The sequence below is a fragment of the Vidua chalybeata genome, chromosome Z, assembly GCF_026979565.1.
Source record: "Vidua chalybeata isolate OUT-0048 chromosome Z, bVidCha1 merged haplotype, whole genome shotgun sequence".
Lineage (NCBI taxonomy): Eukaryota > Metazoa > Chordata > Aves > Passeriformes > Viduidae > Vidua > Vidua chalybeata.
In genome coordinates this window covers 40396859-40509335 of record NC_071570.1, presented here as the reverse complement: position 1 = coordinate 40509335, position 112477 = coordinate 40396859, and the positions used below count along the sequence as shown (strand labels likewise).

Below are 112477 nucleotides of genomic sequence, written 5' to 3'. Positions count from 1 at the left end.
ACAACAAAGGCTGTTCTGCTATGGGATCCCACGCTGAAGAGCTCTCATGTTTCACTGCACAGCTGCTTCCACATCATTCCTTATGTCTCATCTGACCTCAGCTGCGTAGGTCAAAAGTACTTCCCATGGGATTAAAATGGTGCAAATCCAGGGTGAGGGGAAATGTGGGACACCACCTCTGTGCTCTCCAGTGTATTAAAGTACTTTAAAAAAGAGAATAGCATATAAAAAAATCTTTTAAAATACCTGAACTTAGAGTGGAAATAATGTGAATACCTCAGCACGCCTTGAGATTTACAGCACACTAAGGCAAAAATCAGCTACTTACTGATGTAGCATTTTTCAAAGAGGGAGGGATGTTTTGACACCAGGCCAGAGTCTTAACTCTGATGGGAAGTGCAAAAGGAGCCTTAATTCCCACACAGCACATGGGAATTCATTCTTCATCTTGTCATCAAAAAAAGCTGTACATAAAAAAAAAAAAAAAAAAAAAAAATCTGAGTGCAACTGCTATTCTCCATCAGCAAAATATCCACATGGTGATGAACAGGGAGTGCTTCGTCCTGGGGTTTTCTCTCCAGGATGCAAAATGTGTGGGACTGAACCCATTGCAGAAGGGATATGAAGCCTTTCTGCTAGAATTTGGGGGCTGGATTTGGATACCCCCTTAGTTAATCTTTTCTGGAATGGAACAAATAAAGCTATCACAAGCAAGTTAACTTAATTCAGAGAACAATAGCATCTGAAAGGGCCAACTGCAATCCTGACTCTGTGCCCAGCAGATTACCAAGCACAAGGGCTTCTTCTCTTTCCCCAGGAAGAATGATGTATTCTCACTTTCTCTTCTAAAATCTGGGAGTACTCACAAAAGGAAACTTCAGCCCAGCCACCTCATCTCTGTAGATTCCTCCTGCAGACAGTGGAGGGAAATAGGTTCCTTCTAAAGGCAATGTGGGCAGCAAATAAATTCCTTGTTAAGAAACAGCTTCAAAAGACTGTCCAGTGCTCAGAGCACCTCAGGAATTCAGCTTGGCCAGGCTGAAGTTGGCCTTGCTTCCCCTCCTTGTCTTTACACTCCCCCCATAGTCATCTACTGCCTCTCACTTATGTATTTACATACTTACTCTTTTGTCATTTTAATGTGGTCCCTCTCTTCAGCATTGTCACTCTAGTGTTCCAAATTGCTCCATACTAGCAAGGAAATAAGACAGTTCAATGATGTTCAATCATTTGGAATTGTTCTCTTCACTAATAAACACTTCTAAAATAAAATTTCTACAACAAACTGAAGCTCCTGGAATGGTGTATTAATAGGATCTGTCTTCCCATGTTTCTTCTAAATGGGAAGTGTTGTTCCATGCTGCCAATGACTTTCAGTCCATTAAAATGTAAAGGAGCGAATCAAATAATGTAATTTAATTTTGTTCAATTTTATATGTAAATCAAAGACAATCATGCAAATGTAGAAGAGTAAAACTTTTTAAAAGCCAAGTTCTAGATTGTCTATAGTGGGTGAATAATATATGGCATTTAACTGTTGCCTTTTCATCCTGATACTTTTCTCTTTCTAGAAGCATAATCACAGTATTTAATGCTGACTGGAGGAGGGAAACTCACAGACCAGCTCTGCTCTTCCTATAAACAGAGATTGCTTTGTTTAAAAAATTCACATGCTATTAATTTTAATAATTTTTTGGGTTGAATTCTCAGCTGTGCCCAGGCTGGGTGGCACAACTGATGGAAGCTGGGTGGCACAAATTGATCGAAGGGAGACACAAGGGGCTGTTTGCAACTTCTCCAGCAGTTTTCTTTCAGTGGTCCTCTTAACTGCAAGTGGTATCTCGTATTTCCCTTTGTGGCAGTCCTCCTTGTCAGCATTTTCTTGGCTCTGGGAAGTAAGTATCCTCGATAAGGCATTATCCTAGACAGTATCTGGAGCACAGTTGGTGACGATCACTGAACACAGCTCTTTGCATCACATTTCAGCTTTTCTGAGCCTGGGCCTTTGTAAATCTTGGTGCCTTGGGGAGTGCAAAGGGTGCTTCGATACTCAGGGGTTGTGGGTGCTTTGGCATAGGCTGGACAGATGTAATGAATTTTTAAAGCTATTCATGAGTGTAGAGCAAACATGCCTGACTGTATCTAATTTCTACTCCCATTTCCGCTTTTTGAAGAAAATAGAGGGAGTCTTTGCAGTGCTGCAGACCTGCAAAGTCACAGGTGTGCATAACTACCATTCCAGAGAGGTAAATCAGAGGCAGGAATCTGCAGCTGTGCTCCCCTTTGAACTCTCATCATGGCTGGATCCAGGTCAGGACACTACTTTTGGTACATGTGACTCCAGTGGTGACACAGGTAAAGAATTTGAAGTAGCATCTCAAAAGAGGATCTCAAACAATTACCATTTGTCAATGTTCCACAATCTTTCTATTCAGGAAATCTACCTGTGTGTGCAGTTTGATTTTTCTTATTTTCACATTTGTCTGGGCCTTACCATAAGAGCTGCACTTAGGTTTGCAAACCTGGGTATTTCTGGTGTACCCGTACAGTTATTCTGACATTTCACAGAGCATTGCAGATGCCCATGTGCAACTCAGAAGGGAGGAGCTGTCCCAGAAGTGTTGGATTTATCCTGAATATACAGAGATCTGCCATGCATGCTGGGTCTGATACTCCCTATTTATACTGTTCAATTAAGTAACTCAGTTTAGGACTTTAGTATTTCAAACATTTTAACAGAACACATTAAAGTGGCTGAAATCAGTATCCAAGAAATATAGAAGACTTAAGATGAACCTGGAAGTTAGATTACTGGGGACTATCAGGGAAACAATCAGAAATGAGGAATATCACTGGGATGTCTTCTGGGAAAAGGTCACCAAATCAGTCTATAGACAGCCAGCAGCTACCTCTGCTTTATACAGGCTAAGAGAATTTTCTGTGAAAAGTCATGAATGTTAACTTTCTGCAAATTAAGACAATTCTAAAAAAAGACAACAACAACAAAAACCATAAAAGGGCTCTGCTCTAAGATACTACTTTTAATACTGTATTCACAGTGACATTTTAATTTTCCAGTACTTTCAGTGTCCTTCAGGAATTAATTTCTGAACTTGGTTCAGATTGCAGTTTGTCACCTTTGAGATGAGCCCATTTTTGAAGTATATGGTCAGAGATTGTGTAATGCTGTCCTATATAAATCTTATGTTTTATTTTTGTTGCAGTGGCCTTTCTCTACTGATTGTGTTGTGTGATTCAATTTCTTAAGCAGTTTTCTACTCCTCATTGTGAGAACCTAATCTCTCTGGGTAAAGATAAAGCAGTTCTACTCTAGCTTTCCTCAGCTGAAATATCTGGCTCTGATTCCTCTTCCATCCCACGTCTCAGTCCTGAGACATTATGTGCCCAGTTCCTCCCTGAAGTTGGTTGAAGAGATGCAATTTTTTTTCTTAAGTAAAGTCATCTGTGATGTCCCACATGGCCACACATCATGACTCAGATGGCAAACAGCACTTCCTTCAGGGGTAGCAATACAGACCAATGCCATTTTGCACCAGTGCCATCCCTTAATTACTGAATGTTTTTGTTCTACCAGGACCTTTCAGAGGTAACCTTCCTAACCATTCTAACCAGGAAGATTCATCTGCCATTTGAGACATACAGTTCCAAAATATGCACACAGAAGAGTGCAAGACCAGATACATGGCTACACCATGAAGAGTGGGACAGAGGCATTAACTACTGAGAGCACACCCTGGACCAGAGTGTTTACTTTAGCCATAGAGATGCAGCTGGTAATTACATGTCTTAAACTTGAGGATGGAAAACGAAATATTGCTGTGAGAGTTGTGAAAACTCAGGGAACAAAGCACCTCACATCGAATAGCAAAATCACCTTCTCTTAATAGCTAAGTGGGTGAAGAGGAAGTTAGTAACTTTTTAATAATTCTACTCACCCAGGAAAGCATGGGTGTCACAAACAAGAATACAAGGGCTAGGGAAGTTCCCCACGTTTTTTAGCTGTTTTGAAGCAAACAGAATTACTTGTTTGTGGGCACACAGAGACTTCTTTGTCATGTGGTAAACTTCTTTATTTTATTCTCCAAAATGCTGTGAGCAGAAATTACTTCAGACTGGGTATTTCTTATCCTTAACAGTACACAAAGGGTAAGTCAAACCCCATCTGCATTGGGAAAAAGCCTACACCATGGCTGGATGTGAGGCAAAGTTACATCGGGGCTCTCCTCTCACCCTTGTTTCTGCGGCTCTCCGTTGTTTCCCCTGGCTCCTGGCAGCTCTGGCACCTTTTGGCACCGCCTCCCTCCGGAGCTCAGGTTCGCCACTTCTTCCCATGCACCGCTGCTGCGGTGCACCAGTTGGGACTTGTCGGGTTCTGTTGCCCACACGAGGGATGCTGGTAAAGAGCGAAGGAATGTCCAAATCACCCATGAGAGAAGTGGAAAGGTTTTAATGGTCACGGAGAGCTACAGCGAGAGGCCGCGACCCACGCTTCCAGCGCCCGCGTGGGGGAAATGGCAACCGGGACCCGGGAGGCACGGGGTTTTATCAGGGGCGGGGTGAGGGGAGCTGAAGCCCCCCTGCCCAATGAGGACAGACACCGTGTGATGACGTGACCACGGCGCCCAATGGGGACGTGGCAGGGGCGGACACGGGGCTCTGGGGCGAACGGGGTCACAGGATAGCAGTGACAGACACCGAACGCTCCAGACGGGATGAGGAGTGGTTACAGGAGTGGCGGGGGGACGCTCCAATGGCTGGCAGCCTGGAGCTAACCACCGTGGTGGGGGGGAACATGGGGGGGTGCACAGGGGTACACAGGACTTGGCTAGCTAACATAGATTAGAACCCCTAATCTAAACCCAAACTCGGGATGCAACATGTTTCTTCTAAACCCGCAGTCCAATCGGAGGCCCTAAGAATCATGAACTTGTAAATAACAAGACTGATAAATTTAAGTGCAGCCCTCCTGATACCAAAGGATGTGAATTGACCCTTCTGTCTTGGAGTGAATCCCACAAAAGAAAAAAAGCAACATTCAGCTCCCAATTTGATGGCAGTCCCTAAGCTGGGTGTTGGAAAAAATCTGCCAAGGTATCCTTTGTCAGCCCGGATTCTTTCTTCCCAAGTCACTTTTCCAAATGTGATGTGGATGAAAAGTCCTTGGGAACGATGTCCAGCTGTGTGTCACTAGTTAGGAATCTGGTCCATCTAGTCAAATAGTTGCTCTGGTGCAGGACTCTTCCTGCTGGGAATGAGGACAAGCAAAGAAATGCTAGTGAGAACCATCCAGTGTCTGAATTACAGAGTACAGGACAGGTCAGTTCTAGCATATCCATGGGGAGAAATAGTCGTTATGAGGCCTACACAGTTACCTTTTCTCTTCGGGAAGGACACATACAAACTTGAAAGTTTTTGCTGGCTGTGTCTTGGCTCTTCTGTTCTTTCCTTTAGAAGTGAAAATTGTATCTAGTGCATGACTGCAGGGAAAAAATGTGCTCGTTTTACTTTGCCCACCAGGCCCTCGACTTACTCTTGGCTTTGATTTCCTAATGCAAAATGCATGTGTGTGTCAGTAATCATGGATGTCAGGTAATGAAAGAAGCCATCCAGCTCATGCTGTCATCCCCACCTCCCATACCACTGCTGCAACTAAAAAATCCAGCCCAGATAATCTGAGAGGCACAAACAAAAAGGGGTAGCCCTTCAGGAAGACTACGTGCTCTTTAGCAGAAACTCATGGCAAAACACAAACATGAGGCTAGAGGCTTCCCTTTACTGTCCCTGACTTCAAAAAGGCCGTTGTCTAAGCAAGGCATGCTTCTATTTGGCTAAGACAAGCAAGTCTTTGAAGCAGCAAACTTTATAGAAGCAGCAAATCTTGTAAAAGAAATCTCATAAATCCAAGTGTTCTTCCCTGTTAGCAAATGCTTCTGATTTACTAGAATATTTTTTCTCTGCAATTGCTGTGGTTTTTATCTTCAGTCTCTTGGAAAATTTCTTGACCAAACTTTCTAGAATTAAAATGCATTCATGCTAGAATTAAAATATTCATGCTGATATCCATATGGCAATCTGGCATGCCTGAATGTCAGGTGGGTATTTGGAAACATTTTTCTTGAGGATTCCAGAAATCACCTGCACTTCCAGAACTCCAGTTTTTTTCTACAGAAATAAGTTGTTTTAAATCTATTTTTTCCTGATGTGTGCATGAAATTTGTAGAGGGACTTTTCCTCAGGGAGCATATATAAACCAGCAAAGGACTGGCAGAATTTTATTGCATGGACTTTGTCCCATACTGCTTGGTTTCAGATCTGTGTTCTGTGAATGCATCATTGCATATTGGGAAACAATTCAGCCCTGGCTACTCCTGTAACAGGAGCTGAACTGGTCCCATATCTTGTAAATTGGCTCATCTTATGCTTTTGGATGTGCTGGAGAACTTGCTGGGGACATTAGTTAAAACATCCAGAATCCTGATTTATGATTTACCACTGTCATGTAAGGAATGCTTATCCTCAATCTATTGCCCTGAAATCACCCCTGGCAGCAGCTGCAAGAAATTTCTTAAGAAATAGATACAAGAAAGAAAAAACACACCCTACCGCCTCACACAAGATTTTTATCTGAAATGCCCCTCTCCTCCTGTTCTCCATTATTTGCCAGATACAGTCTTTTGACACACATTTTATCAACTCTCCCTTTATAACCTCTTTTGTAGGTTGCCTTCCTCTGTGGGAATTCTTATCTTGCAGAATTTCTTTGCAGCCCTCAGTGACTCAAAATCTTTTCTTCCTTCTGACTCTGACTTGTGTAATTTCTTTACAACCCTAAAGTATTTACTTCTAATTTATTCAGGATATAGTCCTGGCTGTGTTTCTAACCCTGCTGTCTTCTAATAGTGATTACTAGCAGATTTTATTTGGGTTTTTGCTGCCATGATGACTTTGGTACATTGTTAAAGAACTATTTATAAATTATTTTAAAATGCATTCTTTGGCAATAGAGACGGATGCTGTAATAGCTAAAACATCACAGTTTTCCCTTCGTGCCTGTCACAGAAAGGTGAGAATGAACTCTGGCTTGCCAGTGGGAGCTGCTCCAGAGGGCACAGCGCTCTCTGCTGCTGGGAACACACAGCCTTGAGGATTTGGTGCATAAAACTGCACTTTTCTTTTTGGCTGTGGAGCATTCACTTAGGTTTCCAAGTGTGTGAGGAAGTGTCCTCACACACTCTTTAATGCTCTCCATTCATGTGCAAGGCAGGAAGGCATGGGCTCCAGATATAGTTCTGTCTGTGAAGCAGGAGAGACACATGAAAAGAGTAAAAACTCTTCAGCATTTCCTTCACCTTTTCCTACAGCTCACTTGCTGTACCATGGAATGTAACATATTTAACACCTCAGTTCCATGGGCCTAAACCACTTCAGTCTTAAACTCCTCAAGCACCTGGAGCTTCTTTTTTCTTCGGTGTTTTTCTGGAGTGCTGCAGTTGCTGCATGAGCGGCCAATCATGCTCTCTGCTGAAACAGAGCCTTTCTCTTTGATTTCCTACACTATTTTTAAAGCTGACTGTTGTTGAGTATTGATGTAATTTTTTTCCTTTTTATTTTACTTTTGATTTGTAGCTCTCTAATGGCCTTCCCCATCTTATTTCTTGAATTGGACCCATTTAATTCTGTTCTTTCTGTGGCCATTTTTCTTGTTTGGTTTTTCGGTTTTGTTTCCCCCCCCCCCCCCCCACTTTTCATATGGAATGAAAGTTACCAGCTTCAAATGCTGGATTCTGCACCTGGGATGGGGTAATGCCAAGCACAGGGATGAAGTGGGAGAGGAGTGGCTTGACAGCTGCACGGGGAGGTGGGGCTGGCTGGTGCTGGGCTCAGGGTGGGTCAGCAGTGCCTGGGCAGCCCAGAGGACAAACCCCATCCCAACAAAACCCATCCCAGAGCACCGAGCACAGCACAGCCAGCCCAGAGAGGGGATGGTCCCGCTGGGCTCAGCCTCGGGGCGGCCTCACCTGGGGCCTGCTGGGCCCTGCAGGTGGAGAAGGATGGCAAGGTCCTTGAAGGTGTCCCAAGGAGGAAAACAAAGCTGGTGGGAGGGCTGGAAGGAATTCGTTGTGAGGAGCAGCTGAGGAATTTGGGCTTGTCCAGTTTGGGGAAAGGGAGGCTGAAGGGTGACCCCACTGCTCTCTGAAGCTTCCTGAAGAAGGGAGGTGCTGAGCTCTCCTCCCTGTAATCCAGGGACAGGACATGAGGGAGCAGTTCACAGCTGCACCAGGAGGCTTTCCTGGCCATTAGGAGGCATTTCTATAAAGAGAGGTTGGTAAAGCACTGCAACAGCTTCCTGGAGAAGTGGTCGATGCCCCAGTCTGTCAGTGTTCAAAGGTATTTGGACAGTGCCCTTAACAACACGCTGGAACTTGACCAGCCCTGAGTGGGCAGGCAAGTGACTGGACAATGACTGTAGGTCCCTTCCTGTCAATACAGAAAAGTCTATTCTATTGTATTTTATTCCCTTTCCACTTACAAATAAACTACTGAAGTTATTGGTAGAAAGTGGGATGGCATTTAATTATCACAGACAATTTTCTTATGACAAGCACCCTCTGCTGCTGATACCACTATGATTATCCCACTTTTCTGAAGCTGCAGTTTCATATAACTATACTGGCAACATCCTGGATCACTCTGGCTCCAGTTCTTAGATGTACCATGGTTTTCTCTAACATGTGAAAAGAAGAAGTAGTTACCTAAGTAGTGACATTCTCAACATTCTAGGCCATGCTGAGGTATCCAAATAGGACTGACAGCTGTGCGACTGCACCTCTGAGAAACAGATCCCATTTGGAGCAGCACATAGCCCAGGAGCGTGTAAAACATGACAGTAAACTCCTGTATTCAGGCACCTTCATCTCTCCCATAGTGTTCATTAACTTGTATAACCAGAAAATTACTGGCAAACTTAAATGTGTGCCAGAAGTAAAGTCTGTGATAAGGCTGTCTTACAGAGTGTGATCATATATGCCTACTATTGATACAAACACAATATAACCTGCAGAAAAGGAAACAAAAGAGGTTATATAAAGAGAAAGGTTTGTGATTCTTATGTCGAAACAAAAGGCCTTTTGTCTCACTTTTAATGTTAAAGTAACCTTTTTACTGTAAAAAAAGCCATTTATTTTCTCTTGGTCAGCTACTCCATTCTGCAGTCTCAGATTTTTAATTACAGAAAACTTAAAAAATCCACAAAGGTTTCTTGATGCCATCCTATGTTTATTGTGATTCAGAGTATCAGCCCCAAACAGGACTGATGCAGAATATATATGAAAGTATTTAAGCTAGTGGCTGAGCCTTCTGCAAGCTGGTAGGCTTTAAACTACCCTGCAATAAATACTGGTGGCCATGGCTTTGCAAAAATTTAAGAAACACAAGTGTTAAACATCTTTCTAAATGAAGACTCTTACTAACAGAAGTATCGCTGTAGGTCCCCAGCTGGGTAATAATTAGCATTGACTCCATGATTGCAGAAGGCTGATCAATTGCTTTATTATTATATTATATTATACTATATCACACCATATTTCACTAATAAGAACTATCACTAACTGGTTAACTTGAAAAACTTGTGACTCTCTACTGAGAGTCCTGACACAAACGCGGATCTAATTGGCCAATGAATCTAAAACACTAGCACCAGTGTCCAATTAAGTAAGTTTACCTTGGGTAAACAAACTCTAAACACATTCCAGGTAGGCACAAATACAGGAACAGTAAATGAGATAAGAATTGTTTTGATTCTTTTTTCTCTACTTCTCTCACAACCTTCCTCAAGAAAATGCCTAAGAAAGTTTGTGTCTGCTGTCTGTGGCCAGAGAGCTGCTACCATACACAGGTATGTAAGGACCATGACACGTGGGAAGGTGTGCACTGTGCTGGGTCAACATCCCCAGCAAGAGCTGCCAGTCCCTGAAAAACAGTGACTTCTGCCCTTGGTAGCAATTGGACACTTGTTGAGTATAATTAGGGCAGTGTTTCTTAAAATGCAACTGTAAATAAGCAGGAAGTTCAATAAACAACAGCAAGCTTCTCTCAGACTTTCATAATGCAAGCAAAAAAAGTGGAACAAAATGTAAGAATGCAGATGAACAGATATTTATAGAATGATGTTTGATTTTTATTTGGATATAAATCAAAACTTCTGTAATAAGTCTATAGAGAACACTCCTTGGATTTTTTTTTCCTCAAAAAGACCAGCTATCTGTTTCATTCTGAATGTCTGAGAAATACCACACTGAAGGATAAAAAGATCTTCTGAGATCTATAAAGGAATCTCTTAGGAGAAATTTAATTTGATAGCCTTTTTGGCTAGAAGGCTCTTTGGCTTACAGCTGTCATTAAAAAAAATTGAAGGAAAACAGATGTTTTTGTTGACTTTATCACTGTACTTTGTAAAACAGAAATATAAATGGAAGAAACCATTGCTTAACTTTGTGTATTGCCCACCATTATTAATGATATGCTATTCAAATCTGTTTGGTTAGTCTAAACAAGTCTTAATTGCTTAATAAAGAAATTAATTTGGCATTGTGTGACTATTTAACAGACTAATGATCAGCAAATATTCAACCAACAATAAGAATGTTAAATATGCATGCACATTTTTGCAGGAATACTTCAAGTTGATTCCAACTCTTGGAAGTTTTCTAGGCAGAAAAATTTTAAGTACTAAAAGGTCTAAAAATAGAAGCTGCAAATGAACCCATCAATTTTTCAATAGTTCTGCAAGTTTAACTACTCATCTAGAATTTCATAAAAGTCAATAGACTGTGTCTAACAGACTTTAATTTCTAGCAGTGCCTTTATGCCCAGATCCATGTGAAACCACACTGCTCCCAGACAGGACACACTTATGAACTAGGAAGACAAGTCAAAATTCAAGAAAGCTCTGAAACAGAACAACTCATATGTTCACCAACTGTTCCTCTAAGGTGAACATGAGGGGGCATATCTTTTCTGTGTACATTTCCCTCTTGTGAATGAGGACTACAGTGTTTGTAATTGTGGGATTTAACACACAGCACTGCTGAATAAAAAATGTAAACAGTGCTTATTAGCAAACTGTTAGCATTACCAAAACATAGGGTACTAAAATGCTCATTTAGTCAGTTTTGCCTTCTCAAGTGCCCAGTGTAGTATTTAAGTCAAAGCTAGCTCTGTACTTTTGAAAACTTTGTTTTTACATTTTTAGATTTGTTAACAAGTGTCAGAAGTTATCCATTAAAATGGGCAGGAACACCAGAAACAAACTGCAAATTCACCTTTCACCACACAGCACAAAAATCATGGTCACAGCTTCATATTTAATGTGGAATCACTTTAAGTATACAATATTTCAAAAGATCCAGAAATTGGTTAGGAGCTAAAAGCCAGTAGAACAAAAATACAGAAAATCTAAAATACATCTTTGACCTTTTTAATCCTGTATTTTAGGGTCACATTCCTGAATAGACAAGTTTGCCTTATGAGGAAAGAAACTTTGGTATGGAGTTGAACTAGCCACATGAATAGCACCTGTAGCTTTCAAAATAAATAGTAATGGCTAACTAGACACGATGGCAGCAAGATATCCCCTAGAACAAGCATATGCTTGGAGCTATGCATGAAGGCTGGACAACGAAACGAGTGTAATTTTTTAAAATAACTTCAAAGCATTTCTGCTTTTTGTATTTCTAATTATTTAGAAAGCTTTCCTACAATGAGAAAGCTTTACTTTTATATGCTAACCCCTTATAATCACTCCCTTGAAAATTGCACTCTGATGCTCACAGAACACTATTATTAAGTGTTTTCCTTTTTTAAGTCTTTAGATTCCCTCTATTTTTCTAAAATATTGTATTTTTATTCCATAGGCCCACACTGATTAGCAGTAGATGCTGGGAACAGAAACATGCCCCCTGCTCCAATAGTTGCTTATTAAAAAGGTCAAAGATAAATTCGACCTTGAAATGGAACAGAAGTTGGGCTTTTCTTAATAAACAGTGTCAGAAATGACAAATTATCTTTGTCACATGTGATACTCTCCTACAGCCATCAATAAAGTAGCTACCGGAATGTTAGTCTATGTTAATCTGTGTTTTATGGGTTTGCAACTAAGAATAATATACATTTAACAGAGTAAGTGAAACTTCAGTTTCCAGTGTGTAATAAATTTTAGTAGTTTAATAAATTTTAACTTTTATTTGTGTATTCCACTGTAGTGCTGTGACAACAAATCACACCTGTGTACCAGAGCATACATCAACAGTATGATGTAACTTTACTTACACCACTGCTATATTTAGATTTTTGAAAGAGACATAAGCATACACTATGGCCACAGTAAATAATTTTCTGGGTTTTTTTCTTTGCTAACCTTCACTTTTTAAGTAATACTTCACTTTCAAAATTTGAATTAATAAAAAAAAAATCACAGAAAGTTTATACAGGAACAGATATAAGGAATAACCTCACAGGCACTGATATGACAAACATTTATTTTAAGGGCTGAGAGGCATTAATACCATATTGACAAAGTTGACTGAAAAGAATTACTAACTTTGTCTAAATGGAAAATGCCCATCTTTGCTTGTTGAGAAAAGAAATTCAGAAAGTTATTTTTTGGCCTTGCTATGTCACAAAGTCAATCATACAAAGACCTATGCATTTCACCTAAGATAATAGTTTTTAAAGCCCTTCTATTAAAAAAAAAAAAAAAACAAAACCAAAAAACCCATCATGCAAATCTTTGATCAATTATGCAGCGGCTTTAAAACTGTTGCAAGACCATACTGTATATATTAGCTTTTATACTGCTAATGCACAACTAACAGCAAACTTGATTAGATTAACACGAATTTGTCTTAATTACACCGTTATATCACACTAAAGAGACAAATGCCACAAGATTGGCAAAAACATTGAATTCTGACCACTCAAATGGCGGGACAATTATGTGTTGTAACCCCTTCACATTTAGAAAAAAAAACATTTTTCTGCAGTCTCACTTTACAAAAAAGAAAAAAGACCTTCTGTAAAATATTAATTGGGAAGGAATCTGTTTTACTACCTAAAACAAAATAACTCATACAACTAATGTCAAAGGCAAACAAAAAAATTTCTAAATAAAAGGTCAAAATACACATAGCAACAGAAGCACAAATGCTGTGTTAAATACAGTCAAGATAGGAAGACAATGCACTTGTTAATAAAAAAGACAAAAAAAAAAGAATAAGATACTAAACTTAGCAACACATTTAAAGAAAATGCAATGAGGGAAAACTATGTTTTCCTATGACAAGTTTCCATTTGCAGTCTTTCCATCCATAATTTGTCTGATACAGTACATCCAATTAAAATATTCAGAATCTCACAGGAGAGCTAGGTTGCTCTCTTCCAAATCTAATTCAGAAGCTGGTTTTGGATGTTTTAAACAGACATCATTATGAATGAAGTAAAAGCAAGGCAACAAATGGACTTTTCACTACCATCAATATTAGCAATGACGACATTTTTAAAAGTTATCATAATCTTTTTTGTCCTTCTTTCCCTCTGCTTCAAACCCATCAACCCCATCACTGTCCCTTCTCCTTTTACGATTATTATGGATGTTGAAGCGTTGATTCATCTGTGGTAACGGATCCATTCCTAGAACTTTGTGTATCTGACGGAATGCAAGGAGTCTCAGTGCAAACTAGAAAAATGGTAAAGAGAAGTTACTTGTGTTACAAACAAATGTCTGTTTTGAACACTTTGTCAAACAATAAGAAAAATCAATGATTTGTGATATTACCCTTAGGTCTAATTATTCCACCTTTCTGTCTCCCAACAAAATCAATACAATAAAATGTGTATGTCACTTTTGCTGCTTCTGTAAGTGCAGCATCTTAGCTTAATGCACATGTGTTTGGGCTTCTGGGCTTGCATTGAAACAGCCAAGGCTTGTCACATGTCATGTTAGGTGACACATGATCAGGAATCATTAGCAAAAGGATCAAATTAGGAGGCAGAGGCAGTAACCTCTTGAACTGGAAGCATAAGTGATCATTATATGAATGTTACACAGATATATTTATAAAATTTCCAATCTAGTAACATACTGCCATAGACTAAGTCTGTTTACAGATCTAGATCTAGGTATATAGACATAGATGAGAATGCTATGAATTGTTCAGGAAAATACATTTATTTCAGTGCAATAACACCTTCTCCTGTGATATGTTCAAAGTCTAGCTTAAGCCTCGTAAGATCCGACTACATTCTGAGAAAAAAAAATTCACATCCAATATAAAGCTCCATTAAAAAAAAAAAACAGAACCAAAACAAAACCATACATCAAATTTAGTTACTTCACAACTACATTCCCATACCTGTGCACTTGAAGTAATATCCTCTCGTTGCTGATCTGTCATTACAGCAAGTGTATCAAAAGGATCTTTTTCACAAGGGTCCAGAAGACCAGGACCACCTGCAATAATCAGGTTAATTAGTAATACATCTTTACCTTATTACAAGCAAGATTACAGATTAGTTAAGTATAAGTATACATAAAAGGCAACTTGCCTTTAAGGATGATTCCTGAAGATATACACTCAAAAACTCTTCTCAGTGCATCTCCAGGACTCTGTGGTCCAGTTGCGCTGCTAATTGCTTTTTCCACAAGCAGCTCCATAGCCTACACCAACAACAGGAGGATTCAGACAAATTAGAAGATTCAGACAGATTAGAAGAATAAAGCTGCTCCTGTTCCTCAGTAGAGAATTTTGAATTCTGAAGAACATTACACATCATAAAACACTTTCAGTTAAAATGGAAAGAAGCCCCAGTTATTTTATAAAGATTAATAAATAGAAAGGTGGTGCCAGATGAACAACGAGTACTGATACTGGCAGCTGGTTGCTGGTGGTGTCCCCCAGGGCTCAGTGCTGGGCCTAGTCCTGTTTATTCATGATCTAGATGAGGGAATAGAGAGCTCCCCTCAGCCAGTTTGCAGATGGCACCAAGCTGGATGTGAGTGTTGATCTGCTGGAGGGCAGGGAGGCTCTGCAGAGGGATCTGCACAGGCTGGATCCATGGGCCAGGGCCAGTTGTGTGAAGTTCAGCAAGACCAAGTGCTGGGTCCTGCCCTTGGGCCACAACAACCCCATGCAGCTCCACGCTGGGACAGCGTGGCTGGAAAGCTGCCCAATGGGAAAGGACCTGGGGGTGCTGGTCAACAGTGGCTGGACATGGACTGGAGTGTGCCCAGGTGGCCAAGAAGGCCAAGGACATCCTGAATGTATCAGCAGGGCAGTGACTGCTCATCTGTGCTGGGCACTGGTGAGGCCACACCTCAAATCCTGGGGTCAGTTTTGGGCCCCTAACAAGAAAGAGACTGAGGTACTGGAATGTGTCCAGAGACAGGGAACAGAGCTGGGGAAGGATCTGGAGCACAAAGTTCTGTTAGGAACTGCTGAGGGAGCTGGTGGTGTTTATCCTGGAGAAAAGGAGGCTCAGGGATGACCTTATTGTTCAGTATAACCACCTAAAAAAGGAGGGTGTAGCCAGGTGGGGATTGGTCTCTTCTCCCACATAAATGATGATAACACAAGAGGAAATGGCCTCCAGTTGCATCAGGAAAGGTTTAGATTGGATATTAGGAAAAAAAATGTTGACTGAAAGGGTTGTAAAGCATTGGAACAAGATGCCCAGGGATTTGACAGAGTTAGTATCCCTGGAAATGTACACAAAACATGTGGATATGGCAATTAAGGACATGGTTTAGTGGTGCTGGGTTAACAATTGGACTTGATGATCTTCAAGGTCTTTTCCAACCTGAAGAATTCAGTGATTCTATGATGGGCTTCTTCCCATCACAAGTTGTTCAGTAATTTTGGAGAAATTTATACAGTAGTAGCCTACATATACAGGTAGACAACTTGTCCAGCCATTTTTGAGAGTTTGAAACACTCTGAGACACTTGATACTTTCAGCCACATGAATACAGTACACAGTATACCTAATGGAATAGGATGCTTTAGAAAAATAGAAATAGTTTTTTCTACAAGAGTACAGAAACTTATAACATCAAAAATTCAATGTCCTTAAAATGCTTAATATCCTCAGTAGTCCTTCAGTTTAGCACAACTGAAGCTCACAGCAATTTTTCTCCTGGTTACCAAGCAACACTAACTCAGATGTTACACTAAGTATAAAAAAACCTCTATGATAAATATATTTTCTGAATGTATACATTTAATTTTCAGAATGTATACATTCTGAAATGTATACATTATTTGATGTTAATTAAAATGGTTTAAATCATTAGCTGTGCTTTAAGTACTGATGTTTTTTTCCGTGAGTATTTCCATTGTTCACTTTTATTAGACACTATTTTTTTCCAGAAGAACCTATAAAAGTATTTGTAAAAGAAAGATCTAACTTCTCCTATATCTCCTTCCGAGAATTAGATAGATGTTTTGCTGCTACGTCTTTGGCAAGTTTAATTCTCAAACAATAATTTTTGCTAGGTTTTTTTGGAAGCACTTGTTGTTTGGACCTTGTCCTCCTCACCACATCTACAGTTGTTCAAATGCTAACCTTTTCTTCTTCCTTTCAAGGTGTAAATATTTATTCTGATGTATGCAAGTAACTACAGGCAGTGCTAATCACTAAGGCTGCCCATTCCTTTCTATTTTAGCTCCATTTAACTGACAGACTTCAATTCTTGAGCACATTATTTCCATACTCCTGCTGTATCAGTCAGGATTTGGCAACAGTAATTAAGAAGTTTTCAAGGAGGAAACAAAGTGCATCAGTAACAAAGAAAAAGCAGATCTTGGATTTGCATATATTAAAATCTAGTTCTTTTGGATCCTCATACAATACACTGAAGTCTATAACTCAGTCCTAGGAAAACATGAATGATGATGTCTTGGTGTTTATATGCAAAAAAGGCTGGATTTCAAATTTGAATAATGTGTAGGAACCTGACAAAATTCTTCTAATTTAGTTTCTTAGATACTTTTAGGTATATGAAATGCTACTACTGTGAGCATTCAGGCTTCCTATTAACTTCTATTTTTACAACTACTTATGTTTTTTTTAAAAAAAAGCTCTGTAATCTCTTTCATTTGTAAAAAGATTTTAGTATAGAGGGTAGGAGAATATATGTATTCAGAAAACTGTATTACTCCAATCTATTACATTCCAGCCATACTGGCTGAAATCACCACTTTCATTTTGTCATTGCTTTTATCAGTAAGACTTCTCCTACAGGCCAAAAGAACAGCTGACTACAGTTCAGTGCTGATCCATCTCACTGAGAATGCATCAGGCACCAGGAACAAATCAGGAATCACTTCTGGAGAGAACTGAGACACAGCAAGGTCTGACACCTCAGACTTCATATTTCTCTTCCCTCTGGATGTGCCTTGGAACACATAATGTGAGAATTAATAAGCCACATTTCTTGTTCTTCACCCATATCTCTGCTCTGTGTTGCAATAGTTATAAGGATACTTTTCTGAAAGTATGCCAAGGTTCATTCTCTGGCAACTCAGTATCATAGTGATACTAAAAGAGCACTTAGCATCTTTTAAGCTGTATTTGTTTAGTGTACTTTTCATGAAATGCAGTACTGAAATTGGCACTAGTTTTTTTCCATTTAAATATTTAGAAAAACAGACATTACTGTTCCACTTCCTTTCCAGAAGCAACATTTATTATCAGAAGTAATTTAATAAAACGGTCTCCAAACTTAGTGGAGTTGTAAAGTATTTCTCATCTAAATAAAGTCAAATGATCAAAACAATATTAGCGCTCTTCCTGTCAAAACTGAGAAGGAAGCAGCTCAGTGCAACTGGATTTGGTCTGCAAAACACAACAGTCAGAGCTAGGTTTACTTCCACATGATGCATGTTTCAGGTATTTGTTTCAGATTAACTTCGTCCAATCCACAGATTATACATCTGTTAGTAACTGGAGCATTTGTAAGGTAATCAATGCAAAAGGAATGGTCCAAGAACACTCAAATGAATTAAGAAAGGTGACCTGATACAACCCAGAGATTTAAGTGACACTCACTAAAATATGATGATGACACAACCACAGGCTGTACTGAAGTACTGTGGTATTTCCCCTTGCGAAAGGGACATAATAAACTTAAGAATTACTGTGATTTTTTCTTTCTGTTATCACAGAACTATCTGGGCGCAGCCGACATTATTTTAAATAAGCTTCAGCAAACTCGAAGCAATTCAGAGTAGGTGGTTTGAAAAAAATAGGTTCTTTTATATAGAGTAAAGGGGAAAAATACTAAAACCTGCAATAGGAATCTGCCCACAAAGAATAGAAAAGAACAAGAAAATTTCTTTTGGAAAAAACCAGTAACTTCCAGCTTCAAATGATAAATCTCAGAAAACTGTATTTTAAGACGGAATCTGGAGTATTTGTTAGCAAAAAAAAAAAAACAAAAAAAAAAACAAAAAAAAAACCAAATCCAAAACAAAACCCTCCATTATGTGTTGAAAAAGTCTGAATTTAAAAATTGTATTAACACTTCCCTATAACTTCCTTGTAGCAACATATTCATTAAGAAGGCTTATAAAAAAACAACATTACTTACCCAGCTTGGAAAATCAGACCAAGTAGGAACTCTCTGACAGAGGTCACGAAGAATACGTATGATAATCACACAGGACTGCAGACCATTAGCTCTAGCCTTGAGAGCAATACAAAACCAAATTAATTAACCCCTGCACCCAGAGCAAACAGGACTTGTTGAAAGACTAAAACACCGCTGTTCAATGGAAGCTCAGATACAAGATTGAAACAAATCATTCTACAACTTTATTCCGTGAGCTGCCATTTACAGCAGTATTTTATACAGGGTTAGTAATTTAAGGTGGTAAAAGTCAAAGTGCACAGGTTATACAAGAATAACATTTCTTGATCCCCTATACACTTTGACCCATATTCATTTGAAACAATAAATACAGTATCTTTCTATATTAGAAATAAAAATGGTAAAGTAAAGATCTAAGAAATAGGTATAGAGACTGAAAGGTCAAGGGAATCTGTTTGGTTTCCTTATTGTGCCTTTGCCAGAATGCAAAGTCACTAAACCAAACAGTTGCTTCTCACCTTTCATTCCCTACACATAATGCACTTAAAGAAATAGAAAAAAAAAAGTCTTAAATCTAAACACAAAGCTTTAAACACATATTCCATTATTTAAAGCGAAGTTACTCTGCAGCCTTATGGAATATATAACAAATATACAACATATGATCACCCCAAGCGAGTCAAGCTTTCAACATCGCCTTCTCAATGACTGGAAAAAAAATGATGTCAAATGAGCAATAACTGCATAAAGCAGCTCCTCCATACTCAACTTTCTACTATTAAATTTAGGGACCAGAGAAGTATCAGGTATTATTAGCATGAATAACGCTGAGTGTTTTCACACAGTTAAACATTCATATTTCAACTGAACCAATCTCTCATAAGGCTACAAGAAGAAAGTAAAATGATGTTCCGAACCTGGAACCACTTAGCGTGGCGTAGAGCAGCCAGAGCGTCAAGGCATTTTTGCCTGTCCAAGACGTCCGGTGGGTCTTTCACCATACCCGAGGTTACATCTAAAATGGATTGAATTGGCAAAATGCAGTGAGGAATGGGTGTTTGACCAGGTGAGCAAGACACTTCCTTAAATAGCTTCAATGTCACACATGCCATTTAAAGTTTAAACCCTTGAATGAGAAATGTAAATGTTCAGCAGTAGTCGCTCAATTAGGATTAGGGCATGGACCCAGCAGGAAGATCAAGAGCATAATGCACTTCAGCTCTGAAGTTATTTTCAACTGCATTGCTGATTATGCAATGCATAGTACTTCTTTATTTCAGCTAACAGTGGAAAAACATGTATCCCCTAAAATTAAATACTGAAGGAAGGATGGTTGGACACAGTGCACCAGCACAGAGAACACAAGACAGAAGGAACACAAAAATCCACTTTAACCAAGTAGAAACAATCAAACTTAGTTTCTTTTAAATTTTAATGGTCAGGTGTTATTTGGGACCTATTCTCGAAAGAAAAACTAAGTATAACAAATCTTAAAAGCATTGAATGTTTTGTAATAGGTGTTATTTTTATCATGCCTTAAACTTAAAATTATTTGACTTAAAAAACCTGACTAAAGGAATGTGACACGTTCTTCAATATTACAGAGTTCCTTGTTTTCTAGCATCTTCTCTCTTACCCAGATAAATAAAATTCCTCAGCCCATAATAGCTATGTTCCAGCAACACTTAGGATGCAATGAAGGATCTGAAAAGGGACTGCTTTACCAAAGACTCACCAAGATAAAGAAAAGCAAGGAATAGTCTAAAAAACAAAGCAAAATGTCTGAAAGATGGAGTAAACATGCCAGACATTGCCTATTTAAATGTTTCAAAAATAATTTAATTACCAAGTGGACTGCTTTGCTACCAAAGAAATGAAGAGACCACAAAAGTGGTTTAATCAGTGAAAGTGGAATCACTAAACAATGTGAAATGGTATCCTTGAGTTACTTGAAAACTATGTGGATATAATCAGATCAGTGATCACCATTAGAAGTTACTTTTTCACTCATTCTGAAAATGGCTATGGTGACTAGCCACAACATATGTTGCTAGCATAACTGGTGATACACCAAATGAGATAAAACAAAAACCACCCACTCAATGGCACACATTTCACAGGAGCTAGCTGTTTGGAACAATACAGTTTACTCCTCCAAGATCTAAATTTAGGTTAAGCTACAGAAAAAAATAAAATAAAAAACAATGAGACTCATGAAACGTGCCTGCAACGAGAAGTTTTTAGGAACGTTGCAGAAATTGTGCTCTAAAATCACAAATGTAAAATAATAGGATTCTTTAGTATATAGAGCTAAAAGGCCATGAAATAACATGGTAGTATAGCTTTGCAGTACAGTAACTAAATTTAATGTGAAGTACTATATTCAGAGTTGAGCATTTTGATAGGATAGTCCCATTGCTCTGCACAGGGATAAAAACATCAAGACTTCATAAGAGCAAAGGTGAGAAGAACATAGGTAACTTCTCACAGATATTCCAACTTACAGACTATGTATTAAAGTGGAAAAATTAAAATCTTCACTAACAATGCAATTACAGAGCAAATGAAGATGTTTAAAGTGATGTTTCTTTTAAAACAAAACAAATTAAAAAAACCCAAAAATCCCAAATGAAAACAAAAGCAACAACAAAAAATCCCCTCCAAACCTACGCAAGAGGGGTGCCAGCTAAAGTTAAGTGATGAAAAGAGTACAACCCAGATATATGAGACAAAGAGTACATCCTGAGAAAACCCACCACAGGAAAAAGTAGCAAAATAAGGTTGAGGAATTAAAAATGCAAATATGTGCTGTGGGGCCAATAGCCTAATCAGTCAACTATTTACACTCTTCTAAAACTAATATGCAAATAGGTGACACCACGCAAACTTTTAGCACAATAATTCATTAATAATTTGAAATTTCTATCTCTGAAAGCCTTCAACTTGTAAAACAGTTTTACTGAGAAGAACTGCAATTTAAATGTACAGGAAAGAATCTTACTCAGTGCTGGAAATGTTGATCTAAAATGGGTTACTAATAGCTGTCATAAGAATACCCTTGGAACTTAAAAAGACTCTGAAAGTCAGAAGTTGCTGAGGCACGTACTACACTGAAAAAACACCGACTGAAAAAATGTATCAAGGGAACTCCTGTAATATTTATTCTGTGGATTTTTGCATATGTTTCACATTTCTGGATTAACCCCTTAAAGACTGTGTAACTAAAATCAGATGCCTAACCTACCACCCTACTAAACTTGGACAAAAACAGAATTAATTTACAAAACACAGGCATGGATTCTTACCCTGTATAACTTACTACTAGCCTAAACATAAGGGGTTAATCTTCAATTAGACATGCTGTGTCCACACTACCTCTTCATTAAAAGTTAACAGGTATGTCAATTTAGGTATGTTTTATTACATAAAATACATTTTATCCAGTCAACTATTATAAGACTAGTGTGAACACTGCTTCATTCTAGGAGAGAGACAAAGACGAAAAGAAAAGAAAAACAAAAACCAAACACAAAGTAACAGCAGATGCTAGGACTATGCATCCAAACCCGTCCTTTGTAAAGCATGGCAGGTGTGACACTGAGCTTTAGAAAACCTTGGTCAAAAATCCTTCCGATGTCTTGGCAGCAACCCCTGACAGGAATCAAGTCCCTCTGCTAGAAGGCTTTGGACCGGGGCTGTTAGCTAAAGGTAAAAAAGACACACGCGCACACACAGAGGTGTTTGTAAGTATGTACACTTTCTTTGCCAAAGGAAGACTCCACAGCTGGGTTAGAGCTCTTCAAATGCATCAGATTCGGTCAACTGTCAAACGCACAATACTGTAAGGAACAGTAGCTATGCGGTTAACAATTTCATTTCACTGTTTGGTTTTTTTCCAGCCTTTTACTTAATAACACTTCAAACTCCACGTGCAAGACTCAAGTTGCATCTTTACTCCAACTGGTCCTTCCGGTAAAGCCTTCCTTAACACCTGAACTAGCTCCCCACGTGGGCTAAGGAAAATGAAAACTTCAAATCAATGTAAGACACAGAGCATGAGAAGCTGCAGTAAGAAAAACACAAACACATACTGTTACTCTGCAGCAAATAAGCAGCAGTCTTCGGAATAAGGAACTTCTTTGCTGCAATAATTGGCAATTCAGTCTTCTATTTGCTCCAGTTTCAAAAGTGAACTTTTCTGCACATCCATTTTATACTGCTCAGTGTCTTGAAGAGAAATCTAACTTGATTTTGTTTGCCTAGAGGCAGTACTGCATTCAGCAGTGAATAAACTCACAAAGGTAATTTAACTCAAGTGTGGGTCAGACAAAAATACAGATTTGTTTCCTTTTGGTGTGTAATTTAGGGGACTGATGGTAGTAATTTGAAATTTGTTTTACTTTTAGTACACATCATAGAATTTTGGGCCAGAAACCACTTAGTTGAAATTGAGTATAGCAGCAAGAATCAATACTGCACTTTTGCATAGTACATCAAGAAATAAACATGGTGTTTAAGGTTAATTTCATTAAATTGATAGTCTAATTTAATAATAAAATGCATTTTTTAATAAACTTAAATAATATGGAAAATTGGATTCAGCCCAGAGTCATGATACACTCAAGGTTGTCCAAAACCAAGTAAAATTGGTTGGGTGTGACAGTACACATACAAAGCCTTTATGGCTAGGAATAAAATGCATAGTTTAAAACAAAAGCACTCTAAGACTCTTTAGAAGTCATCCAAACCACAGAATGCATTTTGAAAATTTTTCTTTCTGATTATGTAGGATTTTGTTAACATAGCTTGTTTATAAATGCACTAGTCACAGCTACAGGACACTTGGTAATGCAATATTAAAACCTCAAGTGTTTTAGAGGACATGTAGTGATGAGATGAAATATAAAAGAAAACCCTCAGTGGCTCATATAAATACGTATATACACAAACACATTTATACATACACACATAGAATTTCTTTCAACCTGTATATGTGAAGTGTTAAAACAGCCTCAGATTTCCTATTTGTAGGTTGACTGTCAAACACCAGAACCCTGTTTGCTCTGATCTCTTTCAACTATGAAAATACAGGATTAAAAGGAAACAAAAGTTAATTTTATCTGACCCATAAATAAAAAGAACCAATGTACTGCAGACATTAATCATGCTTGTTGGCTTAAAAGCTTTTGGAGCTTTGAAAGTGTTACAGACCAGACCCTAAAGCAACACTGCTGGCACCAGAGAAACTGTGGACTTCAGAAACTTAAATTGATTCCCAAGCTCCACCTTCTGCTTCAGCTCAACAACAAAGCCGTTTCTTATTGTACTAGTTGGGTTTGCCAGTTAGATAGAAGAGTGATTGCAATACCAGGAGCCTAAATATACTCGAAATGCACTCCAGACCAAAAACAACCTCAGAGAGCTGGAAAAAATTGCATTATCTTTTGAAGTTAGAAGCACTGTTACTGTCAAAAGTACTGTAAAAGTGCATTTTAAGTGGCACTGTTCAGAATGTCTAAGTGATGGTAATACTGACCCAGTTTAAACCGAAAAACCTGTGATTTGATTTTTCTAAATCCATACAATCTTTCTCTTAAGGCAAGACTGCTCTAGAAAGTCAGTTTATAGCCACTTGCTATAAAATACTTAGTTTTCCACATCATTTTAAAAGATGGGGGAAAAATCAAGCTTGTACCTTTTCCAGAAAGCTGAGGTTGGACATAAAATTAGGAATTTTAAAAATTAAATAAAAACATCATATGAACATTTACTTTAACCAACTGTTTTCTACTGAGACTGGTTGTTGAAAAACAAAGTTTTGATCAAATATATGTGCCAGCATGTTGCCTTCCAGGACCTTAGAGCCATCTTAAGCAGAATAGATAAACATAAAAAAACAGGTGAGAAATAAGTAACATCTTTAACAACTTCCCAACCTCCATCCCTCATGTTCTCTTCCCGAATGACTGGAGATGTCAGTGTGATTGTAACTTGCATTTTGGGTTCCACACACGAATTTAAAATTATTGCTGCTTCTGGGACTGCACACTTGATATCGTATTTCTCTGGACTTATTACCTAAATATCAAGAAACAGAAATTTCTATTAGCATGTGGCCATTAAAAGTATCAGGAAGAAAAAGGATTCCGACATATTCTTTTTTCAAGAGGAAAAATAGAAACACAATATAATTATATGAAGCAGGTACCTATGTAGTCACAGAACCACACTACACAGTATAAAGATATGCGGACTTGCATATTGTTTCCAAATTATTAATGAAAATACACAACCAAGCAGTTACAATTAAAAAAGCTGCCCAGAAAGGAAATTAATATAAATTACATAACAAGAATCTTGATGGTTTGAGATAAAGAAAAGCCTCCGAGCCAATTAAAATGTCAGCAGGGTGTTTCTCACTGGAACGCAGAAGTCTTTGAAAAGCAAAGATGCATATTTTTCATGTTCACAGTTACAAATGGGTATTGCTAGGTACATCCTGTGCTTTGGTGTCACAACATGCTAAGAAAAAAGGGCAAATAAGGGCCAGGGAAAAAATGTAAGATTAACTAATAAAGTGTTTATTCTGAATTGCTTTTTGCAACTTTATTTAATAACTCTAAAAAGCCCCAAAAGAAAGCTGTAGGCACCTCTGTGATCTTCTAACATACATGGTGAACATTTCTATGAAGACAGACCAAGATGTCCATTTGTTAAATTTACTTCCGTTACTTCAAACAAGAGCAAACTTGAGACTATTTTTTCATTAAACTGATCATTCCAGTGATTCTGTCAAGCATTTTGCTAGATTGCATTGAAATACTAATGCTGTAGCAAGCACTCTACAGTGACAGGCTTTGCTCAGCAGAGAGCAGAGACTTTACACTTTCTTGTGCAAATACTACAAAGGATTTATATTTCACTGAATGGTCTAAGACTGCCTGTTTACTTTTTTAAAGGTTCAAATTCTAAAAAACCCCAGACTAGATTTAGCTGGCTAATTTTGAACTACAAAACACTGACACATACAATAAGGAAACACTGACACATACAATAAGATAAAAGTACAGAAGACTGGCATTAATGGAGAACTTTGACCTTGAGGCAGCAGGTGTGCTGTAACATGTAACGTGCTGTAATTACCTCTATTGCTAATGGTAACTGATTAATGGTCTTTCTTGTACTCATTTCTATTTCCCAAATAAAAGCAATCTGTTAAATGGTGATTGATACTACACTGCTAGAGCAAATGCTTGTATGGACGCAATATAGAGGAAGCAGAACATGCAGCAGTCTCTGAATTCAGATGAAAACACTCAGAAAATGGAAAGAAACTGGACCTGAACTATGTCATGTAGCAGCACAGCGAGTCCTGCAGACATTTAACTTAAGGACACATTTTCACAGTAATTTTATAAAAATTCAAATCCAAACATCTAAATTCTACTTACTGCAAGTTGCTTAGGGAGACTTTCAGCAATACGACTGAGTAACGTCTTGGAGGGCTTCTCAGCACACAACAAAACAAGATTAACATTTCGGTCTCCACGGAGTAGCAAACCTTTAGCCAAAACGCCCACCCGTAAAACGCCTTTCAAAGCTCTGTGAATTGTAGTTAAAAGTTGCATTTAAAATAACAATGTAAAAATCATAAAAATATTCCTGAAGATAGAAAAGTAAAATAAAATAGTACTTCACATCTTTCTGAGACTTCAAAATACTGCATAAAAGCCCAAAGAGATGAAATCTTGGAAGCACTGATAACAGGGTAAGGAAAAACAATAAAATTCTTCAGAAGTAATTTAAAAAATACCTGTCTTTACTGCCATCCTTTTTGTCATCTCCCTCTTTGTTCTTGCTTTTTTCATGATCAGTCATGCTGTCAGAAACCAGCTTCAAAGCACGCTCAGTAATAGAAACAATTTTTTGGACTGCCTGAAGCTCCTCCTCAGTTGGATATATAGCAGCATGCTTGGTCATCACATAGCGGTCATCAGAGGAGTCAGGGCGGCGCAGAGGCTGAACAGACAAAAAGTGTTCTGAAACCTGGGTGCACTTCCAAGTTCACAAAGGAGACAAAATGACCAAAACCCAAACATGTGGCTAAGGAACAGAATATTCAAACATCACATCTCTGAAATGTAACAAAACATGAAGCTTCCTCAACAGCCTACACTGTCACAATCAATCATGTCTGAAAAGACATGAAGCGTATAAAAATTAAACTAAGGTCAAATCCCAAGACCAGAGGTATACTCCTCAACATTAATATCTCTTGCCTTTCTATCAGTTGGGAAATACTTGGATATTTCTGCAAAATAAAGTATCCATGATTACTTTTGTACAATCACAGGATTGTACAGGATGTACAGGATGACCTCAGAAGGTCATCTAGTCCAACCTCCTGTTCAAAACATGGTCAGCTGTAAGACCACATCATGTTGCTGAGGGCTTTAGACTGTTAGATTTGGAAAACCTTCCAAGATGGTGGCTGCAAAACACCTGTACAAAAAAAAAGATTATTTCCTGTATTCAGTCTAAATCTCCCTTCTATTTGCTTAAGCTGGATATATCTCACTCTCTCATGACTATAAAAAGCCTGGCTCCATATCCTTTATAAAGCACAGCTATTAGAAGGCTATTCTGTCCCACTGAAGCTCTCTCTTCTCCATGCTGAACAGATGCCTCAGTCCCTCCTCACAGGGCGAGTGTTCCAGACACCTGAACATTTTGGTAGCTCCACACTGAGCCTGTTATAGTTTATGTATCTTCTACTGAAAAGCCCAAAATTAAATGTAGTATTGAAGTTAGGGTTTAATGAAAGCTGATCACTTCCCTTAGTCTACTGACTGTGGTCCTGTTAAAGGCCAGGCTGCTGCTGGCGTGCTGCCAGGGCACGCTGCTGACTCATGCCCAGACTGCTGTTTGCCAGGAACCCCAGATCCCTTTCAGTAGAGCTGCTACCCAGCCTCTATCAATGCAAAGGGTTCTTCCTTTCTGAGTGCAGCCTTAGGCATTTGTACTTGCAGAATTCCATAGTGTTCCACTCCTACAGCCCATTTAGGTGCCTCTGGATGGTTGCCATCAAAGGTATCAGCTATTCTCCCCATCCCACTGCAATTCAGGTTTATGCCAGCTGCAAACCTCAGCAGTGTGCATTCAATTCATCACCTTTCAGATCCTCATCACCTTTCAGATCCCTGATAAGGTGTTTATCAGTCTAATGCCAGAGTCAAGTCAAGTGGTACTGCCCTCCACATTGCTAGAGTATGATGCACCATTAAGCATTATTCTCCAAGACTGATGACCCAGACACTTTTTATCCATACATTTGTCCACAATTAAGTAAATAATGCTGTATAATGCAATCAAATAATAAAAAAATAGAAAAACCCAGTATGACTTGTGTTTCATAAGTAGCAATATTTAAAGCATCTTCTTGTCATTTCATTGAACTTATTTTGGAGGACTAGTACACCTACCCCATTTCATTAGCATAAAATTTCTTCTTCTCTTTTCCAAATCCTTTATTAAGAAACACCGAAGACAACTGAGTAGCACTGAGTAATTTTATATTTCTTAACTGTGTCTCCTGGTAAGAATGGTTTAATTTTTTTCTCAAGTTAAGAAACTCACAGCTGGTCCTTGGGGTTGAGGAGGCATTCCAGGTCTAACTCCCAGCAGACCTAGTGGTCCTGGAGGGCCATGAGGATATCCTCCATCTGGTATTCTGCGACGGTCATCCCAATGATGCTGCTCTTCCTCCATTCTCCTCCAGTACATGTCCTCTTCATATCGCCTGAAGTGCATCAATCAAAGGGCTCTCTTTATACAGCAGTTAATACTTGACACTGCTCTAGACAGATCCTTCTCTGTCCTCAATAACTTTTAGCAGACATAAGCAAAAACCAATGAAGAGATGGTAACAACATGAATTATTGGTGTAAAAGTAGGTCTGCATTTATTGCAAAGTAATTCTACTAACTCTGCATTACTCAGAAGGATTGAACAGTAGCAAACAAAAATCCCAGTGAGAAAATGACAATTTAAAATAAGACAGTACACAGTTCCCTAAGTATTTAAAATAAGTAACTATGGAGTTCAGTTTCAGACAATCTGACAGCAGGTTGTCACATTCATTCATGAAACAGAATGCATTACCTCATTTCCATCCTCCAGCGTTCCTCCTCTTCTCGCCTTCTCCAGTATTCTTCTTTCTGCATCTGTTTCCTCATCTTCTCTTCTTGAATTTTTCTTGCTCGAATACTGGGCTTTACTTCTACTTGTAAGTCTGGATTTACTTTTTTCTAGATCAGAAAAGTAATGAATTAAATGTTGCTTTCCTGTCCTCAGCTCAAGGTTATGGAGTAGTTCTGACATATTTAACATACACTACTCATCGACAATAAAATCAAAAGGAGTAAAATGCAATTTTAGAACTGCACAAATGCACTTACCATTAAAAAGTCTGTAACACAAAGAGTGTGTGTTGTTAATCCTATCAAAAACACTGAGCAATACTATTTAATACTCTTTAAATTTCATAGTAAGCAACATAAAGAACCTGTTGTTGCTACAAGCAGCATTTAAAACATTTTAAAAAGCCTCAACCAAAATATAATTTCACAGTTTGCATTATTCTTTAAAGACTATACTGACTATGAAATATATTTCTCTTTTTTTACATGCTGTTCACTCAGAGTGCCTACTTTTGTCTAATCTTTAAACCTAAGAACAGGTGACCAGACCAGTTAGCTGGTATCTGGTTGATTTTCGGAGAGAAGCATTAGCATTTTTACCTTGTACTGAAGTCTGTGCCGCCGCCCTTTCAAATGCATCTCCTTGGCATTAGGATCATTAAAACTGCATTCACAGAGTTTACAGTGAAAGCGGATCACCTTTCCTTCATCATTCCTTACCTGGAAAATTAAGTTATAACACATTTGGTAATTTCTTTTTTATTTTATAAGGCTGATATAAAATTTAATTATACATCAATCTAATTATCCAGTGCCACTGGATAATGTCTACCTGTCACAAGATATGTTAAGAAGTTCACATAATAACTGAAAGAAGGCAAAGTAGAAAAGTAGAACCTTCATTTCTGACAGACACACCATTATGCTTGGTAATGTGCAGGGAAGAAGGTTCTTCCATTCCAAAGAGTAAACAGCTATAAATTCAAGCTTGAACATGGTGAGCTAATAAATCACAAACCTGTGTATCAGGCAAAATTTACATCAGAGTTGATCCACCTATCTCATACCAACCACATGAAGCATAAAAGAAATATGCACAACACAAAGATGTAAATATATGCACAAGCCTTTGCAGGGTCAATGCATTGTCACTCTTATCTTCTTGATCTCTGGGAAGGCAATGAAGCTAATCCTGGAAACCATTTCCAGGTACAATGAGGGCAAGAACACCATCAGGAGCACTCAGCACAACTTCACCAAGGTGAAGGCCTGGCAGATGAAGGCAGAGCAGTCAATACTGTCCCTGTGGACTTCAGTAAAACCTTGGACACAATCTCACCACAATATCCTCCTACACAAGCTGCTAATGCGTAGGCTGGATAAGTATACAGTGAGGTGGACTGAAAGCTGTCTGAACAGCCTGGCCAAGGGTGGTGATCAGCAGAATGAAGCCCAGTCGGAGGCCAGGAGCTAGCAATGCACCCCCAGCATCAATACAGTCCTGTAACATCTTCAGTAATGCTCTGGATGATGGGGGAGAATGTATCCTCAGCTAGTTTGCTGACAACACAAAACTCAGAGGAGTGGCTGATATGCAAAGGGTTGCACTAACATCCAGAGGGACCTCAACTGTCTTACCTAGGGAAGAGGAGGCTGAGTGGCATCATATCAGTGAATATAAATACCTGGAGGAAGGATGCAAAGAGGACAGAACCAGAATTTTTTCAATGGTGCCCAGTGCCAGGACCAGAGCCAATTAGCACCAAGCGAAAAACAGCTGAACATCAGAACACTCTGTTTTACTGTGACTGACAGTGCTCTCACACAACTGCTCAGGGACGTTTTGGAGTCTCCATCCTTTGACATTCTCAAAAACCATCTGGACATGGTTTTGGGTGACTCGCTGTAGGTGGTCCTTCTTAAGCAAGGTGACTGAACAAGATAACCTAAAGAAGTCCCTGGTAACCTCAATCACTCTATGATTATGTGTCACTATAACAGTTAAAAAATAATATATATTTTCATATTAATACCTCCTCCACATAGTCATGGCCCACTGGTTGTACATCACTTTGCAAGGCAGCAAGAGTTGTGGGAGTCACTGGTTCAGCTGCTGTGTCAGGTTTTACTTCCTGTGTTTGCACTGTAGCAGCAGGAGGCGTTTTAACACTTTCAGTTGATTTCATTTCTTCCATTTTACTTCCTGTTGTCTGAAGCTTATTACCACCTAGAAATCAAAAAAGTTAAATTATTACTCTTCATAAAATGAGAATGTGATTAAATGTAATGTGCAAACTGAAGATTTTATTTGCAAATATCTATGATCAGGGCAAAGAATTATAGGTCTTTTGAAATCTATCAGATTTTAAAATCAACCAAAACTCAAATATATTTTCAATACAATTAAATATTTTAACAGTAAATTTAACAACATTCAGGTTACTTAAACACTGAAGTTGTTTATTCTAACAAGAAAAACTTCTGCGTTATAAAATCGCCATTTTTGTTATTTGTTTTCCTGATTTTTCAAGGGACAGGACTGAATGGGGAACAACTCAGAAAATGTATTTTAATAATCTCTTTTCTTGTTACTTTGTAAATTTATAAAAAAAAAATACTTCAAAGTTTTATGATGTTTGTACTAGTAAAGGCAGTATACCCCTAGTGTTGTAACTGTATAGGTCTCTCCTTGAAGAGCAAGATAGCTTATTGTGGAACAGCTGCTTCCCATCTCTGTTATGTTCAGTTCAAAGTTTACATGGTTAGTTTTTCGCTGAGAAAGGATGTTTCAGTTGCCCATCACAAACTGCGAATCTATTGCAGGCGCGTTAACAGCCCAGGCTGTGAACTGAAATTAGGACTATAAACTGCAATACTCCAGCAGCTACTACATAAAAAACCAAAGGTGGGAATGTTTCTTATGAAGGTGGGAAAAGTATTCAAGAGGGGCCAGGTGGAGACAACTGGACAGAAAATTCTGAAGCAAAACTTTTATAGACATTCTCACTTATCAGTAATTCCCTTAAACACAGCAGAGTAACTCATGCATGGAGTTACCTAAAATGCATTTGTGTCTGCTGCACTAAGTCTTAAGAAAAATTTACAGAATAGGTTAGGTTTCAAAATAAAGACTGACTTCGGTACTTGCCAACAAAGTTTATTTTCGGTGTAGATATTTTCTTTACAGCTATATTAGCAGCGGTTGAAGATGTTTTGTTGTTGGACACAGTGTTAAGTGGTGTGTTTGCCATGGGAGTAAGAATTTTCACTGCAGAGGATGCAACAGAGGAGTTCACTGTACTGCTGCTAGTTGCTATATTTGAAGCAGAGGCAGTTGGTTTGGAAGCAGATGTGGATGTTGAGGAAGTAGCTTGGGTAACCACATTTGGTTCAGTTGAAGGAATGGGCTTGCCGAGTTTTGTATGCAACTTTACTACCTGTAAGTAGGAAGAGAAATTCATAACATGATCTCCCTGAGATAGCTGTAAAAATAATGTATCACAAGCAAAAATATCAATATAAAAATAATCAATATAAATAAATACTTAGCTGGTTTTTTTTACAAAAAGTGGTCTTGGAAAAAAAAAAATATGGACATGTAAAAGCTCTTGTCATCTATAACAAGGAAATAGGTACTTATTATCTCACATTGCTTACTTGCATTAGAAATTTAGAAATTCAGGCATTTACTCCCACAGCTGTTTAGATAAGAACAGAAACACAACAAGCTTACAACTCTGGATAAGTTCAAGAATACATTTTGCTCCTAGTGTTTCAATGTATCTGTTTTGTTGCCTCATCACTTTTTAGTCTCCCTCCAAAGGGCAAAACTTTGAACTTGTTTTGGTTCCAAACAATATTTGCTATATTTGACCAGTCTTCATATTGAATGACGTTACACGTTATTTAGCCAAGCTGAAGAGAGTCCTCAGGTAAATGTCTTGCTTTTTTTTCTAATATTTAGAAATAGTGTCGTGGTTTGACACGGAAGTGAATTTTTTCCAGGAATTGAAGGAAGGTAAGAAAAGGAAAGCAGCCCCAGTTGCCCGCAGCCGGACAGCCAGGTATGATGATGATGATGACATGTCTGATCCCCTCGAGGGAACCTCCAAGACATATGCCCAAGGAAAGAAGGATAACCAGGCATAGAGAGGCCCTGCCTCTAGCCAGGTAGAGGCATGGGAAAACCGTGTTTTCTGGACGGTGTGGATCCAATGGCTTGGCGCATCAGAGCCACAAGAATATAACGCTTTAGTGGATACTGGTGCACAGTGTACTCTAATACCATCGGGATATGTGGGGGCAGAGCCTGTTTTCATTGCTGGTGTGACAGGGGGATCACAACAACTGACCCTGGTGGAAGCTGAGGTGAGCCTGACTGGGAAGGAGTGGAAGAAACATCCCATTGTGACCGGCCCAGGGGCTCCATGTATTCTGGGCATAGACTTCCTCCGGAGCGGCTATTACAAAGACCCGAAGGGACTCAGGTGGGCCTTTGGAATTGCCGCTGTAGAGGCAGAGAACATTAAGCAATTAAGCACCTTGCCTGGACTGACAGAAAACCCATCTGCAGTAGGGCTCCTAAGGGTGGAAGAGCAACGAGTGCCAATTGCGACCTCAACAGTGCATCGCTGGCAGTATAGAACGAATCGAGATGCCGTGATCCCCATCCACAAACTGATTCGTGAGCTGGAGAGCCAAGGGGTGGTTAGCAAAACCCACTCACCCTTCAACAGCCCTATTTGGCCTGTGCGTAAATCTGAAGGAGAATGGAGATTGACTGTGGACTACCGAGCATTGAATGAAGTGACTCCACCACTGAGCGCTGCTGTGCTGGACATGCTGGAACTCCAGTACGAGCTGGAGTCCAAGGCAGCACAGTGGTACGCCACTATTGACATTGCTCATGCGTTTTTCTCCATTCCTCTGGCAGCAGAATGCAGGCCTTAGTTTGCCTTTACGTGGAAGGGAGTGCAATACACCTGGAATCGACTGCCCCAAGGGTGGAAGCACAGTCCTACCATCTGCCATGGACTGATCCAGGTTGCACTAGAAAAGGGTGAGGCTCCAGAACATTTACAGTATATCGATGATATTATTGTGTGGGGGAAAACGGCAGCAGAAGTGTTTGAGAAAAGAGAGAAAATAATCCAGATTCTCCTGAAAGCCGGTTTTGCCATCAAGAGGAGCAAAGTCAAGGGACCTGCTCGAGAGATCCAGTTCCTGAGAGTGAAGTGGCAAGATGGGCGGCGTCAGATTCCTACAGATGTCATCAACAAGATCACAGCTATGTCCCCACCAACCAACAAGAGGGAGACGCAAGCTTTCTTAGGCGCCATAGGCTTTTGGAGAATGCACATTCCTGAGTACACAGTCAGATCATGTGCCCTCTTTACCTGGTCACCCGCAAGAAGAACAATTTCCATTGGGGCCCTGAGCAGCAACAAGCTTTTGCCCAGATTATGCAGTAGCCCTTGGCCCAGTCAGGATGGGACCAGAGGTCAAGAATGTGCTCTACTCTGCAGCCGGGCACGGTGGCTTGTGCCTGTAATCCAAGCTCCGGGGAGGCTGAGGCTGGCGGACCGCTGAGCCCGGGGGTTCTGGGCTGCAGGGCGCTGTGCCGAGCGGGCGTCCAAGCTAAGGCTGGCCTCGATATGGCAAATATAGCAATCAAAAGACACAGTGTTGCTGAATGTGAATTAAATTGCTCTTAGTTGCAAATATTGTATTTTAAGGAAGATTCATGAGGTATTTCAGAGCTCTTCAGTATCTCATAGAAAGTAAAGAGGTACATGCTTATTCTTAAAATTGATAAGCACAGGCCTTTCTATAACACGTCTCTCATGGAATAATACTTTTTGGCGTCTGCTGACCAACATCTAAAAAAGCAATGCAAGTAATCCATACGAAAAAACCACGCAAAATCAAAACTAAAGACTAAGTGTTGAAAACAGCAGTAAAAAAAATGTAAACCTGTGAGACATGCCTTAAATGTGAACATATACATAATCATGATACGTACACAACTGTCCAAATTAATTTCTTAGGCTTTTGTTCTTAGTTTTTATGTTCCCTATCAGAAATCCAACACAATAATGTCACACAATAGTATCAATTTAAACTCAAGAAAGTGCTCAAAATTACTTTTTTTCCAGTAGAATGCACACAGTTCTTTAGTTACGGCAGAAATGGAGCCCTTTGAGATACCATTTTCACACTGCTAAGAACCTAAACCCAGCAATGGCTTGCGATTATCACAAAGAGAAAACTATATCCAAATAAAAAAGGATAATATATACCATACTTCATATACCTATGGAGATATTGAGCACAACCCTTTCTTGGGTTGTTCTTTAAAGGAAGAACACTGGACAAGTGTCTCTAAATTTTGATTTTTGTTCTTGGAGAAAGATTATTTTAAACATGCTATGATATTTATTTATTTTAGTAGGACAATGCTACTGATGCCTGTGTCCTGAGATGTAAAGAGTTGTAAAAGCAGAGTATAAATACTGTATTTTGTTAGTGACATTAACCTTTCCAGAGTTATGGGGAAAATCTGTAACTTCTAAACACATATTCTACCTATCATTGCACTCACTATTGTATGGCCGAGTTTAAAACACAGGTCACAGCATTTCACAGTGCAGCTCAGTTTTTATTCCAGGATGCCCACAAAAGAGCATCCAAACAATAAGAAAAACATGTGTACCCGAAGTCTTCTAAACATATTCATTATAATGTCTACTATAGGACATTGTTCCTTGCTTCCAGAGGACAGTTTTCTTTACAGGAACTATCAAAGAATGATGCCTGTTCTTTGCACTAGCTTAGCTTACTGTGTTTCAAAGTGCACTGAAAGATTTACTGTCCCAGCAAGACACGTAAGATGAATCTCAAGAAAGGTCTTGAGAAAATTTAGGGGGCAGAAGCATAGTACATGTTTTCAATGGTTCCTTTCCCTCATCTCATTCCACACCTTCTTCCTATGATTTGGATGATATCCCGATATATCCTCTTGTCATTGATGCCACTGCAATATTTTCCCCCCCTTTCTTTCAACAATGCCCTTCTAATAGTGAGCCTAAAGACAAGTTTGAAAGGAAAAGAAGAACAAAAATTTTTAAATAAAATAATTTAAATTATACTGTTTCTGTGTATTTTCTCCTTCCTTAAAATGAGAAAAAATGCTAGGGACAAACGTATACATTGACTTGCATGGTAAGACAGAAACCTCTTACTTTCTGATGCTTGGCTCCACGGATATGGGCAGCGTAAGCATCTGCCCCAGTGCAAGACACATCACAGAGCTCACAGCGCAACTGATTCTGAGTTCCACGAGCAGAAGTACTGTTGTTGGTGGTGTTCTGGGAAGCTTTTAATGCTGCTTCTTTCTTTTTGTGCTTCTGGCCTTCTAAGTGTTCTTTGTAAGTCTGTTTAAATAAACAAAACACACAGTAAGCTGTCTTTGTACTGCTGGTTCATCATTCCTGTGAACACATGTAATACAGAACATGGCAGAAAACACACATTTTACCTAAGAAGTACCTCCTACACTGAACATTTCTGCAGTATGGCATGCATTAACAGGCCACTTCTAAGACCTGAAAATTTTCTTCTCCAGCATCAGCATCCCACACTTAGGTAAAACAATACAGGTTTTTCTCCTCTGACATCTCAACTTCCCAACCAAGTAGTGGTCAAAAGATACCACCACTGAAAACTTAATAGGATCAGAAACTGCAGTTTCCTGCATTGCATTCAATTATTCTTGATTTTCAGCTTCCCTCAAACTTTAAGTGTATCCAGATAAACAGAAAAAATCAATTTAAAAGAAGGTAGTGCACAAATAAAGCTGTACTGAAAATGAAATGCAGAAGTTGGTATTAGTTCCTATATTAACACTGGCGATCTAGAGCAGACAGGCTAGGAAATAATGACAAGTTTACCTAAAGTAAAAGAACTGTTTAGCCAGACTCAGACAAACATTCTGCATGACTTTGTATCTACTTTCTAGGCACTTTTACCCACTGTGACACTAAACTGGGAAATTGAAATATAACAAAGAATAAATTTTCAGGTTTCCATTCACAAAATTTATGTAATTCCATAGCTTTCAAAACAGTATTTTACAAGAAGTTTCCTATGGTAAAGAAACAAATCACTTTCAAAGTTTCAAATAATTCTGAAGTCAGGTGAAGCTCCTCTATACAAGCTCAGGGGGTGTATCTTTATGTCTTCCAACAGGAACTCTTTCTATAATAGTACTAATTTTTATTTCATTATTCCTTTAGTACAAGTATGGAATCAGGTCTAAAAATTAACAAATACTCTTGATTACAGGGATGGAACACCCCTCCTATGAGGAAAGGCTAAGACAAATTGGTTTGTTCAGCCTGGAAAAGGCTTTGGGGTGACCTAATTGGGACCTTCCAGTACATAAAGGAAGTTTATGTACTGGAAAGATTGAGACTTTTTACAAAAGCATGGAGTGATAGGACAAGAGGCAATAGCTTCAAACTGAAAGAAAGTAGGTTTAGGTATTAAGAAGAAATTCTTTACACTGAGGGTGACGATGCACTGGCACAGCTGCCCACAAAAGCTGTGGGTGCCCCATCCCTAGAAGTGCTCAAGGCCAGGTTGGATGGGGCTCTGAGCAACCTGCTTTGGTGAAAGTGTCCCTGCCTACAGCACAGAGCTTGGAACCAGATGATCTTCAAGGTCCTTTCCAACCCAGGCTATTCTGCAATTCTATGACTCTTAAGAGGGTAAGGTTTTTTAGCTGAAGAAATTATTAATAAAGTATAGTAGAAAAAAGCAGTAGAATAATACACAATGCAGATACCTGTGGTCCAGCACAGCTGATCTTGCAAACATCACAGTAGTGGATCTGGGGTGGTTTGGGAGGCTGTTTTGGTTTCAGTTGCTTATTTTGGAATGGTGCCTTTTTAGTAAAGGTGGTCCCTGTCCAAGCAGCTGTCGCAGCAGCAGCAGCAGCAGCTGCTGCTGCCTGTTTCTGTTGCTGCTGCTGCTGCTGTTGGTAATAGGACGATGCAGCTGAATACACTGCAGCTTCATAGCCAGAATAGGAGGTACCTGAAAAATTAAAATAAAAACAAATGTTACATCACCATATATAATGTATCAATTACATAATACACTAATTCAAATCATCTTGCATAACAGCTGAGGGGCAAGGCAAGATGTTAGTAATTCACTGAGATCTTGTCAGGCAGTTTTGAATTTGGCTTCATGCTTCAGAGTAGACAAATATACAGCCAACAATTGTGCTGGAATATATTCAATTCTAGACACATCTTTGCAGACACACAGTTTTGTTAGATATATCAAACCATCCCTAGAGAACATATGAAATTTCCTGGTACATCTGGGAAGACTGGGCATGATGGAACAAGAATTTTAGTGAAAGATTTAGCAAAGGCCACATGAAGCAAGCAATCATCTAGAACCAGATTTGCTGTTCATGTTTCCAAATGGCAAGGACTGCTAATATGGAGAGGAAGGGAAAAAAATTAAGATAAAGGATAGAACATCTAGTGCTATTACATCTTATTTCAGTGATTTAAGTTGTTTTGGTACAGAGAAGATGCTTCACTCACTAAAACCTTGCTACACAGTCCTTGATTTCTAGTTGAATAAATCAAGGAAGCTAGGCTCTATCTCAAGGAAGTATAAAAATCCCTTTTTAAGCAGGAAACAAAAGAAAACAAAAGTTCAGGGTAGCTATAACATGCCAGTTAATTACAATCTATGGCAATGAAGTTACCATATTTTCATCTTTAACTGTGTTTTGAATTCCTAATGGTTGACTAAAAGTCTTCCCAGCACACATTTCTCATTCCATTTTGGGTCAGGACAATCAAAACTTAAACGATTTATACTGAACTGTTCCTCCCTGTCTCTGTAACTGCAGGTACCCTTCCTATTTCCTGGGAGTAACATCTATGTGGATGCATTTCCTTATATTCCTTGTTTTTTTCCTTTTCGCCTTACAATAAGTTAGTACTCAGTCAGCAATGCTAGTACTTTGTATATTCTCACATCTAAAAAAATAGGTACGTAAGACATCAAAACTCTTTTAAAGATACACCAGAACATTCTGCCATTGTAATGACTGAACTGGTTGCTACCTCTCAGCAGACTAAGATGTTATTGAGCATGAACTGCTAAACTGCTAAACTTGTGAACATTGAAAGCCTCTTCTGCAGCAACTTCAAAGATCCCAGCAAGAAAACATGCAAAATTCTTACCAGAGTAAGTTACTGCTGTTGTGCTGTACGTCGCACTCTGAGTATAGGATGGAACAACAGTGGCTGCAGCTGCCACTGGCTGCACAGTCGAGGACACTGGATATATGGAAAATGTCGTTGTTGCTGGACTTGGGGTTGCAGGTTTTATAGCTGTCACTTGCCGTGTTTGCTGGGCTTGGGTGTACTGAGTTGCCCCTTGGCTATATCCTGCTTTTGGAGCTAATGAGGATAGAAAATACAAATGTAGAAACATTGACATATTTTAGTTGAATGAAATGCAAACCATACTAAGGGAAAATTAACAACACGCTTGTGAACAAATGTGTAAGAAGTGGGCGTTTGTTTTGGGAGTTTTGTTTCATTTGTTTTGCTTTTTAGTGCTATGCACTGGGTTGGTTTATTGTCATGGCTATGCACTGCATACCATGTATCTCAATCAAGTCAGAGCTCACAGTAGTAAGCCTTGAATTTATTTGTTTTTAACTGTGCTATCATGTTTTTAACATGGTTTTAAACAGGTTTTAAACAACCTTCTTATCCAACAGTTTTACTAGAATACCCAAACAAAAACACACCTAAACTTTCCTCTTAATTCTACATAAAAAAAATTAAGCAGGATTCATGCTTTGTAGCAATCATGATATGAATAATTAGAGCACTATATACATGAAGTACCTAGAGAATCAAAAGAATATTTCTAACTGAGTTATCATCTGAACACAACACTTATTATCTCAACTACTTCAGCAAGGTTTCTAGACAAATCAGTAAGAACTTTGCCTAGAAGTATGTTTTGAGTTTATTTAGTGGCAGTCCAAACCTCAGAGGCAGCTACTTATGGCAACGTCACAAGTGTTGAAGTTCTAGGCACAGAAAAACTTTCCACACAGTGACAGAGATTACACAACAAAACTTAAAAAAAGAAGATAATGTGAAGCAAACAACTATTTTTAAGGCTTAAAGTAGTCAACAAGACTGTGAGTAATGAGAGCAGTTTAAATCATGCCACCCACCTGTCTGGTAGTAGGACTCAGCCACTGAAGGCTGTGGCTGGGCAGCAGCAGCCACGGCTGCTGCGGTTGCGGTTGGCTGCTGATAATATTGTTTGCTGTCATATGCCACAGCTGGGGCGGTGGATCGAACGTAAGAGTAGGAATCCTAAGGATTCAAAACAGAGAAACCACCTGTAGGTATATTGCTAGAGTAATAAAAATGATTAGCAGAGTCAAATTAACAATGCATTGTCTTCTGCCTACTCAAGTAGAATAAAAACTCCCCATCTACACATATAGTATATGCATTAGAGAAATTAAATTTACTTTCATAGATACTTCAGGCCTGAAACAGCCCTAACTGCCTTCTATAGACTCAATACTAGAATTACCCTCATGCTATTAATCCCTTTCTCAATCAAATTATTTTTGAAAAGCATCTACCCTCAATAGTTTTTAATGACAGTATCAGATTTTATTTCTGTAAAATATTATGAAAATACCCACTACAGATCTCTACAAAACATGAATTTCTATAAGTCCCAATAAATTCTCAGGGGTAGAAACATGAGCCTGTACTGGCTTTAAAAATCTCATCATTAACATTTCCCTTGGTTATATTTTTCAGAATATGAAAGTGGTATTTTTAAAGCCTTCTTTACTTTTTGGTATATCAACTAGTTCATTAGGGAACTGTATCTGTTCTTCAAAGGCAATGCAACTAGCTCTTTTGATAACTTTTCAACTCAGTAGACCTCTAATAAACTTAGAAGGGGATGACCTGGAAGCCACTATATGCATATATATATACATTCTCTCACCCTCACCATGTTTATGGTAAAGCACAAAGAGCTGATCAACTGAGAGGAAACAGGCAAGAACTGCTAGAGCTGCAATACACTGATGTATTAAAATTCTTTTTAATTCCAAGAAATACAACAACAAAATCTTTTTTTGTCCAACCTGTGTAAACAGGAATTATTTTATTTAGTTAGGGGACTCTCTTTTTTTCCAAATGTATCTAATAACTGACCTCATAAAATGAATTACAGAAGCTATACAAAATAATTGAGAACATGAAGCAATAATATAGTCCTTTTAAACAAACCAAAATGCTAATTAGAATCTGGATAATGCGCTGCTAAGTTCAGAATTAAAAAGTTGAAAAACTATTGCAAGAAAGACAGTATTTCAAGATGAAAGAGAGCAAAAGCCCTTTTGCAAGAGCCTGTATCCACAGACAGGCAGGGATCCCAGAAGAGGATATCCAAAAACTACCTATAGGGTAGTTTATCTCCTAGGGCAATCTTCTGTCCTCACAGGCTTGGTACTAGACTCCAGTGGCATCCAGGAATCTGACAAAGGAACTATTTCTACCTCTACTGAAAATCTTTACTGGAACAGTCTTTTCAGCTCCATGGCCCAGTTTACTGCACATCAAGCTGAGATCTAAGCAAACGGAAGACACTGCTTTTCTTTGCAGCAGCAGTTGCACAAAATCACATTTTCTTTTCCAAACAGGCTTCCACTTCTCAAAACATCTTTTAAAAATCACACAGCAGGAACCTACCTGGTAATTCTGCGTGGTGACAGGAGGCGGTGGTGGTGGAGCTTCTTGTTGCCGCTGCGTGTAGCCATAGTCTGTAGCTGTGTGTGCTGTGGGATACCCACCGTAGGCGGCAGCTGTGGCAGCAGCTGCCACGGCCACTGGGGCAGGCCTGGCCACCGCCACCGTGGCTGCAGCTGGGGCATAGGCTGCAGTGACCGTGTGCGCCGCCACCGGAGCCTGGTGGACAGTGTAGCTGGCAACTGTGGTTGGATGGGAGTAGGCTACACCCGAAGCTGGCTGCTGGCTGTATTGGCAGAAGACAGTAAGTAATTAATCCAATGTACAAAGCTAATGCCTACACATTTCAAAATCCCAGATTTGATTAATACTTTGCCTGTTCTACAGACAGATCTGGAGCAGCCTTCTATCTGTGCATACTCTTATTTAATGGCTTTTATTAACCATCTTCCATCCCCATGAAAAAGGTTATATCATTCTTAAATTTCTGTGGATGGACACACAGAACTTAATCACAGAATGTTAACACACAGGAAGGGACATTAAAGACCATCTAGTCCAAACCTCCATGCCAACTTCTACTCGACCACATTGCTCAAGGCCAATGCTGCCAGGGTTGGGACACCCACAACCTCCCTGGGCAACCTGTTCCAGCTGTCTTGCCATTTTCAGAGTAAGGTATGTCTTCCCAATACCTAACCTAAATGTCCCCTCTTTCAATTTGTATGCATTACTCTATCTCTACAGTTCCTGGTATTTTATGCAGTTGATTATTTATTTCATAAGGGGGAGTGTTTGTGTTGAGTTTTCTCTAAGCAGTGGAATACAAGTCTTTCATTCAAAATAATTCAGTAGTCCCAAACTGTTAGCTTTTCCCGACTGGCAAGTTTTAAATGCTTTAGTAGTTCTTCAGCAAAGTGACACACCTGTCAAATTAAGAAAAATGCTACTTTTGTGTGAGAGCTTATTACTGACCTGTACTAGCATGAAGTTTTCATTACACCATATTCAAGCAATGAAATTTTTAAGATGGCCATGAAAATCAGCTCAGAACTGTTGTAATTACTTAGACACACATATCTGATAGGGGACTTCTCCAACAGATGGTTAGAATTTTAGAAGCTGGCCCCACTTGCTCAAGCAGAAGTCCATTGACACAACATGAAGCATCAAAAGTGCAGACAATCACATCAAGCAAGAAAAACACTACCAGAGCTCTGGCAATCTTCCAGGCACATGCTAAGACTAATCTGCCTCTCTAAAATTTGCAGGTAGGATGCTAATATGTGGCAATTTACTAAAAATCCACTAACAGCAGAAATAAAAATTGATTGCTTCAAAGGCTTAATTACTTGAACAGAAACTAGAATTATTGTCCTGTACTGATACGTAACTCTGCATGATGTTGTCCTATAACAATGTATAACTGTGGATTATGATTAGAAGCTTGAAATAGTTATTTTGATTTTTAAGCAAATAAAGTGAAGCAGGTAAAATATCACTATCTGGCACAATGACATCAAGTGGGGATTCAGTGATAATTCTGATTCTTTTTGTACATTTCCTACACTGCTGTTCAGTAATAGCTAGATCTATATACTTTTAATTTCACAAAAGACATTTCCACAACTCCCTTGTGTTCAGTAATTTTTTCTTACTTGTCTTTAGAAAACCTGATTTTGCAATTTCAATTACAGTAGAACCCACTTACTTTAATAAATTAAAAAACCACACACATGCAGCTCCCTCCCCCCATCCAAACCATTCTCACAGCAGAAACAGAGAAAATTTTACTACTGATGGACTTATATGCCTGGACTCCACCTTCTTCCCATCACATGTCCCTCATTGCTTAAAAGACTACTTGCATTCTCTCCAATTTTACTTCAGTGTGAGTTGTACAATAATGTTTTATGTTATTTTCAATTATTAGCCTAAGAACAAAATGAAAAGACCTAAAGCACTTTGATGAACCTCACATTGCTGCTTGCAATCCCTCCTTCCTGATGTTCACAGGAAAATTCTGTTTACTTACTATGAGAAACTGGACTCCATCACAAAATTCAGGAAGACTCTTTTATGATGGTAGAAGTGAATGAAAGTCTATAAAATTAGGCCTCATTAGCTACACAACCAACAGTACAGAAGTGCAAAATAGTCACAAAATCTGAGGTAATTATCATGTCCATATGTATCTACTAAAATCATATTAAACTGAGTAAACAGACAGCAGACTGCTTAACTGTAGCTGAATACATCAACAGTCTAATACTGCCAACAAGATAAGTCTCACTTCACACTTTTCCCACTCTTAGTCTTTCCTTCTCCCAAACACCAATGGTGGCTAAGCCATCTTATTGCATCCCTTGTGCTAATTATGCTACTTGTCAAGCCATTCAGTGCACTGATTTAACTCATTGATCTAGCAGAAAACAATGTGAGGGGTCATATTATAGTGTGGCAGAAATGTTAAGAAACACAGCAGCTTACAAAATAGGTCTGCTGAGAGTGAGAATCCATATTAATTATATATATACATGGCAATGGAGCACAAAAGGGAGCAGAAGACTTGTGCAGAAGCACTACCATGGCTGTTCTCCCATTTCATACAACTGTTACTGTTAAAAAATAAGATACAGTGCTCACAACACATTACAAAGCAACAGTACCAGTCAGTTAAGCAAAGAAAATGCTTTTGTTCTCAGAATATATATGATTAAAGATATCTGATAATCTTCAATATTTAAAATTGTGAAAAGATTACGAACATTACCAGCAGAACTATTAACAAGATTATGGTACAGACAACTTCATTTTTTGTGCAACTAAGCAGCAAAATTCCTTATCATGGCATAGAATTAACAGCCCAAATAATTAGATTTCTAAGGCTAATACAGGTTCTATGACCATGTTTATTTTAGCAAACCTGTTCCCCTTGCTTCTGCAACATCATGCAGAGCTAGTGATCGAGTTTGCAAGACAGCAGGAAAAATATTCTAGAACTGACTTCTTCCTTTCTAAAAGTTGTGTTATATTATGTAATAGAAATTAATGGTGACATCTCCTCTAAACTTGTGACATTCTTCTCTTCCATGGTCTTACTGAAAACCTTTAATATTAAGATGAGCAGACTTATGTTTCAATGTAATTAATTTACCTAAAAATATCCCTGTGCCAACTTCTTTAATTAACTGACAAGAGTTCTTATCCTGGTTTGGTGATTAGTGCCTCATCATGTTTGCTGAGATGAACTTAGCTCCTCCTAGATTATTTTGTCAAACTCCTTATTCCACTCTTTCTTCATCTGTGCACTTATCTTAATATTATCTGTTTTTCTTTGACTACAGATGGCAAGAACTTCATGCGTCATTTCATATGAAGTTTCAGCTGTGCCACCCACTCTATTGCAGACAACTGCTTTCTTTCCCAGCAGTCTAGCTTCCTCAGAGCAGAATCTTGTAAAGTTACCTGTGTACTGACTCTATTTCCCTCACATCAAATAGCACAATATGTCACACTAGTAAAAATACTAAAGTCACAACCAATCCCTAGTGAACTCCACTGCAATTACTGCTATTTGATAATAGTTCCTCTAATTAAACTAATCACTTCTACCAGCTCCTTCTCTGCAATTCTTTTACTAATCTCTACCTTAAGCAGTCATTTTTCATACTGCACCACATCAAGTATTTCTTCTTAGTCTTGATAATAAGTCTCCAAAAGATCTAGGCATGTCATCAAAACCACATGCATGCTCTTCACCACATCCCTCAACACCATGGGGAAAAGGTGACCTTACACAAATTACTCTGTATGTTCTATGAGTTAAGAATAGACCAATAGGTATGGCCAACTGCAAAAAGAAAGAAGCTAACTCACTGATGCAGCCACTTATCTTTGTAGATCAATTCTTTTCTTCCCCAAAATAAATTCTCATATCCCTTATTAGCATTTTTGAGCTTGATTCAGTTTGCTTTATTAACCTGTAGGAGTTTAAAACTCACAGAATAATTTCGGTTTACACAAGGATTTGGAAGTCACCTGTCCTTATCCAATGCTCAAAACACAGCTTATTTCAAAGCTGGAAGTTTCTCAGGGCCTTGTCTGGTCACAGGCTGATCACCTCCAAGAATGGAGACTCCAAGGCTGCTCTAGACAACCTGTGCCAGTGTGTCATGGTTTAACCCCAGCTGGCAACTCAGCCCCACGCAGCCATTTGCTCATTCCCCCACAGTGGAAGCAGGGAGAGAACTGGAAGAGTAAAAGTGAGAAAGCATGTGGGTTGAGACAGACAGTTTAATATGAAAGACAAAGGCCACACACACAAGCAAAACAAAACAAGGGTTCAGATAGGATGGATTAATGGGCCAAGGCCAGTCATATGAGGCACAAGGCCAAGTGCTGGGTCCTGTCCTTAGGTCACAACAACCCCAGGCTACATTACAGACTTAGGGAAGAATGGCTGGAAAGCTGCCCAGTGGGAAAGGACCTGGGGGTGCTGGTCAACAGTGGCTGAACATGAGCATGGAAACATCAATTTGCCAGTGTGTGCCCAGGTGGCCAAGAACACCAATGGAATCCTGGCCTGTATCAGCAATGGTGTGGCCAGCAGGACCACCAGGGGAGTGATTTTTTCCCCTGTACTCAGGCACCAGTGAGGCCACGCCTTGAATCCTCTGTCCAGCTCTGAGCCCCACACAAAACACTGAGGTGCAGCACTATGCCCAGAAAAGAGGAAGGTGTTCAGCCATCTCAGGAAAGCTGGATTCCATCACAGAAAAATTGTTACTTGGGAAGACAAATACCATCACTCTGAACATCATCTCCTTCCTCCTTCTCCCTCCAGTTTTATCACTGAGCATGATGCTATATAGTATGGAATGTCCCTTTGGTCAGTTGGGGTCAGCTGTCCTGGCTGTGTCCTTTTCCAACTTCTTGTGCACCACCAGGGCCCTCACTGGTGGATGGGGTGAGGAGGAGAAAAGGCCTTAACTCTCTGTGAGCACTGCTCACCAATAATGAACACATCCCTGTATTATCAACACTGTTTTCAGCACAAATCCAAAACACAGCCTAATATCAACTACTATGAAGAAAATTAACTCCACCCTAGCCAAAACCAGCACATGATGTTTGAGCATCCCGTCAAGGATTTTTTCCTTAGTTTATGAAAGCTCCAGTTTCAAAAGCAAACGAGCTCTAGACCAACACCTACAAAGGCAGATCCAGTTTCTGACCACTCAATTCAATGCAACTTCATATAACAATTCTTGAAGTGTTTAAATTCACTTTCAGAATAAATCATTCTTTAATTTAGGAAGTTGTAAGTAGCTTCCAATTGTACTCTGCTGTACTACTATTATACCACATCTTCCACAAGAAATTTTCATTCAAAAATAATGTATTTTACTGGTATCAGACCTATTTCTTTAGGTCTTTCTAATTGTAATAGAAATAATGCTTCCCTGCAAAGCTGATTTAATTTCTGTTTTCTGGGAACAATATACTCTTCTATGCTAATCTTCCTGTTCAGGTGCCTGTGCCACTGCATTTCACTATCCCATCCAGAGTCAGTTTGCAATGCACACGCAATTGTTCTGCTCCAGATTCTGTAGCTATGTATTTCAGTCAACTACAGAATGTCATTTGCAGGACCTTACCTAAAGTGTTTTGTCCCCCCTTACCTGTTTTTAAACTTCCACATCTATAATATTTCCTTATCCTCTTTATTTCCTCTTCCCAAACAAGATCACCTCTATTCAGTAGTTTTACACCACAGTGTATACTTAACTTGTCTTTGTCTTTCACATTCTAACTGAGTAACTCCAAGAAAATGAAAGGTTAACTCTTTATTGACAATACTGTATTACTGTGCACAGTATTTTTTGTGAAACACCTTTGACTCAAATCTTTCAATAACATCTATTACAGTTTCTACTGACACTAACAATGGGAAACGCCAATCTTTCTGTTGCATTAGTATCAGCACAAGTACCACATATTGTAAAATACCACTATGATATTGAACCTGCTAGACAAGACTGATTGCAGTGAGCTGTGACCATGTATGTTTTTCCACAGTATATTTCTCTAATTCCGTGATAATCTGATTTTCTAGGGGTGGGGGTGAGGGGCCATCCTCTCAATCTTGCATAATTCACCCCAGAGCAAAGGCCAAAGCAAAAACTGGCCTTATCCACATTGCTGTCTTGTGCACAAAACTCCTTTCATCAAATGCAAGTATCTTTTCTCAAAGCACATGCAAATTTTGCCCTGATACTTATTAAGTTTGATATCAGAGTAATATACTGGCTGTTTACATGGTATTGACATTGGACCCCATTGTGTAAACCCAGAACTGTCATTCTGAAATAAAACTGTATTTTAAAGTATTTTTCTTGTTTGCAAAGACTCCATTGTAATCACTGAGGCACCAAATAATTGCGAAGATCTCCCTGCACAATTCTACACCACAAAATCAAATAAGCTACAGCACAGATTTACAAAAACCGGTGTAATTCTAGGTAGATACTTAGCCTGGAAACCTCTACCCTTTGGCCAGCTTGTATTAAAACATCAGCAACAAAAAGTCTATATCCTGAGAACAAACTCTCAAAACAGAAGGTGTTAGCAATCACTACTCTGTATTTCTTACTAAAATAACTAGATTAATTTCATAATTCTGTTGCTAACTTCTATTTCTCTTGTTAAAAAGCAGAATATTCAAACAGCAATTAATAACTTTTTCTGAACTGCCTAAAGATCCTCAGCAAGAACACTGTAGCAGTGTTTTTGATGCAAAAAAAAAAAGCCGACTTTCAAAGCAAAAAAGAAAAAAAAAAAAAAGCTGGCAGCACACTTAAACAGTCAGAGGTTGTAGAGGGCAGAAATTACTTGTCAACAGCAATTAATGAGGTACAGGTGTCCACTTGACAAAACAATGTTCTTCAGCTCCACAACCACGTGTTTGTCTCAGTTAAACAGCCATATAATGTAGGTTTGCAAATAAGCAGCATTATTCCCCAAAACAGCTTAGATAAGAACTTGCTAGATGGAATACAGGAGAACCTTTGTTAGTTACTTCCCAACAGCAACACTGAAAGAAGATCTGGATTTCCAAAGAATGACACAGTATTAAGAGCAATTCTGAAACAAATATTGAATTCTCTTCTGCAATACACTTATGTCTTGCCTTTTTTCATTTCCAGCTATTGCCCTTTTCTAGAAAAAAAAATGTGGAGATATTTTGTTTAAAACTAAATGGGAAGTAGAAAAGTTTATGGGTTTTTTATGTTAGCAATATAAATAAAATTCAACATTTTGATATAATGCTGTCTATTTTGCTAGATGAATGAAGATTGTAAGATACTTTATTTTCCCCATTGAGGTATTTGCTGAGTAAGTCATGCATTAAGAAATGTGATAATCCATCTGTAGCAGTTACCATCAGAGGAATAATACATTTTCAGGAAAAGGCAACCTACTTCCAAGTAAGATTATATAGCACATAAAGGGCATGTATACAGGAAGCACAGAATATGTTCCCTATAAGCCCTGCTTTTCATCACTTTTGATTCATTTATTTGAATAAAAAAAGAAGAAATTATTACTCATGCGCACATAACATGCTTATCTTCAGCATGCTGTTGTATTAACAAGCAACACATGCACACAAAGGCTGCTCCTATTTCAGCTCTGTTTATCTTGCTGAACACTGAAAATTCTCCTCCAAGAAGCAAAGAACATCTCTGATTTTTCAGAGGAGTGCTGTTTTGATAGACAGTTAGGATCTGGCCTAAAACCAAGTATGTCTCTACCCAAAAGACAGTATTCCTCAGAAATTACAACTTTTAAAACATTTCTTCCAGGGTTTGTTTTTTTTTTTTTTTTAATTTAAAGAAGTGATTTCCATGTACAATATTTAAGATAACTTCTAAAATAGTTTTTAAAATATGAGTATCTTGAATAAAACCTTCCACTAATTAGGATGTATTTTTTTTATTTGTACCTTTTAGGAACATTGGAACATTTTAGCATTTAAGGAACCATATTTGGTGAAATCTAAGTGCCACATTTCTCGAAGTTTCATAGATTACTCTATTAATAGCAGAATAGCAAAAATACCGTTCTGCAGCTCTTTCAGGAACATGATGATTGAAACAAGTATGTTCTAGTTCTGTAAAAACTGCTAGAAGCAGCACAATCTGCTATTGCTTCAGATCCTAACCTAGGAAGAGGCACTCCTGAATAACTGGTCACATCAAGTTTCAGATGTGCTAATGGAACATGGACAGAGCAAAATAAAACCAAAATTAGAATTAACCAGGAAAAAAAAAAAAAGGTGAGCTTTAGTCTCCTAAACACACTTGACAACAAACAGCATAAAATGGTGAAATGAAATATCACACTACAGTATACTATACTTTAGGAGTGACTTTGCCTCTGTATTTCTGGAGCCTGTCACTCATTACAGGCACAAAATTTTCAATATTTTAATATCTTCTTAGAACTTTAAGGAAAAGTGCTTTTTTCCTAGTCTAATGCAATTTGCTAAGAATCCAGAGAGACCTGAAGGCATGCAAATGTGCTATACCCTCATGAATTCTGCTAAATTTCAGCAGTAATACATTCTATAGTTTAAATCCATAAAGCCTCAAAAAGACAGAGTTTTGTAGCCATTTCAAGTTTTCCCTTCCCCTTCCTTGTTCTAAAAACTTGTTTGCATCATGCCATTAAAAATTATTGATTGCCGCTAGTCAGCTAAACCATATGCTTATCAATAACTCACTTCAAAGATTAACAGTTTCATGTTTTCAAAACATCCTTTCTTCTTTGATAATCTCTACATTTAGTCTCACAATCTGATTTAAATCTAATCAAATTCTGCCATGTTTTGTTCCTTGTATATACTGCAGGTGTCTGTAACAGTGCTGTAATATATCTTCTGTATCAACCTCTCATTTCTTGGCTACACACAACAGACAGCCCACTGCCCATACTGCTTTCTTTTAAAGGTTCATTTTTTTCAAGTCTATTCAACAGCCTTGAATGGTAATATGCAAAATAAAAAGAACTGAGCTTCAGAGGTTACATCTGCTTAAAAAAGGAACAACTATTAACATCACCCCTGTCAAAATCACAGAATGGCAGAGATTGGAAGGGACCTCTGGAGGTCATCAGGGATCCAGTCCCACTTAGGCAGTGTCACCTACAGCGAAACATCCAGGACTATATCCAGACAGCTGCTGAGCATCTCTGAGGATGAAGACTCCACAACTTACCTAGGCCACGTGCACGAGGACTCAGTCATTCTTGTATTCAAAAAGTGCTTTTCCACATTCAGAGGGAACCTCCTGTGCTCCAGTTTATGCCTATTGCCTCTGGTCCTGGCACTAGACACCACTGAGAATAAGCCTGACTCTGTCCTCTCTGCAGCCTTCCTTCAGGTATTTACACTTATTAAGATCCCCCACACCCTCGTCCAGGCTAAATAGTCCCAGCTCTCCCAGCTTTTTCTCATTAGAGAAATGCTGCAGACTCCTCAGCAGCTTTGGAGGGCCTCTTGGGCTCTCTCCAGTACGTCTGTATCTCTCCTGTACTGAAGCCCAGACACAGGATTCCAGGGGTGGCCTCATTGGTACTGTATAAGAGGGGAATGATCACCTCCCTCATCCACCTGGTAGTACTTTATCTAATGCATTCTAGGATGCCATTCTCTTTCTTTGCTGCAAGGACCCACTGCTGGTTCACATTCGAGTCTGGTGTCCACCAGGACCCCCAAGTCCTCTTCCTTTCCAGCTGAGTGGCCCACAGTATATACTAGTGCATGGTGTTGTTCTTTCATACTGAACTTTGCACTTCCCCTTGTTGAACGTCCCTTGTTGAGATTCTTGGCAGCCCTTTTATCCAGATTTTTGAAGTCCCTCTGCATGTCACTCCTCATCATTTTCTGTCATGAGCAAGCTGGCTGTGAGTACACCCTGCCCTAACATCTGGACCGTTAATGAAGATGCTAAACAGAAAAACGCTAAAATTGGCAAGTTCTCCATAAAAGGAAGGAAACTTCACTAGTATGGAAAATTGTACTAAATTGTTAAAATATTCTGTATTTCCTGCCTTAAGCTACTAACTTTGCTTTTCTAGCACCAATAATGTAACTATGCTCTAAGCTACCATTGTTGTATTTCAGTAGCATACAAAATTTCATACATAATTTAACACCCCACAGTTAAGCCTATCAACCCATTCAGAGGATACAAAGGACACAGCTATACCATTAACAGAAAATCTTCCCAAAGTGCTCAGTTCCTAAAGACAAGCACCTGCTGCAAATTTCAACTACTTGGCAGGCTTTCCCTCCTTAAAATGACAGAGGCTTCTTTGATTCAAGGCACCTTTACCCCTCATTCACCACCTTCTCTGGATCCCTATTACAGCCTATTGCAATACTGGCATACAACCCAGGTTAACAAATCCAGAGCTCCTTACTGGCTTTCTAATGTTGGCATATCTTCTTTGAGAGTGGGACCTCATTGATTTGAAAAGAAGTCCATCAAAATCCTTTCACAAACAACAGTACTGGAGGCTTCTTGTGTACATTGAGCTAAAACAGCATGTTTACTACAGCACTAAACACTAGCACTGGTTGACCAAAAGAGAATCAGCTCCACGCAGCTCTACCATATTCAGTGAAGCCTCTTCTACTAAGAATGTATGTGTCAAGATGTAATGGAACTCAAGAAAGCATGGGCATAAAGTACACAGAGCAAGCATTCTGAGTTTTTAGCTTCATCCTGTGGTAAAACCGACTACTTTCACTGCTCAAGTCTAGTAGTACATACTGCCTGCAGAAGAAGTCCCACCCACTATTCTCCTCACCATCCCGTTTTCACCAACACAAGACTGAATTATGTTTAGTGATACCTTAAGCTTAGTCTGGTATGCCTGTGAGAATTACAGCCCTAACATCTCAGTTACTCAATACTTTTCAAACTAGTTATCTAGATGAAGAGTTAACTGGGGCAGATATTGAAGACAAAAGTAATTAGAAATACTAGCAATTGTGAAAAGAACACTCCACCCCCAATCAATTCTCAATAGCAAACTCATCCATGCGTAGCAATTCACCTTCTTTTGTTGTTTTACACCACTTGAATATGCTGTAACATGGTGCACTACATTTGGATTCCAAACCAGCTGTAATTGCAAGAGTTCACTTGCATTCTGCTGCCTAGATGATTGCATCTTAACCTGGACTCACAGGCATTGTGGTCTGTTCTGAACTTGCACTGCTAAAATTGCCTTTATCTGTGACAGCTCACCACACTCAGTAATATTCAAGCTGCTTGAAGGCAATTCAAAGTTAACAAATCATTCCTAACTACCCAAGCATCTCCCATTAGTGTTCTGTCTCATTAGAGCAAGACACAGTATGAATACCACCAAAATGAAACTCACAACACTTAAAAGATTCTCCACCTTTTTAACAGAAACCAAAACCATAATACAAGGTTAATTAAATGAAACTATCACATTTGCACACTTCTCTGTCTAAACATTACTTAATGCCCTATCTCTCCATCTGCATTTTAAACAGCCATTTGAGATTCAAAGCATAACTATACCTCTCTTCAGCACTGAACTAAGAAGGATAATATTATTTTATATTGGAAAGACAAGCCAATATTAGGGTGTTATTTTCAAACTGAGTAGTCACACAGTGGCTCAGGTGAGGTACATGGTATGCACACACACAGAAAAAGATGACTAGTACCACCAAATTCCACATTTCAGGCTCCTAAACAGACAGATTAGTACAGTCACTTCAATAAGTAACAAATGAAGTTTGCATTGCATACAGGTTTATAACCCTAGACCCTAATGCCACCACTAGCAGAAAGCACAAACTATAAAGGTCCTATTCAGAGAAATTTCCTGCATTACTATTTGCATAATCTAATGCTTCCCTCAGTAAATCACGATATTATTACTGGGTAATGCACACAAAGCATTTTAAATGAGTAGGGTAGCAGGAAATTTTATGGAGCAATAATACTGAAAGGAACAAGAATGCTTCTAATACATTATTTACAGGTTTAAAGGGCACTTAGCTCTTTTGCTGTCTTTGATTAAATATGAAACAAGATTTCAAGTACATTTTATGAAAATTAGTATTTTTGAATTAATAAATGCAGTAATCTATTCCTCTTCTTATCTAGTCAATTGAAGGAACTTTACTTATTATACTGTCACAACAGTAAATATTATCAAGTTCTGTATGCCCATTCTGATTTTGGCTGGGGTAGTTAATTTTCTTCTTAGTAGCTGGTTCAGTTCTGTGATTTGGATTTAGTATGAGAATTATGCTGGTAACACAGAGACAGTTTAGTTGCTCCTCAGCAGGGCTCACTCCCAGTCAAGAACTTTTCAATTCCTTGTGTTCTGCCAGTGAGCAGGTGCACGAGAAGCTGGATGGGAGCATGGCCAGGAGAGCTGACCCAAACTGGCCAAAGGGTTATTCCATGATACATGATGCATGTATAAACTAGGGCGAGTTGGCCAGGAGCTGCTGATTGTTTCTGGAGAACAGGCTGAACATTAGTCAGCAGGGGATAAGCAATTGTGTTGTGCATTGCTTTCGCCTCTTGAGTTTTATTTCCCCTAATCCCTTCACTACTACTATTACTTTTATTAGTATTACTACTATAATTAAAATTATTATACTTTATTTTCTTTTAACTATGAACTGTTCCTATCTCAATCCAGGGTGGGCAGGAAGTGAGCAAGATCTTTTGTAGTACCCCCCCAGTACTACTGGATGAGGCTAAACAGCAACAACCCGGTACTCCTGAATTTTCCAAATCCAACGTCTACCACCTAAGCATCTATCAACCTGGCCTTTACAACCACTTCAAATATCAGTATTTAATGTTAAAACTTGGACAAATTTTAATTTCTTCTTCATGTGAAGGATGACAAAGTATTTAAATGATTCACCATGGCCATGGTTAAGCTGGAATTCCAGGAAGACAGTGACTTCTATGCTCCACTGTCTTCTTAGTTTAAATTATGCACCTGGGACAGGGCAACCATCAATGTGTGGATAGAATGGGGAAGGAGAGGCTGGAAAGCTGTGTCACAGAAAGGGACCTAGGGCTCCTGGTCAATGGTGAGTTGAACACGAGTCAGCAGTGCCCTGGCAGCCAGGAGGGCCAACCCTGTCCTGGGGGCATCAGGCACAGCATCAACAGCCAGGCAAGGGAGGGGATTGTCCTGCTCTGCTCTGCACTGGGGCGACCTCACCTGGAGTGCTGGGGCCAGTTTTGGGTGCTACAATATTATAAAGGTATTAACCTGTAAGACAGTGTCCACAGGAGGGCTATAAGGATGGTAAACAGCCTGGAGGGGAAGCCATGTGAGGAGTGGCTGAGGTAATTTTGTCTGTTCAGCCAGGAGGAGACTGAGGGAGACCTCACTGTGGCCTTCAACATCCTCACAAGTGGAAGCAAAGAGACAGACACTGATCTCTTCTCCGTGGTGACCAGCAAGAGCACCCAAGGGAAGGGCCTCAAGTCGTGTCAGGGGAGGTTTAGGTTGGGTATCAGCAAAAGGTTTTTCTCCCAGGGGGTGGCTGGGCACTGGAACAGGTTCCCCAGGGAAATGGTCACAGTACCAAGCCTGACAGAGTTCCAGAAATATTTAGACAATATTTTCAGGCACGTTGTGTGATTCTTGGGGATGTCCTGTGTAGGGCCAGGAGTTGGACTTTGATGTTCCCTGTGGGTCCTTTCTAATTCAGGATATTCTATGATCCTATGATTTACTACTAATAACACAAATTAAAATACTGTCATTTTGAGGAACTGCAATTCAGAAAGTTTATTCAGAAAGAGTCTACAAGAAGTCTAGAATTAAATACAGAAACTTTCCTTAAAAGCACCTTACAGCAATCACTTAATAGAGCAATTTTTTTCCTTTGAGTCTTCTGAGTGGGAGATCTACAAATTTGAATACTCAAATTCTGAGGGACCAGCTTATAAACTGAATGTTCCTACATCTCTGTGTGCCCTGATGGGATTCACTCCAGAGTACTGAATGGGCCAGCAGCTGTTACAGCAAGACCTCTCAATCATCTACTGAAGGCCTTAGGAGTCTGGGCAGGTCACTGCTGACTGGAAGCTTGCCAGTGTAATTCCCATTTACAAAGGCACGAGGCAAGAAATGGAACTGGAGACTTATTAGTGTAACCTCAGCTCCTGGAAAAACTATGGAGATACTAAGTGCTACTGGAAGGTTAATTTATTTAATTTGTTTAATTGTTAAAAAACAATGCAATCATCTCCCACAGTCAACACAGTTTCACAAAGGAAAGTCCTGTTTAACCAACCTATCCTTCTATCATAAGGTCACTTGCATCCTGGATGAAGGGAAGGCAGTGGACGCAATTCCAGTTTGACTAAAGCTGCTAAAACTGTCCCTCAGAGCATCCTTTTCCAACAAGTTGTCAGCTGTGGGATGAGCAGATTCACAGTGCTCTGGCTGGACGGCAGCAAAGGGCTGTATTGAACGGGGCTACATCTGGCAAGCAAGACTTGGGTGCACCATTAGCAACTTGGCTAATGATTCAAATTGGGAGATGCTGTGGATCCTCTTTAGGGAAGAGGCCTTGGTGAGGGATCTAGATAGACTGGGAGTATTGAGCAGTCATTAATGGAGTGAAATTTAAGTTCAAATGCTGGATTCTGCACCTGGGATGGGGTAATGCCAAGCACAGGGATGAAGTGGGAGAGGAGTGGCTTGACAGCTGCACGGGGAGGTGGGGCTGGCTGGTGCTGGGCTCAGGGTGGGTCAGCAGTGCCTGGGCAGCCCAGAGGACAAACCCCATCCCAACAAAACCCATCCCAGAGCACCGAGCACAGCACAGCCAGCCCAGAGAGGGGATGGTCCCGCTGGGCTCAGCCTCGGGGCGGCCTCACCTGGGGCCTGCTGGGCCCTGCAGGTGGAGAAGGATGGCAAGGTCCTTGAAGGTGTCCCAAGGAGGAAAACAAAGCTGGTGGGAGGGCTGGAAGGAATTCGTTGTGAGGAGCAGCTGAGGAATTTGGGCTTGTCCAGTTTGGGGAAAGGGAGGCTGAAGGGTGACCCCACTGCTCTCTGAAGCTTCCTGAAGAAGGGAGGTGCTGAGCTCTCCTCCCTGTAATCCAGGGACAGGACATGAGGGAGCAGTTCACAGCTGCACCAGGAGGCTTTCCTGGCCATTAGGAGGCATTTCTATAAAGAGAGGTTGGTAAAGCACTGCAACAGCTTCCTGGAGAAGTGGTCGATGCCCCAGTCTGTCAGTGTTCAAAGGTATTTGGACAGTGCCCTTAACAACACGCTGGAACTTGACCAGCCCTGAGTGGGCAGGCAAGTGACTGGACAATGACTGTAGGTCCCTTCCAACTGGAAGAGACTGTTCTCTTCCTTGAAATTAAACAGTCTACTTGGACTCTCTTCTTTCTGATGTAAAGTTTAGGCTTTTTATTTTCTCTGCATGTTTCCAGATGAAGACTTGATGTATTTTGAGATATTAGTATTTTAAGATATTACAAGAAAAACGTGCATGCTAAAAAGAATTGCACAAATTTTTGAACTAAGTGCTAAAATCAATAAAATTCTTATTATTATCATTAGGGAGCATTGAGTCATCTAGAATTGCAGACTAATATTCTTCCAACATATCGGAATTTTTCACGGCCATTTTGGCAAGAGAGAACCTTTAAAAATGTGACCAATATTGTGTTTATTATGAAAATTTCTGTTTGTTGCCATAAAAATTACAGTGTCAGAACTTCCAAATGGTGTATGTATAAAGAACTAAAGACTTCAACTGCAAGTGTGATTTTTTTCTCATAAAACAACTTGTTCCTTTATGCAACTTTTTAAGAATCCACAGGTTACTTCAGCATCCAGAAACACCTTCTGTTTTTTAAGACTTATGAGGCTCACCTATGCACTAAGTAGGTAGAAAAACATTTGTTTATTTATTTATTGCCCTGGTTTCCAAGAACACGACTTTTTTATTCTGTGAACTGTCACTTCAAATACTGGAAAAAAACTTAAAGACTTGTTGTAAAATCAAATCTTACCATCTTCCCCTGCCACCATCTCCTTCTCAAATATACTGGAGTGGAAAACATTATTTGTAGCACTCTGTAAACACACCAGTAAGGACCTAACAAGGTCCTGTCTTCACTTCTAGATGTGGTAAACACACAAATCATTTATAAGATGTAGAATCTTTAACTGATAGCAAATAAAAGAGTATCTTAAACTTATGACAGCAAAGGAAAAATGTTCTTTTGATCTGTTTTCCATTTTCTCAAAAACACACTTAGGATCAGCTATTAAACTTGAATGTTATTCCAATTGTACAGCTTCAAAGGAATTGTTCAGAATCTTTAGTCTAAAGATCACCTCAGCCCTGCAATAAAAGATTATTTTCAAAATTCATCTGCACTTCAAAACTGCAGACATACAGATCTTGGCTTATTATTCACTTAACCTTTATACTTAAAATGAAGTTCTATATATATGTCCCATATATTCGCTATAACTGTTATGTAAAATGTAAACACATACACACACTGTGAGCACCCAAAGGAACTAGAAGATTAGCTAAATTTAATCCTCTATTAGACACCAGAGTAAATTAAATTCAGTGTACTTCACATTCATTTTCAGAAAAAAAAATCAATGGAAAAAATTGAGTTATTCCAACACCTCCACAAAAGTGTACATTCCTAAAACTATATTAGGTATGAAATTTTCATTAGCTACTAGTACACCTCTGCATTCATTTGTTAATAATCTCTGATATATTTGCTTTATTCTTTTGGATTTTATGTTATTTACTATAACTTAGGCATTGAGGAAGGTCTTTATTGCAGATTTATGGAATAAACAGATTCATAAGATTCAAATGTTGACTTTAAGGTGTCACTCCAATACAAACCAAAATTGCAAAGATGTTCCTGACTGTATTTAGCAAATTAAGTAATATGATGTCAGAAATTGTGATATAATAGATGCTACCAATTGCTTTTTAACATTCTGGCCACAATTTGGATGAACAAAAACTACAAAGACACCAGACTTGTGGCAGTATGTCTGTATGATATCTGTATTGATAGATCTATCCAGACACGTAAGACACAGGTATGTATACTGTCTAACACAGTCAGAGGTCCTCAAGTTCCACTAGAATACTGCTCCTGGTCTTAGAAATCAGGGTAGAACATTTTTTTAAAAGACACCTGTCCATGAAAGTACCTTCTCTACTTTCTTAGACAGATTAATCATAACATTACTTCAATTGGATTAAGTCCCTTGCTATTTTCCGGTGCTCCATCTCTTCCTGATCCATCCAGCCTCCCTTAGGTTGGTTTTCAACCCATGTTAGAAGGGATTCTGGGCTCCCACAGTGACAGCAAAGCCTTGGGGAGCAAGGCCTGTGTTCCCCGAAGCTGAGGCAGGAGACGGGCCTGGGGGCGGCACACGGTGACTCGCCGGTGCTGCTGACTGACTGCAAGTGGCCATTTTAAACTAAGGGCCTGGGGACCCGATGCTGTTGCAGATCCTCGCCTCCTCCTCGGCGGTGGCCAGCCCCACCTCCCACCCCCCAGTCACACAGGGAGATAAGAACACACAGCCGCAGGCGCGGCGGGAGGGTCCGAACGCAACCCACGGCACGGGGCAAGGGGCGGGAGTTGCCCGGGGTCCCGGCCGGGCAGAGGGGCCCTGCGGGGGGTCCCGGGGGGTCGCGGCGGTGCTCACCTGTACTGAGCAGCAGCCCCGCTGTGGGTGAATCCAAAGTAGTTGCCGGTGGCCATTTTGGCATCTTCCCCCAGCCGGCTGGGCACTGCGGCGGCGGCGACCGAGGGGCGGCGGGGGCCATGACAGGAGGCCCGGCGAGAGAAGGCGGTGGGGAAAGAACGAGACACACAGAGGGACAAGGGAGAGAGAGAGCGCGGGAGCGCTGGGTCAGAGTCGGGGCCTCAGGACCGACCCCCGCCCGCCGCCCTCTCCCCAAGCACGGACACGCAGAGCACCGCTACTCACCATAGGTGAACGAAACTACCGGGCATATGGGAATCATGAGTCCGGCCTGGCAGCGACAGCGGCGGGTGAACTCTCAACTCTCCCCCCCCTCCCTCCTCCTCCTCCCGCTCGCTCCCTTCCCCCACCCACCCACCGACGGCGACAACGGCGAAGTGCGGCCGGGCCGGCTCTGCTTGCGCAGGCGCGAGATGTGTGCGGGGGCCGCTGGGAGATGTAGTCCGACCGCAGCCGGGTTCCCGGTCAAGGAACAGGGAGCCGCCTGCGCCCCTGGGACCGCATGCGCGGGATGTGCGCAGGAGTCGCTGGGAGCTGTAGTCCCGCTGGCCAGCCATGGGGAGCCGCGCTCGGGGCGCCCATCGAGCGCATTCACGCACAGACACAGATATGTATATACGGTGTGCGGAATCCCGCCGTAGCTCCTGTGTGCTTACTGCACGTGCAATGCTGCGACAGCCTCATCCACACCGGGCCCATTCGTGTGACTTTTCTAGAAGCCAGCAATCCGTCAGATCACTCCTGAAACGCGCTGGGCAGCACATTGTGGCCAGTGCAGTGACCTCCCGATCAAAGGCACAGAATGAGCGTCCGTTCCCCATGGCTTTGCCGCTCCTTCTGGCAAATCCTTCCCTCTGAGCATCAGACGTCCCCCAAAACTCTGAACAAAGCAAAACTTTTATGCTTAAATACTTTCATCTCATTTATGTATTTTGCTTGTGCTACAGTGTGCATTATTCATAAATTAATCAAGGCTTATAAAACTATTAATAAACACAGGATTGAATAAAAAGTATAATTTCAGATATAACTTTGTTTACTGTAAGCTAAGCCTACTCAAAATACACCTGTTTGGGATGTCCCGCAGGCCTAACAAAAGCAGAGATTCCCACATCCCACAGTAGCTGTGGTCATAGGCAGTAGGACTGCAAGGATATTATTGTTCATAAAATGAGAAGAGGAAAGTACTTTCTCATCTCATAGCTAACATTATTGCAGTTCCATATGAAGTCCAGCTATTTCTGATGTCAAACATCCTTCTCAATTCACTGTGATAATAATTCACAAATTATTATCCACAATAATTTGTTGGTCATTATTAATTTTGCACAGGACCTGAATTATTGTACCTCCTGTTCATTCTTGTCCTAATCAAGCACAACAGTAAAAGAAATCTTCTTGGTTCTACCCAAAGTGCTTGTCTGGGAAGAAAGTGGCTACTGGGTGAATATTTAGTTGCTATAGATTAGGAAAGAAAAGCTTTAATCCACAGTTCATTGGGACAGTACTCAAGGAGAAGACTCTAGAGAAACCTTCTGTAGAAGAATTTAGAAGATATGAGCTCTGTCATTAAAATCTCAATTGACTCAGGATATGCAAATTATAAATAGATTTATGATTTACATGAATGTCTATATCCTTACATCTGTTAAATATTGTTCATAATTAGACCACTGGATCATGCTGCTTGGACAAGAAGACAACACAAGTTTTTTTTGTTCCACTGTGTTTCAAGTTTTTTCAGTTATAAGCTTTCCAATATCCTGATAAATAGACAATATTCAATACATGTTTCATTAAAAATATAAGCATCTATACACACACAGACATTCACATACCTTTTATCACTGCATCACTAAAGCTATTTTTTGCAAAGTAGGTAGTCCTGCCATTGCTATTCATTTATGAGATGAACTTTATGAACTTCATAGAATGACAGAATCAGATTGGCTGGGGTTGGAAGGGACTTTAAAGATCATCTGATTCCAGCTCCCCTACCATAGACAGGAACACTTTTCACTAGTCCTGGTTGCTCAGAGCCCCATCCAACCTGTCTTGAAATTTGTCACGGATGAGGCACCCACAACTTCTCTGGCCAACCTTTGTCAGTGCATCATCACCCTCACAGTAAAGAAGTTCTTCCTAGTATCTAAGCTAAACCCATTCTCAGTTTGAAGCCATTCCCCCTTGTACTGTCACTCCAGGCTCTTCTAAACAGCCTCTCTCCATTGTTCCTGTAGCCTCCCTTCTGGAAGGCCCCAGTTAGGTCACCCCAAAGCCTTCCCTTCTCCATACTGAACAAACCAAATTCACTCACCCTTTCCTCAAAGGAGTGGTGCTCCAATTCCTCTGATCAATTCAGTGATGCTGTGTGGACTCTCTCCACAGACATATATCAACATTATTAATATATACTACTATTGATATGTATTATATTATAATGTTCCAAATAAACTTGGAATATTTACCCTCTTTTCAACTTTGTCTCCATGAAAAACAAACAGACAAAAAAACCCAACAAAAATCCAAGGCTTTCTTACTCACAACTGAGATTTTTGACTTAGGTTTCATAACTTTTCTTCATCCAAGTAGTTTCTAGTAGTTAAAATTCAAATACTACACCCTTTATGTTATGATTTCAGCCCTGCATATTTCTGAGCATAAGTTCCCATCTGGCAGCCCAATTCAGCTACAATTTCAGAAGAAGTTTCAGATTACTTTCCTGTGTGAATTTTGTATTTTGAGTGCATACATAACTTTGAAAAGACTATAACATAGTTTATGAGAAGTCATTTTTAAATGGGACAAAAAAAAATAAATTTCCAAAAGAAAAAGGGTTTCCTTTCTCCTTGGGAAAAATGCCCCAAACCACTAGTATTATACAGGTCTTTCCCCCAGCAGTTTCCTAATAAGAACCTGATGTTTCCTGGTGACTTTGTGAACCATTACATAACATCTATTTGTGCTACTACTAGCTTGCAGGATCAGATTCATGGTCTATACTTAAAAAACCTCAATGGGTTATAAAACAAGACTCTATCTCCTTAAGACATGTATCAGATTGCTTCAAAATGAAACAGTACTAAATTCAGATTAGATCCTTAAGGCATTTTGATCTTTACTGATTTCTATATCTTTAACTGGAAGGAAAATATATGGAATGATAAAGTGCAAGTCGTGGCACAGGGAGAAAGACAGAAAAGCTTTCGTAAAACATGGTAAGGGTATTTTTTTAAATAGGAAAAAGAAACTTCTCTATCCCCGATCCTAATAAGATTACAGAAGAACAGCCAAGAAGTTCCAGAATGAAAACATATGCTGGAACACAAATCTTTAATTTGGAATTATATACAACAGATCTCTTATCTGTGTAAAGTTCAAAGTGTCTAAAAATATCACAGACAAAAATGGCAAGCAAGCTAGCATTCAGGAAAACACATTTTTGACCTTCATTTCAACTGTATGAGAAGAGATCTCCAAAATATGGTGAGAAGAAAACAACAATACAATAACAAGCATTATCAATCCTACTATTTTACTTTAATATCCAAGACGGTGGTGATAATGTCTCTGCTGCTGCCACAGGACTGCAAAACTGCGACTGAAACACAATGGGGAAAACTAAATTTTTTTAAATCTCAAGATTTGCTAAGTAAGATTAAGTAAGATTTCTCGGAGGCAACTTTCCAGTTTACATAAAAGCAGGCTCTCAGCCAGCCTTTGCGTGCCCACCAGAGGGCAGGGCCACGCAACAGAAGGTGAAAGCTTTACAACACAGCACAGAGCATGTTAACAAAAGCTGCTCTTATTTCCCGAAAAGGTAATTTAATACTTAGTGCTCTCTCTGTAAATGCTCTAAATAGAACGAGATTTACAATCAGCATATGGAGACGAGTACTATCTTCTCACCTGGAAATTATTTCAGATAGCTAGAAAGACAAGACATTCACCAGCTTATCAACCTTCTTATTGTAGAGTGAAATTACATTTTTTAAAACAGCAAAGACCCCACATTTTTTAATTACTAAAGCAAAAAAGTGTTACTTTTAACAACGGGGTTTAGACGTTGTACAGTGACCATAACAACAGACCATTAAACCACTGATGGAAGTTATTACTGTTTAGGTTACTAAATTGTGACATTAAAAAATCCCTACTTCCCAAGCATAATAGAAAGTTATGCAAGTATTGATGCAAACTCAAATTACACGATACACATGAGAAACAAACGTTCCAGTTCCACAAACAAAACCACTGTGTGGTAGCATCTGTTACTCGTTCTTTCCTGACACTTTAATAAAACTAGTGCCAATACTGCCTTTCATGGCAGATTTCTTTTTCCACCTTTTAAACTAGTAAGCACAAACACCAAAGCTTTAAAAACTGTCCCACTTAAGGTTTGCCCCAAAATGCTTTTCTTGCTAGTGCTACTATTTCTAACCAGAGTCATCCTTTGCAGTTAGTAATTGCTATGTGATCAGAAGCACTAGCGTGTATTTTTCAGCATTCCCATTCAAATCTGCATGCTAAAATCTATTACTGAAGAAAAAACAAATGCTTCAACATTCTTCTCTACCGAAGACATATGGGATATGAAATGAGGCAATCAGGCAGTAACTAGAAGAATTTAAGCCCTTTTAAGGCAGCTACAGAAGGAAAGTGTCTGATAAAGGAATAAACCCATTACAAAAGTCTATTTTAAGAGCTCAGAAAGTGAACTATACCCCTCGGGGGGATAGATGACTCACTCAGAAGATAACAGCAGAGATTTACCTTGGAAAAATTATGGCTTCTTTCCCACTGTTCTACAGCCAGTATTTTTTCTTAATAACTTCTTTCTTCTCTTCTAAATACAGTAAAATATAGTGAATGTAATTCACCAAAAGCTCAAACTGCTGTTACACTCAATGACCAAAATATTTCTCAAAGAAATGTATTATTCCTGAAAAGCAGAACATGAAATCCCAGTTGCAGCAAACCTTCCCTTCCCCTCACTGACCTGCTATTTAGGAATTCAGATGTAAAAGCAAACTTGGTGCTTGCTTTGGAAGAAATAATGCAGGTAGGAGAAATTAACTCATTAAGAGCCAGCAGAAAATGTTTCTTTTAGTAAGTTTGATTTATGTTGACTGAAAGAATTGATTAAAAATGAATAAAGAATTGTTGATTTGAATAAACAATTCCTTGATGATTTGATTAAAACCTGAACATTCTTTGTGTACCAAATGTTGACCTGTAAAAAAGCAAAGCAAGCATATAAAGTTCAGGGATTACAAACTCTCATTATGCTTCTAACATGAAAAGTTAGCGTAAATTAGTTGAAAAAAGTAATTATTTTTTTACAACTTAATAGTCCTTATTTTGAGATAATCTTGTTGGAGTTAAACATTAAGTGTTACACTCTATCTGTTCATCTTCCACAACTACATGGCTTGACAAGTCAGGTGTTGGTGCAGTGGTGATAATTACTATATTGCCTGCATATCATTTACTGTGCTTTGACCTGTTTGTATAAACAACTGTATTTTTATTTTCCAAAGGTCAGAGATGTAGTAAGAATTGTATCTTTTTCTATTTTTCTTCTAATTTTGTGATCTACATGACATTGTGAAACTGCAAGCTACCAAGTATTATTTAGATTAGTACACTTCCTACTTCCTGCTATTAATGTGAAGCTATTAATGTGAATTTCTCACAGCAAAAGCCAGTTTACTTCATGATGAGGGCTCTAAGGACCTCATGAATCCTCTCTGAAAACCTCTTTGTCCACCTCCTTTAAGTACTTTTTCAGAAACACTGCTTAGAACTTGCAGCTGCTCATGCTGATTTTGGAGGATTATTCCCTCTAGAAACATTATGTTTGCCTTTCTGGCCCATATTAATAAACAGAGATCTTTGCAATTAAAAAAAAAGAAAGGCAAAGACCTTTGCTTTTCAACACTTTATTAATAGGTGCCTGTTACTGAAATTATGAAAGCTGATCAACTACTACCTCACTCAGCCTGTATCAATTTTTATCTGGAAGCTAGGGCTGGGATTATAGTCCACTTCCTATTTTTTATAGTTTGCTTGAATTATTTACAAAAAACTTGTACTCATGTGGTAGCAAAAGCATAAATCTAGAGTTAGTAAGAATGAGAAAAGGACTCAACTTGTACTGAATGTCTGAAGAATTGTCATTGCTCACAACACATGACCCATTGCTGCAAACAGTGATCAACAAAGAGGAGCAAGCTGTGTTAGTTTTGTGTGAATCATGACTGTATTTTAATGTTAATAATAGCATTACTAACATTAATTATATTCATTATATATTCATAACATTACATTCATCATAAACTGAAAGGCTCAACAGGTAAGTTGACAGGTAACACAGAAGACATATCATGAGGACACTTCATGCTCTGACAGCATGCCTGGCCTATCACAGTCTGCAAAGGCTGCTAAAAATCGCCTCTTACAAAGCTGAAGGCTGAGGGCCCTTTCCTCACCTTCCTTCCATTTTGGTGTGTCTCAGAAGTAGAACTCCTTTAGGTAAACTAAGCCCTGTCAAGCCCTCCTCAGCAGGGTGCTCTAGATGCATCACCGTGTGAACACGCTACAGAAAAAAAAGCAACATTGTCAGTATGTTTTGAAGGCTCTTTATTTGCACAACTTTTAAAATACAGGTGTTTAAAAGAGGCGCTGAGACAGCTTTAACCTTCCATCCGCGGTGCTCCATCCCCGCGGTGCCTGCCCGGACAGCTGCCCTGATGCTCCCCGGTCGCCAGCTGCAGAGCCCCGCGGTAAGAGAAGGAAACCCGGGGCACCGGTGGCAGGAGGGGAACCGTCAGGAGGGGAAGCATCGGGAGGGGTTCCGGAGCGGCGCCCCAGGTGTGATTTCGCTATGCAAAGCCATCGCAGCCGCACCTCGCCTCACGCCGCTGGCCAGGCTGCTCCCAGCGGCATCGAGGAACCGCTGCAGAGCGTGAAAAAACGCTGCTGTTTATGAATTATTGTAGGGGTTTTTTTCAGCTTTGAGAAGACTGAGGGGATACTTCAGAGAACCACAGAATCAATTTGGAAAATACCTTTGAGACCACCGAGTCCAACTTATGACTCAATACCACCAGGTGAACTGGACCATGGCACCAAGTGCCATGTCTGGTCTTTCTAGCCCATTGCATTGTATTTCTGAGAAGAAATTCTTCCTAATGTCCGTCGCAGTCTACAGCTCCCTCACGAGGGGAAGGGAAGGGGCAGGTACCGATCTTTTCACTCTCGTAGCCAGCGACAGGATTCGATGGCAAGTCAGGAGAGGTTTAGGCTGGATACTAGGAAAAGGTTTTTCATTCAGAAGGTGGTAGGGCACTAAAAGAGTCTCTCCAGAGGAGTGGTCATAGCACCAAGAAGTGTTCGGACAACGCTCTCAGGCACAGGGTATGACTCTTGGGGTGTCCTGTGCAGGGCCAGGAGCTCGAGTCGATGTCCTCTGTGGGTCTCTGCCAACTCGGGATTTTCTGCGATCCTGTAAAATCTCCTTTCCAGCACTATGATCCCTTCCCCGCCCCTCAGGCGAGGCGGGAACGAGCGACGAGGGGACAAAGGGCCGCGTCCCCTTTAAAGCCGCCCCCCGCCGCCCCACGTGAGTGGCCCGGGGCGGGCGTTCCGAGCCGCGTCAGTTCCGTCTGTGTCGCGCTGCGGAGGGGCCACGCGCGGAGCAGGACGTGAGTGCTGGGTCCCCTCGCGCGCCCCCGCCACGCCGCCATTTTCTCCCGCGCGCCCCTTCCCACAGCCCCCACCGTCACCGCCGCGGCACATCCCGGCCCGATCGGGGCAGCCGCGGATGGGTGGCGCCGAGGCGAGGCTTCCCTTTGTTCCTCGAGTGCCTGCGGTGCCCAGCGGGAGGGATACCCTGCTGTGGAGCGGGAGGAGCGAGCCGCCGCTGCCCAGGGGGAGCTGCCACGTTGGGGGGCACCGAGTCCTATAGAGGGATAAGATGGCGCCCGGCCCCGCTATCCCCCACGTCGCGGACCGGGGGTAGACCTGGCGCGCTGGCGACCCCTGGCCCGCTGTTTTCCGTGCTGTCCTTTTCCTCCGCCCCGCCACGGGTAACCCGCAGTCTCTTCGCTGCCGCCCTGCCACGGGAAGACTTGGGTGTTCTCACCCCCACCCCCTCGCCCCCATCCTTGTTCGGGTCTCGACTCTTATCGTCGGGGGGCGACACGAGCCGTGGAAAAGAGGAATAGGGGAGGAAGATGGCGGCTGGGATCCGCCTACCTGGAGTTCCCGACTCGTCTTCCTTTCTTTACCTTTCCCCGTTCTCCCTTGGCCTGGCTCATCCCATCCCTCTGGCCGGCGCTGCGGTGTCTCCTCACGCACGGCCTCTCCCGGGGGGCACCCACCACCCCACATCCCTTTTTCCTCCGGTTTCCGCCCACACCTTCCTCCATATTGTCCCTTTCTACGTCCCATGCGGACCCCGGGGTCATCCCCCGAAACATCGTTTGGCTCGCCGACTCAGTGTCGTCCCTTTGCTTATTTTCACGTTGTCCCATTCTAGGGCTCCTTTGCCTCCATTATAGAGCGTGGCTTGTGTGTGCTTCCTCACACCCTGTATCCTGTGCAGTGCTGCAGCTTCCGTCCTTGTGCTGCAAGCTATTACCACAGGTCCTGCCCTGCTTTAGGACTACGTTGATCCATTAGCGTTATTTGGACTTTGGTTTGGTTATTTTGTTTTACTGTGTTTTTTTTGGGTTTTTTTTTTTTCATTTGCATATGTGGGTTTTTTTCCCACTGCCTTTTAAGTACGCTGTTACTCCTTTTTTTTTTCCCCTGACATACACTGTAATACTATCTTGGCCTTTACTAGCTGAGGTTTGTATTGTACAGTTTCAGGGATGCTTAATTTTATTCTAAAACACCAAATGAGCTGTATATTTGTTACAAAGAGTTTCTAGCAGCAGGGAAGATGTGTAACCGCTATATCTAACCACATGTTTGCATACTAGGGTGACGTGCAAGGACACCTGGCAGCATGCATTCAAGGAATGCTGAATGTCTGGTGAATTATTAGTCTCCAGTGAGTGTTGTGTTGAAGTTGCAGTGAAAATATTAATTGCAGTGCTGTAGTTCTCTGTAACTGAGGTGTATTTCATACTGTTAGATTATAGGTGGGAGCTTGCGTGTCATGTGTGTGACAATTGTGTAGCATGTTGGTTCTAAATCCAACTGGATGAAATGCTCGTGCCAGAGTATAGATACTGCTTGAGTGTTAATAATTCATGTTTGTGGATGTAATAGAAAGGATTCAGCTGGAGGGCAGTATTGTATTGTGGGTTTTGCCATGTCCAGGGATATATGAAAATTGTGAAAAATCATTCTGCTGTAGACAGTTCAGAAGCCAAACCACTGCATTTAATGTGCTCTGTGTTTTAATGCACTTGCAGCAAAAAGAAGAAGAGATATAAGAGGGAAGAGAGCTTGATATTGCATCTGCAGTGCGTATCAAAGCTTAAATGGAAAGGCAGGAAAATCTTTAGGAGGGCTTGAAGAAGATGAGCCAGTACAAACAGGTTTGAAGACTGCTTTCCAGCCAAAATGGAATGTCATTCCTTATATAGTGTTTTCATGTTATTTTTCTTTTCCCAGAATGCCTAAATCAAAGGAACTTGTATCTTCAAGCTCATCTGCCAGTGATTCAGATAGTGAAGTTGACAAAAAGGTGAACAATACATACAATTCATTACTGTATTAACTCTTTTGTTTCAAGCTGGGGTTAAGAAGTTAGGTGAGCATTATGCCACAACATGCATGTCGTTCCATATGATTTATCAGACTTAAAAGAAACTTTCTCTTCCACCCACCTCAACAACTACAACAACAAAAACCAAACAACCCACCTTCCAAGTGTGGGTGGATTGCATAATTTTTTCCCTGAAGAAAAGTTTTTTTCTTTAGTTGCACTTTGTTTTCTTCATGCCATTCCATATGATAATTGTAAATGCCCTGTGATTCTTTGCTGCTTTGTGGCAAGCTTCTGGACACTTCTGTATCAACTGCTCTGGTGGCAAGAATTTGAACTTGAGAACATGCCTACAGCCACCCCTCTGCTATTTTATTATATGAATTACTTCTCCATAACAAAAATCTGCACTTGCCCTGTGCTCCTTGTGTCACTTGTTTACTTCATTTGCATGGGGTTTTTTCTGTGCTTCATTTTTTTATTTGCTGTTACACCATCTGCTAGTTTCTCACTTAAAAACTGAGCCAACCTTAGTGTCTTTTGAGATGATAAATTTTAAGATGACTGTTGTAAATGTATAAATCATATGTTCCCATTTAATTCAGTTATTTAAGTTAGACATTTGTATAGATGTACCAATCATTTTGAACAAAAGCAAGATTATTCTAGAAATTGAAGTGATTTAGAAAAAAACTAGTTAATTTATCTTTTTAAAGAAATGCTAGGTGGTAACACAGACACCAGCTTTTAACATAGTACAGTACATTGACAGATCTGGTCTCCTGTTTTTACATTAGTAGAATTAGTAACTTTGTGCTTCTCTGCGTAATCTGATTTACAGGTGATATTGTTTGAATGCTTAAAGAAGTTACATTAATTTATCATGGGCAGCGATTAGATGCTTATTAAAAGAACAAGGGTCTGGGAGAGGTGGTTTCCAGATTTTTTATTATCTTACTAATTATATTACTAATTATCTTAATAAATAATCTTTCCAGATTATTTATTATCTTATCTATGTGTTTTTGGGGTTTTTTTTGGGGTTTTTTTTGAGGTGCTGCAAGCTGTTCTGTACTTTTTGTTCCATTTAGTGGAGAAGAGGGTGCCATTTTCATCAGACTTAAATTTTTTATTAAAACTACTGAACCAACAGTGTTACTGTGCAGAAAGAGAAGGATTTTAGAAATGTATTTTGATCTGATTAAAATCTCTTGAAAGCCAAAGTATTACTTCACTGAGAACAGAATCAGGCTCATTTTGAAGTTTTAAAATTCCAGTCTAAATGTTCAGTATTGAATTCCTGCCTTCACAGCAAGAAGGTGGTAAAGTGCATTGCTTGATAGTAGGCTGTGATATACGATGTAAACTTATCTGTAGCATACAGAGTGATTGTGGCTCATGCTTTTCTTTTTTTGTTTTGCTTCAAGGCAAAGCGGAAAAAGCAAGTAACTCCAGAAAAACCTGTAAAGAAACAAAAGACTGGTGAAAGTTCAAAAGGTGCAGCTTCTTCTAAGCAAAGCAGTAACAGAGATGAGAATATGTTTCAGGTAAAATTGATGATTCACAGAGCCTAGTTAAGGTAACATGTTGCATCATATGCTGTATAAATTTTATGAGGTGATCTGAACTTTCTGACAATATAGTGCTTGGCCTCCTGAATCCTTGGCCGAAGGGGATTATATGCTGGTTCAGATGAGATGCTCAGAAAAGCCTGGTCAGGTTTCAACAGAGTAAAAGAATCTGAGTTGTATCAATTGATCTTATTCTCATGACTTTGCTCCTGGTATCTGTGAGTAGTCATTTTGTCAGTAAATACAACAGTTAGCATCAGTATACTTGAAATATTAGATCAGGTTTGTCTCTACATGGAAATGTTTTTTTAATTAGGACTTTTGAAAAATATGTTCTTGGAAACCAAAATGTGGACTCTTTGTTCCTATTTAACTAGGTCAGGGCAGCTTGGCCTCCTGTGTTATTACAGCATCTTGGAATAAGTTTTGTTTGTTCCTTTATGTTATGATGTAGGGTCTTATCAATGAACATCCATAAAGATAGTAACTTGTGGTATTGCCTTGTTTTTAAGATGGGATGAATGTCTGTTTTTCAGTATAAAGATGCATTTGTGAATTCAGGGTATTGCAGTTCCCAGGGTAAGCCAAGGCAGTGGCAGTGTATGCTGAGGGTTGATACACAGCTCAGAATTGGCTGTTTTGGGGGTGTGGATCAAGATCTATGAAAGGTCTCTGACTAGCGGGCTGGAAAGGAACAAATTCTTGAGGCTTTTATTCTCAAGTTTGTGAAGAGGTAAGGGAAAGGTGCCTAGTGAGATGGCCCAAGTGCAGAGTGGTATAAATGAAGTGGTTCTGGGCTGTAGCCATGTGAAGTAGTACAGGGGGAGAAAAGTCTGTTCTAGAGAGAGCAGCTATTTTCAATGTCTGAGTTATTACTTTTCCAGTTATGTTTAGAAGGGAGAACTTCACTTGAAGGCTGAGTCTGGACTTCTGTATTGAAGGAAGTGTATCATATTTTTGGTTCTGCTTGGACATTCTTTGAACCCTGTAGGAAAAATGAAATAGTGAATTCTATAACTTAGGAGGTGAACTGCAGGTAGAACTCTAAAGAACTATGTATAACCTTAATGCTATGTTTGTAGTAAGTTCAGAAATTCCCACCTTGGAGAAAACTTCAAAATTTTTAGTGCCCCTGATGCAAAAACACACCCAGATCCTTTCAAATAAAAGTCAAAATATGCATGCTCTGGTTTCTTGAAACCTCTTCGACCTAAGATAATAAGAAGTTACTAAAAACAGGCAGTAGAGGACTCATATTACTCTGATGAGAACAAGGTTCTTCTGGTGTTGAGTAGAATACAGATCTTTGAATATCACCTTGACCTAAAATATCAGCATTACCCAGTCTGTGCCTACCTTTGAAGTAATCAACAATAAAATATTTTTTAGATTACTTATTGTGTTATGGTGAGGCATTGTCAGTTTTTGTAGTCTACATCAACTTCTGTGCAGTAACTAACATGCAAATGTTAAACAATAGAAATAAAACTACAGTGGGTCTGAGGATACTCCTCCTTCTTCCCCCACTACCCAGGAGGGCATGCTCGTTAATTTTTTAAATACAGTTTTGTTTGTTCTAGGCCTCTTAGCAATACTAGAAACCTTTCTGGAGAGTTTCTTTCTCATGGCAGTAAAATGATCTCTGATGTGGAAGTGACTTTGCAATATAGCTTTACAAGAGTGGCTTCAGCTGATGGAAATCAGGCTGTAAAGCATTCATAGGGTAGTCACAAGTTCTATGGTGTCCATATTGTGTGTGGGAGTGGCTGCAAATGATGTGATACCAAGAGTCTTCTTGTTCTACACCCTCAGGCTGTGTTCTTGAAGCATACAGATTCCCTTAATACAGAGTTCATTGTGACTCCTGCAGTCAGAAAATTCATAATTTTCATAAATATGTACCATTTATATTTTTGTTTTAAATTGTTGGTGTAAGTTTTTTTTTTTTTTGCAACTACTTACAAAGAATAGTGTTAATGGAAGTAGAAGACAATTTGTTCAATGTAAGAGACAAGGTGCAATCTATGTATTTGCCTGTGTTGGACTTAGTAGGTTTTACAGGGAACTTGGTATACTCTGCAACTTGATGAAGGATTTGTGTGCTGTTAAGTTGCAGAAATTTATGTTACTCCCATGGGTGGTGTATTACTCAAGGCCCTAAGGACAGGCATTATTTGTGTTAATGTGGAAGGGTTTAGCCTTAATGCATTAGATTCCTGTCTGTGGCTTCAAACCAACCTGAGCTTGGCAGCATATGCTTTGGTTAGTTTGACTAATCCCATCATCTACCTATGCCTGATTCGGATAAGGTTTGTCGGAATTCATTAATAGCTACCCAGAGCAGAGCCACATTGCATGATTGTGCATTTGACTGAAATTGTTATTTCAGAAGTTGTCTCTGTGTTGTCCTGTCCACCTCCCAACCCTCTTTTTTTTTTTTTTTTTTGTTTTTTTGGTTGGTTTTTTTTTTTGTTTTGTTTTGGTGGGGTTTTTTTGGTTTTTTTTTTTTTTGGTTTTTTTTTTTTTTTTCTTTTTTTTGTGGGTGTTTTTTTTGGTTTTTTTTTGAGTTTCACCGTATTTGGGCTTTGATTTTTGAGGAGTAAGTTCTTTGATTTTTTTCCAGTATAATTTCCCAGTGTCCTTATCATAGACTCCTGAAAGAAGATAAACATATAAATTTATGATGTTGTGAAACTGATTGGCTTAGCACAGTAATTATGAAATTTAGGTGATCACTGATGCATTTCACAATTTGCTTTGTTGCAGATGTCACTGTTTACAGGAGTCTTCTGCTCCTTACATATGGTTATTGGCTAGGGAAGAGAGTTTATGCTTGCACTGTGGGTGTACAGTTTAATGCAGAGAAACTGAAAATAGGAAAAAGGATGAAGAAAGTGCTTGCTGAAACTCACAGAGGAAGTCTGCTTGCATATCTTGGAAAGGAACAGAGATACATTTCAGTGCTTTTTATTCTAAGTAGAGACCTGCAAATTATGGTTTTAATGTTTACTGATTTATGTCAGTCAATAGAGTAATATAATCTAAGGATCTGTACTACTTAATAAAAAGTATGTGAACTTCTCTGTGAAGGTTGAACTGAACTCAGCTATAAATCATGATAACTGCCATGATTTAACCACAGCCAGCAGCCAAGCCCCAGGCAGCCACTCGCTCACACTCCCACCAGTGGGACTGGGAGAGAATTGGAAGGGTAAAAGCTGGAAAACTCGAGGCTTGAGAGAAAGACAGTTTAATAGGGAAAGCAGAAGCCACAAATGCAAGCAAAACAAAACAAGGAGTTAATTCATCACTTCCCATGGGCAGGCAGGAGTTCAGCCATCTCCAGGAGAGCAGTGCCCATCACATCTAAATGTCACTTGGGAAGACAAATGTCCCCATTTCCAATGGGAAACATGCCCGCTTCCCTCTTCTTCCCTCCACTTTATACCCTGAAGGTGATGTCAGACGGTCTGGAATATGCCTTTGGTCAGTTGGGGTCACCTTTCCCGGCTGTGCCTCCTCCCACTGTCCCAAGCACCCCCAGCTTCCTCGCTGGCTTGGCAGTCTGAGAAGCAGAAAAGGCTTTGGCTTTGTGTAAGCTCTGCTCAGCAGTAACTAAAACATCTCTGTGTTATCATCACTGTGTTCAGCACAAAGCCAAAACACAGCCACATATCAGCCAATGTGCAGCAACCCTTAGAATCCCAGTGCAGCAACCCTTAGAATGCTGCTCTCGTTACAGAGATACAAAAATACCTTCAATCACTGAAATTACTCTTTAACATTATCAGCAGGTGCATGAAAAAAGAATTGTTCAGAAATTAACCTGTACTGGACTTACAGGTAGCTAACTATCAGGGAACATCAATTTACTTACTTAACGAGTTAAGTCTAGATTTTGTTTGTGTTTTTAAGTGTAGATGTCTGTTGGAACTGTGCTTCAGAAGCATGCTTAATAATTTTAGTGGCAGCTTTTGCATACAGTTCTACTAAATGTCTGAAATTTAATGGGAGCATTAATCTGAAATGTAGGTGTGATGTGAAATCTAACTTAATTTCAGCATTTACACAGAGAAATGCTTTTATCTAAGGTAGACTTAATGACTGAGTAAATGTAACCTTTGCATTATTGCCCCTCACCTTACTGTAGCTGAATTAAGACATAGAGTCTTTCTTATCCTTGAAACTCATATTCTAGAACCCTTATACTGTATATGCAGCTGTAATCTGCTTTATTGAATTAGATTTTATTTCTTATGACAAATCTGGAGTTTCATGGCAAGGCACTAATATTCTTCAATAACCATGGAAAAAAAACAGTGCTGCGGAGTGCTACTGGTTGAAGCTGTTCCTGGAGGTGACCTTATAAGTTACTGGAGCGTTAAAGGGTAAAACTAAGAAATATTGTCCATGTAGGCTATTTAGGATATTCTTTGCCAGGAATGCAGATGGACTTGGGTAGGGTACCAGGTTTGGTCAGAAAGAGCTAAACTGCCATAACATTATACTTTTACTTTGAGTTTTAAATCTGTATTGTAACTTTATAAATTTAAAATACTGTCTTATGAACAGTAATGTTTTACTAATTTTAAAGGATGCTTTGAAATAGGAAAAGTGCTTTAGACTTACATTATCTTAATTGTTATAAAATCAATTTTATATGTCATATAGCATCTGCAGAAAAAGAAAAATTAATTTAAGCAAATAGAAAGTATTCATGTTTGCATCTATTTTGTGAAATAAGAGCATATGACTTAAACATCTATGAATTCTTGTAGTTGATTGGAGAGTTCTTCAGTCTTTCATGTCAAACTTAATGCTAGTGGTTTTGGGCCAGAAGTGTAGGGCTCATCCTTAAATTGTATCAAAATGCAACATGAAGAGATAAAGGAAGCTGAAATTGAAAGGTAGTGTTTTACCTGGAAGGAATATTTTATTTTAAAATTTATTTTATTTTAAAACTTTAAAATTTAGAATCTGTTATTTTGTTATATAAAATGTATCCAGAAGGTACTTGCAGAATTCAAAGGATTTCTTAGGATTGCAGGAAGTTTTATTTGATTATGTTTTAATTATCTAGTTTCTGGTTCTCAAATTCACCTTGCACTTGGAATTTATCTGAATAGATAGATTTTTATCATATTTGGAAAAATATTGAATAAGCCCAAATACAGAGTGTATTGTATAGTTGGTGGTATGATTCTTCCCCAGCTTCTCCCCACTCTACCCTCCCCAAAAAAAGAGATGCCCATGTAATTCAGTTGTGACACTGGTTTGAAAATTATGGAATTCCAGAATCCAAGTTCCAAATTTCCATACTGTGCTACATACTGGTAAACTTAAAAGATTTGACTGTTCTTTTGAAGACCTGGTGGTACAGTGAGGTACCCATGAGGACTTGGGAGTGGGCATGGGACAGTTGGTGACTTTCATTTCTATCTGTATTTGCTGTGTTTAAAAAAAAAAGAAAAGGGGAAGGGTATCACATGTGTACATCTTAATTTGCTTTCTGTACTTCTGGAATGGACTAAAATTAAGATTCAGGAGAAGTGTTCCCTTTTTCCTTCTTTGTTTAGAACTGTTGCGAAGAAAGGAAATAATTTTTTTCAGAAAACAGTAAATTCATGGCTTGCTACAAGCAAGCACATAAAAAATACAAGTATTTTTATTCTAGGAGAGCTACTTTTGCATTGAGCATTGCCTGCTTAACCAGTTTAAGTTGTTACTTATTAGCCTACTGACTACTCTGAATTAAGCTTTTAATCTAGTTGTTTCTGTGGTGTCTAAAATAAATTGCAATGTGCAGTGTCACATGTCAGAGTCTAATGCTGCTGGGGAAAGTGAATGCTCTAATATGTAAAATACCTAATAGACCCTTATATGTGTTTTGACAGATTGGCAAAATGAGGTATGTCAGTGTTCGGGACTTTAAAGGGAAAGTCTTGATTGATATTAGAGAATATTGGATGGATCAAGAAGGTGAAATGAAGCCTGGCAGAAAAGGTATTGTTCTGCTTCATGTTACTTTGTATTGAAACACGGTCTGCACTTTACAGTAGAACTTCCTATATAATATTTTTCTCCTTTGTTGCTGCATGATACTTTTGAGTATTAGTTTTACGTTCTTATGATTTGTGTTTTTTCAAAAGATTATTTTTATCTGTAGGTTATGGATAAAATCTTAAGTGAGTCTGTTTTCCTAAAGACATCCACCATGATTTATGGAAATCAAGATGTCAAATACAAGCAAATTTCGTAGGGGAGTATATTTATACCATTGCCATATTTCTTCCCCTTGCCATCCCCTTGGTTAACTTAATGAACTGAATTTCTTTTTATGGTTGGGTTTCTTATTTCAGAATTAGCTTAAAATATATAATAATTTTTATAAGATTTTAATTTTGTCCTTCAGTTTCTTCTAAATTTTAGATTAAAACAACCTAAACATTTAATATGACTAATTATCAAAAAAATCATTAAAAATGTTTTTGCAGAAAGGGAAATATCTCAAGTGTCCCAAGTTTGTAATCTGTAGCACAGCACAAGCCATTGTACTTCTAGTTGCTACTTGCACAGTTGCTTTTCATGGAAAGGCTTCACTGTTGTACCATTTTCAAAACTTCCACATCTCAAGATGGGGACTGCAGTTGCAGTGATGGTGCTGTGCTTAATGTTATATTGCTTCTCTTTGAAAAGCCTACTTTTTATCCATTTGTATATAGCATCACTGAATGGTAAGTATGAAATGTTCTGCCCTGGAGATTCGTAGAACTACAGAATGGTTTGAGTTGGAAGGGATCTTGAAGATCACCTCATTCAGCACCAGTCCCTGCTGTGGGCAGGAACACCTTCCATTAGACCAGGTTGCTCAGAGCCTCATCCAGCCTGGCCTTGAGCACTTCCAGGGATGGGTCATCCACAGCTTCTTTGGGCAACCTGTGCTAGTGCATCATCACACTCACATTACAGAATTTCTTCCTAATACCCACTCTAAATCCACCCACTTCCAGTGTGAAGCCATTCCTTCCTGTCCTGTCACTATATGCTGTTGCAAACTTGTCCTTCCCCAGCCTCATATACTAGCAGGCTGCTAAGTTTGAAGTTTGAAGAAATATAATGCACAATCACTTTAAGGTTTGTTACATTCTTCCGATGTGTTCAGGAGCAACTCAGTAAATAGTAATTTCGAAAATCTGAGAAGCATTTTCAACATTTCTTAAATAACCACTGAGAATAGGTTTGCATTAACAGATACACTGGTGCTCTACAGGAAAATTGCCAGTTTTGGATTTGCTGCTAGTTAACAAAAAAGGTTACTCTACCTGCTAAGGACTTCCATGTTCTGTGTTTCAAGGTAGAATTCAATAGTATATGCTCTTGGAATGGCAAACAAAAACAGGATTTGATGGGTGGGCTGAGTGACAAAAATGACATGATGTAGATATCAACACAGCAAAAGAGTCTGAACTTTGTTATGATAAAAAAATAATCTGATACAATATGTGAGTCTGATATTTCCTTGATGCACTCATAAGCTGCTTATCTGTCTTGAAACCAGTATAAGCAGTCAGAATTTTGTAATAAAACAAAAATAAACCCAGCAGTTTAAATTATTGTCAGTGTCTTAAACAGCAGGTCTGAATTTTGTTTGGTTCATCTGGTCTGTGGTTGAGGGACATCTTCATGACATTTAATCTCCTAATAATGGTTACGATATGGAAGACTTATGGTTACTTATGGAAGACTTGTGCTTAGAGAAGCACAATGGAAGACTGCTTAGAGAAGCCCCATGTACGCTACTTGCTGTTTTAAATTGCAGTGGTGCTCTGATAAGACAGTGATGGAAAAGAAAAGGCTATGGGCTCCAAAGATGGAATTAAAAGTTGCAGCTGTTTTCAGGTCCTGCTGTACCTTCAGGGAAAAAGCAATGAAGGAAAACTATCACTGGGAGGGGAGAGTAGGAATAACTAGTTGGAAGAGCTTGACAGGAGAAATTATGGGATGACTGGGAACCCTGGGAGCCTGCATTTTCACAGAGTGGGTGTAGAAATTTTTGGGTAAGAATGAGTAGACCAAAGCACAAATGAAACATGTCCCTGTACTCAAGCTTGAGGGGAAGATGAGATCAAATTTAGAACTGAAGTGATAATTTGTGGGGTACTGAATGATTATTGGTTGAACATCACTAGAAATTGTAGAGAACTTGAAGTAAAAAGTAACTTTGGTGTTGGTTTGTGAGTGCTAGGGAGTGATAGGGAGTCTCTCCAAAAGGTTACTTAGAGCACCTGTTATTTGTAGTGCTTTAAGAAACAAAAGGGGGGAAAGCCTCCCCAGAATTACAGTCTTGGAAAAGTGCACAGGAGACCCGTCTGCATAGGTACAGCTTTTAGGAGCCAACAGGAATATAAATTATTTCCTACTTACCACCCAGGACATTTGTACTGCTTTCTGTCAAGGCCAGAGTTGTATTTCACTTCTTGTGTTTATCCTAGTACTTGTACAATTGTGTTACACACATTTTCTTTGTAAACTTGTCTAGAAATAACCTAAGTTCAGTTGAAGCATTGGAAGTGGGTAGTTTCACTTAGTAATTAAGATGGTTGCTGAAGTAATTCAAGTATTAATATTGTAACATAGGCTTAGTGTATGAAAGCAGCCTTTATAATAATTGCACAAGATCCTGCACCACAATTTTCTTTTTGTCTTTAAGTGTTTATTTTTAATGCTTTTCAGGTATTTCTTTAAATCCAGAACAGTGGAACCAGCTGAAGGAACAGATTTCTGATATTGATGATGCAGTAAGAAAACTCTAAAGACAGAGCCATACAAAAACTTATGTCATTTAGTTGTATTAAGCAGTCTTTTTACATTGGCTTTAGTTTTCTAAAATATTGTTTTCCAAGCTATTGTATATTTGGATTGCAAAACAATTTGTAAGATGAATACTTTTTTAATGTGCATTAAAAGTGTATTCTGAGTGAGGCTATTTGTGTATACTTTACTAAAAGGAATTGTGTTGCTTTCACCCCACAGTGTAAAATAAACAAATTTAGTAATATGTAAAGCAAACTTGTTTATGGCCTTTTGATTGAAGGTGTTTGCTGATAAGGCCACCTAATAGCTTTAGTTGTTTTAATTTTAGTTCAGTTTACAGTAAATATTCATGTGTTTTATGAGGGGATTTATTGAAATGTCTCAGTTTCACTTTTTCTTTCATTCCATTTTCTTTGGTATTGCCCTGCAGCTTTCTGCTTTAAGACTTTATACAAACAGTGAATACTTGGGAAAACACATTTTTGTAGATAATTTTCAATACTGTATTTGCTAATTTACCCTATTTATTCAGATGTTAACAGTCTTGAACATAGAGCTTTTTTTTTGCATTACTTGCATGAAGCATTATGCTAAACAATAACACTTGAAAACAAAACACATGCTCTCTCTTCCCATTTTCTGTAGTTTGCTTGACCTAGAAAATACAAGTAGCCTTTTTTAGGACTTGAGATGTGAACCATTAACTTCTACAGTAATAGACATACCTCAGAGTAAGACAGTATTTAAAGGCTCCAAATGTGATTATTAGTTATAACACTCTTCAAGGTTTCCATTAAATTCATTCTGGAATACATAGTAGCCAGTTGTTCTATGGAAAAGGAGTGGTTTACCTGTCTGTAGGGTTTTTGTTCATTTGAAAGTATTGCATAAACAATGATACTTAAATTAGACTGTAATGCGGGTTAAACAATCAAACAGGGTTAAAACTGCTGCAGCCCAAATGTCTGTCTGTCGTCTTTCTGCATCATGCATGCTGAAGCTTGGGGTGCTTCCTGTGGTTCATGTGTGCACAGCTGGTTTATCTTGGCGCAGAGGCGCTTAGCGCGCATGGGGAGCTTACCCGGTACGTGGTGGACCATGACCCAGCGAGCTTGGCTGGTCAGCCCCGGTACCCTGGACAGAAAAGCCCCATGTAAGCTCTGTTACACAAGATGCTGCCCTAGAGGAAGGGCTTCTGGGTGACACTGAGTCACAAACAATGGAAGGGAGAAGGGAGAATGTGATGGAGAACTTGGAGATGTAAGGGGCACAGCAGGGTGGAAGTTAATGGTGCAAGATCAAAGTTTGCTGGCACAATAAAACTACAGTGAAGAAATAGAAGCAGAATTGGAGGAGTTCTGACATAATTAAGCAAAGCAAGAAGATAAAACAACTTCATGAAAAAGGACGTTTCAAAACTGGTGAATGTCCAACTTAATTAGTTCGTGTAATTTTCCCATTTGATGATAACATAGTCTCTAAATTTTGTATAGATAAACAAGATTTACTGTTTGTTTAGTTACAGAACATTTTGATATAGTTGTTTATATTGCAGACATGATTATAAGTGCCATACACTGTCTATGTGCTGCAGAGTTCATAATTCAATGCAAATAGGTATTAAAGGCTGAGGAAGAGAGACTTCATCAAATTAAGTGCATGTTGCTTAGTTTAAATATGTCACATATCTTCACCTGCTTTTTTACTTACCCATTGTTGACATATTACAAATAAAATTAAGATCTGTTTTTGTATAGCTGAAGAAATCTTAAGTTTTTAGAAACTGAATGAGGGTGAATAAAAGGGTGAGGAGATGTTTGTGCTAACAGATGTGGTTTTGGGCACAGCATTCTTTTGTGCGTGACTCTTAACAACATATAGGGCTATTTGGACCAAATAGAATAAATACGAAATAGCTGCTAAAGTTTCACAGATGAGTGAAATAAATTGCTTCAGATCCCTATAGACAGGTTCTAGGTGGTTTTTATTGCAATATATATATAATGTGATTTGTTCCTTTAAGTCTGAAAATTTGCAACCAGATTTCATGCATTTTACCTCAGAACTTTGAAGTGGCTACTTCAAAGTGCATGGTTATATTAGAGGGAGGAGTGTCCTTAGATTACTGTGCTAATAGGTCAGTTGTGTTCAGGAAGGTGGGAAATTAAGTCATTTGGGGAGATTGAGTGAAAAGTTTTAATATAGTGATTAGTTTTCATGTGGAAATTGATGGTAGAGGTATTCAAAGAAATTAGAATTTGTTAACCACGAACCATGAGTTATTAGTAGGTAGCAAAAGAGACAAGTCAGTTTCACAAACTAACTCAAAATGGGATGACTTGATCAGGTGACTGATGTACTTGTAAGATGGTAATATGCAAGTAACCTCAATAAAAGTGTGACAAATTTAGTATTATTTTTAAATAAATGCTAGTGATTTGTCATGTAATCATCTGTAGCTTCTTTTAATTTGAGAAGAAAATTCAAATCTTTTTTGACTAAAGATTATTTTTTGCAGTGTTAGTTAGGATATGTGTTGAAGTGTCCATGGAAGAAAATTGCATGTATGACGAAGCTGTCTAATACAAGATAAAAGCACTGCTCCCTCTCCCATTTAGGTGATGAAAGATACATTTGATTCTTGGTGTTTATGCAGGGCATATTAGCAATATATTTTATAAATTAAGCCTTCTGTGGAGCTTAGGGGAGAAAAACACATCACAGAGCTGCCAAAGTACTGTATGTGTGATAATCAAACTGTCGTGTACTGTGTTGCTCGTATGTAGAGATGTTCATATTGAAAATAAACAAATGCAGTACTAATTTTGGTATTTCTTCTAAAGAAAATGACCCTGGTTATGTACTTATGTGATCTGTTAGCAAAAAAGAGTTGATGATTGTAATTCTGGTAACGCAAATGTCTTATTGTTAGTTACGTGGAATGTTTCATGTTTTGTTCTGGTGGTGTCCACTGCAAAGAGGCCACTGGAAATAGAGCCCTTCAACTGTAATTACCTTAATGTTAAAATAAAAAATGGTTAAATGGCATATGTGTAATAACAGTTTGAACCCTTGGAAATAAAAAAAGACTTCTGTTGACATAGTGTTATTTTTAATAGAATTTTAGCTGCATTATAACGTTATGGTACTTGCTGTTTGTTTCTTGCAGCTGTTGTAATTTGGAAATTTGAAAACTTAATTATCTTGTATTTGGTCTGTGTTTGCGGATAGGAATCTGTGTAGCCCAGAGGGATAAAAATTTTTCACTAGGATAAAACTATCGCATAAATACAGAAGCAGCAGATTACAAACACATTTTCAAATATCAGCTAGGGGGAAAGTGGCTGGTAAGTTGTTACTGTTAGGAGATTGGCTGATTATTTTTTTTCAGTGGAGTTTCTCTTTGACTGTAAATGTTGTCACAGATATGGTAGAAAAATCTCATGCATTTATTGTCATTGGTCAGTTATGTCTGTATAGGCTTCTTCAGGAGGGTTATTTATTTTTAGCACACTTGAAATGACTGATCTGTAGGGAGTGTATTAATTAGTGGACTGTAGCCTTGAACGTAACAGAGTTTTCTTCAAGTAATTTTGCATAGTTTAGCCACAGAAACAGAAGTTACTCTGGCTCAAAGGGGTCATCATGTCCTCTTAATCACTGCCCTCCCCTTACTGATGTGGTTCATCTTTGTAGCTCCGGTGGCTGTGCATGGAAGAGCATTCCACTGTGGAATCAAGGCTGCATGTCCCCTGTTTGCAGTTAAATAGAAGTGTGAAAACATCTGCTGAGAAACTGTAGTAAATGGTCCTTGACTTAGTGATGGTTTATCAAGGAAGCTTAATTCTTCTATTATGTGAGCAGATGGACATGCTACTAGTCATGGGGGTACTCTAGGAGCCTGGCATCTGTGCCTTTGGTATCACATGTGATTTAACAAAAATTTAATGATTTTTTTATAAGATCTGCCTGATTTTTTTTTTTTTTTACTTCCATTCTGGTTTCAGTGATTTCATGTGCTCATCATTGATCAGATGTCAAATGAGGTAGGGATTGAGGTTGTATTGAGGACTCAGGTTTTTAAAAGTTACCTGTTAGTAGGAGACGGGTTCTCAGTCCTAAAAGTTAAAGGAGCTTGCTGTAGAACTCAAAGCTGCTGCAGTTAACAAACTGTTCTAGGAAATCTAGCTGTATTTGATAAGGCTAAAAAAGAAAAACATGTCTGCTTGGTCACCATGCCTAGTAGACTGCTGTTAGTTACCAGTGCTCACTTGGGCAGGAATTAATGAGATGAAAACTGTTGAAGTAAAGAAATCATAAGACTTTACATAACCCTGTTCACTCATGTTATCTAAAAGAGCTGTTTCACACTTAAAGAAATCAAAACTTCATGCTTTCACTAATAGCCTAATGTGTCAGGATGATTTTTACACTGTTGAAAACAAAGCTCATTTCATCTTAGTTCATCTTAAACCTCAATTTATCTGTTCACTAAAATACCCTCACACCCCAGATCTGAGAGAGAGGTGGATGATGGTATATTAAGGGCAAATTTGAGGTTGTCATTACCCTAACAACTGGCTGCTTGAAATTAAAGCTATGCAGTGTATATTGCAATAATACTTTTCAGTGTGTTTGTGGCATTGATTTTATGTAACCGTTAAAGATTTTTGCTAGCTGTATCAATGTGAAACAGCTTTGCTGTTTCCTCTGCTTTACATTTGACATCACTTACTGAGATCTGCAGCTCCTTTTGTATTTCCTCTACTGTTTGTATTCTGACTGGAATCATCCATCTGCCTCTTGGAACACAGGTATCTCTGCCTAAACTCATGCTATCACAAGACAAGGAGCATCTCAAAGATTGTATCCTAGTGGTAATTGGCAGATAAAGCTGCTGTTGCTAATGAAGGTAATTTAATGTGTGTATGTATAAATTTTAGCACTGTGATAAAGTGTACTTAATTTAATTACTCATGCCAACATGTATACTTCCCAAAGGAAGTAATATTCTTCATACTTGGATTATTGTCTGCAGTGAAAGTACTGGACAAATGCTTTTCCCCATGAAGTGATCATGAACAGCTTGGAGAACACCAGTGAGATAGTTCCTGGGGAAAAAGTGATGAGAGCTGTCATATGGATGGATATCCTTGCCATGAGTGAGGGTGATTGTAATTGCTATGGTTTGTTCGATCAATGGAAAGAAAAGTTCCTAAAGTGACCTGTAGTATCTTTTATGATGTAAAGACTGCCCTCCTGTGCAAAGAAACTTTTGAACAATATTAATTTGCCATAGGCCTGTTTCTATATAACCCATTTTTGTCTTTTTTGTTTGTTTGTTTGTTTGTTTTTTCTGGTTTTGTTTTTGTTTCTTCAGAAATTTGTCAGCCTATGTGGTATAGTCCCCTTTCAGTAGTAGGAGAACTAGTAACACAGCAATTACTATGTTAATATTTAATAGTAATGTGCCTTTCATCTATCCAAACAATTCATTGTAACAGGAGAATATTTATGGCTTATCTGTTAAAATGCTTGGAACAAACATTTTGGGGTTTGGGGAAAATTTTTTAAACAAGTTATCTAGGTATTTCCATCACTCCTATAAATGTGTTTATGCCTTGGTGTTTTGATTTTGTGGCACTTTATTTCAGGAGATTGAACTTTTTTCCTTGTGATCCTTAAGAAGCTATGAAAATCCTTATTTTTAACGTACTGCAGTTTCACATTTTGAAAATCAGCTTGCAGAGGTCAGGCTTGGCTGCATTTTCTATTAAATTATTGTTACCTGGCTGAGACTGCTTTGTAATCTGAGTAACTGTTGAAAGGAGTCTTTTAAACTGCAAAGCTTGTGGTAATGCCATGTGAGAAGGTGAGGAGAGGAAAATGCACAGATAAAGAAATTAGTTATTCTTTGAAACCTTTTCAGAACATGATCTAGAAACAGTATGCTTGCATTTTGAAGGTAAAAAATAACCCCAAAACCACTAAAAAGCATTCCACTTAAATTTGAAATGGCTTCTATTCAAACACAAGTTCATCAGATGTATTCTTTTTATGAAATGTCAGTGAAAAACCTAATAGCAATGTTTGAAGAAATCTTCAAAGAAATCTTCATAGATAAACACTACATTTACCAATACAAAATTCTTAAACCTGAGTGAATTTATACCAAGATACAATTTTTAACTGACTTTATGGTTTTGACACTTTGAAACCATTATCTTAACTAAATAGGTAAATTTCTAGGAAGCTTTGTGAGGACTTTGAAGCTTTCCACAAGTGGAGGTCACGTCCTTGGTTGACAGAAGAGACCTGTTAGCTTCTTGTGTGGAAGTTTTGGGTCAAAGTGGGTGCTGAGTGCTCTGGGCAAGGAATTTGATCTGCTTTAGGTCAGTATCACCTCAAAGCCTTAGTACTTATTGATCTGGTGTATCAAATAAAGGGTACAACAGACTTGTTTTAAGAATTTTTTGTGTATTCCACCAAAGTAAAATTTGCATGGATATTTAGCATTATTAATTAAACATTCTTTTTTTGTCTTCAGGAGGATTGAGATTAGCACTTAATCAAGAAATTTCTAATTCTGCAATTGATAGTATAGTTTAGATAATGTTCAGATGTATTTTGCATTTGGTTTCTACTTGAGTCACTGTACTTTCATGGGCATCATTAATCAGTGCAGCATTTAGGATGGGAGTCCTCATGCAAGGTAGGGGAATACTTTTCTATTTCCAAACATCTCTTTTTTCATTACGGATCTTTTGAATGCAGGATGTATGGAAAGTGTAGAGAAGTGTAATGAAATAACTCATATCACTGCTTTTCACTTCAATGTATGCAAGATCTGAATTGAAAACCTTCATATAAAAGAGCATGACAACCTGTTGGCAAATCTTCAGCAGTGAATGTAACAGTTCAGAGAAGTAAGATTTTTTTTTAATTTTTCCTGGATAAACTTGAATAATGACTTTTGGATGACTTATATTTTTCTCTGACAAATATTCAGACAAACAAACATCTGTATATACATGCAAGTTTTGTGCTGGCAGCAATACTTAAGTTAATGCAGCAAATATGTGTACTCGTGAGGTTGGTGATGGGCTTGAGCAGTGCCTTGGCTCAGGCATTGCCCACGAGCCGGCCGGGCTGATCCCGCCGAGAGCCATGCGAGGCTGCATCTCCTCAGGGACCGAAGCTCCTGAGCCGTGTCTCGTTAGGACGTAACAGCAGTAGCCCAAGCTGGGACCAGACAAAGCTAAAGCTGCCACAGCCACGCAGGTGCACAAGCGCCAGGGCAGTGTTTGCCTGCAAGTCCCTGATCCTGCCCTCCGAGTTCCTGTGGCCACCTCCAGCCCCTGAGCTCTGCTGCTCTCACGTTGCCAGGCCCTGACATCCCTGGCAGCAGGGACAGCTCTCCAGGTCACTCCTCAGAGCTGAGAGACTCTTTACCAGTGTCTGATCTCTACAGTAAGGTAAGGAGCATTTGATTTTCAGCCTAAAGGTATATTGTGTGCTAGTGACATTTATATATATCAAATCTATTTATTTGTTTCAATATCCACTTATTTATTAAAAGTGTTAAATAGTACAGTGTTTGACAGCTGTCTGAATTGCTAAATCGTAATCTAGGTCTTTGTCAGATCACCCATTAATTACCCTCAAGCGATCACTTAATCACCATTTGATTACTATCTTAATTTCTAGTCAATCATCAATTACATATCATTTGATCGTAATTAAATCATTAATCAAATTCTTTTAGTTAACAACTCAACAATGACTTGATAAATCACCAGTGATACCTAGGGGTCACTCCATTCACTTGAATTTCTTGGCTGTGGAGTTGTAGAATAGAAAATATCATTGCAAGTATTTGTTGTAGAACTGGACAGCTATTTGTATATGGCTTGTAGTAACACTGCATTACTGTGTAGGAAAGTGTCTCTAAACTTTCCAAATACATTCTTTTAGAGTCAGCCTCTGTGTTCAGTGGAGGACTCTTGGGAAAACATAGTCACCTCAGAGGGAGTACTGGGTAAGGATGGCAAATAGTTATGAATAAAGCAAGTTGAATTCTCTGTACTGTTGGCTGCCAGTAGTGCTGAGGCATTTGCAGCACTCAGAAATGAAATATCTGTGGGAGGCCTTTTTTCCACTTCTTGACACATGAATCTTCAATAAATACTTTGAATTTGTTCCTGTGTCAATTAGTTGAGTTAGCGGCCCAATATTTTGCAGATATATTTTTGTCTCGTTATGCAATATCTTAAGACAATGTTCATTGTTCAAGATATTTAGAATAATGTGTCTCCTGTTGCTAAGAATCCTGTTTCAGCGTGTAGGAAAACTGCGAGAGCAATGAGATGAGAACCAGCACAGATCACATGGATCACATATTGCCGCTGTTGCCTCAGGACTTTGCTATTTCATGCAACACTAAGCATTTACTATTCTTAGATATATGAAATCTACAATTTTGATGAAGATGGATTGCTACATCTGGATTGCTACATTGCTTCTTGGTTTGTCATCCGATGAAATGGGCTCAACTCATACTTGTTTTTCTGTTACTGAAATACTGAATACCAAAATACAGTGGTTTTTGTGCCATGAAGTGTGAATTCACTATGTGCTGGTTTTCCTGAATATCAGTAACCTTGGTATGGTCCTACTTGTCATTCTCCCTGAACTTTCATCCCTGTCAGCTTTTCAGGGCCAGTCTGCATACTTCCTGGGATAGCAGGAGCAAGGGCACCTGTGAGATCCTGCTTTCTGCTTTTCTACCTGTTCTCTCCAGCACTCCCAGGCACCTGGAAGAGGTAGACACTAGCCTTCCTCCAGCAAAGTCTGATTTGAAAGAAAACCAGGTACTGTTGCAAGTACAGCAACAGTCTCTTTGGACCTTGATGGGAAAAAAGTAACGCAAGAGGTATGTGAAGTGTATTTCATAGAATCACAGAATGATTTGGGTTGGAAGGAACCTTAAATGTCACCTAATTCCAACTCCCCTGCCATGGATACCTTCCACTACACCAGGCTGCTCAGAGCCCTATGCAGTCTGGCCTTGAACACTTCCAGGTATGGGGAATCCACAGCTTCTCTGGACAAACCTGTTCCAGTGTCTTACCACCCACAGAGTAAAGAGCTTATTCCTAATACCTGATCTAAACCTGCCATTTTACAGTTTAAAGCCATTTACCCTTGTTCTATCACTACATGCCCTTGTAAAAAGACCCTCTCCAGCTCTCTTGTAGCCCTTTTAGGTACTGTAAAGTGCTATAGTGTTTCCCATGTACCTTCTTTACTTCAGCCTGAACCACCCCAGCTCTCTCTTCAAAGGAGAGGTGCTCCATCTCTCTTGATCTTCACATCCCTCTTTTGGACTCTTAACAGATCCAAGACCTTATGTTGTGCACCTCAGAGTTGGGCACAGTAGTCCAGATGGGTGTCCATTTCTTACTCCAGTAACTTGTTTGCAGATGAACATGCACCACCTTTCATGAGAAAATGGCACAATTGCAATTGGGGCGTGAGAAAGGCTGTCTTGCTCATATCTGGGTTGTCCATGTTACTCCTGCACCAGGAGAGAGGCAGGATCATCCTATGCTCTTCTTAACAATCAATATTTTGTGAAATTCTCAGATGTGCTTTGCATAACTCTGAAGTGAGGGAACTGCCTCACAGTTTAGTTGGCATGTGAATATACAGATATTTCCAGTCTTTTCTTCAAGGTCTAGATGTTTCAGTTATTGTGGAAAGTCTAAATATGCTGCATAAGCAAGAGGTCTGTCCTTGCTTTCTGATACATCAGAAGGCAAATGCAGTGAGGGAGAGGTGTATGAGCAGTGGCAATCATTTGTATGAGTCTTTTTGTATTTGTATAAGACTTTTACAGTTTTCTGGCAGTTAAAGTGAGCAGAGCTTCTGTATGGGGCCAAAATGAGATATGTACGGTTTTTCTTTGCAAGACTTCATAAGAAAGAGGTTCAACCTTGTATAATTTTATTTCATTTGCAGCCTATAGGTCTCTCAACAGAAAGCTCACTGTACAGATAAGACAGGACAAGACACTGTTAATCATCGCTCCGGCCATGTTTCACATTTTCTAGGCTGTCCTTGGGGTTTCTCAAAGTCTGGCTTCTTCTGCATGTGTTCTCTTTATATATGGGTCACTTCTGACACTTTAACCCAGGAAGTCTCCTCCCTGGCTAGCCGAGGAGCAGCAGCAGTGCTCTTAGCTGACAGTGAGGAGGAGCTGGGGTAGGGTTAGTGTTTGACATGCCTTGCTTCAGATCATCAAATCCCACTATTTTCAGACATTGATATTTCTGGGAAAGTCTGGTCTCCATTTTTCTTCAGCTTCAGCTGGTAGCAGTTTTGACCCCATCATCTTTTAATCATCTGGCTTCCAATTTCTTTTTTTACATGGTAATTTCCAACTACAAAAGAGGGAGATTTTTTTTTCCTGCCTGTATTTTTTTTTAATTTAGCTTATGTTCTCTGCAGAACTATGCATTTTCTTTGTATGAGTAGTGCACAATCTGAATAGTTAGGATAGATGTGACATTTCCAGCTTGAGCCTCTTGCCTCCAAAGGGTGGCTAATGACACATGAAGCTTTCAGACCTGCACAGACCTCTGCGAGTGGAGCCAGCCACTAGATGTCAGCATTATTTTAAAAATAAACAGCTGTGCTACCTATGGCCATTCCTGCTTAAAATGTGCTGATGTGAAGTTGATGAGACTTGGTAACTAGTGCCTAAGGGCTACAGCCTTTCATATTTATGAAATGCTCAGAGACACCTGTGTGGCTAGCAGCATACCAGGGTGAATCTTACTAATTATTTCCCACATTTTTAGAAATTGTGAAAAAGACACCAGTACCTGCTCAAATGGCTGAGAACAAAGTAGGATTTCATAATAAGACTTCTGAAGTTCAATTGTGCTTGCATTCAAGTCTGAATCTTATCAGTGGAGTCAGTGAGGCAGCTCCCTGTCAGAAAAAAATGCTTTTACATCATGGAGCCCCTGAGGAAGGCTGAAGAACTTTTGTGTGCACATTAGGGCTGCATTTAGGGGGGAAGCTGGCTAAACTGATTTAGTAACTCACTGGTTACTGGTGTAGGCAAGATAAAGTCTTATATTCTCTCCATTGCTCTTCAAGTGGCTAATTTGATAGAAGATGAGCCAACAGGAACAAGCAAGTAGTCTTCTTTTGAGAAGATGATCCCTCTCTCATCACATGAATGCCTGTGTCAGCCCAAGGGTAAGACTGTGCAGCTGAGGGCAAGATTAAAGAAAGGCAGAGGGACAACTCTGTGACAAATGTGAGTCATTAGGTTTTTCCTATTTTCTGTTTGCATTCTTTGACTGGGAGGCACAATATCTACCTGTCCGGTAGACTCGATTTACATCCTCTTGCTCCTTTTGCTTTGACAGCTATTCCTTCCTATTTCCTGGTTAGAGCTCAAGTGTTCTCTGCAGTTCTCTCTGCCAATTTTCCTGTCCTCAAGAGAGGACTAATCCATTGTTTTACTAATCCATCTCTTCCCATTCACATCACTCTTAAACATTTCCTTTTTCTCTATTTCCCACAGTAAGTAATTTGTGTAAGTACAGTTAACTCTTTCTCTGTTTCAAGCCTTGCATGATTGCTTCAATGTAGTTTTTTGTGCAAGCATTGGGTTTGTCTTGGCAGATCTCTTTATACATCTTGACATTAGGAGTTTGAGAGGAGTTATGAGTTGGCTGGAACAAATGGCAGAGGGCCTGCAACTGTAAATCCAATAAGACAAGGGCTCTCTGGTGAAGACCTGAATAAAATATCAGTGCTTAACAACTAATAAAGAATAACATGATAATAGCTTATTTCAGGCTCTGCTTCATGTAAGCATTGAAACTACATCTGCTGACTCACAAAGGACATATAAACTCACATTTTCATCCTTTTTGGTGTGTTCCTATGGTTCCCATGCTGCATGGTTACAATGCAGTGCATAATTTTAGGTGCTTTATAACATCTTTTATTTTCTGTACGCTTCTGAACACTTCTTCTAGGTATATCTCTTGCTGAACTCCTATTTTATCTCTTACTATTATTCACTTGGGGTAAATCCCACTTGACTTTCTGGAGGAGGAAAAGATGGTAGCCCCTATGGCTTATGAATCTCTTTGTCTCAAGTGTGTCTGATATGAAGAGGTTTTGAATTGTGATTGAATCCTATGCTCCCCGAAACACTTGCGTGTTTGCAAAATTGTTATGTTTGTTAGAGTCCAGTAAATACCAGACGTATACTTTATTCTGAGTTGGGAAATTCATATCCTCCTGGAACAAAATACTTTATTTCCCACAGGTTTGGACTACACTATATTGCCACCACTCATGTCACTGCACTGAAAATTGTGTCAGCATTCTCATTATAAGTTGTTTTTCAGAGGTTATAACTTGGACATGAAAATTTGCTTCCACTTAGAAACCTGGTCTTAGCCCAGAAGTAATTAAAAAACCACTGACATTTTCTTTCAATATAATTAGAGTTATTTTGGGAAGAGAAGAGAGAATAAAAGAATTAACACTGAAAAAATGGCAAGGTGTGCATTACAATTTGTTCAACTTTGACCAACTAAATTACAGAAAAAATCAGAATTTGTCAGTCTTGTTAAGCTGTAATACACTTCAATATCTTTTTTGTTTTATTGTTAGGTGGAAAGCTGGAGATAAATTGGTCTGAATATACATGAAGGGATGAAGGGATGAATCTACCCTGCATGTAGGGTGTGCAGGTACTATCTCTTCAGTATTTATCAAAAGCTGAGAGTGCCCATCCTACTCTGAACTTTAAATCCTGTCAATCTGAAAGTGCCACTGCCCCTGACTTTGTTAAATCTCTTATGTGTCTCAGAAGTTATGATGCATAACACCTTTCTTTGGGGTGCAGAATTACACAGAACCAAGGAATGGTAAAAGTGAGCCACTCCTTTTTTGTGGTAGGTGCATGTGGACCAATTTCCTGGGCACAGCAAATTGACAGAAGGGAGTTGGGATGTCCCAGCTGGGGCCTCTCTTTGAGTGAATTGTGGTCCTGTTTGTTTGTAGGGTCACAAAGTACCTCTGTTTGGTGAGTGATAAATGGTTGTCATGGTTTAACCACAGCCAGCAGTCAAGCCCCAGGCAGCCACTCGCTCACACTCCCACCAGTGGGACTGGGAGAGAATTGGAAGGGTAAAAGCTGGAAAACTCGAGGCTTGAGAGAAAGACAGTTTAATAGGGAAAGCAGAAGCCACAAATGCAAGCAAAACAAAACAAGGAGTTAATTCATCACTTCCCATGGGCAGGCAGGAGTTCAGCCATCTCCAGGAGAGCAGTGCCCATCACATCTAAATGTCACTTGGGAAGACAAATGTCCCCATTTCCAATGGGAAACATGCCCCCTTCCCTCTTCTTCCCTCCACTTTATACCCTGAAGGTGATGTCAGACGGTCTGGAATATGCCTTTGGTCAGTTGGGGTCACCTTTCCCGGCTGTGCCTCCTCCCACTGTCCCAAGCACCCCCAGCTTCCTCGCTGGCTTGGCAGTCTGAGAAGCAGAAAAGGCTTTGGCTTTGTGTAAGCTCTGCTCAGCAGTAACTAAAACATCTCTGTGTTATCATCACTGTGTTCAGCACAAAGCCAAAACACAGCCACATATCAGCCAGTGTGAAGAAAACTAACTGCCCCAGCCAAAACCAGCACAATGGGTTTAGTGGAGTTACAATGATTCTTGGGTGTTGTAGGATCAAAGCCAGGAAAAGTGAGCAAAAAGGGTTGTTTTGGTTTTTTATTTTGTTGAAAAGTTCTTGTAGTAGTCCACCTTAATCAATGTACCTCTTACCATGTACACTTACACACAACTTCAGGGAAAGGCTTGTTATAGAATAAATTGAGAGGCCAGGTGATACGATTCTTATAGTACAAGTGGGAAGGCATGTTTTATTAATAAGTCTGCTGCTGAAGTTATTTTTACTATGAAGGGGGACTGTAGTAGCCAACTTTAACTGCCTATTATCCGTGGGACTATGTCAAAGATGCATTTTAGCAAGCAAATATTCTATGTAGTTAGGACTTCCAGATGTGGTGGTAATTGCTGAGAATAAGTGTGCTAATACTTCTACTGACCAACAGAGATTTTAGCTCAAAAACGGCATCTATTTTTATACAGTGAAATGTGAAGAAATAAAACAGACTCTCCTCACATTTAAAACCCAATGACTGTGAAATATTTTAGGCTTTCTGCCCTGTGCAGATTTTTGTGATACAAAGGGAGACCTTGCATCCAGTGTAAGGTTTCAGAAAATACTGGTCCTTACAAAAGATTAAACAAACATAAATTTCTGCACAATAAATAATTTCCAGCAAAAGGTCTTTTGAATCAGAACAAACCAGCCTGAATCTTACCATCACAATCAACAACAAATGAAGTGGAAAGTAGGCTCAGAAACCATGGAGACTTAGTACAATCCTCAATACTGCCAGTAGTTTTTCAAGTTTGGTCTTGGAATAAAATATTCAAAATGAAGTCTAATACACCAGACTTCAAATGACAGAAAATCAAATAGCTTTTCTTTAGAAATTAATTTTATAGGATTTAGTACAAACAAGTATTTTTTAAGTACAAAAACAACTCCAAAAGAAGTTTATTCTGGAATAGAATTTGACCATTAATATATGTCTCCAAAGAATCAAGTTCTGGCCTGGATAATCTGTTATCATGAATCTCCTCTAGTTCAAGAAAATATCAGCTATGATTCTGACCTGTCTTTGTGAGTAAAAGTTATCATGAGCTGAGGCTGACTCTAGGCTGGTCTGTTTTAATGGGAGTAAAGAGGTGGCTGGTAATGAGGAAAATAAAAAATGATGAGTGCAGTATATTGCCCTTAGTGTAAAAAGATGACGTGCAAGAATGTCTGGACTTCAGTGCAGAGAAACTTGGGATATGAGCCTTGACTGACTGAGTTGGAGGGGAAGGATGTCTTAGGAGGAGAGATAACTAAAGCCCAGCTGCAGGGAGGAGAGAGAGATGAAAACGCACTTAAGTGCAGTCTCTTAGGTTTTGATTTTGCAAACTGATCTGTTCAGGCAAACCCTTACACCCACACAAAGCCCTGTTGAAGATAATAGGATTTTGTGCAGACTCACAAGAATCAACTTGCAGGAATGAGGCCCTGAGTCCTCAGGAAGAGTTTACACTGAGTGCAAGTAACACAAGGAATAGCTGGAAATGACATATCTCAGCAGCACCTGATCTTGAACCAGCGGCACCCAAGGTGACAGAGTTACATTTACATTATTGTGCTCTCAGAGCTTCTGTTATAACCCCCAGTGGAATTTACACTTGGTATCTTTTTCCCCATCCCCCAGTATCTTTCAGGCTAAAATCTGGCACATGGCTCAGCCTGGAAGGCCGGTGACTTCTGAAATGTGAGTGCAATTTGTTTAGATGCTTGACTTTGCAGGGCAGCTGGAAGGGGACAAAATACCAGCTGTTTTCCCTTTGCTTTACAAAATAGTATTTCATGCTAGATAAACTAGGTGATGTGGAGAATGTTATCTAGGCTTGTCAATAAGATAAACTAGATTTTTGCTTACCACAGAGCCTGACAGAACTTTGTGATGTGTTTTAGAATTACTGTGGATTTCATTCCTTGGCAGTTCCTATAATGTATGTATGAATCTCACTGACAATTTCTAAATAGTATTTGCAGTTAGAGGACTGTTACTTATTTCATTTTGCTGTGATTACTTTACCTAGCAGAGCCTAACTGTTCTGAGTGCTTTGTTAGACTCAGCTGCAAAGGTCTAATATGACAAGGTGATGACAGAGATCTTTAGTATAGTTTGATTGTTCCCAGGCTGTTATTTGGGCTTCATCTTCTTTGATAGCATAATTCAGGTCCAGGTAGGCATTATAATCTACCACTGCCAGCTGTTTTGTGGACACAGGTTTCACAGAGTTTCTATGGGAGGTGCTTTAACCTCCTATTTTAGCTAAATCCATCTTGTCTGTGCCTAAGAGCAATACTGGTACCTTTAGTATGAGTCCCTAAATATGAGTGATGAATTCCTTCATACGCTAGTAGAAAAAGTACTTCAAAGACTAAATGGAATCTTGAATATTTGCCTTTCAAACCTTACTCTCTATCTGGGTTTCATCCTGAAGATATATTTACTGAATTAGGCAATTCTTGCCTATTTCTTTTTGCCATAAACGAAGAAGTTCACTCACTTAATTCAGAGGCAGACACTCTTGGACAACAGGTAGATCCATACCTGTGTGAGGCCCCAGCAAGCACCGTGACTGTCCAGACCATGGGGAGGTGGCTGAGGAGATTTACAACTAAGTTAGGAAACACAGAAGGCGGTGGATAAATAAAATGGAACAACTCCCACGACACAAGAAGTAGGTGGCACTGGAGGAAGCTAATTTGGAGACAGTTTTAGGAAAACACTTTGGGAGCCTATTGTAACAGGGGATGATGGGGGTAGGTTCAAAAGGATGTGACAAAGGCATAAAGGGAATCTGGAAGAAACAAAAGAGAAATGTACTCACTAACATCCCGGGTTCTGGATACTGGGAAAGGATAGGGGAATGGACAGCAGGAAGTACCATTCTCATGAGGCCATGTATCTCATTTGCTACTGCCAGATACATAATAGTGGACTAAATGGACCATTGGTCTGAATCAAGGGCAGTTTTATAACAGAGTCAGGGCTCTTACAGATCCTGTCTCACATTTTCACTCATTAGTGAAGCAGAGAGACAAGGTCCTCATGTGTAAGAATCACAGAATTGTTAAGGCTGGAAAAAACCTCTAAGACCGACTCCAACCATTAAGCCAGCACTGCCAAACCCACCACTAAATCCTGTCCCTAAGTCCATATCTGCATGTCTTTTAAATATCTCCAGGTAACTCAACCACTTCTGTAAGCAGTCTGTTCCAGTGCTTGGCAACTCTTCCTGTGGGGGAACTTTTCCTAATGTCCAATCTAAACCTCCCCTGGTGCCACTCAGGGCCATTTCCCTTTGTCCTGTCACTTGTTCCCTGGTGGAAGAGGTCGACCCCCACCTGGCTACACCCTCCTGTCAGAGAGTTACAGACAGTGATCAGGTCCCCCTTGAGCCTCCTTTTCTCCAGGCTAAACATCCCCAGCTCCCTCAGCTGCTCCTCACAGGACCTGTGCTCCAGACTATTCTCCAGCGCTGTTGCTCTTCTGATAACTGGCAGTTCAGACCTATGCAGTGACAGAACTGAAAAGCAAAGTTCTCTTCTGAGTGGCTATGACAGCAAGTGAACTTTCAGGATAGTGAATAGTACCAGAAATGTGGCTTGTTGGATTAATTCTGAGTTTTGCAAGATGTGGATACATGGCTGGCAAGGCTAAAGCAGAAGTTTCCAAATGTGATTCTGTTGTGGTCAGTGTGATGGCAACAGAGATTAATTTGGCCCTGGGTATCTTTTCTTAGCTTATTGAAATATAATTCAAAAATATTTTATTTCAGCTTTTAATAATATTTTTCTTATTTTTGGAAGATCTGCAAATTAAGCAACATATGACTGATAAAAAGTGGCTGTAGCTAAAGAGCAATTTCTTAGTTCATTCTTAAAAAATATTATCAAAAAAGTATCAAAATCTATCTTAAACATATAGATAGAATAATGTTTAGATGTACATGTGCCTTTCTGTGGCACTTGACTTTCCTTAAAGTTGGTTTAAGGTTAAATTTCTTTTTCATTTGTCCAAATTTGCCTGACTCCTTTTAGTTTGCTTCCTGTGCAGAGCTGACCCACAGAACCTGTAGAATTTGATAATTCCTAATTTGTGATTTTTCTTAGATGTTTTCTTAATACGTTATTTCTTGTTTTATCCACCTGATCCACGTGGATCTTTTGTATCCATTTCTATAGCAATTACTTCCTCTATTCAGTTATGCAAAATACCTCAGTAAATAACCTGGGTCCTTGAGTGTCAGGGTGAAAAGCAAGCATTTAGGTGTAAGTTTCTAATCCATTATGATTTTCTATGTTCCTGCTTGGAATCCTACAGACTACACTTATATTGTTATTAATGCACATTCTTGATGTAGCCAGAAGGGGAAAAAAACCCAAAAAGGAATGAAATAATTTATTCTGATTTGGGAATAAGTAATTACATAAATAAAATGCAAGGTAAGGAGGTCTTGTGACATCTTAAAAAATGATGAATATTTTTTTCAGGAAACACGGACTTAGTGTGACAAGGGCATAGTCAATTCTCTTCCAGATTTAAAGTTTACTGAACATACAGTATGTGCCCCTTCATCACAGAATCACACACATGGTACAAATGAGTCTGTACATGGGGGAAATAAGCTAATAAGCTCACAAAAAAATCTTTCTTCCAAGGTCTAGCAGAGACCTTTTTTTGATTTTTTTTTCCCAGCCCTTCTACAACTGCTCTGCTACCTCTGTTTTCCATGGGAGGTACAATCTGACAACATCTTTCACTCTTGAGTGTGTTGAGTAAGAGAACTTTTTTCTTAGCTGTGATGTTACTTGTCCCTTAAATTTGAAACGGCTTGAACTTGAAGTAAGGGAAAAGGTGAAAGAATTTAGTCTAAGTAGCAGTATCTTTATTATCTCTTAATAATACAAATTATATTATCTTTCATAAAGTCAATCAACCTGGAGGTAGAACCTCTCAGCATCACTTTGTTTATATTCCCATATTTCTTAAAAAGGTTTTGTTGGCCATCAGTCTTCGAAAGCAAAAGCAAACAATGAGGCATATTCAATGGCAAAAATCCTGTTGACTTTAATCTTATTGGCTCAGTCAGGCCATAATCTTAATTAGCAAAATACCCAGGAGCATCTTTTCTTCTGGACAAAACTAAAAATTTGAGCACTAAGCTTTGCTTACTATGTTTCAGTGTATTCTTTTGAGGAAGCACAAAGAATAGAATTCTCTACCTCTAAATAAATTTAACAGGTGTAGACTGGATTGCTCAATATTTAGCACTATACTTTTATTAACTAGTAAATTGTATCTGCTGCAAATGGCTTTTTCTGGCTCTTCCTCACTTCTTCAATTATGAGGAGCTCTGCTGACTTATTTTCTCAATTTCTGCTTCTTGTGCATCCAGCAAATTGCATTTCTGTGCCTGCAGTGCATAGCTCCCTGTCTCTGTCCTCAGGGCAGATTATTTCCCTTTATTTTGTGTTCCTGTCCTCACCCGTTCTTGCTGTCTCCTGCACAGCTCTCAATTTGCATCTTGATATCTCATTCTTTCTTTTTCTTAGCTCTCTGAGTCTGATAAATATTCTCATTCATCTTCACCTCCTGTGTGTTCTCTGCCCTGGTCTCTGGGAGTGCTGGTCCCACAGCACTGTGTGCCTGCTGTCACAGGATCAACAGAGGACTCCCAGGCTGCAGGGGTGACCCAGAGACAAATAAAGGACAATGCCTTAAGATCAGCTTCAGGTGATTTTTTTTTTAGATTTTGGGGGTGGGATGGGTCAGTATTCAGGTATTTCAGTGCATATCTTCCTGTCTGTATGGCTGTGGAGACTGAGAGGAAAGGGAAGGAGTTTGGAGCAGGGCATTGGGTAAAGAGTGAGTGCACTCTTTTTGGTAATGATGTAGGCATAATTCATCTCTATCTGGGTTTTAAAACTACACCCTGACATTAATCCTCAGTTTAAAGAATATGAATGAGGGATAAACTCTGTTTTATCCTAGCATATTTTGAATAGTTAAGGGACTGAAGTCCTTTGGAAGGAATGGGGTAACCTGGAAAGTAAAGTCTCAGGACTGTTTATATCTGACTAAAGCTCTGTTGCACCCCACAAAAATGTACGTCTGGACATCTCACAATCTTTTGTCATTTATTTATGCCTGTGAAATATATATAAAAAAAAACACATAGAAAGAACAGAGTGCTTTCTTTTGCTGCCTCTTCTGCACAGTAGGTAAGTGACCCCCAGCACACCTTGTATGTGTTGGAACCTCTCTAGGGCTCAAGTGGGGATGAGAAAGAAAACAACTTTTTCAGGAAGATTAGTTCGGTGTAATATGAGCCACATAACACCATTTACCCTGTTTTAAAAGGGTGATCCTTAAGTCAGTAAGATAATACGCAGAGGTTAAAATGCTAATCTTCATCTCTCTTATCACATGATCCTTTTCACCCAAATCCTTCTGGTTCTCACTGGGAAACCAGCATCCAGTTCACAGTCTGGTTTGAAAATCACAACCCTCATTTGCTATTGCATTTGGTGAAGTAACTGACTCACGTATGATTAGTTTTGCCTTTTTTGAACCCTAGATATGGGCTACTTAAATCTGGTTCATCATTGCAAACAGGAATCAGGAGTAGTTTAGGCAGCTTTTTATGTCCAGAATGTGTATCCCAGTGGAATTATTTATCCTACTTATTGCTCTGCAAAGAAAGGCAATTAGTTTTCTTAATTTGTTCCAAAGTAAAAATTGATGGGATCAGAGGTTTCCCCATTGCTAAAAAGGAATCTTCAATTGCTTGATTTCCTGCTGATGCTGCTCATAATATTATCCCTCTTTATAAATCAGCAAAGTCAGCACACAGGAGTGCTGAATTGGACATATCCAACTCCTCACTACCTACACTGCATTGCTGCAGCAGCTCCTCAGTGATCAGAGATGTTTGTTCATCTTCTGGCAACATGTGTTATGTTACTCTCTTTGAACACAGGTCCTATTTCAGCCTATTGCTTTACATAAGCAAAAAACTAAAAAAAAAAATCTGCTGCAGTTCCTGGGGGAAAGGCCAAAGCCAGTGTCTGATGAGCTATTCCAGTCAAACACTCTTGAAACATGACCTTGTTTTCTCAGTTGCAGCAGTTTTTAGTGTAATCTCTATGGGCTACATGAATCCTCTGAAATCAGTGACTGATGGTGTCTCACGTGGGTTGTTACTTTATTTTCTCTGGACTTCAGTGCTGCTTTGGGCACAGTAAACCAGGCTCTTTGGAAAAATGTCTGCAAGGGTAGAAGGTTGTCTGCAATGCTGTTCTAGTGGCTTTCAGCTTTCCTTAGGAAAGGTTACATTGAACTTTAACTGTGTCCAAACTGTGTTAATTTTTTTTCTCCTAGCTGAAAAGACTCAAGATGGATTTTTATTTTGGAATCTGAGACCTAATCAGAAGTTAAGCTTATTTCTTTGGCTCACATTTACATGATAAAATGTTATGCCTTCTGAATTAGTGGCTGTGTTGTGCCTGTCTGATGTGGAGATGTCTAATTATTTAGAAAATACTAGTGTTAGAATGTATGAGAGAGTAACTCCTCAGTGATAGGGACCAGAAGTCCTGAATGCTGTCTTTCCTTTGATATGCCTTTCATAGTCTACCAAGCTGTCTTCAAAACAGCGTTTTATTCTTCCTATATAACATAAATTACTGAGAGACTATATCTCTTTGGTGCTTGATACTGTGCTTGGTCTAACTTTTAGGCCCAGCATGTGAAATACTTCACATATATGAACATGCAACAAAATGTACTTTGTTCCCATAAACACACTAACACAGTTAAGGGGGTCATCATTGGAGCACAGGGACATTAATTGATATACTGAGTAATCTGAGTTGTCAGAAGAATCTAAATACTAAATTTCAGACTCACATCGCTGTTGCTAAGAGCATTTTCTTGGCTCTCCTTAGTGTGTAACTTTGCCTTGTAGATGGGATTAGAGCTAATGCTCTGGAATTGCATTGCATTCCCATGCAGGAAAGCCAGAGAGGTCTAGTTTCCTTTAATTCCTGAGCTCAGGCTTCAGTATCTTTCCTGATTCTTCTTGGGGGATGAGGCTCTCAGGTTGTGTTTGGCTCAGGATATGCAGAAGCACTTTTGAACTCTGACACGTAGGTGTGAACATTTTTCACATCTCAAATCTGCACAGGGCAAGGCCCAAATTTTGTGGCCAAAATCTGAATTGAATGGTCCAGCCAGACCAATGAACCAAGAAAGCAGAAAATTAAGGCATATTTCAATGTACCCTCCACCACTTTCTTTTGCATAGGCTGCCGCATTTGCCTGGAGAGGGGCAGATGAGACTTAGATGAGATTAGCAATGCATGCACAACAATCCTGGCTAATGGTAGCCCACCAGCCTTCCAGCTGCAGAGACCCTGGAACCATTGCCAGCAACTCTCATGGGTTTGCAGACACCCTTGCAGGTACACTGACACCTGCAGTTGATGCAGCTGTGACATTGTGCCCTGAGCAGGGGGGCTGCTCTGTTGTGTGGCTGTGATCCCAAAGCATGCAGAGATGCAGAGACTGGTGGTCTTCAAATCCCCCAAATCCTCTAAACAGTACAAATAAATTTCAAATTACATGTGCAGTTCAGCTTGTTTTCCTTTCCCATCCTTTCTTTTTCCTGTTGAATGATGGTGAGTAGGGAAGGGTCTTTGTTCACGCCTTCAAATTTATGAAAAGAGGAAAGCAGTGTAGTTGATGAAACATCGTTTTGGTGGGACACCTTCCTGTAGGAGAGGTCAGGCTGCAGCCCTTCCACCAACTCCTGCTGTTCCCACTTTAGTGTCTCCTGCCAATAAAGAGGTGGAAAGAGGGAGTGCAGAAGAAGCAGAGGCAAAGGAATGGTATTTGAGAGGAGAATTTAGAAACACATGAGATTTCCTGGAAAATTGCATCTTCACACTACTTTTCCCTGTCATCTCTTTCAGTGTGCCAGGCAGCTCCCACCATGTACCCTGTGTGTGGGCAACTGAAGCCTGGCCTGATACACATTAGGAAAAATCAGTTTTGGGGATGGGGTGAGCATCTGCTTCTTCCCCCCAGATTTATGACTTCAGTGGAACTTCCTGTCATGCCTCACTCTGCACCTGTGTTTCCAGCCACTTCTCCATTGTTATTTCCAAGTGATGACGGATTGAATCTTTGCTAATGCAGCAAGTGGGCTGGGGCTGCTCCAGGTGCATGCTTCAACTCCCTGAAATGTCCACTGGCCACAGACGACCCACTGCCTGCAGACCTAGACATGTCTGGTTGAGAAGGATCTGCCAAAAAGTATGTTGTTCTATGTTGCTGGAGTGTTTATGTTCTATTTTTTCCTAAGAGCTCCTTCCAAATAGCAAGATAGCACAGATGCAGAGCTATTGCACAGGTCATGGAGGAAGAAGCTGCTTCTTAGCTACAGTTGAAGATGAGAGCCTAACAGATGGCTCCCTTGTTCTCGCATCTCCCTTGGTCCAAACTCAGTTGGATGCTGTGAATTTTACTGGATCTGTGATGTTGCACTAGCACAGCTCTTGTGTATCTGGCTGTAAGTACACTGCCTGCAGTTTTGGATCAATGCAGGGCTCACCCACGCTTCAAGGCTGCACCTCTGTCCTACACCTTGCCAGCCCGAGCAGTGAAACTCACAGTGAAAACCACCCTCCAGTGATCCCTTTCCTCATTTCTGCTGCAGTGTAATTGTTTGCTCCAGTAGGATTAATCACCACCTGAACAAGGAGCCCTCTGCCCTTTTTAGTTGTTCAAGCCCAAGAGCTCTGTCCTGTGCCTATGGTGACTGGAGGGCTTCCAGCTCACACAGGTCAGTGGCCAACTGGAACTTGTGTGAGGGGGGTCAGAGCCACACTGAGGGCCTTGAGACCCAGATCAGCTTTGAGAAGATATACTGAGAAAACCACCAAGTCCTCCAAACAACAGTTCAGTAGCAATCCCATGGCACCCCACTTGGTACTCATTTTTGTGGTTAATAAAAGGGCTACATCTCCTCGGGTATTTTGATAAATCTGGTACCACCTACACATTTCATCTGAGTTTACAATTACTTTTTACTTTGTAACACTATTTCTATTTCAATTAGTCTGTCACTTTACCTTAAGTGTCACTCCCACCCTCCAAGTAAAAGTTTGGCCAAGGCTGAGCCCCAGCACTCCAGAACAGCCCAGGTGAAGAGCAGGCAGATGTAAAGATTGCAGCTGAATCCCTTTACTCCACGTGCCTCTGTCATGTAGTAAACAACAATAAAACCAGGAAATTAGGGAATTCCACAGAATTCCCTGTTAAGAACCTATTAACAAAATATGTCAGAAATGCATCATGCAAAGCAAAACTCTTTTCCTTGCAGCCTATGCCAAGTACATAGATACAAGAAGCTAAAAACTGAGGTTTAGGAGATGATAACCCATTTCTCTGAATTTTGTATAGCTGTTAAAATCTTTTATGTAAATGTTCACTATAATGTGCTGTAAAACACTGGAGAATGGTTCTGCTCTTGCTTTGTGGGGGATCAGATAAATAAACTAACCAATCTGAACCCATCTAAGGTTGCTCAATGAGTAGGTTCTGAATCTATCAAAAAATGAAGCACACCATCTCCAGAGTCAGGCTTTTAATTGCTCTTAAAGACAAGGGCTAAAATGTCTGATTATTTGGGCTGGTTTTGGGCTCAGCCTCCCTGGAAGTCAGAGTCATACTGGTATGAATTTCTAATTTATGTGTGTATTTATACACTGTCTCATGCAGAGACCAGCAGTTGAACCAGAACTGTGTAGCCAGGGTGTTATAACATCCAAACTTGCAGGTTTCCCTCTGGCTGGGGTGGGACATGTGGGCTCATCTGTCCTCCTTGAGACAACCTGTAGGCTACCTTCCCATGATAACACCAGTTTTCCTCCTGCGTGAATGGTCTCTGAACCAAGCAGCACCCTGTGAGCTGTGCATGACCATTGGAAAATGGGACTTTGTGCTGCCAGGCAGACACAGGCTCTTTTTTCCAGTGAGAGGACATTTCAGAGGAAATTACTACACACTGCACAGGACAAAACATTTTTCCCATTGTGCTGAAATGTATCTAGAGCAGGGAAACTACACTTAGGATATGGAAAAAAGGGGAAATAACAAGAAGGGGTTATCTGCAGTGCAGTAAGAGAAGAAAAACACCAGGAGAGGCATCCTGAAGAATGCTTCCTGCATATATTGAATGCTTTAAAACATGATGCTTTTCCTTTAAAAAACAGTGAACACACTGGCATTACAATTCCTTATTTTTTTGAGTGATACATTCTAGTCTTTGTAGGACACTTTTTTCAGCTGAGATGGCATTTGGCATCTCATATGACAGAGAAGAATTGGCATGTGGCATGCTTCAGGAAATATGCAACCAGGTTCTGTAGAGAAAAATATCTATAAAAATTAATCGGATACTTAATTGTCATCTATTGCATGTTCAGAGGTCCATGGTACTGAAAATAAACAATATTTATAAGCATTTCATAGGCCACTATAAAAATACACTGCAATTTACTTTGTAACTTTATAAGATGTTTTTCAGCTTGTGTTTATTCAGCTTTCTTTATTAATTATTTATTTTCTTTTAGTGTGGAAAATAGTTTCAGGCTCACCAAAGATGAGAACACAATACAATATTTGATTAATATTCTTTATTATTGTATCTTGTTTCTCCAAGATGAAAAATGTGCTGTTATTCCCAGAACTTGGTTAGAATAGCAAACGAGTCTCTGCAGGGTAACTCTGAATCAAGCATCTTCTTTCATATGCCGAGTCATCGGTCAAAAGGAGGGGACAAAAACAGGTCACACACTGGGGCACATGGAATCAATGAGGTTTCTGAGGAAAATTCATTTTTCTGTTATCCTAAGTAATAATATTTTTATGTCATTATGTTTAGAGGCCATGGGCTGGAGAACTGAGGGCACAGTAGGTACATTCCTTACATGAAAAAAGAGACAGTCGCTGTCTGAAGAATTTTAGACTGTGTAAAGTAGAAAATATGCAGGAAAGAAGAATTAAGATAGTTAAGAATCCAGAAGAAAACAAAGAGGTCTGAAACAAATTGACCCTAAGTGCCTGAAAAGAAAGTTAGCTTTTTTTCTATGTCTTGTGAATGTCTTGTGTGAAGTTATCTCAGAGTCTTTTAAGGATGAAGTAGTGATCTAGATTTCCGCAGAGACTGTCAATTGCCACTTGATTTTAAACATTTTGCAGCTCTTTCTGGGAGCAATTAGGGATGAAATGCTGCAGCACAGAGCATTGCTCTTCATGAACAGTGTAGGTCAGGGAGGTATTACAGCTCTAACTCTTCATAGCTACATGGCTGGATAACATGCCATAAAAACAGCATTTCACATGGAAATTTAGTGCATAATGAGTAACCCAATAAGTAATCAGCAGAAAATACTGCAGAAATGTCATAGATCATTTTTAGAAAGAGAAAAGCTGAAGGAAAATTATAGACCACTCATTCCTCAAAATATCAGGCTGGTATTTTTGGCACATAATTAGGCACATTGAGAATTGTCTTATAAGGCTGGTGGATCGTCCAGCCCAACAGTTTATAGCATGAGATAATGATTTTCACCATGATTTAATACCACAGGCAATATCTACCTTTTAACTACTGACCTCAGCAATATATTAACCTACTAATTTCTCTTAAATAGGATTTGATGTAGGATATGAGACCCTGTGCATGACATATGTGGGTGGTTTCAGCATCCATTTGTGTGTGACAGAACCAGACACCTCACTGTCCCGATCACTCACACTCAATCCACATGGCAAGCTGTCAACCAGCTGGTACCCACGACAGGAGCTTCCTCAAGGGAAGAAAAGTAGGACAAAGCAATTGAACCTGCAGCCATGTCAGTGTCCATGTCTTTGAGATAGAAAAGGTCAGTGGATGGAGCAAAGGTGGTAAATTCCATGGTATTTACTTGTGTCCAACTACAAGTGTAGGCAAGCAATATGTTACTGCTGCAAACAATAGGTAGCAAACCATGACTGATATCTCAAATGATGAGAAGACCAAGCAAATTAACATGTAAGAGTTCAGAACATGTAAGAACATGAAAGAGAAAAGGAGAAGAAAGTGTCTTGGAAAAAATACACAAAATAATAGAGCAGCTGAGAGAGGAAAAACAACTGCTCAAATAAGCAAGAACACCACCAGCTTCAAGGAGAAGTCTTGAAAAAGGTGTGAAAAGTGAGCATAACAAAGAATCTGTGAACATTTTGTATGCATGAACCTGAGAGTTGAAATTGCAGCAATCCCTTCTGTTCCCAAGACCTGCCCAGTCCTGAAGCTGGATTTCCCTGCCCAGTTTTGCATAGCTGTGTGTGTATCCTGGTTTGTTAGATGGCCTGTTTCAATCTTGGCTGCTGATTGTTGCCCTGCACTCACCACTTCAGCAATCACAGGCCCAAATTTTGAATGTTCCTGATTGAGGTATTTGCAGAGTAGCCAAGGTGCCATCTGAAATCACTGCTCAGAAAGAGATCAATAATAGTGGTCAATAGCTAAAGTCTTTTTTCTCTTGTAAAACCTAGATATGATCCCAGCCTGCAAACTGAACATTATTATTTATTTGTGTCAGCATCTGGCATGCGATGGGCATTTTATAGACAAGAAATGATAAAATTTTGGTTAGACAGAGAAACAGATAGATGCAAGGGTGGGGCAATAACAACAGATTATTTCAGTGTAAAGTTAGCACCAACTTCTTAAAGCAAAAAGATTGGAATGTATTTTCTAAAACTACCTGGAAAGAGCTGCACAGATAGCAGGTGAAGAGACAGAAAAAGAAGAGACAGACTTGAAATTGAAAGATGGGTAGACATTGACTAGACAGTATTTGGGATTGCTTAGAGTCCTGTGTGCAAGAAGGATGTGGCTAGTAATAAAAAGGCATTCAGAAAGTAGATAATGAGGGGTTTTTTTTGTTTCGTTTCTGCAAACCTGAGATGGAAGCATCTTTTTTAAATGCAGACAGATTTTGGTGCTGCCAGCTACACTAACATTCAGAGTTTTACACTCCTCTGCAAATATTCACCCATTTGGGAGTCACATCTAGTGGGACATTTGATCAGATCTGAACGTAGCTCAAGCTAAATTAGGATTGTAAATACAGATAAATATGGTTTGGAACTCCAACTCATGCACAGTCCTTTTCTAATGGAAACAGAATATCTTACATGAAACAGTGGTCCTACATGATTCACTTACTTATCCCCACCCTTAGAACAAATATATTTTGGATGCCTCTCTCTTAACCTGACTTTAATCTTCATGAAAACATGTCTGATAGCTTTGGAGACAATATTGGTATGTTCTGTACAGAAATTTTACTAGCTGCTTTTTTACTTTTTTTTTCCTTTGGCATCAACTTGAAAGAATTGTTGGAAGATGATGCTTGCTGAAAACATTTATCCATTTCATTTTAAGAATGTGAGTAATTATGCAGTGTATGTCATGCATATTAAATGTTTCACTTTGAAATTTTACTCATTATTGCTTCTTATAACATTCTAATATGTTCTCTTAGAACACAATCTGTTTTCTGCCATCTGCCCATTTCTGGAATTCTGATCCAATACTTTGTACAAATCTCAATTGTTTTAAGATCAGGCTTTGCAAGAATGCATTCCACTGGCTCTCCAGCCTGGAACTAACAACAAAATAACTATGTGATGGCAGGAAAGGACACAGCCTGCTGGAAGTTTTGCATCACGTGATCAAGTGATGGAGGAGTGTTGTTAAATCTATTCCCTGGCAGACAGGTTGTCAGTGTGCTTGAGTTTTAGTAGAACATCATTTTTCATTGAAATCCTACACTGTTTTAGTTCCTGTGGAGGTCTTGTTCTGAGCATGAACAAGTAGGCCTAATAAAGCAGAGACCCTGCACAAAGTAGTAATTCAAAGACTATATGATGAAATAGTTCAGAGGTCCCAAACACAGAGTGACAGAAAACACCCTTGCAGGTGCTGTGCCATGCAGGAATCATAGAAATAGTGGTGTGGAGACTCCTATGTAACCCAAAGATCCAGTCCAGCCTGCTGCTTAGGTCAGAACTATTGCCAACATTGAATATTAATGCCATGCCTCTGCCTGAATCTCTGGGGATGAAGAATCCACTGGAGGACAACTAAAAAAGTAGCAGTGAGAGAATCTGCTGGGCATTAGGAAAAGCACATAACCAACCCAACCTGGGGTTAAACTAGTTTAAAAAAGTGGGTGAAACTTAGAGACAAAAGATGTGAAAGGAGTCATTACTTGAATGATGCAGAGTGGAGTTGCTAACCAAAGAAAAAGTGAAAAACAAGGGTATAAAAGAAGCAAAGCCAGGACCACAGGTGGCTGTTTGAAGCAGGATGGGTTTTTTACTTGGGAATGAGAGAAAATAACTTAGGCAAAGCAAATCAGCAGATGAGGGCTGTGCAGGGACATCCTCATCATTTGGATCTGTGAATGAACACTGCAGTCTGGAGCAGGACAGTCAGCCAAGTTGTCCTGACCTGGACAGTGCTTCTGCCCTGCTGGAGCAATCCACAGACCTGAGGTGAAGACCAAGGGGTGTGATTTTGGATAGACCCATGGTGTTGTTCAGAGAGGAGGAATGTGAAACATAGAGCCACAGTGTGGAGAAGAGGCTTTCAACAGTGTTACCATGAGGGGAAACAGCAGCATGCAAAGGGATTTTTTCTGGGTTGTGACAAATGCAATTTCTGCCATAAAAAATATGGTATGTTTTGATGTGGCTGCAGTTTTGGGAAAGGAGGAAAGCACCTCACTCCGCCCTCTTTCTCACCCCAGTCCCACACAGTCTGTGACCAAAACACATTGAAATGTGTGAGCCCTTGAGGAAAACAGCAAAGAAATATGAAGCTCAATTACAAGATTTTAATGAAGCTTCAGTTCCTTATAATCCTGTGAAAGCAATGGAAAGTACAGTGGGTCACAAGGTGCTGGAGTATGCATTGTGGTTCCCTGTGTGCAGCACGCGAGGCTTTGGAAGGGCTGGGATGCTTCGTGCCAGGCCTTTGGGGTGGACAGACATAGCAGTCTTGCTTTATGTTCCCTGAAACAACTTCTGGCAAGGCTGGTGAGATGTCAGCAGGCAAGGCACAAAGGCTGCCAAGGTACAGCCCAGAACCCCACAGTCTGGAAAACTGGTGGAATAGGAGAGACCTTTGGGAACACATTCCAGCTGGACAGATTGGCCTTGCTGTCATCTATCCAGCAATTAAGAGGTACCTGATTTCCAAGCCCCATGCCCAGTTTATGCAACTTCATGTAAGAAAATAACTGAAGAAATGAGTCCATCACATGTCTTTTCTGGGAAGGTCGAGGTCTGGAATGAATTTCAAGCCATGAGACTGTCTTGGTTAATAAATAGTGTGATTATACTAGAGTAAAATTAGGTGTCTAAAAGCTGGATGTGGAATGGGGAAGCAAAACAGATTTGTCAGCTATACAACTAGATCTCAAAAGCATGAAAAACATAAGTTAATGATATAATAAATCAACCAGATTCAGAGTCATGAGGTTTCAAATACCATTCCCAAATCTCACCAGACATCAGCTGTGTGCAAAAAACCCCAACTCCAGCTAATGGCAGATCTTGCTTTAGCTTTAATAGGAGCTGAACATAGTGGTATGAATGTGCAATCCTGGCCCTGTGCCTGTTCATTTCAACAAAACTTTGGCGAATGTTGATTTTGGAAAGTAACTTGAAGTTAAAAGTCTGATGTCCCTCTCTCCATCCAAGTTCAGATGAATTAATATAGCTGTCAGTGCAGATAGTTGCTGGTTGGGATTGTTGCTTAGAATCATAGAGTCACAGAATCATTTAGGTTGGAAAAGAACTTTAGATCATGAAGTGCAACCATTAGCCCAGCACTGCTGACTCCACCACTTAGCCATGTCCCTAAGTTTCACTTCTACACAACTTTTAAATTCCTCCAGAGACAGTGACCCCACCACTTCCCTGGGCAGCCTGTTCTAGTGCTTGAGAGAGATAGCATATCAGAGAATAACCTTTTCCTAATATCTGATCTAAACAATCAGAAATTGAGGCCATTTCCTTTTGTTCTTTTGTTTGTTTACTCAGGAGAAGAGACCGACCCCCACCTGTCTGCATCCTCCTTTCAGGTAATTGTAGAGAGTAACAAGGTTCCTTCTAAGCCTCCTCCTTTTCTCCAGGATAAACACCACCAGTTCCCTCAGCTGCTCCTCACAGGACTTGTGCTCCAGACCTTCCCCAGCTCCATTGCCCTTCTCTGGACTCACTCCAGCACCTCAAAGTCTTTCCTGTAATAAATTGCCCAAAACTGCCCCCAGGATTTGAGGTGTGGCCTCACCAGTGCCCAGCACAGAGGGGCAGTCACTGCCCTGGTCCTGCTGGCCAGGATGCTGATACATTCAGGATGTCCTTGGCCTTCTTGGCCACCTGGGCACACTCCAGTCCATGTCCAGCCACTGTTGACCAGCACCCCCAGGTCCTTTCCCATTGGGCAGCTTTCCAGCCACGCTGTCCCAGCCAGGAGCTGCAAGGGGTTGCTGTGGCCCAAGGGCAGGACCCAGCACTTGGTCTTGCTGAACTTCACACAACTGGCCCTGGCCCATGGATCCAGCCTGTGCAGATCCCTCTGCAGAGCCTCCCTGCCCTCCAGCAGATTAGCACTCACACCCAGCTTTTTCCAGGAGATGCTGTGGGAGACAGTGTCAAAGGCTTAGCTGAAGTCCAAGTAGACACATTCCCAGCCTTTCCCTCACCCTCTACATGGGTCACCTTGTCACAGGAGGAGGTCAGGTGCATCAAGCAGGACCTCCCTTTCACAAACCCATGCTGGCTGGGCCTGATCCCCTGGTTTCCTGTGTGTGTCCATGATGGCACTCAGGATGATCTGCTCCATGACCTTCCATGGCGCTGAGGTCAGGCTGCCAGGTCTGTAGCTCCCTGGATCTTTCTTTTGGCCCTGCTGGTAGATGGTCATTGTTTTTGCCAGCCTCCACTCAGATGGAACTTCCCTGATGAGCCAAGGCTGCTGGTAAATGATGGGAATAGGTCTGGTGAGCACTTCCACCAGCTCCCTCAGTGCCCTTGGGTGGATCCCATCTGGCCCACAGACCTGTGGGCATTCAAGTGCTGCAGCAGGTCACTGACCATTTCCCTTTGGATCATGGAGACTTCATTCTGCTCCCCATCCCTGTCTTGCAGCTCACAGGAAGTGAGCTGTGTACCCTGAGGGTTCTATGTACCCCAAGAACAACTGGGGTTACTATTACATACTGAGGCAAAGAAGGCATACAGCACCCCAGCCTTTCTTATCCTTTGTCGCTATGTTTCCACCACGTCCAGTAATGGATATAAATTCTCCTTAGCCCTCCTTTTGTTGCTGTTGTATTTATAGAAACATTTTTTATTGCCTTTTACAGCAGTAGCCAGATTAAATTGTAGTTGTGTTCTGATCCTTTTAATTTTCTCCCTGCATAATTTCACAATATCTTTTTAGTCCTCCTGAGTAACCTGCCCCTTCTTCTAGATATGAACTCTCTTTTTCCCCCTGTCAGCCAAAGCTCTCTGTTCAGCTGGGCCAATCTTCTCCCCTGCTGGCTCAATTTTCAGCACATGGGGACTTTCCTGTACCTTTAGAATTTCCTCCTTGCAAGTTATCCACGACTCCTGGGCTTCCAGTTCCCCCTGTTTTTTGCACATGCTGCGTGCATTGGTGTAAATGCATTCAATTGGGATATGGATCCCACAGCCTTTTTGTGGGAAGAAGCTCTAATTCATGTGGAACCATTCTTAGGTTCTTCTGTGGTTTCTAATACATCAATAATCCTCAGGTCTTTGCAGCTGTATGGCTCTCCTCTCCCTACCCTCACTGAGAGGGCAGATCACTGGACCTCACTTGTATCCCTCAAAGAGGAAACCACCTTTTTCTGGATAATAATTGTCACAAGGTATATGTGTTTTACTCTG

The 112477-nt window shown here is 39.7% G+C and overlaps 2 protein-coding genes and 1 non-coding gene across 9 annotated transcripts; 1 reads left to right on the top strand and 2 right to left on the bottom strand.

Moving 5' to 3' along the window:
* Positions 1-13487: 13487 nt before the first annotated feature.
* Positions 13488-59881, bottom strand: ZFR (zinc finger RNA binding protein). Of its 2 annotated transcripts, none has more exons than XM_053931273.1 (20): positions 59790-59881; positions 59505-59589; positions 41697-41979; positions 40148-40292; positions 39135-39353; positions 37709-37959; positions 36105-36296; positions 32000-32300; positions 30897-31090; positions 29464-29583; positions 28826-28971; positions 28301-28463; positions 26478-26683; positions 26116-26266; positions 24601-24742; positions 19582-19679; positions 18665-18760; positions 14623-14734; positions 14430-14527; positions 13488-13753 (listed from the first exon to the last, which is right to left on the bottom strand). In XM_053931273.1, the coding sequence occupies exons 1-20, from the start codon at positions 59824-59826 to the stop codon at positions 13574-13576; spliced, it is 3219 nt and encodes a 1072-aa protein (XP_053787248.1). In that variant the 5' UTR covers positions 59827-59881; the 3' UTR covers positions 13488-13573. The 2 variants fall into 2 exon arrangements, with proteins under 2 accessions (XP_053787248.1, XP_053787249.1); XM_053931274.1 differs by having other exon boundaries at positions 32012-32300.
* On the bottom strand, positions 44534-44671 carry LOC128782567 (small nucleolar RNA SNORA66). The gene has a single exon (XR_008428850.1). It is a non-coding gene; the product is annotated as a small nucleolar RNA SNORA66 (small nucleolar RNA).
* Positions 59882-66937: 7056 nt separating the features above from the next.
* On the top strand, positions 66938-82772 carry SUB1 (SUB1 regulator of transcription). Of its 6 annotated transcripts, XM_053931940.1 has the most exons (8): positions 67593-67654; positions 68107-68213; positions 68555-68625; positions 68993-69118; positions 69195-69267; positions 70716-70835; positions 76754-76862; positions 79593-82772. In XM_053931940.1, the coding sequence occupies exons 5-8, from the start codon at positions 69196-69198 to the stop codon at positions 79670-79672; spliced, it is 381 nt and encodes a 126-aa protein (XP_053787915.1). In that variant the 5' UTR covers positions 67593-67654; positions 68107-68213; positions 68555-68625; positions 68993-69118; position 69195; the 3' UTR covers positions 79673-82772. The 6 variants fall into 6 exon arrangements, with proteins under 6 accessions (XP_053787912.1, XP_053787913.1, XP_053787914.1 ...); XM_053931943.1 differs by lacking the exon at positions 68555-68625; XM_053931942.1 differs by lacking the exon at positions 67593-67654 and having other exon boundaries at positions 67787-68213.
* The last annotated feature ends 29705 nt before the right edge of the window (positions 82773-112477 follow it).

Coding starts and splice junctions, on each gene's coding strand:
- ZFR (XM_053931273.1), bottom strand. CDS start 59,826: ATGATTCCCATATGCCCGGTAGTTTCGTTCACCTATG. Junction 14,735..18,664: donor GGTCTGATTTTCCAAGCTGG/GTAAGTAATGTT, acceptor TTGTTGGTGTAG/GCTATGGAGCTGCTTGTGGA. Junction 14,528..14,622: donor TTCAGGAATCATCCTTAAAG/GCAAGTTGCCTT, acceptor TGATTATTGCAG/GTGGTCCTGGTCTTCTGGAC.
- SUB1 (XM_053931937.1), top strand. CDS start 67,029: ATGTCCTCTGTGGGTCTCTGCCAACTCGGGATTTTCTGCGATCCTGTA. Junction 67,271..69,194: donor GGCCACGCGCGGAGCAGGAC/GTGAGTGCTGGG, acceptor TTCTTTTCCCAG/AATGCCTAAATCAAAGGAAC. Junction 76,863..79,592: donor AATGAAGCCTGGCAGAAAAG/GTATTGTTCTGC, acceptor AATGCTTTTCAG/GTATTTCTTTAAATCCAGAA.